The 119,562-nt window shown below is 42.8% G+C and overlaps 1 protein-coding gene across 2 annotated transcripts; it reads left to right on the top strand.

Annotated features, from left to right (window-relative positions):
* Positions 1-2,027: 2,027 nt before the first annotated feature.
* Positions 2,028-74,189, top strand: FMOD (fibromodulin). Of its 2 annotated transcripts, none has more exons than XM_081914579.1 (3): positions 2,028-2,140; positions 62,896-63,907; positions 72,107-74,189. In XM_081914579.1, exons 1-3 carry the CDS (start codon positions 2,138-2,140, stop codon positions 72,256-72,258), a joined length of 1,167 nt encoding a protein of 388 aa, XP_081770705.1. In that variant the 5' UTR covers positions 2,028-2,137; the 3' UTR covers positions 72,259-74,189. The 2 variants fall into 2 exon arrangements, with proteins under 2 accessions (XP_081770705.1, XP_081770706.1); XM_081914580.1 differs by lacking the exon at positions 2,028-2,140 and adding an exon at positions 59,655-59,888.
* The last annotated feature ends 45,373 nt before the right edge of the window (positions 74,190-119,562 follow it).

Genomic DNA, 119,562 nt, shown 5'->3' on the forward strand with positions numbered 1-119,562 from the left:
GCCTGGCATGCTCTGGCTCATGGGGTCATAAAGAGTCGGACATAACTAAATGACTAAACTAACAAACATGTGCTCTAATACCACCATCTTGAATGCCCATCACTCGTGCTCCAGTGAGATCGAAGTTTCAAAATACATCTTGAGATTGAAAAAACAGTAGCTCCAATATTTTGTACTGATAATGCCCTGGAAGTGGTAGTTTATGGCGCAAGGATAGGTGTGTGCCATATGTACCATTGAAAAAAGAGAGTGTGACCTTTTAGAAGAGAATAGGGAGAAAGACATTCATGTAACAAAAGTTTTCTGAAGGATTCTAATGACTGCAGGTCTTTGGACAAGCTGGAGGGGGAAGGTTTGCTGAAAGTATAGTGACTATGAATCCATCCTATGCTACATCTCATCACACAATCTTGATACATCTTCTAGGATAAAACTGGAAAAATTGAGTGGGACAGAGATTGTCTACATCTTTATGACCATCTTTATTTTGAAAACATCTATTTTTGGATAAGTCATGGGATAAAGTCCAGAGTAGTTTGTAGATGTTCAGAACTCTGTCCATCCCGAAGCAGCATCCAATAGGTGCAAGTGTCATGGTTGCAGCTGCCTTGCCAAGAGAACACGTTATAAGTCTTGCTGGATCAACCAAATTTCCAGGGGGTTTAGTCTCCTGTTTCTCTGCAATGGCCAATAAGATGCCTCTGCTAAACAGCAGCACCCCTCCTTGAATCACAAAGCAGGCATGGGAAAGTTTGCCATGCCCTGACTGCTCTCAAACCTCCACAGCACAACATTTTTCGTAATTGCCTGGTGCCTGGTTGCAGGCACCTATGGTGGTCTGGATGAATGAGTTCAAAAGATGCTAGGCTTTTTATTCACCATCCCTTTAGTTTGTTAAAATGTTCTCCTATTTCCCAAGCTGTGATGCTGACAACTCATCATGCTGGGGGTTGTCTTCTCAATTCCTTCTGCAAAACCACCCCCTTTTGCAATCCTTCCAAATGTGCCATCTCCAAGGATGTCTTGTCACTGCCGCACTGTGAGAAATAAAATGCTTACATTAATTAATAACAATTTGGATGACATGTTAAATGTAGCAACACAACAAAGCAATGCCAAATTATTGCCCCCAATGGCGTGGTGGGAAAGCAAGTGAGGGTTTGTGCTTATTTACATAAAAAGGGATCAAAGTCTTTCTGCAGACTGACAACTAGTCCTCAATTCTCCAAGCACATGGGGTACTTCATGAGAATACTAGGGTAAATAAAGAAGATCAGCCCATTCACAGCATTAGAAATCGGGTCTCTTGAAAAGAAAACCTTCAAAATTCAAGTGTAGCAAACACCAGAGCCTGAATTATGAGGGATACTTCATAGCCTGCTGAGTGTTTTGACATGTGAGTGGTACTTATTGCAGCATTCTTCATTGCCAGTGGATATGTTTTTCATATTCTTAACATCTACTGTGATTTAATAGGTTGTCTAATCCACTGGTATACTCTGTCAGTCAAGTGTTTAAAGCTTTTGGGATGGTCTTAAGGGAGGGATTTCCGTATCTTGTTCTGATAGCCTCAGTTGTTGTGAGCGCTCTCTGTCTCTCATGTGGGAATAATGATGTTGCTGGATAGATGCAGGGAATAGCTCATGGAATGAATGGAAAGCAGAGACCTAAATATTATCTGCTGATGTGTACATGGATACTTGCTCAGTGACATAACTCTGGTCTTTCAACTGCTGCTAGTGGGAAAATGCCTGGGATGATAACTGAGGCTGTGACTTCAGCTTCCTGCAGCCACTTATCATGTAGTGAGATGAGTCTAGCCATGAGTGTTTGGCTGCAGACTCTTTATGGTCCAGAGATAACTTCTGAATGAACTATTAGCAGATCTGATTCTCATTATAGACCTCTGGTTCTGATTTTGATTATCTGGAAAGTATCTTATCAATGCAAGGAGCTTACATAATACCCTTTTCTTATGTACTGAATATTCCATTTCAATTCCAAATTTGAAAACAGCAATGCTGAAGCTGCCACTGTTTCTCCTGCATTCTGCTCTTCCCTGGATTAGTCATGGCGATGTTGTGCAGAGCTAGAAAAGAGAGGTGTTTTCTGACAGTGCTGAAAAAGTCCCTGAGAAATGGTAAGTAGATTTGGCTCAGCCACTATATACATTCCAAGATTTCTTGGAGCCTTTCTGGTATGTAAAAAGAATGCTAAGGAAAAACCAGAAATATGGGGCCATTTAAGTACAACCATTAATACCAGCGTGTCCAAGGATCTCATGATCTCCTGTCCTGCTCACACATGCAGAAATCAAATGATCTCCAGTCCCATGTGGTATAACTCCTGTAGGTGGGAGCAAATAAAACAGGTTTACTAAGGTATGAGCCTGCTTCTGTTTCCTTGCCAGATTGATAGAACCCTCTACTGCAAGATGCTGTTTGGGGGGTGTCAAATTGGAGTAGTGAATGCAGGGGGAACTAATCCATTACATCACTCCCACTGTAACTGCACAGCTTGTGAAGGGAAAAGGCATTGCAACCTATATATTGGGTGTCATATAGGAAGGTAGCTTTAACACATGTTTGACAGAGTGCCATCCCTTATTCCTGCTCACACCTTACTTTGTGGCAGGAGGAGGTCTGCCATAGAATCCCATGCTTGGATGAAGGACACAGAACACATTTGTAGAACAGAAGCTTTTTCACACTGAATATTTTTTTCAAGGTGATGATTATATTGGTTGGCTTGCCAGCAACTTCATGCAACCACACAGAGCCTTTGATGAGAGCTATTACTGTGAAGCATTCACTAGAGCTATGGAAGTCATAGCTCAAACATGATGCATCTGGTAATCATAGGGCTGAAGGAGTTCCAGAAGTCTCTGGAAAAATCAGTACCCAAAACCGTTTCCCAGGGTTTTTAAAGCTTTCCAAAGCCAGTAAGTCTGAAAAAGGATACATGTGACTATACACACCTCTCCATCCTCCATCAGTCAAGTGAGAATGATTATCACCATTCAGGAGGGTGTGGAGCAGTGCTGGTTTGGTGTGTGGCCTGGGGTGAGTCCTGAAGGCCATATAGAGAGTTCCAGTCCTCAGTCTAGGGACTCAGCTACATAGCTGCAAATAAAAGGTTTTAAATGTGTTGTAAAGTGCAATATACAAATGTGACACTAGATGGCAACAGTGAGCTATGTAAAATTCAACGTATTTTTCAAAGTGTTAAAAAACACCATTTTCACAGTGTTTTTTTTATATGTGTGTAGATTCCACCCAGGAGCCAAATTAGTCAGCCTCTGAGAAAGGCTGCTTTCCAAAGCACTCTGTTTGGTACACACTCCTGGGTAAGCACCCTCTTAATGCTAAGTAGAAATGATAGAGAGATGCTCAACCCAAAGAGACTGAGCTGATCTATTTCTCTGTTGGACTTCTCTCTGACATCTTCTGATGTAGCCCAATAGCTTATTGGGGACGATACACAGGATTCTTTCAGACAGTGCTATTCTCCATTCCCCACAATATAAAGTGACCTTTCCTCCTTTCCAGGAGCTGGAGCTTTTCTGCTAGTGCTTAAAACATGAGAGCTCACTTTATCCTCTATAAAGTTATCTATGGTGGGAAAGGGGGCAGAGCATGATATTAATTAGCTCTGTGTTTCACAGAACCAGAGTCAATGCTGGAAAGAATCCATCTTCTGTGATCCTACTGTGGAAATATGAGATAGTTCTTTATCCAAAGGCCTTGTGTTTCTTTCCTCCCCATGTGTTCCTTCAGCTGCCTCCAAAACTGTGCCCTGGTGTAGTCAATTTCACATCTCCTTTGAATTTTGTGGTACTAAGGGTAGAGGCTGCAGTGAGGTGAACACAGCAAACTGGATCCCCACCTTCAGTGAAGCTCCACAGTTATCAGTGCTGGGTCATGACTGAAGAGGGAATTGTCCTTATTGCTCAAGAAGAAAAACAACCCATCTGTACACCACCCAACCCACAGCTGTTCTTATCTCCCACACATTCTTCAGATGCTGTTTATTCACCACTGACATTAAGGCTGCCGGGAAAAGGAAAGTAATCCTCTTTTTCTAGTTTCATTCATATACAGTTAGTCCACATCCCCTGGCACTAATCCTAATGATCACCATCTTCCATTAAAGAATGAAGGCTGTGCCAGAAATGACAGCTGGTGCCACTTGTTGGAAATCTGTCTTATAGCCACAGCAACAGTTTCTGCAGTGGATGAAACAGGGGCTGTGAGGTCCTTGCAATGTGATGGGCAGCCAGCACTGGCTCACACACAAACAACATGGATATTTTTCAATGGAAATTCAAAGGTCACACACATCCCTAAAAGGAAAAGGTTGCTGACTCAATACCCTGGTGGTTCATCGGACTCATTGACACATGACATTGCCAAGTCCAGGAGCTAAGGAGGGCTCTTTTTCAACTAAATTGTTATCAGAGCAGAAGCCAGTGCAAAGATGCCTGTTAGGGCAACAGGACTTTCCATGCTGCCCTCCCCCCTGTGCCCCTGCCCCTCTAGGGTTGGGAGAACCCCCTGAATAGTGGAGGAGGGATGGAGATCATTCCACCAGGCAAGCAGAAATCTCCTTGGTGCTATGCTGAATACAACTCAAAGACTGAACAATAGAAGTGAGTAGGTGTGCAAAATGAATGCCAAGCACATTGACAACTACAGTAATCATGACAATAAATGTAGATTTCTTCCCCCCTTCTCTTTCCCTCCTTTATTTAATATGATATAAAGAAATATAAAGAATATTACAAGCACCATACAAATCTCATCCATTCTTACTGCAACACAGCTGACGTAAATACTTGTATTTCTGCTTTTTTTATATACTTTATTTAAATTATTAATCTTAATTGTTGGAAAGCCCATTGCATTTTTGGATATATTGAACTACTTTTATAATAACAAAACATAACAAAATTTCCTCCGGTTCATCTCATCTTTGATTTCCTTCTTCATTCTGTTTTGATTGATAGGAGCTTGAGATAGTGAGTTCATTTGATCCAAGTACATTGCAAAGGTTTAGATTATCTCCTCTAGATCATCTCCTCTGCAATTGCTTTATAGGTCGTTAAAGAATCAAGTCCTTCCCACTGTCTGACAGTGCTTTCATATGAAGTAATATGAACAGGCCATGTAGCTTCTCCTTTGTTGTATTCATAGATACAACACTCATTTGAGCACATGCAATGAATGGATGGTACAATGACTTAATGTTTTGATTACTGTCCAATAACTACATACCTTGAAGTAGTGCACTGAGTGACCTCTATTCCTTTATTGTGGGGAAATGGTAATACTAAAGTGTCCTGTGTCTAGCTTGCTTCTTGCTGACCTTGACCAGCACCTTGACTACATGTTGTGGGCTACGGTTTCCATGATGACTAACCTGCATTACTATCCATGCTACCTAATAATATGTCCTAGTGAACGAAATGGGGACTACGCCTGTAGACATACATAGGATTGCATTGCTAGGCTGCAGACATAATAATAATAATAATAATTTATTATTTATACCCCGCCCATCTGGCTGAGTTTCCCCAGCCACTCTGGGTGAGTAAATCATTTCTAATTCTAATTAGACATGTATTGTGCTGTTAACCTTTCAAGAGGAAGGTTCCAAACGAAAACAACCTTGGCAAGTTATTTCTTTATTGATTGTGCTAGTTATTAGTATGACCATATTTATTAAAATTTCACGTGCTGAGTAAATGCTTGCTGGCTGATTGTCTCCAAAATAAATGTTTTGTAATAATCTTCTCCAACTAAAGCAATATACCACTGCTGAGGCAGCCAAAAATAGTCCCTTGCCACCAATTAAAAAGCATTTCATTAGGTAATTTAATGAAACACTAATTATTAAACCCACATGGGTCTTTATGATCCTCTCCCAGAAACTTGTTTACAAAGGAAACTATAACCAGCCCAGTGATCTTTAATCTTTCAGCCATTGGACTGAACTTCAGATTAAGTGACCCAGATCAAGAGTAATCACGTTCTTCCAGCTGAGATTATTTTACCATTATTTATTTTGGGTGTTTATAATATTTCTTTTGAGTCATTAAAAGAAAAGTGCAACTGGCATTTCATCTTGCGCTGCTGTTGCTTTCTACGTAGCTGTTGATGCAGGCAGATATTATCAGCTACAATCTCAGCTAAAGCATCCATGAGTGGTGGCTATTCAACCTCTGCTTAAAAACCTCCAAGGAAGGAGAGCCCACACGTGCATAAAACAAAAATTACCAAAAAAAGTGCACTCTTATTTCAAGGAAAACATGTCCAAGTAGCACTGCCCCCCAAAACCCCACTGCTCAGGGAAGTATCAGACATGCAACTGTATGAGTTCAGTGGTGGCCAGACCAGATCTGGGTGAAAGTGAGCAAGACACTGTTCCCCAGCCCCTCATCCCAAATAGGAACCATAACAAAGCTATCCACAGTTTCAGTGTTCTTATTCTGGCTCTAATTTGTTATTTGTCGGTCTTTTCCAACCCCAACCTCAATTCATCTGTGAAAAGAAAGAATGTCAAGCTCCAGAGCCATTCATAAAAAATGTTAATTGAGACCATACCTAAATATCCACCCATCCCAGCCCGCTAAACTTGGCTCGCATCAGTTTCATCTACTGCTGCATCCTGTGCCTCTCAGCTTGTGTTTCCAATCCGCAGGATAACATCAATTTCCACACCAGCAGGAATTCATCTCAAAGGCAGAACTTTTGCATGGCTTCCCAGTCTTAAAGCCCAATCAAATCAAAAATTTATAAGGGTATTTTAAATAACAGAAAACACCTCTTTGACAAAACACAAGGCATCTGTTTAAAGGGACCCTTTATCCTCTTCCAGCTTTCAGCAAGAGGCACTATAAACTCAGCCAGGACATGTTTCTGTTCAGGTGATGGGGTGGAGGATGGAATAGTATGAATCAGCCACACCTCCAGTTCAGCCATTTTAATAGCTTTTTCAGTACAGTATTCCCACTCAGGGTTGGAGGGGGTCATTCTCTCTGTTTGAATTAACATGTCAGTAGTGATTTAGCAAGAGCATTTCTAAGGAGATCTTGTCTCAGCCACAGAGCAAATGGAGCACGCGGGGCACCTTTGTAGCACAGCTCCAGAGGCCCTCTTTGCTGTTATTGACATTTCTTTGAATTTAACAAAGCAGAGGTTAATAATGACTAAAGAGAATAGTTCAGACACAGGTTTGCATTTCGCTCTTTGCTTTTCTCTGTGTTTCCTTAGAGACGGGTAGGAAAGATCAAGAGATCCCTCTTGCTTGAATTGTCTTCCTTGGGCTTGCTGTTGCCTTAAATAATGACACACACACACCGTTTCGTTAAGGTCCTGCTGTTGGAATTCGCAGAAACAGCAGCTTGGGGGGTATATTTTGCTTGGAACTGCCGCATTTTACAGCATGCAAGTAACTACTGCCTTAGCAAGGGAGCCTGTTTAAGCACTGACATGCCTTCTCCTCAATATGGTCCTGACAGTCTTTACTGGCCCCAAACTGTGCTTAGTGCTCAACAAATAAACTCTGTATAATCCTTTCCCCCAAAAGGTAGGAGACTGCCTCTATCTAAAAGACTGCAAATGAAGAAATAAATGGTTACCAGGGGTGTCTGTGCCAAAAAAGGATGTCTAAATGGGATAGTATGTGTAAAGATAATGGGCTGAATTCAACTAAAGAGCTGTGCTAACAGGAGCCAGCATGAGGCTTGCTAGTGCAGTGGGGTTTCCCTCTTTCTCCCTTCACAACTCCATGCCTCCTAAAATTGGCTTGTGGGGAAGGGGTCAGGAGAACCCCCGGAACATAGAATAATAGAATTGTAGAGTTGGAAGGGACCACAAGGTTCATCTAGTCTAACCTCTTTCAGTGCAGGAATCTTTTGCCCAATGTGGGGCTTAACCCACAACGGTGACATTAAGAGTCTCATGTTCTACTTGAAAATGATTTACAGATGGTATTTAACTCCAAGTAGGCTTGCTAAGATGTGTAAGACTGAATCAGATAAGTGCTGGAGATGCAAAGAGGTAGAGGGAACGTTCTATCATATGTGGTGGACTTGTAAAAGGGTAAAAGAATATTGGGAAATGATCCATAATGAATGGGGGGGAATGTTTAAAAGTACTTTCCCCACAAAAACAGAGCCTTTTCTGTTGGGGATGATTCAGACTGAAATTCCCAGGTATCAAAAAAGGTTATTTATGTATGCTACTACTGCGGCCCGTGTTTTGTTAGCCCAAAAATGGAAAACGAGTGAGGTCCCAACCAAAGAAAAATGGCAGCTTAAGTTGACAGAATATACACAGCTTGCAGACTTAACATATAGAATACAAGAACAAGAAGAACATGCGTTTAGAGAAGATTGGAAAATGTTTATTGAATATATGGGAAATTATTGTGTACAGCTGAAAACGCTGGCAGCATTAAGATAAATCCAACAGTGTAAATAAGATTTGATGGATGTAATAATGGAATACTGATTGGTATAGTTTTTGTAAAATATGCAGGGGTTTATGATACGTAAAATGAACCATGGAAAGAGAAGAAGGGAAGTCATTGACATCTTAAGGATGTATAAATGAGTACTTTAAATTGTAAAATAGAATATATATTTTACAACAGTATTTATAGGAACTCAAACACTGAGATCCTGCTCTGTTCCAGTAACAAGAAGCCGAAAGCACCAGCCTGAAGATGACGAGTGAGACCTCGTCGAAACGTCGCCTAGACACCCCAACTTTTACACGGGAAGACACCCGAGGACACCAAAACCTGCATATATATATATATATATATGAATGAGTCTCATGTTCTACTAACTGAGCTTGGGGAGAGGGGAGGCAAGATCATTCCCTCATGCAAGCAGAAGTGCTTGAGCTGACAGAGCCATTCATTTAGCACTCCTTTGCATTCCAGCTTGGGTATTTTTCAGGGGGTTGAATATGCTCTCTCTATACATCTAGCCCTGGTAATCCACAGGCTCCAGCACTTGCCCCATGACCATCTGAACTGCAGACACTGGCACTCGTGGACCCAGCGTGCATCATCCAAAATGTCATGTTATCATAGTCATCTCCCACCACCATTATTTAGGTTTTTTTAATTAAATGTATATCCCATCCTTCCTCCAAAAGGGGCCCCAGAATGGCAGGCCACAAGTGATAAAGCAATAAGCAGAAAACATCTCAAAAACAATTCCAGTACAGATGTAGGCTGGGAAAGAGCTCTGCTTAAAAGGCTTGGTGGAAGAGGAACATCTTCAGTAGCCACCAGAGACAACAGGGATGGAACCTGTCTAATGCTTAAGAGGAGGGTATTCCAAAGGGTAGATGCCACCACACTGAAGATCCAATTCCTACATTTTGTGGAACAGGCCTTCTGGCAAGATGGTGTTCTCCCCTGTAGAGAACAATGATTGATTGGGTATAAAAGAGATGAGATCTTTCAGGTATTCTGATCGAAAGTCGTATATACCAAAACTTAAGTAGAAACTTAAGTCCAGTGACTAAATGACAGTCAGTGCAATTCTTTCAGCACCCAGTGCAATACTTTCTTATCTAGAAGCAACAACTAATGGAGGGAAATGGCTTTGAAACTGAGGGTCTGGAAATCTTTGGGGTTAATGCTATAAACCTGCAAAAAAAACAACCCAAAAATCATACAAATGTCCCATGAGTCATGCCACTGTCACATCTAGTCATAACCTGAATTTTGTCCATAAAGTGATAATAGAGCACAGATGGACATCTGTGGCCCTCCACATGTTAATGGATTCCAGCTCCCATCAGTGTTGTTTGACATGGCCAATGCTCAGAGAAGAGGAGAGGTGAAGTCCAACAACAACTGGAGGTTCACAGGCTTCCCAGCCCTGTAACGGAGTATTTATAGTTCAATACTCTGGGTGACTCATCAATTTCAGGAGGAAGGCACCTGTGTTTTATCCAGCCTGAATTTTCTGGACACTCCTGATCAGATATAGGAAACACAAGCTTTCACATAATTTAAAGGCTATCTAGAGCTTCTCATCATGCAGAGAAGGTGGAGCATGAGAAAAGCACTACTGGCTGACTCTGCGCTGTGTGACCATAGGGAGACCTGCATCATGGTTAGGGAATGAACTGGGCTGCAGTTTATAATTCTGCCAAGCCTTTCACCTTCTCAAGCTCCAACATTCAATAACAAATCTTTTCTGAATTACACAGATGGAAAATAAATGCCTCTCCAAGTCTGAGGACTCCAGATATTTTAATTTTGAGAATTTATTTATTTTTTGCTTTCAAAAGAAATGCACTGGAAGGAAAGAAGGAGGCAAACGAGAATTGTTGCCAAGGTAGTAAAACCAGCTGTCAAAAGTATTCCCAGAACATACTCCAGGAGCACCAATCACGGCTGCCTGAGGCCACTGCTGTGTTTGTTGTGGAGAGTTTTACTGCGGGATTGGAGGCTGGCCAGTTCAGGCAACTCTGTGGGACAGGAGGCCCAGCATTTAGGGAACCTAAGACCAACCCTCCTCCAAAAAAAACCCTCATATTAAACTTTCATCCCAGTCCTAGCCAGTCCTAGCCAGTATAGCAACTGTTAGCTCATATATCACTCTCCATATTAAGAATGGCATCCTATAAACTTTTCAGTAAAACTGAACAGCTGTTGCCATGGAAAGGGCTTGCCTTTTTTGTTGGAAAGAAGCAGCTTCCATCTCTGGGTTTACAAGCAGGAAAGAAATCTGTTAGAGCAGAGATGGCGAAGAGGCATCCTTCTAGATGTTGTTGGGCTTGCCCTCCAACATGTCTACAGTCTTTGTCATGCTGGCTCATGCTGATGGAACCCATCAACAACTTATGATCATCCAGATGTTGCTAGACCACAACCTAGACCACCACTCACATCTCACAAAGGCCAATCTAGGCACAGCACTGGAAGGAGAGCCTATCCTCTCCTCTTGCTTTTTCTTCTTGCTTTTCTTACTGCAGTTCCTATTTTCTATATGTTTTAAATATATGGAGCCAAGTGTGCCTGTTCAAGCCCTCTGACCTGTTCTGTAATAAGCAATCTGTGTGATGAACCTGAGTTTCCACTTTTGCTTAGCAACAGAAGGGAAAACCATGTGGGATCAGAGTGAGGCCCACCTAATGTGGTATAGTGGTTAGTTTCAGACTAGGACCTGAGAGACCAAGGTTCAAATCCCCATGAAGCTCACTGTACAGTGGTACCTCGGGTTAAGTACTTAATTCGTTCCGGAGGTCCATTCTTAACCTGAAACTTTTCTTAACCTGAAGCACCACTTTAGCTAATGGGGTCTCCTGCTGCTGCGCCACCGGAGCACAATTTCTATTCTCATCCTGAAGCAAAGTTCTTAACCTGAAGCACTATTTCTGGGTTAGTGGAGTCTGTAACCTGAAGTGTATGTAACCTGAAATGTATGTAACCTGAGGTACCACTGTACAGCTTTAGGTCGGTCTCTCTCTCTTAGTCTCACTACCTCTCAGGGCTGTAGTGAGGAAAAATGAGGGGAGAATCGCATATGCTACCTTGAACATTCTAGAATATAAGGTGGGATATAAATATGATAAAAAATAATAGTACAATAATTAAAAATAGCTTATTACCAGCTCCTTATCTCCAAGGTCCATACGCCAGCTACAGCAATGAAAACACAACATTAAAAAGAGTTTAAAACAATTCGCACTATAAAAGGTAAAGGTAAGGTACTCCTGCCCGTACGGGCCAGTCTTGACAGACTCTAGGGTTGTGCGCTCATCTCACTCTATAGGCCAGGAGCCAGCGCTGTCCGCAGACACTTCCGGGTCACGTGGCCAGCGTGACAAGCTGCATCTGGCGAGCCAGCGCAGCACACGGAACGCCGTTTACCTTCCCGCTGGTAAGCAGTCCCTATTTATCTACTTGCACCCGGGGGTGCTTTCGAACTGCTAGGTTGGCAGGTGCTGGGACCGAACAATGGGAGCGCACCCCGCCGCGGGGATTCGAACCACCAACCATGCGATTGGCAAGTCCTAGGCACTGAGGTTTTACCCACAGCGCCACCCGCGTCCCCCATTCACACTATAGTGTAGCATTATTTGTGAGAATCTTAGCTAATCAGCAAGGGCTAAATAATCCACTAGACACTGACCTGCAGTCCACCAGTGGAATATGGACTACATTTTGTCCAGCCTGGCTGTACATGATTCATAAGTGGTATATGATATATACAAAGGAAAATCATCAGAGAATATGCTATATTCATTGCTGGGACTTCCAAACAAGTTAGAAGTTACTGTTTCACAGCCTTTCCTCAGTTAGCAATCAGAGGTCTGCCCTCTGACCAAACTCTAAACACTGTGCCCTAAAATGGAAACTTGTCTGGGCTTGATAAAGCAGACAGAAACGATTTTGGGAGCCAAAAAAGACTTTGCCTTTAATCACAATTGTATGATTCAGCATCCCTGGTGCCCATAATTCATTGTAATATCTGGATAAGCACACACTATGAGAGAGGATTGTGGGGGTAAAGCAAAGGATTGAGAAGGAGGCTGTTTATGGGTGTCCACGCACAAAAGCTGAATAAATGGTTTATCTGTTGATGCAGACTGGGCCTGGAAAGTTTATCTTTGTGAAAGAGTTCTGTTTTTCATAGAGGAAATGAGACAGCGAGAGTTTAATAGGAAATAAAAACACATAAAGAGAAACTAAGGAGGCTGGCCTGGAAAAATCCAATCCATCCAGCTGTCTGGCCAGCTGTCCCAGACATAAGGAACAATTCCTGCAGCTGCTTTGCCATCGCTGGTATCTCAAGTCTCCCTCCCCTCAACACGGAAAGGTGAAAATAAGGAGGTTTTGTATCACCATCTGCAACTGCATGCCTGTCTTGACAATCTCTCCTTTCTTGACAATCTGGTGTAGACAGAAAACAGCTGCTCTGATTCACACCAGAACTGGTTGTGGAATAGACAAGAACCATGACAAGAGCTCATCAGAGTTATATGGTTTCCAAATAGCGAAGCGAGACACAAAAGGCTCCTAAACCTTTAAGAGCAGTATAAAATAGGGGTGGGCAACCACTCTGTGCTGGGATCAAATAGTGAGGCATGGCAGGGTGATTTTATCCCTCCCTTTGGCTGAACTACAATATCAGCAAAGTGTCCTGAGTTAAGACAAGGCCCCCACAAAGCCTGCTCTGCTACCCTACAAAATCTATCAGCTTTGCAAAACAAGGCTGTCTAAATGCTAGCTATAGAGGTTTGGATGAGAAAAGGGAAAGCTTTGTTAACATTTAAAAAAATGTACACTGCTCTTACGTTACACACATAAGTAAGCATCATTCTGGTGAGAATTATCAAAGCCCTCCGCTGGTAACACAGGCCACTCTATCTATCATCTATCTATCTATCTATCTATCTATCTATCATCTATCTATCTATCTATCATCTATCTATCTATCTATCTATCATCTATCATCATTTATCTATCATCTATATTTATACACCACCTTTCCTTCCATGAAGTTTAAGGTGATGTGCATTGTTATGTACTGAAGTTCTCACCCTGGGCCAGCAGGCAGATACTGTAGATAGTTTTCACTCAGGTCCACATATGCAAATAAGGAATTGAAAGTGACATTCAGTGATTGGATAGTTACAGAAAGTGGTTACTGTTGCTTTGTAGTTGAGTTCTATATAAGCAGGTTGGCTGAACCCTTCAGCCCAGTTCTGTTCTGGCCTGTGAATAAACAAGAGCTGTTTGAAGAATTGCTGTGTCATCTGATATGTTCACCCTCAACCTAACATGTATGGTTCTCCTCCTCCCCAACTTATCCCCACAGCAACCCTGTGAGTTAAGTTAGGCTGAGAGATGTTGACTGCCCCAAGGCCACCCATGGCTGAGTTGGGATTTGAACACTGGTTTCCACTCCCAAGTCCTAGTAAAACACACTAACCATTACACCACACTGGCTTGTGTGCATGCTGGCTGGGGCAGATGGGAGCAGGAGAGCAACATGAACATGGATTAAAGTAGGTTGGGGATACAGTACAAAAACCTGGACTTCAGAAGTAAAAATACAAACCTGGTTTAAGACACAGACTTTTGAGTGTACTCTTGCTTAAGAACTCTATTATTAAACTTATTGTGCATTTAAACACATAAACACACCAAACACCCTGTTTTTAAATACCAGCCATCTCTGAATATTTAGTTTACAATGATGAAGCAATTCCTTTAAAATGATGCAACACTAGAGAATAGACTTGTGCTAAGGAAAAACTTCCCGTGACTAAAATTGACTCAGAATTTCTGGCTTCTAAACACATACTTGGCACATATCAGCAAATCATCTATAGCAATTTTCCATTTGTATCTGTGAGGAAAATGTTGTGCTCTTCATTATGCTCCACATTTCAAATTGTCACTTTCCCCGGTGGGTGGGAGAAGGGTCACTGTTCCTCATTTCAACAGACAAGCTGTGCATATATATCTATGCAAAGCAGAGGTGGGAGAAGACAGCCTCTGAGAATTTTCATCAGCTCAAAAGTCAGAGAGCATCATTGGGCTGAAATCTGATAAGCTAATGAGTCTGAACACAAAGTGCGGTATTTTGTTTATATTTCCCACTACGCTCTTGCTTTTTCTTTCTGAAGGGGTAAACCAAGGCGGCTAACACAACACTATCAACAACAATTTGTAAGATGACAATTCAGACTCACAGAAACAGGATCAGGATGCCATATGATTCCAATCTGGCAATTAGGTGCAAAATCTTTAATAGCTGGAAACACAGCTTAAAGCTAGCAGTACACTGGCCCAATTCACACTCATTGTAACCCATAGTTAGTTGTTTACTGCTCTAGCTCTCAGAAGAAACAAGCATTTATCTCTATGTTCTAACTGGGCCATGGTTTGTTTTGCTCAAACCGTTTTCAGTAAGCCAAGAACAAACTCTGGAAACCATCTAGAAGTTGTGGTTTGTTTGGAGTGTGACAAACCACAGTCCCCACTATGGTTAACCATGATGTGTGAATGAGGCCACTGTCTAATACTACAGCTGCCTTTTACTGAGCAAGACTATTGATCCAACAAACGGGATGTGTATAGATGTCAGAAGAGGATATATTTGTTAGATATTATCCTTCCTTCCTCACGTTTGTGAGTTCAACAGAGTGTCATCCTTTTGCAGCTTAAAGGGAAACTCAGATAGGTTAGTTTTAGCTTTTAGTTTAAGTAATCCAGAATGCTTTAAGGTAGACTGGATTTTCCTGTTATTTCCCCCTTTTCTTCCCCTTAAAACAATAATCACACAAACAATCTTGTAAAAGGCAAATTTCCTCACTCTGAGTACTCGCTGAAGAGTAACAGATGCAGCTTTGTTAAGGAAGGCTTAAAGTGGTAATTCAGCTACAAAGACATACTTAAGTCTAGTTTAAACTGGTATGGCAGATATTCTCACATTGCTGGCAGAGTGGAAAGAGGTGGGGAAAGGGGGTGCCCAGGCAGGTAGAAGATTATAGGGTTGCCATATTTTGAAGACCAAAAAAAAGAGGACAGATTTGCCAGTGGGAGAGCGGCATGTCCAGGAAAACCAAGACATTTGGCAATCCTAGTATATAGCTATGCCCTCCCGCTGTCAGGGCACAGTGGGAGTGTCTTTCACAGAGTCCTCTCTAGCAATCTCACATGAAAACACTGGGAGCTTCGCCTCCTATCATGCGCCTATCTAGCAAAACATGAATTGTTTGTTTGACTGCATTTAAATATCCCACACTAAGCCAGATCTATCTTTGCCTATTCTGGTAGCTGTCAGACCAGTCTTTCCAGCCCTACCACTTGGGACTCTTAGCTGGCCATACCGGGATCTGAACCTAGGATCTTCTGCATGGGTTTGCACTTTACCCATGGCCCATGTATTTGCAGGTGTCCCACAGGCATCTGGTTGGCCACTGTGGGTCCAGTATGCTGGTTTGATGGCCTGATCCAGCAGATTCTTCTGATGTCCCTATGATCTTTCACCCAGATTTACAAAACAAACCTTTACACCCTGAGCACACTGTCCAAGCATCCCTATTTTCTGATAGCTGTCCCTGGTAAATTGCTGCCTCTCTTTCGTTCGTATTTTTGCCTGTAGGAGATAACATCTTGGAATTTTGTTAGTATGAGTTGCTAAAGTTGCCATTCTGCAGTGTTTGGCTCCCTCCCCAGGATCTCTGGAAGTTAAATTTCTGAGTGGGTATTGATAATAGAAGGCTCTTATCTCTATTTATATGCAGAAGCATATAAATGTGCACACAAAAACACTTAATCACCATTCAGTGCACAACCTGCTATTGGTAAAAGAAAAAGAAAAAAGAGGTATATTGTAGATTACTCTAGGTAGCACAAACTGCATGACAAGTAAGTTTGTAGATTACATATGGCATGGCAATTTATCAGAGGGTCAGGAGGAAGGTGGAGGATCTTACCAGCATTTCCTTGTCATGGTCAAAGCGTCTCCCATTAAGATTTAGGTTGACAGTGACTTCCACCCTCTGCAGAGTCTGGATCCACCAACCTTCAGAGCCTGATGGATCCAGTTGCTTTCCAGGCAGCACTGGGGACTTTTCCTGCTGACAGGTCTGGTAATTCTATTGAAGCCCTGTTTGTTCTCTAGAACATGGAAGTGTTCCATGATAAAATTCAGTGACTGAATGTTCCACATGATAATAGGAGTTCTGCTTGCCAGATGGAACAATCTCCTCCCACCTGTGCACACTGCGCTGTGGGTTCTCCTGACCCCCCCAGAATCACCCAAAGTAGCACCACCTTGAGCACTTCTGCTGCCTTAGGAAGCTGCTTCTCCACACAAGTGGAGGAAGACTCTACTGACTCCTTGGTGTCTTGTTCAGCAGAGCCTCACAGGGGGGTATCAGACTGTTTACATTCTGGTCCAAAGGAAGTGATGGAACTTGTAGTAGCTCACCATGATTTATTACATAGCATTTTGAGGATAAAATTGCCTGTTGTAGCAGGTCAATTTCCTTCAGTGGTCAGAGTGCTGTGCTGTCTGGTCAGATTACATGATGCTTTAATATGATTAATATATTGTCACAGTTACAGGTATTCATGGGCTGTACATGTTGCAAAGTTATTTTACAGCAGGGAAGTGGCTCCTTAACAAAATGCAAAATTAGTGTATGTGGCAGCAAAACTGCTTACCACAAATAGTTCCATCACTGCAGTGAAGGAATGTACTGCATTCCTTAAAAACACACACAAGAAAACAGAGAGGAATAAAAGGGGGTGAGAGAGCTATAGAGCTTAATTTCTAACCACATGACTTATTGGAATCTGAACGGTTTGTGTGATTAGACTGCAATTAAGGCTCCAAACCCGTTTGCAGCATTTCTTCACTAAAAGCAAATTCCCCAAAATATTACTTCTTGCAGAAGAGTGTAAAAGGACAGTGTCTTGTCAAACTGTGTTTCAAGACATTGATTATGTTCATCTCCACAGCTGGGCTCCCCAAAATTTTTTTTGGTGTGCCAAAATGGTCTTCTCCACTGTTTTGGAAAGAGCGCTCCTCAACCATGTCCCGAAATCTTTTTTGGGAAGTCCCTACCATATGGCAGTGAGGACTGCTGTTCAAGGAGCCCAACCCTCCATGGTCAAATCCAAATCTAGATCAGATATAGAGTTGCATGGATCTTTATTGCCCTACCAACGTATATAATTAACGCTGCAATCCCATCAGAGGCATACTTAGGGGAGCACAACCAGTTCACTCACACTAGGCGCCTAGCCAAGAGGATGCTGCAGCAATGATGTAGAATGGAAGATGAGAGGTGGGAGGCACTGAATTTTAGAGTCACTCAGGTCGCTGCTGAGATTTGAAAGCCCAAGGTCCACCACTGATCCTATACCCATTTACCTGGGAGTAAGCGCCACTCAACTAAGCAGAGCTTACTTTCAAGTAGACATGTATAAGCTTTTACTGACATACAAAGAGAAAAGCTGGCCTTTTCAGAAGTCCATTCATCTATCAAGCCTACCTCCCACTTTGGAGCTACGCTACTGTTGATCCCAACACTGCCTCATGCCCAATTCATGCCTGCTGTCTGTTATATTAGGGATCTTTTTTCAGTGGGTCATTTGATCTCCTTTACAAGTTTCTTTCTTCATCAGCGCTTAGTCCCATGGTGTCACACCCAGCTATGCTATGAGAGTGAAGGGAGGAGTATGGCCAAGACCAGTGAACAGAGCAGGAAATGGCTTTCAGCCAGATGAAAATAAGAGCGGAAAAGGAAACTGGGAATGACTGAGAGATGATCATGCATCTGGCGTAAAATCAAAGGCAGTGTTGCTGAAATCTAGACTCTGATCAAATCCCAGCATAATCCTTTTGATCAATGTGTAAGCTGTGACCCAGTCCTGTTCCTGGATTTATTGCCTCAGTTCCTCTGGGAAAGATTTTCAACTGCTCCGTATCCAAAATCAGAGTCAGATGGTGCTGAAGGATTTGGATTTTATTTAGGCACCAAACTATAGCATTTTCCACTGTTTCCATGGCTTGGAAAATTTGAGATCCATCCAGTTCCCTCTAGTCTATGCTGGATATGGCACCTTAGCAGGATCTCTGGGATTCCCGCCACCCATCAGTGGCATGAAATGAACAGGAGACACAATGCCACTTGGCTTATCTAGTCACCACAAAGCAACCCAGTGGGTCCAGATTAAAGTGTTTCATTTGGGGTTACAGATAGGTTAAGCTGAAGCAGATATAAAGCATGAAAATTAAAAAGTTGTAAGTTCTAAATAGTCGATGCAGAGTATTCTTAGCAACATGTTAATCTCAACTTTTAATTAAAACAAAACAAAATTAATTTTAACTGTTTGTTTTTAAATCAATGGGTGTACATCTTTTTTAAAAAGGAAGAAAAGAAAAACAGAAAAACAACAAAATACACATCATGGTCATCGTAGGTATACAAAAGAAAACCAGCAGCATAGATTTTACAATTGTGTGTGTGTGTGTGTGTGTGTGTGTAAATCAGTGAAAGAGCATTAACATCAAATTGTAAGGAAGAGTTAGAGTTAGAGTGGAAATAGACAAATGAGGTAAGTCCTGGGTGAGGAAAACAAATGGGAAAAATACTAGTCAAAACGACTGCCAGGTGAATTCATAATTTGTGAGGACTATATTAACATAGGACTGATTCTTAAGGTCCATCATAAAGATCCATCAAATACCAACATAATCTTCAGGTTCTGCGGTTCCCTACAGCACACAAAAATTATAAGTAATTTTTTCAGTTGCTGGAATATATACTACCTTTTTAAGCCAATAACCAATTGTAAAATTTGAACCATCTTTCAACTCCTGGGCTATTTATTGGAAGGCTACCTCTAGCAGTGGTGTCCAAACTTTTTTCAAAGAGGGCCAGATCTGATGAAGTGAAGGGCCATAAGGGCCAACCAAAGTTGTTGACCTTTTTTTTAGAATTGAAGTTGTTGACGGTTTTTTTTAAAGGATTTTACCCCAGGAAATAAACTGCCCCCGAAACAGACTTTCGACATGTCTGCTACAGGATAAAGGACAAGTGGTTTTAATGTTACTGATGAGTTGAGGTCTTGAAATACAGAGAGAAGCTAAAGAGCCAGAACTGGCTGGATTCAGTTACCAAGACTGTTCCTAATTTCCCCCATAACTGCAGTCCAGAAAGTATGGGGCCAATAGGCAGGTCCACCATAGGTGCCAATAAGTCCCTATGGCTCCACAGTGCCACCATCAGGATTTATTCCACCCAAGCAACAGGACTTTTCCCCTCTCCTCCTGCCAGTCTGCTCTAGGGGGTTGTGGGAAACCCCAGAACACATATGGGGTCACCCAGGAGATGTCCCATCGTGTGAGTGGACACTCTTCCCTTCATACATATGCCAATCAGAATTATGTTGCATCTCAGCTTGAAAAATTAGTATCCACTCTTACCACTAGTAAGTTGACAAGTTGCTGAAAAGCTCTGCCCAGAAACTCCGAAGGTTTATTTTGTGACTTTCACATTTTGACATTTTGTGTTCTGGTTGGATTTTCATTTGCATGTATTTATTATGTCTATGTTTGGGAAATGGCCCTGAAATAATTGCCGAAACTATTTCCTCGTCGTTGAACAGGCATGCTGTTATATCCACAAACTACTTGGATTCTTAGCAGATTTATTATCTAAGTGTTGCCAAACAGCCCTTTGATGATGAGGCCACAAGTGATCTTGGATGGATTTGAACTGGTAGCATAAAGCATTTGTGAGCATTGTTAGAGCCCTTTAGAGACTTTACTTTGATACACTGCAGGGTTTTAATGTGGCTTAGATGGTAAGCCTGCCACAAACCCGGCCCCATAAATCAGCCTCATTTTGTGCTTGCAGTGTGTTCCAGCTAGCTGATTCTATTCTACGGCTGCTCATCCATTTCTGTTCCTTGCCCTTGTCTTGAAGTCTTTGCCTTTTGCTCCATCAAGCTGAGACCTTGGGGAGAGGCAGCTTTCTGCTTTTCTATGCTGTTTTTTGAGATCCGCTTATGCTCCCAGTTCTTTCTGCCCATCAAGCAAGTCTGGCATACTCCTTAAATTATGGATTCACTGGGATACAACTAGGACCGGAGTTTGATGTTCATTTGGGGGGGAGGGGGTTTAAGCCAGTATGCTTTGACTGACCAGAATGCTTCCTGCCACACCCTAGCTCTGGCATGATTTAGGGTGTTCTAAGCAAACCACAAGAGTCTATATGTTAAAATGAGTAATATTACCATTTCATACATGGAAAAATATTCCATGGATATTGGCCTGAGCTTCAGACACTGTGAAGCTGCTACATACAAAACAAGTCTCTGGGAAATAAAAAAAAATGATATTTATGGGGGGAGCAGATAGAGAATACTGGTTGAGCCTTGAAAAAGTTACAGCTGCAATGAATCTGCTCCCAAAAATTCTCCACAATATTCTCCTTTGTGCATTAGCTGTTCTCTGGGTGCTCCGTGTATGCTTGAATTTTGTCTAAATATTTGCTGTCTGTAACTTGACATATGTTATTTCAATATTTAATGTCTGGCCATTTATATTTTGCAATATTTGAAAGCTGCCGTGAATTGGTTTTAGCATTTGACAGGACGCAGTATATCTATAGTTAGATAGATAGCTGATATGCAATCATATATCACAGTGGTTAGCAAACTTTCAGGGTACATATTCTACATTGGCATCTACCAAGAAACATCTGCATGGCTGCCATGGGGTAGTGGGGAGAAAGCAGTATAGAACCTCCTCTCCATGTCCACTGTGACCTGAAAGTGTTCCAAAAACACATCCAACTTACTTTTTTACTGTGTGGCCATTGGGGAAGAACAGTAGTGGTTGTCAAGCTGTCTTTTAGCTGTATTTCTCATAGTGGGACCCTTGATAAACTTCTGAAGAACCCAGGGTTCCCAAGAAGACAGCTTGCCAACTGCTGGCATGTCATATTTGACAAAATTTGATGGCTGGCATGCAACAGAAGTTAATATTAGATGGCATTTGATAGTTAGCACATAGGAAAAATGCAGCATTTGATGGATATACATGATCATTGACAGCTTATGATATTTCATATTTAAAACCTCAAAGCAACAATGAAATGTCAAGTAGTCTAAAGTTCTTCTATCTTAAAATCAGAGATTCAAACTTTTAGGAAGGAATTCAATGTAGTGCTAAGCAGATTGTTCCTTCAGTGCAAGCATTTCTGTGATCTGCCCTCTCCTCAGCACCCAGCAAACACACACCTGGTCAATTTTTGTGTTCTTCTGATAATGGGGCTCATTAGTTGACATCCAGTGCTCATCAGCCCCAGGTGGAATGCATGTGCAGGAGTGCAGGATTTGGCTCTGCCAATGCATTTGCGCTGCACCAACCTCCCCACCCAGTGAATTGTTTCTGTTTGGAGCACCCCAGATTTCCCATCTCTGCTTAAGACCATAGTGGGTATGTCAAAGAGATCTATTGCATGGGAGAATATTTCCTGGCTGATCAAAACATGCAGCCATACTCTGTGGAGGAAGCAGAGGGGTTGACAGGGGGAAAGTAATCTTCCAAGGTTTGACAAGTCGGCACCTGGAGAGCAGCTACTGACACATTTCCAACTCAGGCAATTAGAAATAAACAGGTGACACAACTAAGAGGATTTTCTCATTCCTTCTTGTTAGAATGTGTGGGTTTTGATGGATGCATAGCACCTGAGCAGTCTGCCAGCAGGATACGGAGTAGGTAGCCCACTGCAGATATAGTGGTACCTCAGGTTAAGTACTTAATTTGTTCCGGAGGTCCGTACTTAACCTGAAACTGTTCTTAACCTGAAGCACCACTTTAGCTAATGGGGCCTCCTGCTGCTGCCACGCCGCCGGAGCATGATTTCTGTTCTCATCCTGAAGCAAAGTTCTTAACCTGGAGCAGTATTTCTGGGTTAGTGGAGTCTGTAACCTGAACCGTATGTAACCTGAAGAGTATGTAACCCGAGGTACCACTGTATAGGGATTCTTATAGTGGCAGGCTCAGCCCATTTCAACATAGAGGTACAGATGTCTTAGAAAGGGAGTAGGGAAATAGTAAAAATTTCAAACTTTGAGGCAAGAATCTCATCTATCCTGAAGATTATCTCACAAGCCATTGGCCTTCCCACCTCCACCGTTGTCTTGCACCTCAAAAAAAATGTGCTGTCTGTATTTCATGCACAATTATTATTCTGACTTGAGATTTTTTTTTTACTTAGGCAGATCAAACCCTTCTGTGGTTCCCTGCCCCATGCGAAGAAACCATCACATTTTTGCATGCAACTCAAACTCCACCTGCCTCTCTAGTTCTGGAGGATGACACAGCAGCTACAGAAGTAACATGGTGGGGAGGGTAAGACAGGTGCTTCCCATCTTTATGAGAAAAGGGGCCAGAGACCTGTCAAGGAAATAACCTGATAGTTCTGTGAAAGCCAGGCATAAAGGGAAAGAACAGACCAAAGTAAAAAAACGATTCAGAAATGAACTTTGCAGCTGTCTTCCCCAACAAAAGCCCTTTAGTCCTTGGGCTCCAGGCTCTGCAAATGAAGCCAACGGCAACATTTGGGGATGTGAGCTAGAAGCAAGTTATGTTTATTTTTTAGCACAGCCTCTGAAACAGTACACACATGTGAGCATAGCTGGGAGACACCCGAGCCAGAAGTACAGCTGGCATGAAAAAATGCAGAAAACCAAAAGGGAAAACTGTGTTGGAAGGAGAGAGGGGGGTTGATTTGCATCAGACTGAGGATCTAACCCAAGGAAACCTATGCAAGCTAACTTTCTTTCCCAAACTCTGAAATAATTCTGCAGAACAGGGTAGGGCCATAGCTAGGGGCGGTGAGGTGGGCTCCCGCCAGGGGCGCAAAAGGGGAGGCACAAAATTGGCTAAAAATATGTCTATAAATAAGAATAACGATTACTGTATCACCTCATATGAAAAGGTTTTAAATAGAGGGTCTTTATATGATATGCAGGGGCCCTGTTTTTTTCTGTACCACATCCCCTAGGGGGCGCAATCTGGATGGTTCTGCCAGGGATGCAAGATCACCTAGCTACGACTCTGGAGCAGGGCCACATTTTGCAACACATTCAACATTTCTGGTGCCCGGTTCACCACCTCTCTTCTATCCTGGGGTGAATTATTTGAATAGTAAAGTCTGGTTTGGTCATCAGACTTTACTATTCTAGCTCAGAAATCCTGTTTCCAACAGTTGGCATATCCAGATACCTCTGAGAAGTCCACAAACAGGGCATGAAGGCTGTAAGCAGCAGGGTTATGCTGCCCTCAGTCCCACTCACAAGCATTTGAGCAGGGCTGCTCGTTTTTGTTAGCACCTCTAGATCAGGGGCGGAGGACGGGGATGCAGTGGGGGCGGTTTGCCCCAGGTGTCACCACTGAGGAAGGTGACAAAATGCAAGGCAGCACTCACCGCGGGGCCTGCAGCATGCTGGAGCCATGTGTCTCTTCTGGGAGAGACGCAGTAGCTTATGTGCACAGGCTCTGCACTTCCCCCAAACAGTCCACCTGCCGCCTCCCCCTCAGCTGTAGGGCGGCTGAGTAGGCAGGCAAACTCCTCGGAGGCCCCAGAGAGCATCCTGCCCCGGCTCGCCCCACCCTGTGGGCAGCTGGCCCCACCCCTAGGCACAGGGCATGTGCGCCGCCCCAGGTGCCCTATCGGCTTTTACCGCCGCTGCTCTAGATTGGCTCCAACAAGTCTCACAAGATCTGGACTTTTGTTATAGATGCACAGAGAATAGCACAGGGAAATAAGTTTGCATAAACATACTGACACATTGTATATCATAGATCCATGGACTCTAAAGGGTTAGAATCCGGGCCCCCGCCCCAGTAAACTACCTGTATTTCACTCACTTACTATCACTACATCATGTTTATTTGGGCCACAGATCCCTCTACTCTGTAAATATCAGCTGAAAGTTTTATTTTACAATTAGAGTGTTTTAAATAGTAATAAATTCCCTAATAAATTCCCTTTAAATGAAGAGAATATTCAAAATTCATTTGTTAATATAAAATAATCAATTATAATTATATATAGAACAACAAATGCAAGATGTCAGAGGTGTTGTCAAGCAGATGCTGGGTGGAATTGGAAGTATGTGGATGTTTTCTTGGAAAGTCTTGTAAACATTATGGAAGATATTAATGGGTACAAATGTAAATTAGATTCTATTATACTTCTGATATGCTGGAAGAATGCAGTTTTGGGGGGATTGACTGGAATCTACGAGCAAATTTATCAATTGCTGCCTATAACTTGCTGGCAAATTATTACAAATAAGTCCCATAACAGAAGACTGGACAAGGAGAAGTTGGCATACAATGTTGATGAATAGCCTCATGCATTATATAAGACTCTGGAAAGGCTCTTTGGAAATGTAGGCGTGTTGCTTTTGGAACAGCGGTGCCCTTTTTTAGTTACTCTCTGTTCATGTAAGACAGGATGTTTGGCTTTTGCTTAAAGTTCTACAGCATTGTATGTTAAATATAGTTTAACTGCAAGACAACATCTTTACAGAAGTATGATGACTATGATTCTTTTTTAAAAAAAGTTGTGATTATCACTGCCTTTAAAGGAGTATTAGATAAATTCATTGACGTCAGGTTTATTAATAGGTTTTAGAGATAATAACAAAATGGAGCCCCTCTGTCAGTCTTCCCCAACATGGTGTCCTCCAGAAGTTTTGGGACTAGAATTCCCAGCAGCCTCAGACAGCACGATACTGTTGACCTGTTCTAGCAGGGCTATTCTTATGAGCGTTATCTGCATTTTGCCCTCAGATCACTGCACCCAGTCACAAATATGTTCCCTGGGACTTGGCTCAGGCTCTATGTCACATCTGCAGGTGTAGCAGTGGATGTGATAGAACCTTCGTTGTCTTGCCTCGCTAATGGACTGGATGAGAGCCAACAAACTGAAGCTCAATCCAGATAAGACCAAGGCACTTTTAGTGGGCGGTTCCCTAGACCAGATGGATGGGAGGTTACCTGCTCTTGGTGGGGTTATACTCCCTCTGAAGGAGCAGGTATGCAGCTTGGGGTCCTTCTGGATCCTTGGCTGTCACTTGAGGCTCAAGTGGCCTCAGTGATGAGGAGTGCCTCCTTCCATCAGTTTTGGCTGTTGTCCCAGTTGCACCTCTATTTGAACAGGGATCGCCTAAATTCTGTTGTCTATGCTCTGGCAACCTCTAGGTTAGATTACTGCAACAGGTTATACATAGGGCTGAAGACAGTTTGGAAATTTCAGCTGGCACAGAATTCAGCAGCCAGATTGCTAACTGGGGCAAGGTGGTTTGAACATTTTACACCAATCCTGGCCCAATTGCACTGGCTGCTGATTAGTTTCTGGGCTCAATTCAAAGTGCTGGGTTTGACCTATAAAGCTTTAAACAGCTCAGAACCACAATACTTCAAAGTCTACCTCTCTCCATATGAACCTACCCAGACCCTGAGATCATTATCTGAGACCCTTCTTTGTGTGTCTCCTCCATGAGAGGTCCAGAGGGTGGCAACACAAGAACAGGCCTTTTCTGCAATGGCTCCCCATTTGTGGAATGCTTTCCCCAAGGAGGTTTGGCTGGCACCTTCATTATACACCTTCAGGCACCAGGCAAAAACAGGCCTGCACCCCATCTTGTTTCTGTACACTCTTGTTTGTTCACAGTAACCAAAAACATATTATCAATATATACAAGGGGGAAAATTTTCCTTCATTTGCAAGGAATCGTAAAAAACAAAGTGGCACTAATAAAGAAAAGTTCCAGGGTGGCAACAGAAAGCAAACTAAAAATGCTTTTGCAGTTCATCAGAACTATCCAGCAATATCAAGTTATAGGAAAACTGATGCTATTAACAGTAACCCTAGTTGGTTAATTGATTCAGCAACTTCCATGCACATGATGTCTGATGCTAATTCCCCCCCCCCCCCCGAGTTAAATGAGATTCAGGTGAGGGTCATATGCCTTGTCAATCCCAGCAGGTATATAACAGGAAGACCCGATGGCCTGCCCAGGCCAATAAGAAGGAGCTATTTTGGCAGCAGATTCTTGTTGCCAATTGGTCTGAAAAAAGTCAACAAGAGTGCCTAGCCTGTTCTGGACAACCTTTGAATCAGGATTATAGGCAGTATTTGGCAGAATAAGTTCATGAGCAGAGCAACTTCCACTTCTGCAATGGGACTTTCCTTCCTCTCTTTCAACCCTGCACTGTCCCCAAATCTGGGTTTGGGGGAACCCATACAAAGGATTTAGGGGGATCACAGGGGGAAGAAAAGGAGGAAAGTCCCATTGTGGTCCTTTAAAAGCACAGCTACAATGGCCGCTTGAAAAGCACAGCTACAATGCCTTGGGCAGAAGGTGGAATATTTTAAAATCATAGGCCATCCACAACCAGTAGCATTTGGTGGGGGGAGGTACTTAGCATATCTCCCAACCCTGACATCACTGTGGCTTACAAGAAGGTAGAGGAGGAAGGAGGTGAGGTTGATGTGGTGTGAACACACTGGCATGAGCACCAGTTTGGCTGCACCAGTGTGTTTGCACTGTGCCAACCTTACTCAACCCTGCCAGCACCAGCAATGTCAGTAGTGGGAGGTCATGTAAGTGCCAGTACCTTACCCTGCCGACAGTGCTAGCTGCAACCCAACTTGGAAGCCCTATGCATAATCCTACTAAATCTAGTTGGTTTAAGAACAGTATTAAGCTAGCAAGATCTTGTGAGATCTTCTTGAAATCTCACAAGATCTCATGAGCTCTGTAAGATCTTACAAGAGCTCAGTGAGATCTCTCAAGATCTCACCAGAATCTGCCATTGTTGCTGCCAGGCACCGCTGCACAATCCAGGTGAGGGAGGCTTGGGCAGTGGCGAAATTCTCAGCATGTACGCTGAAAGAAAATTATATGAAAATGATGTACCGGTGCTATTTGACTCCTAGTAAGCTTGCATAAATGTATAAGACAAGCGCAAATATCTGCTGGAAATGTAAGCAAAAGGAAGGCACCTTCTATCATATCTGATGGACCTGTAAGGTTTTAAAAGCATTCTGGGAAATGATATACCAGTATATGCCTTTGTTTGAAGCAATGGAAACAGCAATGGCACCAAGCCCTTCTTGCAAGTAGCCTAGTAACATCTGGCTGGTCACTGGTAGAGTGCTGTGCTAGACAGGTCTTTGATCGGATCTTACAAAACTATTCTTAAATACCCAAGCTGGTTTGTGGTTGCATAATTTGAGGATGGAATTCAAGACTCTGTAGCTTCATTATTCTACTTTCTTTGTTGCTTCATGTTTGTTTGTTTGGGGTTTTTTTCTTGTTATTGAATTCCCCCTCTTCCTTCCTCACCCAGCTGGATCTTCACAGCTATTTGTTGTAGCCGCTAGGGGTCAAGCTTTCACATCTGTTCTTAATTGTCTACAGCTTTGGATAGAACATGACTTGCTTACTGTCTTTTCTCCTCCCCTAGCAAATTATTATTTTAACCCATAATATTCTGGCTTAGAGTCTGCTAGTTGTGATCCATAAGCTCTAGGGCTGAGGCTTCCCCTACCCCACCGTGTGTGTGTGTGTGTGTGTGTGTGTGTGTGTGGTGTTCTGATCAACATCAGATAGCCAGATCAGGAAGTCCATTTTAAGTTTCCTCAACACCCATGACACAGCATCCTGGATGCAGCAGATCAGATCCTACTGCTGCTATGAGATCAGGTGAAAAAGCAGGTCTCTTGTACATTTCGGATGTGGGTAGCACTGTGGGTTAAACCACAGAGCCTAGGACTTGCCGATCAGAAGGTCAGCAGTTCTAATCCCTGCAGCGGGGTGAGCTCCCGTTGCTCGGTCCCTGCTCCTGCCAACCTAGCAGTTCGAAAGCACGTCAAAGTGCATGTAGATAAATAGGTACCGCTTCGGCAGGAAGGTAAACGGCGTTTCCGTGTGCTGCTCTGGTTCACTACAAGCGGCTTAGTCATGCCGGCCACATGACCCGGAAGCTGAACGCCGGCTCCCTCAGTCAATAGGGGTTGAGTGCCGCAACCCCAGAGTCGGCCACGACTGGACCTTATGGTTAGAGGTCCCTTTACCTTTACTTGTACATTTATGGTGGGAGGTGCAGATGAGAGAATTTCAGCTCATGCCAAACACTGTGCATAGGGTGGTTGTTGTTTTTGTTTGTTACTATAGTGTGTGTTTTTGTGTTTTTTTATATTGAAAACTGCCCTGTGATCCTTGGATGAAGGGCAGTTCATAAATTTAATATATAATAAAAAATGAATAATGATACCTGCTGACATTCCCTTTTCCATACAACTATTACAGGTGCAGGAGGCAGTTTGGAGGCACCCATAGCTGTGCTTTAAAACAAATTAGGATGACACATCAGAGAAAGAAGTAAACAACACAGGATTGCAACTGTGTGAGAGAAACAGGGTGGGATCTTGGGAATAAATTGTCAAAAGGTGTCACTGGCTGAAGTAAAGGCAAGTGTGGAAGTACCCAAAACAACAGCAGACACGACAGACCTCTGGACCACTGAAGAGCATCCTTTCTGGTTGGCTCCTTTGACCACCTCTGCCTCCTTGCTGCAAACTGAGACTTCTGTGCACCTGGGTTTTAAGGCAGATATTCCCCAAAGAATAAAATGACCATTCTCTGTAGACTACTTAAATTTCAAAGACTGTTATCTCCTCCTGCATAAAGCAACAAAGGGGTGAGCACATTTCGGGGATATTTTCAATATTTTAGGAGAGCTACCAAAGACTATTCCTCTTTGCTTGGGCCTTAAAACTTTGGGGCTTGTGTTTTACAGATATCGGGAGCCAATCAGATCGTCTATTCTTGTGACAGAATTTAGAGTCTTTAATATATTGTCCTTTCAACACCGGTACATACTGGTTTCTAATGCCACTGTCTGGTGACAATGGATTCCCAAAGGACCACCACCTTCCCACTTATATTTCCTCTCCATTCCTCACACTGTGAGATTAGTATTCTCTATCCCATGAATTTTGATATGCCTTTCTGTATCTGAAGAAAAATTAACCATTTCCATTCTTTTATAAAAGCCCATTTCAGCACATAGGCTTGGCTCCTAAGGTGAGTTTGTTTAAGGAACTTCAAGGCAGGGATTTTCCTAACTTCTCCTCCTCTGGCACCTCACATCATTCAGGAAGAACCCCAAATCTCTGGAGAAGCTTTTCAGGGGTTGTAGAGAGTGGACAAGATGAGAAACTTTCCTTCATTAAGTTCATTTATTTTAGGATCAAAACCCAATTTGGGGTGGTTATTTCTTCTCTGTTGGGGCTGAGTGATGAGTAGCAGCCCAAGTTGAGAACCAGGAGACACAAAGCAGGTCAGATGTAATGAGTGAGGCAGGACAAACCTGGAAGCAGAACCAAAGAGCAAGCCAACACAAAGGAACGCCCAAGGCTCAGAAAGACTTTGCTGCTCTGACAAGGCTTAACTAAAGAAAATAGGTTCTTATGCTACTTCTTGTTCAGAAAAATCCAGGGGTCAGCCTGGATGGGCAGAGTTGGCATGGAAGGTACTTCATCAAGAAGGCTGTTATCTGCAGTTCAATGGTTCATCACTTAGGAGTGGCCACATACATGTTCTAGAAGCTCCTGACATCTCACCAGCAGACTCTCATTCCACATGACCCCTGAACCTCCATAAAGGAATCATACATAGCCCATACATAAAGTATATGCATTGCAGAAGTTAAAACTTGATGCCTGTGGGCTGGCTTTGGTCCTGCAAATACAGCTTTAGCTGCTCTTCATGTTAAAGATTTCCATCCACTTCGGGCTGTTGTTTTTAATCAGGCCTGCATTCATTGCAGCATCTGTTTGCAGCATGGGATGAACAGAGGGAGGATGAAGGCAAAGGAGATGTGCTTTTTGACCTGAATAATAAGCCAGGGTTGTGTGAAGCACACTGGAAAGAGGACAAATCAACAGGAAATACTGATTGCTTTAAACACAACCCAAACAACCAAGAGGATTCAGAATGTAGAATTAGGTCGCTACTGAAAGTATGTGAGCAAGAAAAGGAAAACAGTGTTTCTGAGATGGAGGACTTGGAATGCTCCTGGAAGGCCATCATCTTCTAAAAATAGAAGGAATGGAACATTGTAAACACCCAGCCTCCCTTCTCTCTGACGCCGACTGTGTCTCCGCCATGCTGTATTTAGTTACAGGGCCATGGCAGCAGACTGGACGGTAAGTGTGTAAGTAGAGAAGCTGAAGAGTAACGCAACTACTACTCTTCTCAAAGGGATACAAACATATAGCCAGCCTAGAGCAGTAGGCTGTATAAGGCTTCAAGGGGAACAGAGTTTGCACAGTTCAACTCTTATTATAGAGTGGTATGCTCATAGTTTGGGGGCATCCATTTCACCTGTAACCTGCTCTTATGAAATATTTGGGGATCATGCAACCTCTCCTGCACTCTCCTCATTGATTTATGACCTCTCTTTAAGAATACAAGAAGACCCCTGATGGATCAACCCAGTGGTCCATGTAGTCCAGTGTTTCCCAAATTTGAATTTCCAGCTGTGTTTGGACTAAAATTCCCATCATCCTTGGCCACTGGTCTTGCTACTAGGGATGATTGGAGTTGCAGTTCAAAAACAGCTGGAGACCCAAATCTGGGAAACACTGATCTAGTCCAACATCCTGTTCAACCAGGTGCTCATGGGAAGCCGACAAGCAAGACCTGAGTTCAGGAGCAATTTCTCCACTTGTGATTCACAGAAACTGACATTCAGAGGCATGCTTCCTCTGATAGGGAAGCCAGATGACACACAACCACCATGGCTAGAACGCACTGATAGTCTTATCTTATATGAATTTGTCTAATTTTCTTTTAAAGTCATTCACATTCGTAGCTATCTTTGCATCTTGCACATTACATAGCTTAAGTATATACTGTGTGAAGAAATAGTTACTTTCATCTGTTCTGGATCTTCTATCATTGTACAGTGGTACCTCAGCTTAAGTACTTAATTCGTTCCGGAGATCTGTTCTTAACCTGAAACTGTTCTTAACCTGAAGCACCACTTTAGCTAATGGGGCCTCCTGCTGCCGCTGTGCTGCCAGAGCACAATTTCTGTTCTCATCCTGAAGCAAAGTTCTTAACCCAATGTACTATTTCTGGGTTAGCGGAGTCTGTAACCTGAAGCGTATGTAACCTGAAGCGTATGTAACCTGAGGTACCACTGTATATTTACAACAAAGACAGGAAAGGTGTGGCACTCCAAATGTCGTCAGACTCCAACACACATCAACCTGACAATATTTGGAGGGCCATGGGCTCACTATCCCTTATATACTAAATAAACAAGTTAACCAAGTAGGTAGCAGGCAGTCTCAAAGCAGCTTCAGTCAATCACCCTAAGATCCTATTTTTAAAAAACTTGTCAGAAATATCTCTTGGTATTTATTCTCAAAATGAAAGGCAGTATATAAAGCAGCAGCAGCATATATTAGAAAACATTCTCAAAACTCAAAACAATTTTTGCTTTCTATAGCCAAATGCACATTGTACAAAACTATTCCTTTTAGCCTGACCTAACATGGCTCCAGGTACAATAGGCTTTTAGAGAAAGATTAGCCTGATGAGTCATTTGTGGCTCAAAAGGAAACTTCCTGGAAGGAAGAAAACCAAGTGAGGCTTGGTCAAAAGGGTCAGCCTCTTTCTTTGGCCTTAGCCCCACCCCCGGCTGGCCGTCCATTGTCCTCTCTGGCCGAGGGCAGGTCAAAGGCTAACCCAAGCAGGTGGGGGGCACCTGTCCAGGTGAGCCCCCGCTCGGTGCCGCAAACCCCGCCCACCTGTAGGGAAGGGAGGGCGGAAATTGTTCATCACAAAGAAGAACAACCTCCAGACTGGTGCCCTCCATTGTTTTCAGCAGGAATGGTCAAGGATGATGGGAGATGGAGCCCATTAACACCTTGAGGATCTGTGGAATAGGATTAATGAACAGTTGACCTTTTTTTCTTTTCTTTTTTTTTTTTTTGCAAGTGGTGCTGAAAAGCCTTTGGGAACAGGAGGTGTTTTTGACGCTGCTGAAAATGTTCCCAGGAAATGGTGAGTCGCTTTGGCTCTGTCTAAAAAAACAAAAGGAATAAAACTGTACTGGAGAGGACATACCATTGAAGGAAGTCTCCCCCTTTCACCCTAGAATGAAAGCAGCCTAGCTATTGCCCACAAATCAGCAAAGGGATGTGGAGACTTGAGCACTGGCTACAGCACACACTTTTCCTCCTTGTTTTAAATTGCTTTCAGTTGTTTCGATTGCTTTTTAATTTGCTTGTTTTGTTGTATATTTTAATTGATGGTGTTTTAATTGCCTGGCTGAATTTTTATTGTGAATTTTAATTATGTATGTTTATAATTAATGTTCCTATTATTTAAAGAGGACTGGAGAAATTCATGAAGGATAAGGCCATTGATGGTTGTGCAATGCCTTCATGATTGGAGGCAGTCATGCTTCTGAATACCCAGTTGCTGCAAACCACAAGGGGAGAGAATGCCCTTGTCCTGCTTGTGAATTTCCCACAGGCATCTGGTTGGCCACTAGGAAAAGAGGATGCCAGACCAGATGGGCCATTGGCCTGATCCAGCAGGTTCTGCTTATGTTTCATCCTAAACTACTTAGAAGTCATTTTAGCATATAAGCAGTTCATTGTTGAGTTTTCCGAACTGAATCACCCATGAGCGAATTATCGGCAGAACCAAGATTTCTAGGACCCAGATAATGCTGATTAATGTTTCTTCTCACTTTGGATCTTGAGAATCAGGCTGTGATGAGTGCAAGATGAATGGACGCAGGTGAGCTTAGCATACTGTGAAGAGTTCACTTCCCAGGCATTCCCTTAAGCAATTCCACTTCCGTGCTTGTGTAGCTGAACAGGGCTTTAAAAAGAAAGATCTCATGCATCAGCCTTCAGGAATCATGCCAAGGACAGATGCAGTCACTAAGGAGCTCCATTTACCTTTGTATCTGTTTTCTCCCACCTCATCCCATAGATTCTCCCTGGACCGATAATTAGCTCCATTTCCTTGAATCGAGGAAGCATTTCAGCTGTGAAAGTGCTCAAAGGAAGCCCCTCCCCCCCCCAAGCTAACTCCCCTCTGACTGTGCTGCATCTATTATTATTTTATTTTAGACCATTGATTCCAATAAAGCCCTGCAGTGCTCCTTCTTTTCTTTCTCCCTCCCTCCCTCTCTCTCACATAAGCCAACAATGAGCATAGCAGAAATGTAAGTGCTGGATTCTATAGGAAAGGCTGACATTCTTTTGCTGGCTGCTTGGGGTTTTTATTTCCAGCCATAGAGAACCTGGGGAGCCAAAGAGACCCAGAGTTTACACATCAGCACAGCACGGTCCTAATCCTTTTCATTCTTTCTGGTGCTCGGGAGGGGAGGGGGAAATCCAACCACATGCTTCCTCTTCCAAATTTGGTCCCACCCTTGTTCCCAAAAAAAACAGGGGTGGATGCTGTTGATAGGAGCTGGGTTTCATTAGCAGAGAAAGAGTGAGGGCCAATATGCATGCAGGAATAAATAGCGCTTCCATCAGCACTCTTCCCTGATTTCTCAGAGGCAGAGGGAGGGTGATGGGTGGGAAGCATGAAGGAAGGAAAGCTGTGGACCTGTTCCTGCGCTGGTCTACTGGCATGCTTATGCTGTCACACAGACTAGCCTCACAAAACTTCAATGTATAGGCAAGGCAAAGCTCCAGATTGAGTTAAAGTAAAGGGTCTGATAGTCAGAAGGAGGGTAACCTCCTCTCTCTCCTTTTCCAGATAACCCAGACAATAAACCAGGAAGCTCTAGGCACCATCTCCAGCACAGAAGCTACTGCATCACTTGTCTCTGTGTTATTATGCTGGCTAGTCAGCCATAGCAGGCACATATTTCCCTGTGCAGGCCCACTTGCCATCTGTGCATCAACAGAAGTTCTAATTATCAGCGCCTGAGGACAAACAGGTTGAGCAAGTGGGCAGCAATCTTCATATCACTGAGGAGCTGCCTCTGAGCCAACTGCCCACATGTCCTCCCCACTAACCCAGTGCAAGGACTGGCAGAGGAGAAGCCAGGAGGGGAGGGGGCTTCTCCACACTTTTTGTTTGTTTTTAATATTGCTTCTCTATATTGATAGAGCTTCATCAGCTAAATTTCTACCTGTTCTGTAGGAGCCCTGCACAATAGTTTGCTTATTTCTGTGTGCACACCTGTATATTTTGTATGTGTGTGTCTTCCCTGGAAGTGGGATGCTCCTCTGTGGTATGCACCCATGCTTAAATCGCCCTTGCACAATAGTCTCCTGCAGGAAAGGTACTTTTCAGAGCTCTACACACCAGGGATGGCATGCAAATTGAACTTGGTTTAAGTTCTCATGTCAAACTGAAGCTGGATCGAAATGCAGTATTGCATTAGAAAGGACAGGATAGATATGGGTTGTAGTTAATTTCATGTGTACCCTGCTTCTCAAACCAGTGATGGAAGCACACTGGAAGCACAGTAAAAAGGAGTGTGTTTACAAGTAGGGTTTGCATGCATTGAAGGTACATGAAATTAAGCCTTATGTGCTCTTTTATAGTGACTGAATGCAATGTGCTCTGTCAATTTAGTTCAGCAACTGCAGTTCTAACCTCTGATATCTTCCAGGCAGAAAACCTCTGCAGCAGCAGCAGCAGCAGCTGACGGAGTGCTTTCACTTGTACTTGGCTGTGCTATGGTTTCTGTTGGGGTTTTTTAAGGCAAAGAGACAAATTACCCTGACAGCTTGTACAGAACTCTGAGGAGTGTAAAAAACACTTTAGTACAAGAAGGAAAAGAAGAAAAATAATAATAATAGAAGGCTACATTTTCCAGTTGTCCTCCATACAGGTGGATAAAAAATGGGCCTGGTTTTGAGCGAATGAAAGACGTGATGTTTGCAATGACTTGTGCTACATTTTGAGAGGAGGTGATAATTCTTTCCCAGATCAGGCCAGCTGCTGCCAATCTGAAGCAAATGTGATGAATCTGGGTGTGAATGCATTCAAGACAGTTGATAATGATAGTCCTGATTAGAGTTGCCACCTTATTAGAGATGGAAGACCCATGCCTATAGAGCTGCCAAATAGGCTGAAACCAGTTGGTGAAGGTTTCTGAGCACAGAAATTTAGGGTGGGGAATGCTGGACTCGGAGCAGTTTTGCACAACATGCAGTTGTGAAAGGTACACAATCTGTGGTAGGAAGAATAAGGGCTGGAACAAGATCTGCCTTCCAGTATTTATCAGGAAAAGAATCAAGAATATATTTTGCTTACGTTGAGGAAGAGAGTAGCTGTTTGCAGTGCAAGGAAGACCAAGCCGTATGAGCAAGCCAAAGGTGCCCCACTGCCATGAGGCAAGATAAGAATAATTTGGGGCACCATTAAGGGCAGCAGATCCACATTGGAAAGGCAGAGCACATTATTTGCATCTAGATCAAGGGAAGTAATAGTGCCACTGTATTCTGCTTTGGTCAGACCTCACCTGGAGTACTGTGTCCAGTTCTGGGCACCACAGTTCAAGAAGAACACTGACAAACTGGAACGTGTCCAGAGGAGGGCAACCAAAATGGTCAAAGGCCTGGAAACGATGCCTTATGAGGAATGGCTAAGGGAGCTGGGCATGTTTAGCCTGGAGAAGAGGAGGTTAAGGGGTGATATGATAGCCATGTTCAAATATATAAAAGGATGTCACATAGAGGAGGGAGAAAGGTTGTTTTCTGCTGCTCCAGAGAAGCGGACACGGAGCAATGGATCCAAACTACAAGAAAGAAGATTCCACCTAAACATTAGGAAGAACTTCCTGACAGTAAGAGCTGTTCGACAGTGGAATTTGCTGCCAAGGAGTGTGGTGGAGTCTCCTTCTTTGGAGGTCTTTAAGCAGAGGCTAGACAACCATATGTCAGGAGTGCTCTGATGGTGTTTCCTGCTTGAGAGCCAGAAAAACTATGGCACACAGTCACGTGTGACTTTCCTCAGATTCTTGTTTGTGAGTTTTAATGGTGGGGTAAGGGGAGTTGTTTAAGGCTTTGGCTATTTTCCTGCTTAGAATCACCCCACAAGCTGATTTCCCACATAAGGGAGAATGGAATCTTTTACCTTATAGGTAGAAAAACAGATAGGAAGGAGACAACTCTGAGCAGAAAATTCTTGTGTGAAGACTGACCTTACCATTTTGGGGTAGGTAAAGAACAAATCATGTAACCCCCTTTAGTGTCTTGTGAGTTGTCCAAAAACTGGTGACATGAGGGGATGTCCCTGGGCAGTAAGCCCACAACTTGCACACATTTAACTTGTGCACATTCAGCTTTCTGCACTTGGCAAAAATAAACAAATAAAATAAAAAGGGAGCAGGCCTCTGGGGGGAAAGACTTGGACAACCCCCCTCGCCATTGAACCCAATGTGTTTTGACTATGCACCTTTTTTTTCCAAGGTGCAATCTCCGGAACATAACCCCCACATAAGTTTTGAGCTTACTGTAATAGGCTAGCAATGAGCAATGTGACTGGAAGCTGACTTAATGGACAATCAGGCTTAGTTGAAGGTAGAGGAAAGTACCAGACCTAAAGGGGAAAGGAATAAAACTTCAATAAAAATATAAACAATACTTGGCAGCAAGAATTCAGCATAATGAATCACAGGTACCCTGAAACTGAAAAGAGGCAAATGGGATTCTGAACAAGCAAACCAAAGCTGGGAGAAAAACAATTAGAAATGAAGAAAAAGCAACGCTTGCACACGCTGCAAGTTTTCACATAGCTGGAAAAAAAGAGAAAACAAATAGAAGGAAAGGCAAATAAATTAGGTGTTCTTCATTGGAAAACAGGCAGGAATTAAAATGAAATTAGCAAATAAATCGCACGAAAAGCCTTATGAGTGAACTGAAGGAGGGGGGCAGTAGAGTAGCCCTTTCCTGAGCTCTCCTGAAAGTTTGAAGACTCAAAAGAAAATTAACACAAAGCAAAAGGAAATGAAAATCAAAAATCCCAGCAGAATGAAAACAAATTGACTGAAGTATTGATTTTGAGTGGTTTGTTAGGAAACAGAAAACAACTGGGAAAGATGCCAAGAGTCCACCTCTCTACTTTCCCAGGCAGAACTCACAAGAGAACAACCACGTGAAAAGTAAAAGCTTTCTATTCACTTCCACATCCCTCCCCCAAATTACTGAGACTGGAGTTCCCTGGGAAAATAATTCACTGTGATTAAAACCTAGACCTGCTCATCAGAACAAAAACCGCCCCCCCCCACCTCTTGCCCACTCCCTTCCCCTCACTTGAGCACAGGCTGTTTCACCAGCCAGTTTGATTTTTGCTTTAAAAAATAATGATGCAGAGGCCCCTTTATTTTAAGTGGCAAAAGAATGCAGCATTTTTGTGCACCCAGCACACCGAGTGACTCGGGACTTTAGGCAGCCTCTGACTGAGATGCCCTGTGAATGGTGCATGAAAACTTCATCAAAATCATCCTTATCCACCTTGTAGTTTTGGCTGCATGCAGAGCTGATGCACAGCCCTTTTATATATCATGGAGCTCATGACTTTTTCTATTTTAATGCCATTAACTGCCCTGAGATCTTTTGAGGAAAGGTTGTGTACATATTAAATGAATGAATGAATGAATGAATGACTCAGTTAAAATCATGTAAGAATTCCAAGCTTTGTGAGTAATGTGCATTAAGCATCTGCTTGAGCTCTGCAACATTTTGCCACCATTCCATACTATGCAGACTATTTGGTGGATGTCAAAACAGCCAGAAGTGTTGGTGTCTCTAATCACAGAAGTAATGATCCACCCATTGAAAACCTTGTAATTCTGTGACTATGTTGGGGACACAGACTCTTCAGTCTTCTGTAGCCCTATGATTATATGTGCTTGGATTTTGAATGCTCTCAACCTGAAACGTCTTTGCACACCACCACAAGGGCGCATTTAGGTGGCTTTGATGGAGGGCAGAAAGAGTCAGTGCCAGCTGCTTCATCCTACTGATCTGTTGAAAGCAATGAGTTTCCATGTACTCAAGTTGAAAGTACCTACACTGTGACGAAGAGTCAGGTAAATCAGTCCCCAAACAGTAGAGATTCTTTGTGACAAAGTGTTCTATTCATTTAGGGAAGGGCAGGTGTTTACTCCTGTGGTCTTCCAGATCTTAAAGTAAAGGGTAAAGGGACCCCTGACCATTAGGTCCAGTTGTGGCTGACTCTGAGGTTGCGGCGCTCATCTCGCTTTATTGACTGAGGGAGCCGGCGTTCAGCTTCCGGGTCATGTGGCCAGCATGACTAAGCCACTTCTGGTGAACCAGAGCAGTGCATGGAAATGCTATTTACCTTCCCGCCGGAGCGGTACCTATTTATCTACTTGCACTTTGACATGCTTTCAAACTGCTAGGTTGGCAGGAGCAGGGACCGAGCAGCGGGAGCTCACTCCGTCGCGGGGATTTGAACTACCGACCTTCACGGCTTGTAATGCCTTAAAAGAGAACATAATGAAAATGATTTACAGGTGGTACATGACCCCAGTCAAGCTTGCAAAAATTTACCATTTGCCCAATAATAAATGCTGGAAATGTAATGAGACGGAAGGTACCTTTTACCACCTTTGGTGAACCTGCCCAAAGATTAAAGCCTTTTGGGAAATGATCTATAATGAAATTAAGAAGGTCCTTAAATGGACTTTTCCTAAGAAACCTGAGGCTTTTCTCCTGGGCATGGTTGGCCAATTGGTGCCAAAGAAGGATAGGACTTTCTTTATGTACGCTACCACAGCAGCAAGAATTCTTCTGGCAAAGTATTGGAAGATGCAAGAACTACCTACTCTGGAAGAATGGCAGACAAAGGTGACAGACTTCATGGGATTAGCAGAAATGACCAGCAGAATCCGAGACCAGGGGAAAGCGACAGTGGAAGAGGACTGGAAGAAGTTTAAATTATATCTTAAAAACTGTTGTAAAATAGAGGAGTGTTGAGATGTCAAGGGGTAAGAAGTAGAGAAATACAGCGGCAATTATAAAGTTTAAAGAAATTTAATGAAAGGGAAACAGTAGATAAACTGATGAAAGGGTTGCTAAAGAACTTTGGAATAAGGATGCAGCGAAAGGGAGGTATGGGGAAGTCGGTATATGTTTAATGTTGGGTATGTTTTTGTTTTGTAATGTGTATGTCTTTTATTATGTGTTTGGAAAATTAATAAAAAAAATAATGAACTACCGACCTTCTGATTGGCAAGTCCTAGGCTCTGTGGTTTAATCCACAGCACCACCCATGAAATTCCACCTTTTCAGGTCCCAAGAATCCTCAGAGCCCCAGAGACAGACTGGAACCCTTACCACTAGGGCTTGGAATCCCTTTTCATTATAGGGCTTTCCTACCTACACTGGTATCTATTTTTGTGCAGTGTATTGCTTTCCTTCACCCACCCACACTATGGTAGGATAAGGAGTGGTAAATAGTGACCTGGGAGTGGGCCTCAGTTATCCTGTGTGCTGAGGAATAAAGTTCTGAGCCAGGGAAGAAACATTTTCCATCAGGATGCTTTTCAGGACACCAGAACCCTGTCTGGGGGAAAATCTGTTAAGTCTAATATGGCTGTAACCTAAATTTACTTAAGTATTTTGCAGTGAATTAGTGGAATCTTTGAGGCATAACCAGCTTTGAGGCTGAAAGCTTTACAGGAGAAACTTACTCTGTCAGCTGTCAACAAATCATATGTTGCATAAATTGTAGAGGATTCATGTACTGCACACATGCAAACACACACACACTTTGCAAGGGAAAAGTTTAATAAATAGGAACATAGGAAGCTGCCTTATACAAAGTCAGACCATTGGCTCATCTAGCTCAGTGTGGTCTATGTTGGCTGGCAGTAGTTCTCCAGGGTTTGAGGCAAGGTTCAATCCCTGGAGAAACGGATATGTTGGGGATTGAACCTGTGACCTTCTGCATTCAAAGCAGATGCTCTACCACTGAGCGGCTGCCTTGCCTTCGGATAACAGAGGAGTGGAGTAATGCATATCAGAAGAAAGCAAACTCCTAAAATGGGTAGCACATCTGCTAACTCTGCATCAGATTCCCTCAGACAGCCCCTGAGCCCTGAGGGTGCTCCACCTTCAGCCAATCCACAAGCCTCTCTTGCCTGTTTCCTTATTCTGTCTGTAAAAACTAATGCTAGGACAAAAATATTCTAACATTTTCATTCTATTAAAGGTGAAATCAATTACATGCAAACATTATCAAAGTGGAGAGAAAATTTTGGTGAAATTCTCATGGGCAGGGTGCAGGGTTGTTTGTTTGTTTGTTTGTTTGTTTGTTTGTTTGTTTGTTTGTTTGTTTGTTTTTGGTCTCACTGGCTTTATTTTTGAGGTGGCTGAGAGGTGTTTGTGAATGTCCTTTCTTTCATTCTAAGGTAAAAAGATAGGTAAGGGACCCCAGACAGTTAAGTCCAGTCAAAGGTGACTATGGGGTTGCAGTGCTCATCTCACTTTCAGGTCGAGGGAGCCAGTGTTTGTCCACAGACAGCTTTCCGGGTCATGTGGCCAGCATGACTAAACCACTTCTGGCACAACGGAACACCATGATGGAAACCAGAGTGCACGAAACACCGTTTACCTTCCTGCCGCAGTGGTACCTATTTATCTATTTGCCCTGCATTGCTTTCAAACTGCTAGGTTGGCAGCAGCTGGGACAGAGCAACAGGAGCTCACCCCATCACAGGAATTTGAACCGCCGACCTTCTGATCGGCAAGCCCAAGAGGCTCAGTGGTTTAGACCACAGCTCCACCCATGTCCCCCTCTTTCATTCTATAGATCATCTCACCAGTGGTGTGCACTCTGCAGCCTTCCCAGCTCCATGTGCTTAGATGTAACCCATGAGGTAACTCTTTCCCATGGAGCGTTTTGAGATCAGGAAGTGCAGTTAGGCAGAAAGGCGACAGAGTGCTGGAAGAAAGAAAGAAAGAAAGAAAGAAAGAAAGAAAGAAAGAAAGAAAGAAAGAAAGAAAGAAAGAAAGAAAGAAAGACACAATTATTGGCCATCTTGCAACAATAAGAAGAGCCTGCTGGAGCAAGCCAATGGCCCACATAGTCCAGCATCATAGGGACCAACTAGACACCTGACCTGTGGTAAACCAGCAAGCAGAACCCAAGCACAAGTGTACTTTCTCCCTACAGCTCTTTAGGAGCTAAACATTTTCTCCCTTAAAGTGGTGTGGTGCCCCTCTGTGTGTGAAGTGTGTCTATGAGCAGTTGAGCTGATATCTGAACGAGGAGGAGAAACTGGCATTATTGGTAGGTTCACAGTGCACTCTGGCTGTTTACTGAACTCAAGAGAAGCAATATGAGAAATTAGGTGATTGACGCCAGGACAGGAAGACACTTCAAAGACGTTTTATTTGGCTATTTTGTTTGTTTTAACTATTAAACAGGTGATCGTCAGGCACTGTGGAATTCTAATAGCTTTCCCAGATACCTGGTGTTTTTCTTCATGTCATATCTCAGACACGTTTAAGAGGAGAGACGTCTACCCTCCCTCCACCCCATTTGGGAGCCAAGTTCCGTCCAGTTGATGTTCTGTGCTGTGTGTTTTTCCCCAAAGCTGCCAAGTAGATTCATTCCAAAGTAGTGGAAACTGGAAAAGCTATTTGGCATTGAGGGACAGCAAGACATTCCACAAGTTTCATGGCCTGAAGTGCCCATCAACCTGAGCTATGGATTGCAGGCTGCCTGTGAAGTTGACGGATAAATCCTAAGGACTAGGAGGCCTAGATCCCAAAAGGACACCTTTAGTCAGATATTATTGTAATTTTAGGGGGTTGGACAATAGATAGTTAATAGAACTGGAAGGTCTGCTCAAAGAAGTTCAAGCTTGCTGGGAAGGTCTTTTTATGCCTACCTTTCGTAAGAGAAGGCCAGCAGATATTTTCTGAACGGCTGGAAAATGCTTGGAAGGCCCTCAGAGGGGGCATACTTTTCTCTCCTCCTCCACTTGCTTCTGGCCACGGGTTATGTAATAATTCTCTGTGTGAAAAGAAACAGTAGATATTTCAGCTTGACTTGGGAAGTAAGACAGATTGAGTGAGAGATGCAAAGGCAAGGCGGAGCTGAGTTTGGGATTTTACAAGCTTTGGAAAGTGTCTCTTTGTGAGGGTTTGTTTCCTGCTGGAGATCTGATGTGCAATGGAATCATCAGCTGTTCCTCTGCCTATGATTAACCTGTATATTTAAAATACCAATAAGCCTCCAATATCCCCTTTCCAAGAGAAACCAAACCTGTGCAAGCAAACCAAGCAATTAGTGATTTGTGGGGAACTATGCCAGCAAGGAGGCAAGGGTAGGAGAAAGTGGCAGCTTCAGAGCTGGAGGGTGGAGCAAACAATGCATCAGAAGAAGAGGAGGAAGAGGCAGGTCAGGCAAGTGAAGGGCTAGGTGCTTCCCCACCCTCTCCTGCACCACTGTCTCCCGGAACCAGAAGGGGATTGAAAAGGGAGGAGCAGAGGAAGTTGCAATACAGGCGCAGTCTCTGGCTGTGTGAGTGGAGGCCATTGGGAGAAGGTACATAAACTGGTGGAGGAGAAGTGGTCCCCAGCTGTTGTAACTGCTCAATAGATTGCAGACTTCGAGATAGCCACTTAGATGCTAGATTGGTGTACGTAGGTATAGAGGCGTAGCTAGGGGGGCCGGGGTACACTGGGCGCCACACCTCAGGAGCGGCACTTACCACAGGGCCTGCAGCACACCTGTCAGTGAAGGAACTTCTCTCCTGGGAGTGACGTGGTGGCTCGAGTGCCTGCAGGCTCCATGCTGCCCCAAACAGCAGCGTGGGGCTACAGTGGGCAGATTCCCTGCAGGCTCTGCACTGCTCGAAAAAACAACACCAGAGCAGTACACAGCTTAGGCACTAGGATTCCGGTGCCCCCCACCCCATGGCATTCACCCCACCCTCCGTGCGCGGTGCCCAAGCAGCTAGCTATGTCACTGCACAGGTATCCAGAGCTGTAGAAGCACCAGTGTTATCTTTGACAATAAAGTGTTAACTGTCTGGAACGTACATATGGGATTCCCCCAACACACATTATTTAAGAGGCAAGGATCACAGAGGTGGGGTTTATCACATGCTGCAGTGTATTGCCTCCATAATGCACTGCATGATCACAATATGTAGCCAGCAGCAGTAAATGAATGTTCAGCCTCGTCGTGTACTTGTTTTATTTAAGATGTAAGTATTCTCAGAGGCAAGGAATCCTGTTGTTCCTTGTAAATGCTCAGAATACTTGAAAGGGTTCTGCTGGAGTGAAAACCAGCAGGATATGAATGGGTGCTCTGCACGTCACAGAAGAGACCTCCGGAGCTCACAGAACTTTCTGTTGGTTTTGCCTTCCAGTGTCTTCTCAGATGGCTGCCAATAGGATGGAAATGAGTTTCCTTCCCTCGTCTGTTTGTTTAGGATTATAAACAGGCTTCTGAGGAGTGTGAGATATTTAAAGGCTCCTTGAAAACACGGAGGGGAAAATGGTGACTAGGGAAATACAATATTTCCCCTCCTTTCTTCTCTTCTTGGACAGCTGTTGGCACTTCTGACCAAGCTTGGTGCCACAAAGAGAAAGCAAGAGACATCCATGGCTGCCTGTTGTTGTGGATGCAGCAAAAAAAAAGAGAGGAAGACTCCCAAGGCACTGGGTGAAAGCTGCCCAATAAAGGCTGGACTGTGCAGGTGGCAGGATTTGAAAATCTTGTCACCTGGCACTTTTTCATCTCCTCTTTCAGCAGAGATAATGCGTGCCAAGCTTGCAAAACCCAAAGAGGAATTAGGGATCAGAGGAGAAATACATCTGGTTGACACTTTAATGCAGACATTGCCAATTTACACTTCCTGAGCCAAGATGCAAATTGAAATGCTGCAGTCATTCAAAATTCACACTTTATTGAATCTTGTGGCAAAGTTCTTCAGACAAAACAGTATAGGAAATGCCTATATTAGGGCACAGAGTAAACAAGAAATGGCTATATTATTGGCAGTATGCTCTCTGATGTACATTTCTCCTAATATATGTGTTATGATATGCTATTTTCCATTATATATGTATTTTAGGAAGCCATTTCCCCTGATTTAATACATTTTCATACATTATTTCTCAGCAGATATATAAAAGGTAAACCATTAGATAGATAGATGATAGATAGATAGATGATAGATAGATAGATAGATAGATAGATAGATAGATAGATAGATAGATAGATATAGATAGATAGATAGATATAGATAGATAGATATATATAGATAGATAGATAGATGATAGATATAGATAGATAGATTTGTAGACATCCAAAGGTAGCCCTGTTTCAGGAAGCTTTTTAATGTGGTAGTTTTGTGCTTTTTTCTTTTTCTTTATTTGTATTTTTGTTGGAAGCTGCCCAGAATGACTGCTGCAACCCAATTAGATGGAGTATAAGAAATAAATTATCATTATCATTACTACTGTTATTATGCCGTAAAATATGTTAGTGTTTAAGAGGCCATGAGACTCTGTTTGCTTTTCCAGGCATCGTTGTAGATATCACTAGTTCCCCTTCATTTGTATTTGCTAGTTTCTATGTGGGTGGAAGAGCAAATTGATTTTATCCCACACACCAAAGTGAGAAAACACCTGCCTATAAATCAAGATCATAGGTTTTTAGTGTAGTAAAACCATATATTGGGCACTGAAGGGCTGAAGTTATTAGATGTGGACTGCTGTGTTGTGCTATTGCAGACTTGCCGCTGATGTCCTCATAAGTCAAATAAAAAGAGCCATGGAAACAATCTAGCCTTATTTTTAAAAACTGCAATCATAAGACACCTACTTAATGTATAGTACTTCAACCTAACTACCCCATGAACCTATTTTACAGTGTAATACTGTACACATCTGCTCAGAAGTAAGACCTTTTCAATTGGATTTATTCCCAGATCAATGTGAATACGAGATCAGGTTACCAAATCTGATTGATTGATCCAAATTAGTTGTGTATATATGAAAACGTCATTCCTTGCATGTTCCCTTTGCCTTGACTTCTGCACATACAACACTGAAGTTTAAGGCAAAACCTCCTTGCATGGCACTATCAGTATTGCTTTGATTCCTGTTTTGTGGTGTACACACAATTATACCATGCATATGTGGCTAATAATAATAATAATAATAATAATAATAATAATAATAATATAATTTTATTATTTATACCCTACCCATCTGACTGGGTTTCCCCAACCACTCTGGGTGGCTTACAACACATTAAAAAATGTAAAATATCAGGCATTAAATTTTTCCCGATACAGGACTGCCTTCAGCTTATATTCCATTTCATGAATTCTGCAATATCCTAGTGAATACAGCAAGATCTGAAACACTGAGCTCTACTATCATGCAGACCATCATGCTTCTTGTATTGCTATAGCTTTAGAAGCTGTATTTTACCTTTCATCTCAGCTGGAAGTCTTCAGACCAAATTATTCACTGCTCACTCTTTATGCAGGCACAGAACTGGGTGATAAATTCTGAATGAAGAACTGGCAGTAATTATGGAATACCCTACTAAAGAGGGGCCACACTGCCGCTTTCCCCTCCCTTGTGAATGGATCAATGGCAGCCACAGAGGTTCTTCAAAGATTTTAGAGATGTTGCTTTTATGAAAAGGGCTTTGAGTGACAGATTCAAAAAACCTCAAGTCTCTATGGGAAGAATTTTTTTTTTTTTTTTTTTTTGCTTATTCAGCCTCACGTTCCATTAGATCACCTGCATCTTCCTCTGATACTTCTCTAGCCTACCATGAGGCCCTTTCACTGGACTCTCTGTAGCAGGACATTCCAGAATAAAGTGGTAGTTCGGGTTACATACGCTTCAGGTTACAGATGCTTCAGGTTACAGACTCCGCTAACCCAGAAATAGTACCTCAGGTTAAGAACTTTGCGGCGGCATGGTGGCAGCAGGAGCTCCCATTAGCTAAAGTGGTGCTTCAGGTTAAGAACAGTTTCAGGTTAAGAACGGACCTCCAGAATGAATTAAGTACTTAACCCAAGGCACCACTGTACAACAGTCTTGTAGAAAATGATGCCTCTGATCCCATTACAATTCCATAGAATATGGTCATTGGTTGCCAGATACCACCGCATCAAGAAGCTCTGAAAGTCATGCTCCATGCCACTTCTCTTCTTGGAACAAGCACCACACTGCAATGCAGTTGAGTCTGAAAATGGAGCCTATTTTCTTTCTGGATCCAATATATTTTAAGGATTGAGAAGCCAATTGTAATTTGGATGCCCATACATTCTGTGTGAAACAACAGACCTACAGCTAGGAGCATACAATGAGGAAATCTGTTCTTAAAAGCAACAGCATGTTTACATCAAAAGAAGTGAGGGGAAGTGAAGAGGAAGGGGGTAACTGAGATTGTACAATTCTAGGAATCATACTTCCACTTTCATAACCTTTGTTATGTTAAGATACAGTGTGAATGATTGAAGCCTTTGTATTGGATATGCCTACACACAATCATCCATCACATGCAATCTAAATGCTGTGATGTCGCAAGAAGGGTGTAGAAGAAGCATGGAAGAAGAACCTTTTGTTACCCATTTTTAAAGTCTCTGGAGAATACACATTCTCAATGGCTCATGTCAACCTTACCCCTTGATGAGATCCAAGACCTGTCATTAGTGAACTGTGATCCTTGTTTCCCCAGCATCTAATCAATCTGAAAGTAGACAGTGTTAATTACTGTTGGCTCCATAGTCCATGAGTTGACCTATAATTAAGATGGGACAGCTCAGAGCATCCATGAGCAAACTAGTTTCTCACCACTTGGAGAATGGTGACCGGTTGTCATTTCCTTCCACAAATAAACTTTTCAGCTCATTGAGAAACGCTTTGTGGTGCCTGCAGGTTCTCAGCTGCCAGCTTTATAACTTTGGTATCTGAAGAAGTGTGCATGCACACGAAAGCTCATACCAAGAACTAACTTAGTTGGTCTTTAAGGTGCTACTGGAAAGAATTTTTTTTAGCTTTATAACTTGTCAGCTTTGGCTTAGGTTTCCCTTGCTGCTCTGATTGTTTGCCACATCACAAGTGCTTGAAGCAGGGGTGGGAAATCTGTGGACCTCCAGATCTTGGTGGACTCCAACTCCTACCCATTGCTTACCATTGGCTGTGCCAGCTGGAGCTGATGTGAGTTGGAGCACAGCAACATATGAAGGGCCACAGTTTAGCCACCTTTGGCTTACAGGTTTCCATGGTTTCCCCCCTCAATAATACCAGAACCCAGAAGGGAGGGACTTCTGCAGGATAACTCAGGAACAGGGTGTAACCACTCCATGCTAACATGACTATTATTATTATTATTATTATTATTATTATTATTATTATTATTCCACCCTTCACCCCAAGGTCCCAGGGCAGGCTACAACAATTAAAGTTCAATACATAACTTAAAATACAAATAAGTTTGCATACAAACCCAGTGGCATTGCATGGGAGAGGGCAGAGGGGTGGTGACCCTGGGTGCAAAATTCTGAGAGGTGCCCACATGACAGACTCCCTCACCAAGGCCATGTGACTGAGTTCCTGCCAGATTCCAGAGCCACGGGGAGACACTTGCTTTGCCCCGGGCACCAGCAATTACACTATGCCACTGGACAAGCAGAAAACCTTTCCAGACGCATACTTTCAAGGGAGAAGCAGAAGTGTGGACAAGCCCATTAGTAGCACATTAGCAGCAGTGCAAGCATCCCTAAAGCATCTGGAGCCATTGCATCCCACAGTATCTCTCTGAGGCCCTTCCTTAGACTGAGTCATTGTGGGTGAGGTAGCCCCAAGGGCAGCAAATACTGTTTAAAGTTTTATTCAAGGAAGCCTAAAACAATATTTGCCGCAACAGCAGATAATCCTGTTTAAGGCTCCACAGTAGTAAACCTTGCCCACGATGACTCACTCTGAAGAAGGACCTTTCTTCAGAGCCTAGGCATCAACAAAGACCTAGGGAACACTTTAGGAGTATTGCCACCATTTTGGAACAGTGGCAAAGTGGTGGTGATGCTCACAGAGGCCCACTGGACAACAGGCAAGTGGCAGCTAGCAGGCTGGTAGGCAGGCAGGTGGAGGCATTGTTGGATGGGCTAGGGGGCACCTCTACCTGAGATCATGGGCTTGCCTTGCCTACTGAGAAGACCATCCCTTACCAACCCCTTACCTGTGCTATGGCTTCCTATTAATACACAGGAGGCATTTATTGAACGGGGGGTGGATACCCTGTTTGAATTCAGAATTTCCAGTGTTATGATGGAAATGACGTCTGAACTGTAGCCACGTTGTCTCGGGGAATTTGTTGAATTGTTTTTTAAAAAACTGAAATCTTGTCTCAAGAATGTGGCTTGAATTGGTAAAAAAAACCAAAACAAGTTAGTGGGGAAATTGAGGTCATGAATGAAAAGAATCCAAAAGGAAACTGTCCAACTACAGTCCTGACCTTTGAATTTCCCAGTAAATTGGTCAATTAGCCGCTGTGTGCAGACAGTTTACCTAAACCAGGACAGTGTCTCCTTTGCAGATTGTCTTAAAAGGTTTTACATATTTCATCTCGGTTAACTTTACAGCAACTCCATGAGGTTGGGGTTGCTGTAAAATATTGCTTGTGGAGTTTCTGTAAAATTCCCATGTTACATATTGGGCAGTGCGGAGCTGGGGCTAGTGGCTGGATTGAGGCTCTGTATGGTTGAGCTGGAAGGGGCGTGGGTGGCGCTTCCACGCCTAGGACTTGCTGATCAGAAGGTCAGCGGTTCGAATCCCCGCGGCGGGGTGAGCTCCCATTGCTCGGTCCCTGCTCCTGCCAAACTAGCAGTTCGAAAGCATGTTAAAGTGCAAGTAGATAAATAGGTACTGCTCTGGTGGAAAGGTAAATGGTGTTTTGCGCTGCTCTGGTTTGCCAGAAGTGGCTTTGTCATGCTGGCCACATGACCTGGAAGCTGTATACCAGCTCCCTCGGCCAATAAAGCGAGATGAGCGCCGCAACCCGAGTCGGCCATGACTGGACCTAATGGTCAGGGGTCCCCTTACCTTTACCTTTATGGTTGAGCTGAGATTTGAAGCAGGGATTTAGTTTATAGCCCTTCTTAACCACAATGCTATACCATCTGTTCTCCCATCTTAAGCCTATGCTACATCAGTTTAACCAAAACCACAGCTATACAGACAAATGCAGCATCTCCATTTCTCAATATGAGAGTCTCCCACTGGATACTTTCTCCCAGTGCTATGTCTGTCTCTGTCATCTCAAGTTCAACCACATTAATTCAACCTGTGCCCCTTCTAGAGGTTTTTGTGGGGTGGGGGCTTGGGCAAGGTGGCCCCTTCTTGTGGCTCTCCCTCCTGCTTTCCAAGCACCATTTGTTTGCCCTTTTCCTTCTCAACCCAATCCATGCAGTCACACAAAGGGATGCTCAGAGATGGCAACAGAGGCAGTGACAGCCAGGGCTGAGGAACAGGACCAGAGAGGACCCAGAAGGTCCCCAATGAAGCCTACCCTGATGGTGGCCTTGAGTTCAGTCTTGGGGTCTTTCATATCTTATTCCTGCCCTGCTCTGTCAGTCATTGATCCTCAGCCCTCTATCCTGTCTTACTACTTACTACTTTATCCTGTCCAGCAGCACGTCAGAATTGTGTAACATTTGCATTTCAATAGTGCTTAACTTAAATATATCAGGCATGCAACCCAATCCTATGCACATCTCCTCAGAAGTCAGTCCCGCTGAATTCAATGGGACTTATTCCCAAGGAAATGCACAAGACTGCAGCCTTATATTAAGATACAAAGTTTACTGTTTATACACCCTGCATATTTAAAATATATTTTATTTATTAAGTTTTATTTTGAATGTCTTGTTTTTGGTACTTTGTTGTCTGCTTTGGGAGGAGGAATGATGATGATGATAATGATGATTATATCTACAGTTTCATTTAAGCAGCCTCATGATGGTCTGCAGAGTAGACCTCTGCAGAAACTGACTTTCACCATTTATTCAGTGAACTCGAGTGATTCAAATGTATTTGGAAAAGGACACTTTCTGCCAGTGTCAATATGAGGAGAGTTTCTGTATTTCAAAGACGACGGAGAGAAGCAGAACTGGCAGGAAGGAGTCTGCACGGATGAAAACATTTAGACAAGCCAGCCAGGAAACATGAGGCCTGTTATCCACAGTCCTGCATGGAACTGTCTGCAGAGTCTGAAGCTAATTAGTCTTGCTTTTCTTCTTCCTCCTGAAATCCTCCAGATCTGATGCTGTTGATTCTGGTCGCTTCTTGGTTGCATCCAATATGTCTGTCTAGGCATGTTCATATATTTATTGTTTATATATCGTACACAGATAAACAGGAATCTTGTTGCAGAAATGTTGAGATGTTCCTCATTTCCCAAAGGAAATAGGTCCTTCTGAGCATCCGCAAAAATTGTATGCAAAGATGTACATGTATGTATGCACATAGCCTGACATTCATTTCCTAGCATAGTCTCAATAAATGTTTGGCTATTTGGTATCTCTATGCAAAAAATTTCATTGTGGCACTTAGATGCTTGCATTTTCCCCTTTCCCCAAAAGGAGGTGCCCAGTCTTTGCCACAGCTCGAACCTATAATTCGGAAGCACACTTCTAGAAAGAGAAAGAATGGTGTTAATGTGTCTTTGGCATAATACCAGGTTTGGGATTTGAACTTGCACTTCCTCTAGCATTGGGATGGGAAAATCTTTGGCCTTCTAGATGTTGTTAGGCTGTAGTTCTCATCACCCCCAACCATTGGCCATCCTGGCTGGGACTGATGGAATTTGGAGTCCAACAACATACAGAGGGCCACAGGTTTCCCATCTCTGCTCTAGCAAGTTTATGTGTCCTCTGAGAACCAGTGCAACTGTTTGTGCTGCCTGTAAGAACAAGGGCTTGCCAACCCTGGGCCTGCAAAGTTCTCATTGAAATGTATTTATAGGCTCAAGCTCTAAAGTTTCCAAGCAATAGGTGTGGTAGGTTTAGCCAGCAGGGCTAAGGGACATTTATCTTTTCAAGGTTGCTGGTTTCTAACTCAGAAATACATTCTGTAAATCCTCCTTCGAAGTAAAAGACAAAGAAGCCCTATCTTCTCCCACCTTTCTTTCTTTCTTTCTTTCTTTCTTTCTTTCTTTCTTTCTTTCTTTCCCCTGATCCTTTTGTCCGCCTCCCTCCTTTTCTTGCACTAAGATGGACTTCAGGCATGCCACTCAGTTGGGAGAGTGGTGGATGAGTAGGGAATGAGAGAGAAACATACAAGAAAAATCATGGCTGCTTCATCCTTCCCTTTGTTGGAGGATGTGAAGGTAAAAAACAAATGTCCAGGTTGCAACTTGGCATCTGTATATCTTTCCTATTTGAAACACCTCTCCAAAAATGCTGAAATGGAATAGTAGCAGTGTTGATCATGAGTAAACCTTTGGTCAAAGCTTGGCTGAATGTCTTCCCATTGGGTTAGGTAAAAAGCCCAGTGTGTCTTCATTTCTCAAAGCTGACATTTACGTGCTTCAGACTCAATTTCCTGTAACTTAGTTGGCTACAATGCCAGTAAATAAGAAAACTAAGGCAGGGGCTTAGTGGCTGAGCTTGCAAGTCAGAAACCTGGAGATCAAGAGGCAGGCTAGAAGTCAAAGAGGAAGATTCAGCTAGAGGATGGTTATTGTTAAGCTTTCCTACTTTTGTATAGGAATAATCTGTCTGTTCACATCTAAAAGTGGAGCTGGTACACTTGGAAATAGTTGCCACATTTGGAGGTGATTTAAAATGTCCCTGTGACAGATTCCTTAAATGATGAAGAATAAAAGGTTCTGAATTGAAGGTTCCAAAACTCTATACATGGCGACAAACTAAGCAGCCACCATGGGAGCAATTCAAAGCAACTGTTTAATGCATACAGAGCTAAAACTGTCCATTTTCTAGCACTGAAGGCAAGCTTCAAACAAACTAAATTAACCAGGATACAATGTAAAAGATTCAGATTGGGTTGAAATTGCTGGACAGCACCTTTGAGTAATACAGGTTTCTGGAGGAAGCTTTATTTGGTTTCTGCCTGATGGACTCTTCAGCAGCCCAGTTCTATATGGATTTTACCGCTAAGGTGACTGAATAAAATATCTCATTATGATTGCCCCCATTGATCTAATTTATTTTCCTTGCTTTGAACATAATTGTCTGGGGTCCAAATTGTATGTGATGGCAGCAGGTCTGCCCCAACCATGTCTACCATTACTTATTGTTGAGCGAAAAGCTTAATGGGGTGGGGGCTGTAAGATGTGGTTCATCCAGTTCCATCTAGTTCTAGTAACTTCTACTAATTAGGTACAATGTTTCAGCATGTTTCAGCAATGTTTCTTAAGCCTCTCAGTTCAGAAATATGTCCATCTCTGATGGCCTGCAGAGTTGACAGGTCACATACAGCACAACTGGCTACTTGCAACTAACCACAGTAATGTTACAGGGCAATAGAGATGCACATTCGTTCCAGCTCATTTCCTGCACGGCAGTGCCCAACTCAGCTCATGCTTCAAGAAGGTTAAGCAAATAACTTCTTGCTATTTATTTGCAGCATATTTAGAAATCCCTTGACTTGTTTTGGCTAGTTACTCTCCAACACCAATGGGTTATAATATTATAATAACCCGAACGCAACTCCATCTCTTTCAATGAACGCCCACGTCATACACCCCATACATTTATATCAAATGTGGTGGACATTGTAGAGCAGCCTTTCTCAACCTGTGGGTCCCCAGGCCAGAGCTCAGGGATGATGGGAGTTGTAGTCCAACAACATCTGGGGACCCACAGGTTGAGAACCGCTGTATGTAGAGCAATGGCTTAACCAAAAATAAATATAATCTAACCCACCCAGAGCACATTCTGCATTGACACATCTGCCAAGACACTCCTGTAGCTCCCGAAGGCCCTGCAAGCCTGATATACTGCAGAACACGTGAGCAGTCATTCTAGGGTGCACGATCAATTTATACACAACATTATGTCTTGCACCCGGTGCTCTGCATGAGCTGAGAGTATGACCCAAAACACACCCAGAGGAGGCTGATGTCCATTGGAACTGGTAGGGCACAATAAGTGGAGGCAGAGGCAATGATGGGCAAAATCAACTCATTCTGGTTTTGTCCATATCGTCCCCCCTGCTGAATTTAACAGGGGAAACTCTGACACTAAAGTGGAAGGGGGTGAGCGGAAGTGCCACCCACTGGACTTCAGGCAGGCAGGTAGGGTCTGGCTGAGGGTAGACTGAGGTTGGTGGAGCAGTGCTCCATTAGCCTCCACTGCACCCAAACTCTCCTGCAGTTGCAAATTGCAGAGGAAGAGTGGTAGTGTCTGACAAGCTGCCTTTAGTAGGAGCTTAAATCGCCATTATTGAACTTCTCTTTGGGGAACCCCTAGTATGCTTCCAAAGAACCCCCAAAACATCCTGGAAGCCACTAAGTGAAGTGATAGGAGGAAGCCACCAACATGCCTGTTCTAAAGTTTCATGGATTTTGAAGACTCTGGGAAAACAGTATTAGAGCTGTGTGGATCAAGACTTCTTAATTCTCAGAGCATTTCAAAGGGATTTGGGTGGTCAGACTCTTTGAAGAAAGCCTTAGAGCAAAGAGCACAGATATGACTGGGATTCATTGGTATTTAGACCTTTCTATTTTCGGGATCAAAGATTTTGTTTTTTAGAGTGCCAACAGTTTTGTCTTGGAGCTTTAAAAATATTGCATATATTACTATGCGTGCGGAAGGCAATAGCCTTGGACTGTGAACTCCACTGCTTATCCTGGGCAAGCTGGAGGGAAATGGAACGGAATTTGGGAGAGGCCTGGACGGATGGAGCCTGCGGTGCAGATAAACAATAACACCAGATTTCTCTCAAGCAGAAGTTCTCAAACCTTGACATTCCAAGGCTCCCAAAATAATACCAATAACAACAATAAAGGCAAAAACAATGAAGTAGCATCTAAGGGTTGTGAGCTCAAAACAACGACCTTCTTCAGCCTTTGTCCGATTCCTGCTCACAGCAAAAGGCTCATTTCATTGGATTCACCATGGATACAAGTAGTCAGTTGTGGAAGCCATCCCAAGTTGGTTTGGGTAACACATGAGGTGGGTTGAAGCAGGTGCCTCAGGTGGTGGAACTGCAAGAGGTGCTGCCCCCAGAAGTGTCCCAACCACCTCAGGGAGAGGGAGGCATTCTAGATATCCTTGCAGAGTTTGCCTCCCCCCTGTTGGTGAGGCTTTGCAAGGGCCTTTCCTTGAGGGGAAGCCCTTGCAGAGCCTCATGTGCCCCTCCATATCACAGGGGCTGCAGTGGGACGTTTTGCCTTAGGCGCCAAAGCGTCTTGGGCCACCCCTGGGTGAGTATTTAATCTATCAGTCAGTCATTTAGTATTAAGAAGGTATACGTATCTGCAACCTGATTAGCTTTGTCACCTAGTGACTGGCAAAGAGAAGCAACCGGTCTTTTTCCTGTCTTCTTCCAGCTGCTTCATCATTGCCTCATCTGCACTGTCCCATCTTTTTATCTATCCAGTTATTTTTGGAGTTTATTTGGGAATGGTCCCCTGCTGTTTTGGGATCCTCAAAGCAGGACCAGCAACCATAGAGCAAGAATGGAAGGTGAAGGGCATCAAAATGACCTGAATATTTGGAGCACCCAGGTCTGCGTTAGGAAGTGTTAGGGGGAAAGAATGGTCGTTAGGTGGGTTGGGCAGTTGGCTGAACTGATTGCTGCACACCCCTCCCCGATACAACTGGTGGAATAAAAGAGCTAAAACTTCACTAAACTGAGACTTCCATCTACAGGAGGAGCTGAATATTAGCATGTTGCTAATATCACTTATGGGAAGGAGCGAAGAATTTTGCAGAATTCTTTGCTGGTTTATCTGGGAGTAGGATTTGGGACTGGTCTGGTGTGGCCTGGCAACTGATCTCACACTTGCTGAGTTGCTGAGTGCTAGTGGCTGAGTGCCACCTTGGCAGCTGAACATCAAAGACAGTACCGACCCCCTGCCAGTGCACCATGGGTAAGCAGTTCTTCCACCCATCCAAAGAGAAGATTTTATTTCAGGGGGAGGGTGTTAAAGGCCCTGGAAATTACGTTCATGCTGGTTTATATTATCCATTTATGTGGCTAATAATTTTCAACTCCACATTTTAAAGAGTTGGGGGCCTTTCTTGCATTACCCCCATGTGCTGAGCAACAATTCCTTTTATGTACAGGAAACTACGGTATCTGATCTGCTTTTTCTATTAATGTTAATCATTTTTAATTATTCCTCCCTAGGTTTTTAGCTGTTCTTATTTTATATGTTGGCTGCCTTGGGTCCCAGTCAGGGAAAAGGGCAGGGAATGAATGAATGAATGAATGAATGAATGAATGAATGAATGAACAAGCAAACTTAGAAATTATTATCCAGACATTGTTTTCTCTTTTTCCTCACACTACTGTACTCCAGAACAAGAATTAAGTCTTTTGCATTTGGCAAGTGGAGAAGAATTGCCTCCCAAACACTCCACAATATTGGGGTTCCTAGATTTTGGGGTGTACCTGTGCCAAATTACTATAATTACTCTACATGGTGTTAATGGCAGAAAGATTACATACCCATATACATGCACATGTCTTCAGATACAGTGGCCGATGAAGTTAGTTCACTTTTTGATATTCAATGAGAATTCACAGAGCACATACTAACCTTACTTCTTGTTGTGATGAGGAGGACCATGTATGCCCTAAGAGAGGAAAGGTAGGATATAAATTTAATTTAATTTAACTTCATAAGTAATAGAAATATTTGCAGGAGGACAAAAACAATTACTGGGGCACTGATGATGAATTAAAAGAAGTAACCCACAGAGAGAGAATTACTTAAAAATAAAGGAATGGGTTGTTTGAGCTTCCTCAGCAGAGACAGTATAAATATAGTTCAGCTGACATTGGTCAGTCCCACCTCCACAGGGTGCAAAGAGATCAAATACGACACCCATTCTGAAGGAGAGACAGTGTGTGCACTTAAATTCCTCAAGGGGAGATCTCCAGAAGAGAATAAAGCACTTTAAAATCATTCCAACCCTGCCAACATCTACTGAAGGAAGAAAACACAGCACCAAGGATTGAGCTGACCAGAGAGGCAAGTCAGTCAGCCATCCACCTCTTTGATCGGTCCAAAGGTACAGCTAAAGAGAGAGGTGTGTGTAATTGGAGGCAGACTGAATGTCCGGTGGGAGGCAAGTCTCACACTTTGAAAATCCTGGCTTTAGAAAGCATAATCACAGATGAGGACATTTATCACTAAGGAATGGGTTGTTTTTGTTTTACCTTACTGTGCTGATTAATATAGCAGTTGAGTTTGTTAAGCATTTACCTTAGACATTAGTGTGTTGGAATGTTTATAACAAGGCTTTAATCTATGATAATAATGCTATCAGGTTGTGTGTCAGCAAAAAAGATGGCAATTTCTTCCAGCCTTTGTATAGGTTGCTAGTAAAAGATGCTTGCTGAGTGGACTTGGATGGCCAGTTTTTGCAATCCAGAGCGAAACTGCTTTACCATTTGAAATGTGGCTAGTAAAAGAGACAAGACTTCATTTTTGCAGCTGCAAAGGCATACTATCGCTTTTGGGGAACTGGTGCTGCTTTAAAGATTAGCCCAGTCTAAGCATCAGCTCCTTGCAACTCCCTCACCGTGCTCAGCTGAGATGTTTGTAGATAAACAGAAATGCCATTAAGGCTATGTACACATCAGCAGCTTGAAACATATTAACATTTCAAGTCACATTCTTAAGTTACTTGTACAGACCCACGAGGAGGTAGATGTCTTCATTTGATACTCATTACACGATTTGTTTCCCCTGCACTAAACTCCAATTCACTGAAGTGGTTGTCTGTATGTATGCAATGGTTGCCTGAGGTATACACATCTCTGCTTAACTGGCTTCCATTTTCAAATTGGATTGAACCTGATTTGAGGGAAAGCCCATCAAACAGGAGTAGTTCTCAAGAAGCCACAGAATAATCATGGATTGTGGCTAATGTCATATCTACTCAGCTTCAAATACCAACAGTGAGAGTATGCTGGAGTAAGCCGTAATGTGTACACAGCCTAAGGGCTTATTCACATCATATTATTGTTGTTGTTGTTGTTGTTGTTGTTGTTGTTATTTGCTCCAGAGCTTTCTCAATGAAAAACCACTCTTTAAATCTGAATTGGAACAAACAACAAGCCACAGAAAACCTGAATTGCTGTTTGTTGCACTTCAGCTTTAAATAGTGGGGGGAGGAGAAAGCTCTGGAGCAACAACAAAAGTGAGCTTAGACATGGAGCTTCAAAGTACAAACCTGTGCCTGGAAAAAGGAGGGGAAAATTTAAGTGTGGATAAGCCCTATGGCTCTTCTCGGAAGGGAACAGCCATCTAAAAGGCTGCTACTCAAACTTCCTTACCACTTGAGGAAAGGTAGAGAGCAAAACACTGTTAATCAGTACAATTAATCAAGCAGAGCTTGAGTTACAGGTTAAAATACACTTATGTCCCAGTTAATTACTGAAGCTTATATAAGGTGCCTTGGGCCTTGGGGTTCCAGTATGCAGACCACAAAAATGCACCAGCTCCATCCTATCTGGGCCAACTCTGATGAATAAAAGGGAGAAGCTGATTTTCCTTTATGTTCCTTATATGTATCTACTGTAAATTAGCAGGGAATTTGGACGTGGAAAATATTTTACACATACGTGAATTGGCCCTCCTCCTTCAGAAACATATTTCATGGGGAAATATATAATATTTACATTTATATTGGTGTTATCAGGTTACATTAAAGTAGAAAGGTAGTTGGTTACGTTCACGCACTGATTGAGGTGTTGTGATGAATAAACCAAGTTAATGCAAAACCGTTCTTTGGGTGGATCACAACATCACAAAATAGAAGCAAGCTTTTGATGTTACAAAAAGCAGTAACAAACAAAAACAAATCGACCTGGTGTTAGAGCTATAAGATCTGAATTTAGATGGGAATTACAGACGAGAGCGGCACACTTGCCATGCAAGCTACACTTTCTGAAATTCCTTCTTTTGCACAGCTCTTAAAAGTGCTCGAACCCTGATTTCTTTTGCATCTGGCCTCCATGCTGCATTGTGGGCAGGTGGCAACATAGAGCACTCTGAAGGATGCTCATGTGATTCTTTGACAGCATGACCAGCATTATTAGGCCCAGTAACACTGCTGCCAACTAGGATGAAAGGCAGATCTGGCATTGTGTTATATTCAGGGCTTGGTTCTTAGATGTTATTTGTCTGTTGGGTGGTTTACTGCTCTGGTTGATTCAATATGCTGTCTGAAAGCAAAGACCACTTTTTCTGCTACCACAAAGAGCTATTATTTTCTGGGTTAACTAAAGAATTTGCTACAGAACATTTGAATAGAGACTGGTCTGGAGTAGCGATAGCCAGTGTGGCAAAGAGTTGGGAGAATCTAAGGTCAGAAATAGTGTTGTGTATGTCATGGGGAGATCACGTGAAACTGATGGGTCTTGGGACATTGCAACCTGTAGCTGTAGGCATTTTCTTGAGAAATGTTAATACTGAAATGCCAGATTCTGCTGCATATTTTCCCCCAAATACATTGCCATTTGCAGAACTACAGGTTTCATTGCTTTAGCCTCTATTTGCATGGATGAAAAGAGACTTCATTTCTAAACAGCACAATTTATTTTCACATTTTCGGCTCCATCCCCAAATCGAGATTATTTTTTTCATTCCAACTTCTTTGCATCTTCTTGATGGGAAATACAGGCAGCAATAGCAAGAGTCTGTTAAAAACAACAACCAGGGTTCCACTAACTTGTTAAACAGAAAGAGAGACTAGAAGTGCCAAACCCTGTGCGAGGAAAAAGGAGAGAGAGAGAGAGAGAGAGAGAGAGAGAGAGAGAGAGAGAGAGAGAGAGAGAGAGATGTAGTTATTTATAACGCCAAGCAGCTTTAAGGTCTTTTCACTCTGCTTTGCAAACTGCCTGCTGCTTGGAGGTCACTCCAAAAAACATCACAGCAGAGTCCATGGTCTTCCAGCACAATATTTGATCAGGAATCTGGGTGGGTACCAACCTTGGCAAGTTGAAACTTGCACCTACATGCTCCATAATACACAAGAGGATCACACAGGCAAACTCTGAAGCTGTGGGAAAAGGTGTCTCTGAATCTAGGTGAGTTGATTTCTGAATTGCATATTTTGTGAGAGGATGTTTGAGCAATCCCTGGTACAAATGGGCCAAATGCAATTGCAGCATCGTGCTAACTTAGGAGGTCAGCACATGCAATAGGATGAGTAGCAAGGGTACAGACCTGTTTTGATTATTGGGGAAGGGAACATTTTGACCTCATTAATCATGACTTCTCTTCCTCCATAATTTGTGAAATTCTTGGCAGTGGGAGGCAAGATGAGACACACACACACCATCTTGCCAGATCCCTTTGCCTCCCTCCAGTTTATGCCCGGGACACTCTGTACCTGGCTGCATCATTTGCAACAAAGTGTAGTGCATATTGGTGAAAATGAAACCAGGGGGAGGAAATAAGAATTGTTAACTCTGAATTATGACTAGTATGTGAAGAATATCACTGAGACATCAGCTCTGCAATGTTCTACCTAAGGGATCAGAATCTCAGTTCAGATGATTGAAAAAAATTAAATGTGTTCCTTTAGTTTAATGACTATTATGAGTCTTCCTTAGCCAGTGTGGTTGTGGAAGGACACCTAGAAAGTGTGCAGCCGATAGAAATGAATTTCCCAGAAATGTGCTCTTAAACAGAACCACCAGGCAAGAGCTAACCTCTAGGAGCACCCTGGAGGAACAGAGACCTTTCCAGAGCTGCTTATAAAGATGGGCATTCAATAGTGGAGTGGTAGACAGTTGATTTTTTGATGGAGAGAGATGTGGAATGTGTCCATTTTCCAAGCAAGGCAAGGAATGTTTTATTTTTCCAGGCAAAGTGACACTGGGTGGTATGAGTGGTGCTTTCTGAAGAGCTGCCTGCATGCCAAGCTTCTCCAGTGTACAGAATCTAAACGCTCTTTGTAATTTTCCAAATACAGTTGCAGGTGCTCATGTACATGCAAATAAAAGGAAGGTCTTTCCTTCAGTGTTTGCATAAGAGTGTGCATATAGCAAATAGATAGCCGTTATTCAGAAACTGGCTGGGATTCTTCCAAGTAGTACTTCTTTTGTAGGGATATTTTTCGCCCGCTCAGAACTCAACGAGTAATATTTTTTTGTTGTTGTTGCTTGGAAAATGCCCACCCCTCCCTCCTAGCAAGTTCATCTATGTGAGTGGCGTGTGGAAAGTGGCTGCATAAATATTGTAGGCATTGATTGGCAAGTGGCCCCTTTCACTGCCATTTTATGGTGCTCTCTTTTTCTCTCTCTCTCTCTCTCTCTCTCTCTCTCTCTCTCTCGTGTGTGTGTGTAATTTTCTCCCTTTTCATTGTAAACATTTTATTTGTATTCTTCCATTTTTCTTTTAAATATCAAATCAGGCCCTTCTCTTTATTGGGGGGTGAGAATCCTCACAGGGCATAATAGGAACTTACATTCATTGATTAAGCAGAAAGGGGAGAGCTGAAGGGGAAGGGATGAGGAGGACATGCAGAGACATCCCATTCCCCATAATAACCTGGCGTGATGCCAGCACATAGGAGGAGGAGGAAAACAGGGTTATGTCCCAATGGAGAACTCTCAGGGTCTGAATGCTTTGCACACATGAAGAACCTTGTACCCTTCACTGCTTTACTGCAATTCTTTTGAACTTCTTTAGAGGCTTAGTGCTCCCTAATGTACTGCTCATGCATAGAGTGTTAGAACTTAAACTGGTTGAAGCTTACAATTTCCTACAGCTGTTGAATGGGAATCAAAGTATTATTAGTATGCTGTTATGCTGTTATGGCAAAGCTTACTGTCTAATAATAATAACCTTAATAATGATGATGGTGATGATGTAGTGTAGAGAATTGGGAAACCTTTTGTATATTTTTTTAATACTTGAGCAAATTATTCAAAAGATCTATCCGTTGGAAGCCTAAAATACGTTATAGCATATATAACTGTACACAGGCTGATTCTGGTTATATAGCACTAATAGGACATGGATAATAATTTATTTGTAGCTATATTTTAAAGAAAACCAAATTTCAATATGTAAAGAATTCTGTGGACTTATACAGTGGGACTTGTGTCATTAGGAACGAAAAGCTCCCTTGGGCTTTTCATTTGAAGACGCCCTTATAGCTCTGCCACCTGGGCTTCCATCCTTGTTTCTTGCAGTGGGAGTGCTATGCCAGGGAGCCAGCACACCGGCTGAGGAATGGATCATAGAAGCCAGTAGACTATAGCTTCTTTGTCTCCTGTGCCAGGATTTTAAAGCAAGAAGCTACAAACACACGTCAGTAGCAGGCCACAGGATTGTACATCAAAATAAGGAACACTACAGAAGCATGGAATCCATTCTGTGAGGTTCTATGGACAATCACTAGACTCTGAAGGGTTAGCAACATGAAACTTAAAGTGCTCTTGTTTCAGACATTGTAATCTGAATGCTAGAAGTACTTTATGGGCTTGAAGGCTCAGTCACGTCACAAATGTGTCTCTTCTACTTTTAAGTGAACCTCCAAACATTTCACTGCAAGGTCCACATTCTGAATTATGTTTCTGCTGGGCTAGTCATCTGTTCTATGGCCTTGGGCAAGTCCTTCAGTCATTGTCTTGCTCACCTGGGCCCACTGAAAATTAGTCTCCCTTCTATGGTGTCAGAGGCAGCTTCCACACCCAGCAAAATGAAGTGGTGAGGCTTTCAGGGCAGGGTTGAATGTTTTGATACTCCCCCATGAAGGGGGGAAAACTTCCTGGTAGGTCTAATACTAGCACCTAAAACTTTTGAGCCTTTGCTGTGAGTAGGGAAGGGAGGAATATGTAAGCATGCAATTCTGCCTGTTAAATAGCTGTATATTATACCTGCAGCCTGACCTGAAAAGCTTTACTGCTTGACTATCTTGATTGCATAAACTGGCCCTGTGCAGAAATCAATCATGCTTAATGCATGTGTGACGCCTCAGCCCCCTTAACATACGTTTGTGACTGCTATTTAATTTGTGTATCCCTGAGTTAACATTTTCTGCGGTTGATCTTTCCCTCTTCCTTGTTGCACCTTTTTCTTTAGGTGGGTCCAAAGCTTGTGGCAACAATGCACTGGGCTTCTCTTCTGATTATAGTTGGCCTCTGCCAAGTGTCCTTGAGCCAGTACGACGATCAGTATGAGGACATGGCCTGGCTACAGCACTATTTACGCAGCCAATCCTCTTCTTACAGCTATTCTCCATATTATGAAGATGAGGTTCCCCCATATTCTTCTTACTCTTATGTGCCAGCTGGGTCCTCTGTTGGGGAGCCTGTCCCTGAACCACCTGTTTCCAGGGAATGTCCCCAAGAATGCGAATGCCCACCCAACTTCTCTTCTGCTATGTATTGTGACTCTCGCAACCTCAGGTATCTTCCTTTTGTGCCTTCCCGGATGAAATACGCCTACTTCCAGAACAACCAAATTGGGGCTATCCAAGAGGGAGCCTTTGACAATGCTACCAACCTAGAGTGGCTTGCGCTGCACGGCAATCAAATAACCAGTGAGAAAATGGGAAAGAAGGTCTTTGCCAAGCTCAAGAACCTAGAGAGGCTATACCTTGACCACAACAACTTGACCAAGATGCCTACCCCTTTACCACGGTCACTGCGAGAGCTTCACCTGTCTTATAATCAAATCTCCAAGGTGCCATCCAATGCTCTTGAAGGCCTAGAGAACCTCACCGCCCTCTATCTCAGCCATAACCAAATCCATGAAATTGGTTCAAACCTCAAGGGGTTGAAGTCTTTGATTCTTGCAGACCTAAGCTATAACCAGCTCAGGAGAGTCCCTGATGGCCTTCCAATTGCCTTGGAGCAGCTGTATCTGGAGTATAATCACATACAAACTATCCCTGATGATTTCTTCAAAGTCTCCCCCAAGTTGCTCTATGTACGTCTTTCTCATAATAGCCTGACAAATGAAGGAGTCTCCCCCAATGCTTTTAATGCAAGTAACCTCCTGGAGCTAGATCTCTCGTACAACAGGCTTCAGAAGATACCACGAGTCAGTACAAGCCTCGAGAATCTCTATCTCCAAGGAAACAAAATAAATGGTGAGCAACAGCATTCTGGATGTTGGGCGATTTTAGAGTTGCATTTTAGAGCTTTTTGAGTTGTATTGGAACACAATATGCAGGCTATTTTTTAATGGCAAAAACAGAGTAAAGTGATTAGGAGAATCTAGATTAGGGACCAGTGTCTCTCTGGATGTTGCTGGATGACATCTGCCACATTCCCTGACCACTGGCCATGGTTGATAGGGCTGGTGGAAGTTGGAGTCCAACATCTGGAGGTCCACAGATTCCCCACCCCTGACCTACACTCTGCCCTCTTAGCTCTTTGGAAAGCCAGTGTCATTGTTAAAGCACACAATGAGAGCAGAGTAGTTGAAACCAAGAACAGTGAGGTTTTTTCCTGTCTCTGGATTCCTAGGTCACATGGTATGGGGGGGCATCAAAGAGCATCCCCACATTTCCAAAGCCCCCAGATACTCAAGAAGGTTAGGGCATAAGCAGAAAGCAGAGAGAGGAACTGTGTGGGAACCAGTAGCCCTGCCATGGAGGAGCAGACAGGCAGATATTTGTTCCCTGCCACCAGCCCATCGGCCAGTTCTCATGATCCCAAGAGAACCCACCTCATGGGTAATGGACTGGCAAGGGCCCTGGAAGCGGACATGGCTGGAAAGAAATGGATCAAAGGCATGGAAAGGGACCCTCTAAGAGAGGCATAGGCAAACTCGGCCCTCCAGGTGTTTTTGGCCTACAGTTCTCATGATCCCTAGCTAACAGGACCAGTGGTCAGGGATGATGGGAATTGTAGTCCAAAAACATCTGGAGGGCTGAGTTTGCCTATGCCTGCTCTAAGAGAAAGGGGCTACATGGGGAAAGGAAAATAGCAGAGAGGTGAGTCAGGGGCTAGGAGAGAGGCAGGGAGAGAAAATCAAACCAGGGGACCTTTAGAATCATAGAATTGTGGAGTTGGAAGGGAGCCCAAGGGTCATCTAGTCCAATCCTGTGCAATTCTGGGATCTCAGCTAAAGCATCCATGACTTCTTCAATCCAAGGGCCACATTGTCTTCTGGGCAACCTTCTGAGGGCCACATGCCCGCAAAAGTGAGAAGAGTAACCAATGTGAATCTTACCTATGTGCTGTAAGCTAGCTTCTACACACTTACAAACACCCCTCTATTGTCTATCCAGGCAAGCAAGAAGCAATATCTGTGTTCAAGGGCACATTCCAGCCAGGGAAAGCATTCAAGGAGGGTGCAAAGGAGGGCCGGTGAGGTGTGTGGCCTGGGTAGAAAGGATATGGCTGAGATGGGGGGGCGGGTGTCTTGGGGAAAGTCCCAAGGGCCAGATTGAAAGGACTGGAGGGCCACATTTGGCCGCTGGGCCTGAGGTTCCCCATCCCTGGGGTAAGGACTCAGCTTCATTAGTAAAGAAAATGCATTTTATATGCGTTATAACACTGTGACACCATATGGGGCTGTGGAGTCCAGTTTTTTGCCAATGTGATTTCTCCAGTCTAGGAGAAGGAACAGAGTGGGAGTAACCTCACTTCCTGTGGTTGAGGCCAAAAGACCAAAAACTTCCCCTGTTCCACCCCATCCCTTCCTCACACATATGGCCTGCCTTTGCCCACAGTGTTTCCCTTCTATTTGCATTTTCCTACCATGCTCTGATCAACACAAGAAAGAAAATGGTTCCAACACCAAGTGGCAGCTTCCTTTAAGGTGGGACTTACTGCTGCGTCATTATTATTTTTTAGCATCTAGCATATGATTGTTCAACATGGTGCCAGTCATCATAGATGCCAGTGACATGCTCATGTTTCAAGGAGAAATGAGCATATGGAAAAAAGAGTCATGCAGTGGGTGAAATATAATGGGTAGTATTCTGCTCCCATGGGTGTCTTAAAATGATGACCACAAAAAAGGAGCAAAATAAGTAAGTTTGTGTAATGCAGATTAGATAGAGCAAAACAACTTCTTCATCTTAAAATGAAGATTAATTTGTCACATAAGAATCAATTTCGTTTTTGATTGACCTAGCTTTGCATAGCTGTTGAAGGATCATGGTGTTAAGCCTTCAGACCAATTATTGGTTTTGCTTCATTCTCCAGGACTTGAGAAGTACTGCTGTGCATTTTTATTCAGAAGTAATCCGCAGTGTAATAAGAATTCGTTCAAAATAAGTGTACATAGGACTGCAGCTCTAGCTGCCTTTAATCTTTCATCTACATTGGAATTCTCATCAAATGGTTAACATTTTATACCCTTCCTACAACAGGGTTCTTGTAGAAGCATTAGCCCCATAGAATCAGAGTCCTAGAGCAGGGAAAAAGAATAATTTTGTATGGGAGAAAAGTCTAATAGCAGAATTTGTATGCCACTTTCAGCAATGTTTGGGTGCTGCTAAAATGTCCACATCTGGAAGAGTCCATAATTAGTTGAATATCTTGGTTTGTACATATCAGAGGTTCTATATTCACATGAAATACGAAATTGCAATGTGTTACATACTGTGAGCAAATGCTTCAAATTTACTTCTCTTGCACGTGAAGAGGAAATGTGAGAACCTGAAAGTTGATACAATAAACCATGGTTTAGTATTATGTCCGAATGTGGCCCATGCAAAGAGATAACCTTAGCAACTGTCGCTCTCCCTTGCAATTATTATTGACTACTATCCTTAGACAGTTAGAGGGTGTGATCTTAAGTTATGTGGAGATGGCATGTTTTTATAGCACGAGTCCACAAATGGCTACTAGTACTTAGTTATGTACTTACAAAGCTCTTTTATTTGGAGATCCTTTGCAGATGAGTCTGGGTACTGCATGAAGAAAGCTGATGCTTTCAAGAGTGATGGCATTTCTAAAATTAATCAATTTTCTTTACGTCATTTTGTTATTTACCAGTAGCTCCAGATTTGCATGGAGTCCAAACCGCATACAGATCAACTGGGCGTATTTTGAAAAACCACATGTCTGGAACAGGGAGTGGGGAGCCTGTGTCCCTCCAGATATTTTAAAACTCCATATCCCACCAGCTCCAGCCAGCAGAGCCAATTGTCAGGGCTGATGATAGTTTGATTACACAACACCCAGATGGACACAGGTTCACCACCCCTGGTCTGAAGAGATATACATTCCCTATTGGTTGGTTCACGCCTGTTGAACTTGCCAAGACTTAGGCTCCCCACAAAAAAGGCTGGCTCTGCTCTGTTTAATCAAACAGTGGTGCCATCAGTTTTGGGAAGGAAGAGGCACAGCTTTGCACTTGGAACAGCTTGACAAGTATTGCACTTGTCTCAGTGTTTTGCTTCAAATCTGTGTGGCAACGAGGCAATCTCTCTGGATTTCTCTTTATTTATTCACTCATTTTTCAAACCATTCTGTAGCTGACCTTTAAAGTTTTTTAATGAGTTTCTCAGAAGACCTTTGCTTTTTTCCATAGTAAATGAGGAATGCTGCAGAGCAAAAAGACTCAGTAGCTAAGTTTGTTTATATATATATATATATAGCCCTGGTAGCTGCTGGGCTTTTAAGTTGATGGTGTCTTTATCTCTTGACCAGAATGCTGTTCTTTTGAGGCACATCTCAGATGAAGAATAGCCATTTGTCTTTCTCCAGCTCCCTTTCATCTGAAAATCTGAAAGAGGTTCACAACCTCTACACACTTCTGCTTAGGCAGAAACTGGGCGGCAGCTAGGAGACAAGACTGGAAGTTGAAGGCAGTTTGAAATAAGGGACACTGCTCCTGTTGTGTACATTCTGCCACTTTTGAATCTGGTAATTAGGTTTTGCAGGGATTTGTTTTGTTTCAGAAATCTACTAGAACTGTTTCAATGCAGGCAACTTAGCATGGCAAAAGAGATATGGGTGCATGGGTGCATGGGAAGTGAAGCCTCACACAAACTCCTTTCAACTCCCTTGAAAAATATTGGCTGTCTCCAGCCTAGAGATGTTGGAGCATTCAGATGAAAATGGAAACAGGAGTGTAAATTGGCGATGTTTGCTGATTTGTCTCATGTCTAGAATAGAAATCAACCCAACAAATACAATCAGTATTCACTGTTGTTGTCTTCAGTCTGCAAATGATGCATAACAACATACAGATAGGTAGCCGTGTTGGTCTGCCATAGTCAAAACAAAAAAAATTCCTTCTAGTAGCACCTTAAAGACCAACTAAGTTAGTTCTTGGTATGAGCTTTCGCGTGCATGCACACTTCTTCAGATACACACGCACACGAAAGCTCATACCAAGAACTAACTTAGTTGGTCTTTAAGGTGCTACTGGAAGGATTTTTTTTTGCATAACAACATGTAATTGATGACTACCCCCCCACCCAATTTACATTGTGTTTCATTTCCATTGGAAATAAATGGGAAAATGTAATAATAATGTAATTCAAGACTTCATATACAACTCCACCATAGCAGATGGCAAGATGACTAACATATTTTTCTCAGAACCTGAACTGCAGCTGAATAGAAACAGCACTGCCAAATACAGAGCAGAGCAGAAACCAATGCCTTCTTAAACCCCTGTACCAGCTCCATGTTCTTTCCAACATATCCCATACGCTATATGATGACTGTGAACTTGCCCTATGGTCATGATGTTTAACAGCTCACAACATCAGTGAGTCTCCCTCCTTTCGCTGCATGAAGTTATTAAAGCAGGTGTGCAGGGCAAGGGAAGGATATGACCTGGGGAGAGTGCTGAGGGCCAGGTAGAGATGCCTGGAGGGCCACATCCAGGCCCCAGACCTGAGGGCCACCCCCCATTAAGCAGATAACAATACACTAGTTAATGCCCATATGATTTAGGTTTCCTTTTCAAAAGTGTCAGAATCTGTGCAAACAAGCCTGTGCACTGAGGGAAGTGATCCTAAATACACCAAAAGGGCAGGGGTGGGAATCTAGGGCCCCAAATGAGTAGTATGGACCCCAGACGCAGCAGGGTTGACTTGCCATATTTTGAATCAAGTGAAGCAATACACAGGGGGCCCCGTAAGCCCATTAAGTCCGGAGCCTCAAGTTACCTAACTGCACCACTGCTAATGGATGTTAAAAATGACTCCAACTAGCATATGCTCTGCTCAGCATCCCCGCCAGAAAAAAAAAAATGTAAACAAAGGTGAACTAAACCATGTGCAAACTTACTGTTGTAAAAGACGTGAAAAGTTAGGGGGAGAGATTATTGAGATTTGCTACTGATATACTACTATATAGTGCCATCAGTATGTGTGATGCTTTATAAAAACACAAGATGACAGGTCCCTGCCCTAAGGAGCTTACAATCCAAGATATTTAGAAGGTAACAATCAGTGTGAACATGACACTATTCACACACAGTATCTGCAACTTAGGATCATCCCCTAATTTTCAACACACTAAAGGAATTACTTTTCACCAATACAGTAATTCACTTGGGAGATTTATTGTCAAAAGATGTTTGCTCAGCCATGAGAGTAAATGTATTTGTAAATGATTCTGCGAGTGCATGGAGAATAGAACTACCCTTTGCTTCATGCTAGCCAAAAGATCAGTCACCAGGCTCCAAGAGAGTGTGGTCTGAAGGCACATGGGATTTGCTGAAGGTAAGCAAATCAGTACCTGGATTGTAGAGCTCCTGCGAACCATATGTTACACCACCATGGGTTTCACGGTGGAAGAAAGGCAGGATATAAACCTGGGAAAACAAATAAGGTATATATTTAGCAACCAGGAAAAGATGGATCTCATGCCTAGGCAGCAAGCTTGCATATGGCATCAGTCAGGCAACTGTGGGAAGCCAGAATGCTTTCATGTGGACTGGTGGCCTGACTCAGCCAGGATGGCAGTTTGCAATGGCCTAGCATACTTCTGCTCTTCCCCAATTCTCGTCTTGACTCACTCTCTACATTTTACTTTCCATAAAGAGTTTCTTGCACAGCAGCAATCATGCAAGGCATATCTGGCCCAGCCAGCAGCCTTCCCCTTCCTCAACAAAGTGTGAAAGATGGACTCTTGCATTTCCAAATCTGTCCAGTGTTATACTGCCCTTACAGCATATGCAGTTTTTTTCCGGTTTTAAAGCAGCAGCAGCTGTTTCAAGGAAATGTATAAATTTGCTGCCAAGTTCTAGACTTTGGTTGCCCTCTGGCTGCTTATAAGAAGCATTGCAGCAGGACACACACCTCCATTAATCCATTTCCCCGCACCCCGTCTTTGAATCTTTCAGAGTTCACTGAAGGATTAGGGGTGCTTCTATTAAAAAAAAAAAAAACAGAGAGGGATGCTAGAGCTTGAGTCTAGTATTCTGCATGGTCTCCTTGTATTCTCTTGACAGCAGGGAATCCTTTTCCCAGAGATATTTCAGCTTCCATAAAGCATTGCTGTCCTTCATATAGTGCCCATCGAGATGCAAAGCACTTTACGGAGTAAGCAACAAAAAGACTGGGTCCATTGACAGGAGAAAGGCAATAAATACATGAATGGAAGGAAGATGGAAAAGAGAGTAAGCAATAAAATAATATACTAATAATATTACTTTATTTACACAAAGGCTACATTGCACACCATACATATGAAGCACATTTAAGGCTCATGACTCTCCCCAAGGAATCCTGAAAATTGTAGTTTCTCGCAAAGTTATAATTCCCACCACTATTAACAAATTACAATTCCCAAAATTCTTTAGGGGAAGTAGTGTGCTTTAAATGTGTGGTGTGTATGCAACCATTGTGTTAACTAGCAGCAGTGCTATTTCTCTAGAAAAAGAGGTGCCGGAACTCACCATGAACGCCTCCCTTGTTCTCTTTTAATGGCAATGGCGCCCACCTGAGAGGTGCCAGAACTGAGTTCTGGTGAGTTCTGGCTGGGAACAAAAGCCCTAATTAATAGTAAGAATACTTTTTAACCCTTCTTTAAACTTCTGGATGCAGATCTCAAAGTGGCATATTGCATACAAGAGAGCCTAAAGATGGCCCCAGACTGTCACAATTTTATGGGAGGGATTCAAGTGTATCGGAACTTTTGATTTGCACAATTAAAACTCTGCCATCCTAGCACAAGAAATCTACCTTTAAAAGATCGTGACTTTTTGTGGTTTGGAAACTGATGAGGAAATGCTTTGAAAATTGTGAGACAAATAAATGATTAAGAGGAAGACATGTAAACACCCCACAAGCCAATCAGGATTAATACTCATTGGCATATAACCACTGTAAACAAATAGGGGAGGGGAGCTCAAAAAAGACTAGACATAGACTAACTACCATGCAAACTTTGTGCAAGCAAATCTGGTTGAATGCTTAATAAACACCCCAGGAAGAATTGCTGGGCTGCTTCCAGGGGTGGATTATTTAACAACACTGCCATTGCTGTTCAGCTTTAAGCTACAATAACCACTCGTATCATAGAATTGTAGAGTTGCATTGCAGGGATTTCAATTAGATCATCCATGATAGATGCCCCCCCCAAAAAACCTCTGCTTAAAAACCTCCAAGGTTAAGTATTCTTGACTACTAACATTCTGTAGCCAAGTGGACATTCTGTAGCCAAGCTTTGCTCAGCCCCAAACGTTGGGAGAAGGCAAGGGGGGGGGGCAATTACACAAGAAATTACAGCATGAACAGTGTGTACTGATGTAATTGACAATTTATTTTCTGGATTCCAGCTCCTCTGGGGAGGAGGAAAGACCGTCTCTCAGTCTAAAAGATGGAACTGAGTTGAATTCAGAATGCAAAAATGCTACAGTGTATAAAACGTCCCTAATCCCTGGTATTTGTGATTCTTCATGGAATAGGGTGCAATTTAAACTGTGATTTCTCTATCATCCATGAAAATGGCCTAAAACGTTAGGCCTTCAAAAATATTAAATCCTCCAGCAGCTCCTGCTGCGTCAGCTTTATGGCAGGAGCTCAGCAGACTAGCTAAAGAAAATCTGCTCTTTACTCAGGCTTCATCCTCGAGGAGACATCAAAGGTCAGTGTGCTGAATTTCCAGCAAATTACCATGATAATTTTACATCTGGTACCCTTGCTTCTGGAATGCAGGTGGTGAGAAAGCTACTCTTGGGGTGTATACAGTTTTAGGATAACTGCAGCTTCTCAGGAACCGGTTCATTCATGAATTGGGAATTAGATACTCATGCGGTTGTTTGCCTGTGTGTGCATGTAGTTCATATTAACACTTGAAAAGCACTAATCCAGACATTTGGTTAAAAGAGCCAAAGTAATGCAAGATTCCTTTCTTCTTCTTCCCAGAATTCACCATCAGCAGCTTCTGCACCATCGTAGACATCATGAATTTTTCCAGGCTACAAGTTTTGAGGTTGGACGGGAATGAGCTCCGTCGGAATAACCTGCCCTCCGACGCCCCACTCTGCCTGCGATGGGCGAGCGTAATAGAGATTTAGCCATTGCTCCGGATCCTTTCCTTAACCCCTTCCCTCCTTACAAGGCCAGACCCCTCCTGCGATCACACGGGAGTGCAGAGGCCGACATTCTCAATTTTAACGCTGCTTCATTTGACTCAGCTTCTGCATTTATATAATGTAAGGGGGGTTGATAAACTTGATCCAACAGATGCTGCCCCATTATTAGCCAGTCAGGTGACAACAACTATGCAGGCAAAAAAAAAATATTTTTTTTGCCCACCTTCTTTCAGTCTCCTGTTCTTCAGCAACTAATCAGTTATTTGGTCTTCATGCTGTCAGGCAGCGTGTATCTCTCCATTTAGGTGGGTGGTAAGGCAAGCTTTTGTTTCATTTCACATGTATAGCTTTAGAAGTTTGATGCCAGCTGGGATGCCTTTGGGATTTGTTTTTCTTTGTAGGAGGGTCGCCATGAGAGAAAGAGTGTGTACACGGTGGGGGCGGATGAGATTGAATCCAAACAAAATGAAAACAGATTAAACAGTTGCCCACACAGCAAGGAGCAATTAGAGACAAGAGGGTGGGGAAATGGGGAAAAGAGAAAAGGAGAGAGAAAATTACTAACATGAGAGGATCCAGGACTTTAGCTGGTTTTCAAAGATGAATAGAGCTCCCCTGGTGATGACTTGGCTTTTTCTCCCCCTCTTTTCAGTTTATTTGGTTTTCTATGCTGATTAAAAGTCCTACAAATAAATGCAATAACATAAGTTATCTAATCTTAGCAAACTAATATCATCCACAATGTGTTCACAATTTACCCTGGAAAGACACAAATGTATTCTGATATTCCAGCAGTTCCAGAGGGAGCAACTTCCCCATTTTTTACCATCCTTACATTTTCCTCAATTTAACAACCATGTATTATTCTCCCTATTGATTTTTAATTCTTATTTCTTCCAGTTTTGTGCAATCTGTAATGTTGTAACGGAAAGATTTAATCCAGCAGGGATATTGACACTGTTGCATTTAGATAAATAGCAGCCATTGGATCAAATAGTAAAAGGGTCCCCACAATCTAATATAGGTTTTATTGTTTATACGTGTAGGTCCATCATACATGTAGAAAATTTCCTCTGTCTGTACCATAATTGTAGGAGGAAAAAATCCTTTCATTTTCAGAGGAAATAAATTTTTATGGATTTGTAAATTTTTGATAGCATTAAGCCTCAGTTGGGGCTTCGAACACACTGCATATCATTAATCTCTTCCAACCCAGACAGGAAAGAGTTTTTTCCAACCTCTGCTATAATGCAGTTCAGTTTATTAGCCAGTGCTTGCAGAAGACATATTACTTTCCATGCACTCCTTGGGTGCATATAAAGAATGCTGCAGTTATTGAAGCAACATTCCTGGCCAGTTATAAAATACAACATGAGCCAAGTTGGCATTAAAATACCTGGCAAGACTCACCATCATTCAGTAAAGCAGATGACTTGACTTGCCAGCATAGCATGAGAAACTGGGGGCTTTATAATTGTACTGCTCTACAAGTGCCCATTCAGGTACTGCAGTTCAATAAAAGTTGTATCCCAAATTGTTTTGTACAGCAGAATCCCATTCTAGCGTCCCATGTGTTTCATTGCATTTGTTGTAACTTGTTTGCTTGGCTATAGAGTTGTCTCAGCTGAATTTCATACACATGGCAGCACCAAGTCTTGCTCTAAGAATGTATGCTTCTTTCGTCTCGAGGTTCTTCCCCCTCATTCACTCAATCCTTTCATTTGTATGTGGCTCACGGAGGAGAGGAGACGTAGAAGGAGGAGCAAATGAGTTTTTACGGGGATCTTGGGAAGCTCAAAATGCCATCGAAACTGCCTTGTGTTTAAAGTGTATGCTGATAATATAAAAGAAATATATAAAAGCATGAATTGTAGATATCATTACTGATCAATAAAACCCTTTTTGTAATTGCATGGGATGACTTCGAAACTACCATTTACCAGGTTAGATTTGAAATATCTGATGTGATCAAGGAAAGAAATGAAGCCTCCCTTGGATGACTGGAAGAGATTAAGGTGGAATCTACATACATATAAAAACCGTTCTGAAAAAGTGTTTTAAAAAATACATTGAATCTTCCATAAGGCTCACCATCGCTATCTAGTGTCACATTTCATATTGCACTTACAACACACTTAAAATGTTTGATTTGCAGCTGTATAGTTGAATCCTGAACTTGTTTCTTCATAGGACATTTGGGGAATCAGATACTGTACTTGTATTGGTAGTTACTGTGTCCCTTCTCCACATGCCCACCCACACAGGAACTCCAGCTCAGCAGGCCTGGCATGAGCATGATGAGTGTAGACCACATAGACAAAGGTGGGAGATCTTGCTAGGAAACTTTTCATATCACATTTTATTCTCTTGGAAAGGGGTCTGGTACTGCACTGCAAACTTTTTGCTTTAATGTTTATAGCCAGACTGAAAGTGCAGCAAGATGCAAAGACAGACACACCTTTAAAAGGGTCTGGCAATCACTGTGGTTATAAAAATATGTTTCTTCACAAAATATCCTCCTGTTCGTCAGATTATCTCCAATCAGTATTCACACTGGAAAATTTCTGCTTTAGAAACTGAGCCAGGATTGGGAGGTATTGCACTGTGGTATTGCACCCATTTGTCTGAAATTTGTCAGGCTTCATCTACTTATAAAAGTAGCTAATGCAGCTGCAAATTGCATCCAATCCTATATTTAAATAATATTTATTACTTTTAAAGCTTACAAAAAAGGAAAAGAAGAGAAAAAAAGACAAGAGGGAAAAAACAAAAGAGAGAAAACACAATACAATACAATATATAAACAATACAAAACACAACCTTAACACATTAAACTAAACACATTAAACTAAACACATTAAACTAAACACATTAAACTAAACTAAACTAAACCCTAACCCTAAACAAAACAAACAAAACAATTTAAAAACATACATCACACCTTTTCCATACTCTATCTTTCATTCCCTTGTTTCCTCGACCTCCTCTCACCTCCCTTTTTGTATTCCACTACTATTAATTGTTCCAGCAAATCCTTTCCATCTTTCTCTATTTTCTATCATATTACAAATATCTTAACATATTTTTAACCTTATTTTCCATTAAAACTAAAATACTTACATATGCCTAACTCCTTATAACATTTCTACTAAGGCCATAAAATTTCATTCCACCATTTTTCTATCACTCATTAATTTTACAGTATTTCTATATATAAACTTTAAATTTTCCAATCTTCTTCCACCATCTCCTCTCCCTGGTTTCGGATTCTGCCAGTCCTTTCTGTCAATTCCATATATTACATCAACCTGGAGATCTTATATCCGAGGCTCTTAACTCTTTTCCAGGTCCCTTCTGCAGGTCTTCTTCATATTCTTTAATGCTAAAGATCAGATCTCGGGAAGACTCCGACCTAACAATGCTTTTATTCCTTCTTGACAGGTCCACAAATTTCCATAGTTGAAGCTAAGATGCATAAAGTGTTTCAGGACATGTTTCAAGATTCCTCCAAATCCAAAGGCCCCCAGAACTTCAATCTCCTCCAGACTCAAGTCCATGTCCCAAAAGTCTGTTAATCCCTGCATAGAGGGATCTTTCCAACTTTCCTTCTTCAGTCCAAGCCGGGATCCGATCCTCAAAATCTGACTTTTTCTAGATTCAATCATAAAAGGCCTCAACTTATAGTCCTCAATTTGTAAGACTGAGGATCCCGCTTGTATTACTTTAGGTTCAACAACAACAGCTTTCTCCTTCTCCTCCACAATTTGTCCTGCCAAAGTAGATTCCTGTACCAAGTCCTGAATTATTTCTGTGTTGGTGCTCACTTTTTGTCTCAAATTAATCACTTTTTGTCCCAAGTTAACAATTTTAGTAGTCATATCATCCGTCTTGTTGTGAAGCTGTTCCAGCGAATAGCTTATCTTGCATAATACAGTCACTATGGCTTCTCCTGTCAACATTCTTAAATGGTCCAAGGTCAATCCCTGGTTCTCACAATTTCTTATCTTGCAGCTGGAGATTCCCCAGTTCCACTCCTGTAACAGTTTCAAAAGCCCCCTCTAGAGGGAAACAATCTCCACTTGTATCAATCCTTTCAAACACAACTCAAGCAATAAAGATAGTTTCAATTTTCAGTTACTTTTCCTCCTTTTTAAACGCAGAAGAGGACAATGGAAACAGTATACTTCTCTTATTTAGTTAGCTGTCAAATACGTTCTGTTCACAGTCAATGAACTCTCCCAAAACGTCACTCTTTCTAGCAGCCCGTTTCCAGGTTCAGAGCGGTGGTAATTTGATTTTTCACTCTCTCCTGCAGGCTCACTAGTTTCAAAATTCCCCCCCTCTTCTCCTGCTTCCAAGGGGGGTTTGGTGATTTTAACCGATGGAAATTTAATCCTTTGCCAAAGGTTTTCCAAGACTTTAGCTTGTAACGTCTTTGCTTCAGTCTATTTACAAAAGAGAAAGGCGGACTTCCTGTTTAAAACCTTCCCGTTTCGATGCCAAATTAAGATATTTAAAGATCCAATTTTCCGTTCTACTCACGGGTAGTTGTTTAAAGTCCAATTGTCCACAGGAAAAAGTCAGCGCCCTCCGGCAACAGCAATGTGGCTTCACTCCGTGAAAAAAGCAGTCGATTCGAAGCACCGCGCCACTCACCCCACGTCGCTCCGGATCCCCAAAACAGGGTTTCCCTGCGAGTAGGGTCAGCGCAAAAGGTGCCAGCCGAATCCCAGGTTCACAAGCTTCTCCCGCCTGTGATTTCAGTGGGTCTCTGCCTTCGCCGTGGCGGTCAGACCCTGGTTTCCACGGAGCAAGTTCCTCCCGATCGGAGGAGCTCCGCCATTGCCGGAGGCGCCAACCCAGATGTCGTCCAAATTGCATCCAATCCTGTCAAAATGTAAAAGAATTACAGCTATGACAAAATAATAACAATAATAATAATGGAAAATACAACAGTTCAGCTGAAGAAAAGAAGTGAAATATTTCCAGATAAGTGTGCACAGGAATGCAAGATAAGGTACCTTGAAGTGAATAGCAACTCGTTTCACACGCAGCAGCTGGCAAACTTTGCCTTCAACTGTTAAGTATGGTGACATATTTCTAAACAATCCCCACTTTACCAAATGGGCCACTGCTATTTGGAGTTTGGAAGAGAAACCACAGAGACATGTGCTGCTTTGTGATATCTGGTCTGATTCACAGATAGAGAACATAGATGGAGGCAACTGGCCTACACACTCCTACCAGGCAAAAGAGATGCTATCCACTAGAGAAATATACCTGCACCCTACCCCCAGATGCCTCCAGCTACAGCCCTCTGCCTGTGTCTTCTTGTCTCTTCCTGCCCCTGCAAAACACTACTGCTTCTGCTGCCTCACACACAGAGACTTTATGTCCATCTCCTCCTCCCAGCAAGGGTGAGGGGGAAAGGTTCACTGTTGGCCCCACCTATTCAAATCACTCCAAGTCCTTCAGCTATTTCCTGACCTTTTAAATTGGTTGGTAAACATCAGCTGCAAGGTTTAGGATAGGGTTGCCATATTTCAAAAACTTGAAAGTTGTTGAGCCAAGAAAAAGTGACTTGCCTTTCGAAAATTCCTCCCCAATGTCAGTTCCGCCTTTGAAATCCCAGACGTATGGCAACCCTGTTTAAGAATACAATATATACAGTAAGCAGAGCTTTCAGCAATCTGCAAGAATGACAAGTGAAGACTCTATCAATACTGCTTAATTAATTTCTAGAAGCTCAGGTTCATATGTGTCTGAAAGGAATATCCTCTGATCTAGAAATCTGCAGACTTTATCTGTGTACTAAATGTGGTTTAAATGCATTCTGATTTTGTTCGGGGGTGTTTTAAACGCTTCAAATAATCCTGGATTAAGCCTTGGCATTGAAACAGATTCCGCCATGCCCAGTAACCATTCTTGGTGTGGGAATAAGGGTGTTGCAAGGAACCAAAAGCATCCTTACTTTGATTTCTGAAATGCAGGGAGGTATGCAATTAATCAGCAACAGAAATCATGTGATCTAGTTTTGCCCTCTAGTGGCAGAAACTTGGCACTTGCAGCAACATAGCAAACACTTCAACATTGAGTTTGTTTCTTATATGCCACAACCCTACAAGTTAACATACCTACTCTTCAGCCTCTTTTTGAACAGTACCACATGTCTGGGTTGCTGCCAGTGGAATTGTGTGTGTGTTCTCCAGGCTGCGTCAACTGAAAGATAGTGTCCTGGTCAAGGTAAGTAATAATACCACTCTATTCTGCCTTGGTCAGACCATACCTGGAATACTGTGTCCAGTTCTGGGCACCACAATTTAAGAAGGATATTGACAAGCTGGAACGTGTGCAGAGGAAGACAACCAAGATGATCAAGGGTCTGAAAACCAATCCTTATGAAGAACAGTTGAGGGAATTGGGTATGTTTAAGTCTGGATAAGACAGATATGAGATATGATAGCTATCTTCAAATATCTAAAGGGTCATCACATAGAAGATGGAGCAAGCTTGAAGACACTGTCTACTTTAGCTGGGCAGCTCCATCATGGGTCGCAGCACTGAATAAGTCAGTGAAATTATCTGTGCCTTGCCTCACTTCCTCTCCTTAAAGGAGGGAACATTGCTTCATCTCACCTTAGCTGGGCAATCTCAGCTGAGATGAAGTGGCCAGGGATAGAAATGGAGGAGAAATAAAAGCAGCATTCAAAGGTGAAATTAGCACGTTTGTATTTTATTTTATTTTACAATACAATACACAAACTGAAACACAGGCATCCTTCCAAATTTGCATGAATCTTGCAGTGCAGTTTCTCAGCTAAGTAGGTGTACATATGCCAGGGCAAAGTGGCCACCAAAAAGCCTATATAAGTGAAAACAACATCCAAAACGCAATATATTAAAGGATATTGCCTTGCAAAAATGTGCATATTAGTCCAAAGAGCACACCAAACTGTTTATTAGAAGAAATGTTCATTTTAAAAAAATATATATTACAGATAGTTGCAGAAATGTCGAGAACTAAACAAATCAGTCTGAATGAAAGGTTGTCTGGAAAATCCCCCCATCTTAACCCCAAGCATGTTCACTAGGCCGAGTCTAAAATATCCCCTTCTCTCACCATTCCTGCCACAGGTTGGGGCTAACTAATGTTTAGTTTTTCCCTCCCTATAGAACTGAGCAGTTGAAAGCTTAATCCCTCCTGGAAGGGCAACAGGGGCTTCCCTAAATCCCGCTTAACTCTATATCTATCTCTGTCATCTTTCTTAGAGCACTGAACCCCTTTTCCAAACCCACCTAAGCAGCATTCCAAAGATAAATGACATTTTCAGTGCCCAAGTCCTTCCCACCTCTAGATTGTGGCCTCACCTGGTTGCTCATGGACAGTCTTGTCCTCAGGACTTTGGGGAAAAACCAGGTGACACAAGGTGGGCAGCAGTTGATTCTAAAACACCTGCCATCACCTCCCACTTCCACGCTGGCCCACTTGCCAAACCCCAGTTGCATTCCAGTTAGCGATGATGAACCTGTCAGTTTCAGTTCCTCTCATTTCCTCCTTTTTCCAATCTTAATTCAGTTTGCCCAATTTCCTCAACAGTTTGCAAAAAAATAAAAATAAAGTCCTCACAAAAACCAATATTCATTTTCATACACATTTTTCCTAATAGTACATTTTTTGTACACAATTTTTCCTAATATAGCTATTTTTGCCTTCCGTTCCCTCTAACACAATGCATTTGGCAGTGATTTCATTAATATACACATTTTGTGGCCACTCCTTTCCCTGATATATACATTTTTGCACTGTTGTTGTTGTTGTTGCTACAGTGGTAGCTCTAGTTATGAACTTAATTCATTCTGGAGGTCCGTCCTTAACCTGAAACAGTGCTTTTGCCAATGGGGCCTCTTGCTGCCACTGCACCGCCAGCACACGATTTCCGTTCTCATCCTGGGGCAAAGTTCTCAACTCGAGGTAACTCTTCCAGCTTAGTGGAGTTTGTAACCTGAAACATTCAAAGTACCACTGTGTTATTCTTTTAGTCTTTGCCACTCCCAACCCAGACATCCACTCCAGAAGATTGCCATAGTTGATAGTATTGAAGAGCTCTGAGAAATCAAGGAAAAGTCACATGAACATACTCACTGTCTCTGTCTCCCAACAGAGGACATCATGGAGGGTGACCAAGGCAGTTTTCATGCCAAAACCAGACCTAAACCCCAAATGAAATGGAACTAGAAAACTGGATTCATCCAAGAGCTGCTTGGTTGGAAAGCTGCATTATGAAATTCAAAAACACGTGTATTTTGAAGGATAGCTGTGTTTTGATTCACAAGTCAGGATGTGTGCATTCAACAGGCTCACATTAAAACAGATACTGAACAGATTTCTCCCCCACCCCAATTTTAGTGCTAGAGTGGCTTACACACTTGTTCACCCAAAAGACAATAGAATGGCCACATATGAAACCTGGTTGAAGCTGTCAGCAAACACTGGTTGAAAAGAACACAATGTTATCTTCTGTAATAAACAGAGGGCCATGTATCCTCACCTAGGCAACTCATGATGCTCTAGAGCTGTCTGGTTACCTCTTATGCCAAGATTATCATGGGCATACGCTTTGGAAGGCTACAGAGTCCCACCTGCTAATGCGTTTGATGCCCCACTCTCTAAGGTCTGCCTGCACTACTGAAGTGGTAGCCCAAGACTAGAAGGAATGAGACCCCAAAACTATTTGGGCCAAGCATCTCAGCAACCAGGGCAGACCAGATCACTGCCCAAAACTGGTATCAGGTTAGAAGCCCTTCTTTCTTTCTTTCTTTCTTTCTTTCTTTCTTTCTTTCTTTCTTTCTTTCTTTCTTTCTTTCTTTCTTTCTTTCTTTTGCTTTGCTCACCCAACTTGACTTTGTAAAGTTTGAGTGCTAGCACCAGGCTAAGGGGATCACAAATACTACACTTAAGTAGGATATTATTCCACCTGCTAGGGTTGCCATATTTCAAAAAGTAAAAGCCAGGACAATTTTAGGAGGACCCCTAAATTGTTGAGTTTTTTAAAGGAAGACATGAAAGTTGTTGAGCCTTTTGTTAAAACAAAAACGCCAAAAAGACACGGTTTTTCAACTGACTTGCCTAAGAACCAGGACAAAGTGCTGCCTTTCAGAAATCCGCCCCCTGGATGTCACTTCCACCTTTGAAATCCTGGTAACGTCCAGGAAAATCTGGACATATGGCAGGCCTACCGCCTGCCCTTCTGATCTATGTTAAACTTATGGAGCTTTATAGAGATACTTCAGCTTTTAAGTATGGTGACAGCTGCCACTAAGGTGCTATTTGATCTATCCCACAAATATGCAAGGATGGCAGCAGTCAAAAATAAGACGGCCTCAAAGGCAAAATAGCAAAGACTGGGGAATTGCTATAACATAAACATCAAAACAACTGGTGTCACTGGTTGCCTCTTGTCAGGGCTTGGGGGCGGGGGGCAAGCCTGCAATAGTCCCCTTTGTCAAAAGTCCCCTGATGTTATCTATACAGCCTTCCAACTTAGCCTTAAAGACCACCCCTTCCTTGTGCTCCAACCAGATGTGTGCAAATCAGAAAAGCTTAAATAAAAAAAGAGGGAAACAGTGGGGTTGGTTCCAACAAACAGCCCATCTCAAGTGTGTTTACTTTGAAGTCTTGCTCACTTGAGTGTGCTTGATCTCAAATAAGTGAGCACTGGGTGGTGACTAACAAAATAGTCTCACACAGTTCATTTGGAAGTTGCAGAATCATCAGTGGGACTTATTTCCATGCTATCTTAGGATGGATGTATTTAAAACTGAGGCATTTAAAACATTTCCCTTTTTTTAAAAAAAGAAACCTGATCAGCCTTTGTTGCCATTAGGAACTTTTGTTACTTTCAATTAACGCAGGAATCTTTGTCAGGCACAATGTTGACAGGGAAGCAGCTGGGAACACAACAAACTCCCCCTTTCTCCATATGACTATCCCCCCCAACTTTAAAAGAAACTAATTTGCATACAACAGTCATTAAGGGACTATTGTGCACAAATTAGATCAGCTTAAATAAAAGGGGGCAATCTGGCTTGGGGGAGGCACACAGGGAGACTGAGTTGAGAGAGGACAGCTGCAAGAGACTTACTCAGGAGCAAGGGAAGCAGGCACCCACCTCACAGAAGCACTCACATGGGTATTTCAGACTTTCCTCCAATGCGGGGGGGGGGCACATTTAAAGGAGGGAAGAGTCTGGGGCAGCACTGGGAAGAAAAGAACATTGTGTGGGTGCCCATACATTAATGGGAAGACAGGCCTGTGTGAATCCACATTTTGTTTTGTTGCCTCTTCCTCCAAGTACAGTTTCTTCTCTGTTTAGTGAAATTGCTTGCAATTCTTCATTTCTGCCACTGGATGACAATGTTGCATTTCCAATGCATGTTCCTGCTCCACTAGAGAAATGGAGCTTCTCCCAGTATAGCTGTGTCCCTCTTTCTTAGCAGCAGAAACAAGGGTTTTATGTGCCTTGGAGGCTAAAAAAATGTAAAGTGGCACGAACTCTTGTAGGCTGCTACATAAGAAGCAGAGACACAGTAGGATGAGGCGGCCATTAAAATTAAATGGAATATGCCTGCTTTCTCTTAGTACTTTACTTGCCTCGCACTGGCTGTATCAAGCGCTATATTCCTGTTACCACAGAATGGAAAGGAGCTGGACCACTATTGGATACAACTTTGTTGTAGATAGAGAACTGTGCAGTTGTGTTTTTTGTTTTTGTTTTTAAAGATAATAGGAAGTGGACAGTAAAAGAAAACTGGGGGTGGATGGGTGAAGCACTGCCTAATCCTAAACTCCTGTCACTAATATGCCCCTTTATCCAGGCCTGGCCCACCCATGAGGCAGGCTGAAGCTGCAGCCCCCAAGTTCTCCACCACCAGTGGAGAAGCAGTGCTGATTTCTGGTAAGAGCTTGCAAGATCTTGCAGCGTGCATGAGATCTTGCAAGATTTCGGTGAGTTGTTGCAAAAAGATGGGCACCAATGCCAGTGCCACTTCTCTGCCAGCGATGGTGGCGGCAGGGCAGGGCGGCACTTCCCGTTTTGCCTCAAGTGGTGAAACAGAATGCGCCAACCCTGCCTTTAGCTCTTAAAATGGGAATGAAATTCAACCTGATTGGAGCAGATCTGTGCTTAAGTATACAAATCTGCTACTGTCATGCCTTGCTTCATCCACTGATGAGATGGAAACTGCCCCCTCTTTCCTTAAAACAGTTTGTTACTGGGAACAGAGCCATAGCTAGGTGATCTTGCACCCCTGGCAGAACCACCCAGATTGTGCCCCGTAGCCATGGACAAATTAGCTCTTCTTTCTGCCTCTCCTCCAGCCCCCCCACCCACTCCACCCATTCAATTTACGCTCTGTTTAAAACCATTTCTTATGAGGCAATAATCAATATTTATATTTATGGACACATTTTTAAGCTGGTTTTGTGCACTTCAATCGCCTGCACCCCTGGCAGAGGCCCACCTCACCACTCCCTAGCTACAGCCCTGATTGTGAATGTAAAATCTATTAATGGACAAAATGCTTGTAGATTACGAAAGTTAGGTTCTATTCTATTTTACTAACAATAATTGGACATGCCCACAAACAGTGCTAGTAAGCCAGACAATTTAAGCATCACTTGTGAAAATTCCCTAAGACTCTTCTCCGGGACACACACACACACACACACACACACACACGATGTTTTCATATTGCCTTCTAAAGCATCTTGCCAGTCTCTTGCAGCACAAGCAACAAAGGCTCCTCCTGAAAACTAACCTTAGAAAGGCATGCACCAACCAGGAGTAAATGAGAGAAGTTAGTCTGTGCACCCCAGTGATGGTGAGCTGCAACTCTTGCAACAACAGGTTATGAAACCTGTGCTCCATTCACAAGGACAAGTCACCAAACCAATCAAAGGCTACAAGCAAGTACATAATGTGTCTGGAAATGCTGTGTAGACCCTTTCAGAAATGAAGGCATCAAGTTATTGCAGCTGGATTAAGGAAGTCGGTGAGGTAAGAGATTGTCTGGCAGGGAAACTGGGGCAGGAAAACAAACAAAAAAGTGGTGCGATGCAATCAAAGCCTGACCCATTTGCCAGGCCGCAGGTGTTCAGGACCGAAGTACCTAACAAAAGAAGGGAGACAGTGGTTGTGTGTTTTGAAAGAGACTAACTATGTAACCCCTGTCTCCCTCCTTTTGTCTGTAGTTGTGCTCCTCCAGGCTTGCCGACAGCATCTTAAGGGATCAGCTTTCAGCCTGACCCAAATTGTGATTTAAACAGGCCAGCAGCACCCACATAAGCAGGGTGAACATATCTGCACACCTCCATCAAAGAGAGGCATGAGGTTGAGGGAGCACATACACAAATGAGGGCTAAGATAGGGAAGGAAAGTCTTTAAAATTTTCTGGGTCTGTAAGCCAGTTTATTCTTTTATGCACATACATTTTGCCCAGTGAGGCCTTCTTTACTTTGCACACTTGTTCTTCCTCTCCATCCACTGCAGGAATCCTAGGTATATTATGGCTGCTCTAAATGTCAGTGGGCAGCAGCGTCTACAATCCAGTTGGCTTGAGCTTGCTACCATATGCAGAACTGAACCGTTTATGCGCTGCCATAAACCTCACCCAATGATTTGCTTCTGGACAGAGAAACCTTTCATTGGTTAGGTCTGTGCCCTCCAACCTAATCTATGCAGCTGTCAAAGGCCAGATTACACGACTGCCTCATGTTGCAGCAGCCGCAAGTTTTATTCACCCTACAATGCTGACTTTAGCCACACTGCCATGAATTAAGGCAGTCATGTGACTGCTGACTGGCATGTGCAGAACGCTTTCTATAACCACTTTTAGTATTTTAACTGCCCTAAAAGCTGCGGTCGCAACTGGTCACAAAATCCACTGCACACAGAATTCTGTACATGCCTGCAGGCAATCACAGAACTGCCTTTGCCAGTGTGGCTAAAAAAAGAGAGTCTGCAGTGGGCAGATTAAATAATAGTGCTCTAGGCTATGAAACTTTCATGTTAATGCATCTGAGCCTGCAAAGAGTTGGAATAACAGCTCTGAAATTTATTACTCAGTGCTATTTATTAAAATGCAATCATATTTTGACTAATATATAATGCTTTCTGGATCCTGGCAACATGTGTCACATCCACATGATACATTAAAGCACATGGCTTCCCCCTGCCCCCCAAAAATCCTGTAGTTTGCTAAGGGTGCTGGGAATTATAGTTCCCTGGATACTTTGGAGAAAGCCGTGTTCTTTAAATATGTTGTAAATGTGTGATGTGAATGTGAACCAGTTTCATCAGGACAGCTTGCGTGATAATGAGTGGCAAACAACGGGGCACACATACAGATGGGAAACTTGGCTCTAAGTTTATACACTGTGGTTTAGCAGGGCTTCAAACCAATGTTTCTCATATTCAGGACCAAACCACATTTTACAGGCTATAGTGGGTTTTCCCAAAAGCTGAGATATTACAAATACTTGCAAAGATGTAATCTGTATTATGGCAAAAGGCCTCATAATAGTGAATTCTGCAAAAACCAAAGCAGGCTTTCACTAAATAGAAAACCATGCTACTTTATTTGTGTTTGGTAAAGTTGTGTGGGAATAATACAAGTGCTGATATGACTCCGTACAGTGGATGGTGGTACCTTAAAGGAACAGGAAGAGTGCTTCCAACTTCTGCAGTGCCCACACAAGCAAGCATTTATTTCTTGTGAAGGTGGACAGAGGTTTCACTGTCCCACCACTTTTAAGGCCCGCAAAGAACAGCAAAAAATAATTTTTGCTGACTTAGGAGAACAAGGGCTGTGAAAAATGAGACTTTTATTCAGGAAACACAGACAATTACACCACCAAACAAAGACCTCATAATTGTGATGTTTTCTACACGTAAGGCCTAAACCAGCTTTGTATACAAAATGGCTCCCATGACTGCTGTGTGCATTCTCTTCCACATTCAGATTAAGAACCTTCACACAATGGCACAAAGAGCACAAGGTAGCTTCAAAGAACTGTTTACGCTTCGTGTGTGAATACACCCTTTGATTTCAATGTTAATGGTTAATGATTCATGTTAATAGAAACTGTGGCCTCTGAAGCTGTGAAGGCAAATTTACCTGACTCAGAGAATCTCTCAATTTACTCTATAAAGTCAACTCGCCACACAGTACTATATACCATGTATGTTGTATTATCAATGATAGGACCTTGTTTGAGCAGATTGGTGCATCTAGAATGATGAATTGCCACAGGGCTTTCTGTAGCTGGAACAACATTTGGAAGTAATGGGTTACCTCTAGAGTTGTGGCAGCAACACGCACTGGCATTCTGGCAGTCGCCTAAAGTCCATCTTATATGTCTTGAAAAGCCCCTGCTAGAAACCACACCACAATTTTCTGCCTGCTGCTTTTCATTCTGTAGAATAGCAACATATTCCAGCTCAAAGACGGCCACTTGGGCTAGGAATCCAACAGCCCGGCTGCTGTTGTGGTGGAACAGGCATTTGTGCTATAAACTATTTGTGTTTCAAGGAAGATTGTAAATTCCTGCTCATTCAGCTGCTCAGCAGCACCCTCCCTTTTCCTGTGCACGGAAGCCCAATACACACCAGTCTTTGTTCCCTGGACAGAACCTTGCCTTAGAGTGCCAAGATCCCTTACAAAACTAACACAGTTCCTCAAGCAGCAGAGGAATGCTAGACGCCCCCCACCCCATGTGTTTCAAGTGTAGGGCCCCTCATCCACAGACCCACCCTCTAGCCCAGTGCCCTCAAGTTTGGCCTAGTTATAAGAACAGAAGCAATCAGGCAAGTAACAGTACACTTGCAGGGGTGGGTTATTCTGGCGCAGACATGCATTTCAAAGGTTTGGTTCAGAGGAAGGGGCAAGAAACACAGTGGGAAGCAACGCAGCACAGATGCAGATCCCATAACCAAGTAAATGAGCTACAAATAGAGATGGAGGAGAAATTGGATTCCATATCCATTTAGAAGCAAACCTACAAAATTTGCACTCTCCAGAACAAAGTACAAACCAAAACACAACCATAAATTTGCACTTCTCTGAATTTTGCAATGCAGCCCCCTAGCCAAGTAATGTGCACAAAAATGGATATACTAGGGGAAAGTGTGCACATAAATGCATATAATAAGGTTTCTTTAAGTGTAGAAAAATAAGGGGAAATGCATTGTAAATATGTGTGTGTTAGGAGAAATTCACAATAAAATGCTGATAAATTATCATGAGAACATTTCAAAGATAAATAAATCTCCAGGTGCTGTAGAAATGTGACAACAGAATTTATGATTGGGAGAAAAAATGAGAAAAAGGTATGGATTCATTCATCCCTAACTATAAGGACATGTAAATCACAGTGTGAAAGGCTACTGAACCCATTCTCTGGATTCTTCCTCCATTGTCTATAAAGCAAGGTCAGATAAAAAGAATTATCCCATTGTTACTGCATTTTCATTAGATCTGTAGCAAAATTGTGTCAAATGCCTGTCTTTTTCTGTACTGGAAATAGTAAGTTTAGATAGTATAAATTAGAACCAAAACATTTACATTTATTTAGACAAAATAACTCTGCTTGGTTGTATTGAAATTTGTGGACAAGCACATTCCCACAGCTTTTTGAACTCATGATGATAGCAGTGTTTTTGGTCAGCCTTTTCCCCATGCTGCCATATTCTGAACAGGTGTGTGTGCAGCTCAGACAGGACAAATTATTTGTAGCTGGCTGTAATCACAGCCCCACAGTCCAAACCACCACTACCATAGACTTGAGCTGTGTAGACACTCTGCATCCAGTGTGCTCCTGCTGGTGATTCAAGAAGCAGTATACACAGGACATAAGTCACAATCCATTTTTATTCTGTCATTTCTTATGAAATACTGTGTTTTGATTACCCCCCCCCCAAAAAAAAATAAACACCTAGCTTCAATCTGAACTGAGAAAAGAACAAACTGACTGCACTTTAAACCTGGAAAGCACCACTGAAAAGTCCTGTTGCATCAAATGCATTGAAATGGAGTTAAACAGTCTTCAAAGAAGGGAAGCCAACTGCATCAGTCGATATCTTGCCCCCTGAAACTGTTCAACCCCCACAAACCTCAACATGCTCCAAAAGGAGCTGAAACCCTCTTCAAATCATGTGTCAAATCCTCTTCAAATTATGAGTCCTTTTGGGGTAGCTTAAACACATAAGAACATAACATCCTGCTGGCCCATGTAGTCCAGCATCCCATTCTCACAGTGGCCAAGCAGGTGTATCCATAAACAGGATAAGAGCACAAGAGCACTCTCTCCCTGTGCTTTCCAGCAACTAGTATTCAGATTACGGCCTCTGTGGAGGCAGAGCATAGCCATTACGGCCAGTAGCCACCAATAGTCCTCTCCTCCATGAATGTTTCCTCTTTTAAGGCCATCCAAGTTGGTGGGCATCACTGCCTCCTGGGGGAGCAAGCTCCACAGCTTAACTACGACCTGCGTGAAAAAGTACTTTCTTTGGAGCTTTTTGATACTGTTACCGATATTTTTGTTTCATTATTTTGTTATCTTACCACGTGGATATTGTTTCTTTATGGTTGATGTGTTTTATTTACTGTTTACGGCTACTTTTGTTGTTTGGAATTAACTAATCCTAAATGAGATGGTGCTGATGATAAACTTGTGCCGTGACACGTCTTGTCTTGCTTGCCTTGTCTTTAAACGAAAATCTCCCAAATGCCGCAACTTTTCTTCTGAGGGGAATCACTCCCTTTCCTTGATCATAAATGTATCAGTGCAGGTTTCCAACTTTGTGGCGTGTGTGTGTGAGGGGGGGCAGAGAGAGAGGGAGAGGGAGGGAGAGATCTGGGAAACAAAAGCCTGGCTGGGACAGAGGGCAGAGATCCCAGGCTGGCTGAAGCGACTGTCCTGCCTAATGCAGCTGCGTCAGCAAGGATGGAGGGGGGTGAATGAGGAGGCGTCTTTCATGCCCCACTCAATGGAGCAGGTTCAGGCCTCAGGAAAAGCAGGTCAGAGATGGGAAAATATGCTGCAGAAACAACAAGCAGCTGCCAAGACACCCCTCCTTAATCTCCCCGCCACCAGGCTCATTTCTAAGGGCCTCCCCCCACCTCTCTTTTGCAACAGGGCACAAACCCTTTAACAGCCCTGAAAGGGAATCCACGCCTCTCCTTTTTATCTCCCCGGAGTGCAGCAGCCCCCATTGGCCCGCCAGCCTCTGCCAGCCAACCAATCGGATGACTGTTGCCAAGATGAGTTTGTTTGAACTAGGGCGTATGTGGGGAAAGGAGGGACGGAGGCTTTTTCATTCTGTTGCCGGGAGAGAAAGGCAGACTCTGGAGAGGAGCTGGCCTGATACAACAGGTGGCCCTGCAGGGCTGGGAGTAGGCAAAGTTGCATCCCTCAACAGCTTGTCAGCCCAGCAGCTCTGCTCCCACCCTGCAGGGATGGAGTGGAATTATTTGGGATTCTTGGCTGAACACAAACTCAGTACCAAAGTTCCCAGAACCTCCAATCTCATGCATCTAGGAAATTACATTGCTTACTTCAAAGGCTGCCAAACATCCTGCATTTTAAAGCTGCCTTTACACACACACACACACACACACACACACACACACACACACACACCAGAAGCCTTTGACTTGACACAAAACTAACCCCATAGGGTTAGGGTTTCCCAAACTGAATCTGCAGGTCATGGGCAAAGGTCAGGTCAAGAGGCTGAGTGCAAGGGCAGTGTCAACACCAGACGGCCTCCACGGGAGAAAGATTATCGTGCTTTTGTTTCCATTTTTTTCTGGGGAGTTGAAGGATGGCGTGTTTGATGGTGGAGCTGGCAGCCCTGATCTGCAGACACTCCTCCAGGCTGTTGCCTTCTTCAATTGTTTTGCAAGGCCTTGGCAGTACTTTGATTATGCATTGAATGCTATGGTTACTTTGTACCGCAAGCCATCATGGGCTACATCAGTCTGAAGCATGGGACACAAATACAGTGGTACCTCGGGTTAAGTACTTAATTCGTTCCGGAGGTCCATTCTTAACCTGAAACGGTTCTTAACCTGAAGCACCACTTTAGCTAATGGGGCCTCCTGCTGCTGCCGTGCCGCCAGAGCACAATTTCTGTTCTCATCCTGAAGCAAAGTTCTTAACCTGAAGCACTATTTCTGGGTTAGCGGAGTCTGTAACCTGAAGCATATGTAACCTGAAGCGTATGTAACCTGCGGTACCACTGTACAGTCATACCTCAGGTTGAAGTAGCTTCAGGTTAAGTATTTTCAGGTTGCGCTCTGTGGCGACCCGGAAGTAATGGAGCACGTTACTTCCGGGTTTCGCCACTCGCGCAGACGCTCTAAATGATGTCACGCGCATGCGCGCGCGGAAGCAGCAAAATGTGACGCGCAGATGCGCAGTCACATGTTACGTTCTACTCAGGATGCGAACAGGGCTCCGGAACGGATCCCGTTCACATCCAGAGGTACCACTGTACTTTACAGTAAAACCCTGTAAAAGCGCGGACCAAACAGGGGACCAAATAAATGTAGGTAGACCAAAGGTCACATGCATTTAAGGCACTTCAGCAATCATGGCTTTTCCCAAGGAATTCGGTGAATTGTAGTTTACCCCTCACAGAGCTAGAATTCCTGGGACTCTTAACAACAACAATTTTCTTAGTTATACCCCGCCCATCTGGCCACAGTTTTCTTTGTGGGAAGCCATGTGCTTCAAGCGTATGGTGTGGGTGTGACTGATAATGACTCAATCATTCCACCTTAAATTCTTTTAAAAAACAACAACATTGTTTGTCTCCATTTTTCTCTAGCCTAGATGGTGTCATGCTCATTGACAACCCAGGTATTACACAGGCGGCCATCTGGGTTTAATCAACATATCTACAAGGCTGAGGGGCCTTGGACAAGTCATTATCTATCAGGCTTACATGCTCTAACATTGCTTGTTTACCAGGGATAGTGTCTATTGCATTTTGGGGGGAGATCTGGATGTCTAAAAGTTATATTTCTATTGTGGTGCTGGGAGAGTTTTTAATGTTTAGAAGTTACTTTTTTTTTAGTGGTCGGGAATGTATTTTGGCCCTACTGCATATGCATGTAAATGCACACACAGGGACAAAACACAAAACAGCAGCTTATAGTGCATCTTTTGCATTTCCATTTCCCTTCCCCATCTCCCCATTTTTTAAAAATACAGCTAGGGCAGCTATTCATAAGTACAGCCAGATCCACTGTGTGACTCAACATTCTATTCAACACAAAATACTGATTTATTTATTTTTAAGATTAAAATGGTCAGGCAGCAATGTGTAAAGGGAGACTCAAACTACAATCACGGCTGTGATAGTCAGGCTCTTGCAAATTTTGCACAAGAAGTATGTTCCTATTTTCATCTGTGAAATGTTGGAGGATGAAATGTTTTTCATCTGCAAGCGACTCATTTCCCCTTTAAATAATTTCCCCTTTAAGTATATTGGGTAAGAAGAAATGACATAGAATGCACTTTCCTTAATGCAGTTCAAGTATGCAAAATAAACCAATAAATCTCTATAGCACATTTCATTCCTGGAAATTTCATTCCTGGAATTCTTTCATAAATTTATCCACTTTCTGGCCATGGGGAAAATGCTAACCTTCCACTGGCCTAATGTGCAAGTGGGAGTGCCATTAGGCACAGCACTGAAAACCATTAAGGCCCAAGGGAACAAACTGGATGTGATGTGGTGATCAATGGCTTTGCTTAAAAGAAGCCACAGGAAAGGGTTTGAGTTAAAGCTATGGTTCTGGGGGAGATGTGGTTTAAACAGAGAGATAGCTAGTATGGTACAGTGGTTAGAGTGTTGGAATAGGACATCAAAGGCCTGGGTTCAAATCCCTGCTCAGCCATAGAACTCACTGGGTGATCTTGGGTCAGACACCATCTTTCAGCCTAACCTACCTCACAGGGTTGTTGTGATGATAAAATGGGGAGGAAGAGAATGTGTACCCCACCTTGAGCTTCTTGGAGGAAAGGGAGGGTATAAATGCAATAAATAAACTATATTATTTCTTTCTTTCTCTCTCTCTCTCTCTCTCTCTCTCTCTCTCTCTCTCTCTCTCTCTCTCACACACACACACACACACACACACACAGAGAGAGAGAGAGAGAGTGCAAATATAGCTTTTAAGTGTTATTTCCATCAGAGAAATAGCACGAGACACAAGGATATTACAGTCTCTTCCCCCAGCATTGCATACCATCCAACTTTTCCAGACCCAAAACCAGGGTGTGCATCTTCCAGGATGTGCTCCCAGATAAATAATATGACCCGCGACTCCATCTCGCACAAAAGTGTGCATTTTCAGGGCGAGAGTGCAGCAGGAAAGCATATGAGATCGTGGCACCCAAAATGGCCTCTGCAATCTTGTGCAAAAAAAAAAATGACGTCCCATTTTCCCAGGGCACTTGGCACATATGGCATTGTGGCCAACCTGTATCCTGCCACCCACAGCTGCTTTTAAGAAAAGAGAAATGCTTCAGCTCCAATAATGGATTTTCCATAGCATTTCTAGTTTGGCCCATAGTAACTGCAGAAAAAAAAACCTGAGAGGCTCTCAATTTTGTCCTGTTTTTTAATCACTAGACACTGATTTACCAGATGCAGTAGCCATATCACCCTGACTGTTAGAAGAACTGCAAAATTCTGCTTTCCAAGAAACGACAAGTCTCAGGAGGCCTGATTTGCAAGCCTCTTTTTATTATTCCTCTTACAAGCTGCACCCCAGAGAGGTTTTGACTTGCCACCTACTTCACAGACTCTCTTAAACCCCACACTGTTCCTGATACAAAGGCAATAATTAATGTCTAACTCTTGCCATCTCTAGACCCAAGTCACAGTTTTCTTTTGGGATAGTCAGGAATCTCACCTAGTCATCAGGCATGTCCTGACAACACTGTATATTTCCCTTGCTCTCACCCCCTAAAATAGTCAAGAAGTATTTTTAGGCTTTGTGGATAAGAAATTCCCCATCCCTTCGGATTTCATTCATGCCTTCCCCTCTTTGTTTAACTGGCCATCTGTCTCACTGTACTGTAGAGCATGCGCCATTATGCGCTGGGAAGCGCGTGTGCCGTAAATATCAAGTCGTGCTTTGTTTTGCTTTCAAAAAGGCATGTTGGTGATCGGTGCCGTGGCTCCAAGAAGAGGCCTGCAAAGGACAAAGGCAATGTATTGCCTGCGGAGAATTCTGTGCCATTTTGGCTTTGCTCTGTGATTACACTTGACAAGGTCAGGATTCTGCAAGGCAGGGTTCATGGATGCTCGTACCTCCTTTAAAACCTGGCAGTTTTTCACCCTGACACCAGAGAAAGGGGGACAGTTACACTGGGGTCCCCTTAACTCACAAGGCACGCTGCATGGGAACTGCAAAGAGTGAAAAGGCACCAACCCAACCCCGCTGGCTACAAGCGTGTGTGTGTGTGCACTCCAGGGTTACCCTTGGAAACAGTGCTTCAGCTAACATCTGCCGTGCCTGTTCTTTTAGAGGGCAGAGGGAGAGAGAGGGAGGCAGACATTCTTCCTGCCCTTTTGTCCATGTTTCAAGCAGAGGTGCAAAGAAAGCACAATATTTCTGGCTTTCATGTCGAAGGGTTGCCCCTCGTCCACTCGGATGTACAATAGGTAGCTGATCCACTGAAGTGGAAAAAAGGAGGAATAATAAAATAAATAGCAATATGTACTGCTTGCTCAAAGTACCCAGAGTGGTAGCTAATTCATATACCTGTGAACTACATACAGTATCTCCCACAATTGTAATTCTAACATAGAAATTTAGAATCTAGATTTAAAATAATTCCTTTTTTTTTCTTTGTCTGCTGCTTTCTCTCTTGTACAAATAGCTCAAGAGGCTCGAGTAAAAGGCACTTCTAATGTGTGAAAAAGCCCTCAGGATAAACTTCAGTTTCTCTAAAATCTTTCATCAATTTGATGTTATGTCAGCTCCACAAAATGCCCTGTCAGCTATTTAAAACAATCTCTTCTTAAACTAAAAAGGGGGGGATATATTTTCCAGCTACCTTCAGCGTCCTCAGCATGTCCTTGTGTTTACTGGTCTTACTGCAATATCATCGTTTAACCAAGAGATGGGGAACCTGTGTGGCTTTCAGATGTTGCTGGATTTCATATCCCATCACCCCTGACCATTGGCCATGCAGACTTGGTGGATCTGGAGTCCCACAACATTTGGAGGGCTACAGGTTCCCCATCCCTTGTTTAACCTCATACCCTTTAAAACAAAGTCAGAAATGGGCATTAGAGGACAGTGTGTGTGTGTCACTCATCATCAGCATGGTCCAGTTATGACCAATAAACCATGACACTAGCCAATTCAATGAAACCAGTGATATTTTCGTATGCTGTAAATATCCAACTGGAAAAAAATATATTTTCCCACACCTGAATCACTGCTTTCAAAAACACCATTCTGCAACAATTGAGTAACACCTATGCATTTCCTGAACAATAAAGCAATTATTTGGAAAGGTCGCCCAAAGCCCAGACCGGGCAGGGAGGGAAGGGTTTTTGTTTAGAACCAGGAAAGCCCTGCCCCAAGACTGGTGCAGGCTGGTGAGAAGACCAAGTGCCTCTTGCCCTTTTAATTTGCCCCTTCCTACCACATACACTCAGAAATCTCTTTTGGGACTATGAGCTGCTGACTCTCATGTGCTAACATTCTGCACAAGTGAAGGTATGGGAAGAGAAGGTTGGGAAATAGATCTTTTATTGCTGAGGAGGAACATTCCTACTGAAATAACAGCTGAGGGTTCACTGAGGGTGTCTGGCAGCGCCTTCTCGAGAAAGAGCTTTGATCCTATCCCATATCCCCGGCCAGCTAGTGCCAGGACACTCCAAGCTGCCTTTGGGGCATGGGGTGGGGTGGTTTCCATGAGTCACTAATGCAGGCAAGACCCAAACAGGAGACAGTAAAAAGAGCCAGTGTGGAGATTAGTGTAAAAATTACAAGGGTGTCTGAGCCAGGCTTCTAAGCCCTCAGATATTAAGTAGTGCTCAGAGCAGAGAAGGCAGTGGAGAGCAGTTCAATGAGGCCCCACAGCTAAAAAACATCTCCAGTCTTTTCTAGTTGCTTGTTCATCCAGTCTGTGCCTGCCTCTTGTACCTCTCTCTTTCTCCTCGTATTTATATTACCTCCTCTGCCTCCTAAAACGGCCATCTCTCTCCAGGGTGCCTCAAGCTGTTGAGGTGGGGAGGGAGAGGGGAGGTGATGCAAATCACAAGTTATTCTTTTCCTGTCTGGCCATGTCTGGTGCTTGTGTGTGTTTGCACACACGTCTCTCTCTATCTCTGTCTGTGTGTGGTGATTAGTCTCAGATTGTAAGGTTGATGAATCAGCACAAGGAGAAGGAGGAGAGGATTGCAGTCCGGCCCTTGACTCAGGGGAAAAACCTTACACCTTCCTATAGTACCTATTCTCAATCTGGCTTCGTTTACTGAGGTTCCCCCTCCCATTTTTAAATTAAAAAACAATAGAAAAACCATATCATTACAACATTGAATCATAAGGAATCATTATTTTTTTGTTACTTTTCAATATGATTTTCACCAACGTGGTTTTTTTTTCCTCCCATCAAAAACATATAAAATTATATACCGGCAACAATTATGACATCTGCAATATTAATGAAGTTTTCTTAATCAACCTCTTTTGTTGCCAGGGAAGACTCCCTTATTTTTCTAACAGTATAGCACTGAATATACTATTATGTGCCATACAGTTTTAATAACTAACCTGTGTTCCTCTAGTGAGTGTTTTTCCAGGAACGTTGATTATTAATAGAAATCAAATGACAAATGCAAACATGTCTTGTAGTTTTCAAATACATCTAGGGATTTGATTTGTTGAGGTCTGGGTTTTGCTGATAATGAAACAAACAGGAATGCAATACTGTGGCTTGCCTGTCCTCAGCAGAAACCTTCTGTAGAAGGTGGCTCTAAGGGCCAAACTAGACTCTCATGATTCACGCACCCGATAATCCCATTTGGAATAGGAGGCACAGATAACTCCCAGAGCCCACATAAGACATGATGTCACCCAAGATGGTGAACTCCACTGCTGCCCCTCTTCCTCTACCCTCTTCCCATAATTTTAGAGTTCACTAGAGATCTCTCCAACCTCCACATGGTATCGTTCTGAGGAAGGGGGTTTAATGTATTGCTATTATAGTTATTCCATCAGTGCAAGCATTTCTACTTGCCAGATAGAATGGTCTCCCTTCTCTTTCCCCTGCATTCTGTTCTGTGGGTTCCTTGACCCACCAACTAGGCACAGGATGAGCAGAAGTGTGGTCGAGCCCTAAGTGTATAGTATTACAGTCTAAGACTGCAACTTATTGGGAGTAAATCCCATTGAACTCTGTAGGATCTACTTAAGAAGCTGCCGTATCTGAGTCAGATCATCAGGCCCATCTCTCTCTGTACTGGCTACACTGACTGGCATTGGCTCACCAGGATTTGAGACTGTCCTATCTGGAGATTGGAACTGGGGCTTTCTGCATGAGAAGTATTTGTCACAGTCCTTTCCTAAATGCATGTTTCTGAGCATGCATGGATACAAGAATACAGAATGAGAGCGAAGAGTTTGCTATTTGGGCATTTGCCAGAACACCTTTGCCAAGATCAGCAAAGGACAATCACTTCAAAAAAAAACCTCCACCATTCTCCCTTTCAACAGAGCAACCAAAAAGGTCAAAGGGACAGGGGATTGTTGGTTGGCACACCCTGTGACTTCCAAGTTAAAGAGGTCCACTGAGTGTGAAGGGTGGACCAAAGCCTGGAACTAGCATAACACGCATGGGCTCAGGCGGCACTTCCTTCTTTTCATAGAAAGGGCTTGTTATCAGGATTGGGATCTTAGGCTAACAAGCTGAGGATCACAATGGCAATGAAAAACAAGACTTAAAGGAGCAATAAAAAGAGATCACTCATTGCTGCCTTTAAAGCCTACAGCTATAAAACTGTTGTTGGGATCTTGGATTTAAAAAGGTACAGAAATAAATTCAGAGCAGCCTCTATACACATAAAAATGTACACATATGGAATCTCTCCATGTTATTGGGGATACTGCACTGAGACAAACACACAAAAATTTGTACACACATAGCAAGCTTCCAGACTGTTTTGGGGTGGGATTCAATCACATACCAGCAAACTGAGGTTGCATAATTAAAGTCCAATAGGGCTCTTGCACGGCAAGTCCACTTCTCCCCCAAATTGGATTTTTTGCAGTGAGGAAAGTGTCACTAAAATGCAAAATGGAAAGTGTGGGATAACAACAGATTGATGTAATGTTGTATAACCTCCACATAAACAAATTAGAATGAATGCTCAATGAACAAGTCATCTGGAAGTGAGCATAATCTCTGTCCCAACTTTCCAGTAAATATGTGGAGACTAGGGGCAGGACCAGAGGTCAATGTAATCCCATTTCCCCCTCGCCCACATAGTTATGGGTGTGAGGGCATCTTACATCTGGGAGATCATCTGTGCAAGGAGTAAATGGTCCTGTTAGGTTGACGTCTAAAATATAATGCCAACACTGAAAAGCTGTGGTGGTTCTTATAATGGCATTTCTACAGAGACATAATATCCTAAATTCATTGCATAGTGTGGAGCTCTGATGGAAGCTTCTTCTCCCTGCATTAAAGGGAAAGTCAAAAGATATCTGATACCTATAAAGCATGAACCATGCACCTAACACAATATGAGCTGACCTTACAAATACCTACCAGTGAAATCTTATATATATGTCTGTTCAGAATTAAAACCCATTGAGTTCAGCAGATGTGTACAGTTTGCAGTGTAAAGTGATTAATTGTAATGTAATGCAAGTGACAGTAGCTGATGTTGCTGGTGACAATTCTTGCTGATGGCCAGGCTCTTCGCATCTGATGTCCTGGCTACCAAGATTCTGAATATCGCCATTATGAACGGGCAGCTAAAATTCCAGTAGGTTAGTGCAGATCAATGTTCACCATCATAAAGAGCCAAGAATAGAGTTAGTATATATACCATGTACAAACAGAGCCTGGAGGAATTTTAAACTTTCCACACTCTTTGAAATAATTTCCTAACACAAACCCAGGACTTCACACATACCCCAGATCCCCTTCCCCAATAAAAAAGCCTGCCTAGAGGCACAAATCATGTGTTTTATTTGGCTGTCTCACTGCACAAATAAAGGCCAGGCTGTGTTTCAATTTGCTGTGAAACTTTACAGCTCGTTTTCATCCTCTCAGTCTGCAGTGTCTGGATTTTCTTGTCCTTGGAGTTTAGGGGCTGCTGGGAGCGGCACTGGCAACTATTTTCTTCTTCAACCATCCTCACCTTCCTAGAATCACACACATGCATTAGCTCTAACACAACATTACCTCATTCAAACGAGTTGCCAGATTGGGCTGCAGTCTTGCACACTGACCTAGAAATGAGCCCCAGAGAACACAGGGCAACTAAACTTCTGGATAAATGTGCGCAGAAGCCCAGCACCCAACTATTTTATTAAAATGCAAATTTGAATAAAATCCAAAATGCAATTTAAGTAACAAGAATTCTGTAATGCCTGTTCTCCCTCACATCTTCATCTGCAGAGGAAGAAGCAGTGGTTTTGTGATACGGCCACTGAGGCTGCAGTCCTATACATACTTACCTAGGAGAAAGTACCATTAATCTCAGTGGGTCTTACTTCTGAGTAGAAATGCATATTATTGCACTGAAGGCAATGCGCTCTACATGGGGCTACCTTTGAAGGTGACCCAGAAACTACAAGTAATCCAGAATGCGGCACTGAGACTGGTGACTGGGAACAGCTGCCGAGACCACATAACACTGGTCCTGAAAGACCTACATTAGCTCCCAGTACATTTCTGAGCACAATTCAAAGTGTTGGTGCTGACCTTTAAAGGCCTAAACGGCCTCTGCCCAGGAGCGTCTCCACCCCCATCGTTCTGCCCGGACACTGAGGTCCAGCACCAAGGGCCTTCTGGCGGTACCCTCATTGCGAGAAGTGAAGTTACAGGGAACCAGACAGAGGGCCTTCTCGGTAGCTGCGCCTGCCCTGTAGACTGCCCTCCCATCAGATGTCAAGGAAATAAACAACTATCTGACTTTTAGAAAACATCTGAAGGCAGCCCTGTTTAGGGAAGTTTTTAATATCTGATGATTTATTGTATTTTTAATATTTTGTTGGAAGCTGCCCAGAAGGGTTGTGTATAAATTATTATTATTATTATTATTATTATTATTATTATTATTATTATTATTATATGCTATGATTGCAAGTTGGGTGGAGTCATTTAATCTCCATCTATACTCATGATAAAAGACAAAATATCCTCCATATAGAAAAAACAGAGCCATAGAGTTTTGCAAACAATGCTCTTGCTAAGCAATTGTGGTCCTTTAAGGTGCCACAAGATATAGAGCCCTTGACCCAGCCCATTCCCTGACCTCATTGGGTTACTTACAAACACTCTGAGGCAAGGGTCCCTGAATTGTTTGCGGAGAGATAAGACAACTACAGCAGATTCTTAATGGGCATTCATGCTCATTTGTTTTTGGGGAGATTAGATGGCTGTTGAGTCAAGCAAGTGTCATCCCACACTTTCCCTATCACTTCTCTTACCACAAAATGTCCGATCTTTTGGAGAGCCTGATGCCATTTTGCAAGAGCTCCAGATAAGTTTTAACTGCACAGCTTGAATTTGCCAGTATGCAATTGATTGCCAGCAATAGGGACTATCTGAAAGCACACAAATGCAAAACAATCCTGGCAATCCTGAGGACAAGACATGACCCCTCATCTCCATCCCTAAACTTGAAATTTGGAGTATCCAGGACACTGATTTCAGTGCCAAGTACCAAATTCACACTACAATGAATACACATGAACCATGAGATTAGGCTTGGCATAAACTTCCCATCTCCTGCAAGCCTTGGTGCTAGAACTGAGTTGTGCCACTGTGCTGCTGCTGAGACTCCTGATTCTGAACCTCTGAGGGCAGATTGACACCTCAACAGCCGCTTCTTGTAGGGGAAAGGGTCTTTGGGAGTAAGCAATTTGAAGAGAGAAGAGGCAGGGAGAGGGAATGCTTTCCCTCTGAAAATCACCCTCCCCCTTCGTCCTTAGCTACAGGATTATTTTGTTCCCATTAACTATGGACCCCAAATTCGGGATCCTCTCCAAACCTGTGCCAAACAATTTTGCAGTTGTTTTGTAGCACCCCATGAACTGAGTAACTGGCATATCAAACACGGGGTTTGTAGTTAACACCCCAAAATCCAACAGTGTTCAGATCACAGTTTTCAGCTATGTGTTTCTAACGGTGAGTATCTAGAACCATGGAAGGTGAACAGCAGCTTGGAGCAATGTTACAACCCAGACACTTCTCCCATCAAATTTGCCTCTTTTACACTAAGAGAAGCAGGTGTTGGTATTTTGTCACATAGACTGACATGTCACACAGTAGTTTGCCCACAAGCTTCTGTGCCAAAGCACCAGCTCATAGGATGGAGATGTAAGATTTCCTAGCGTACTCAAACTTGATGTAACACATTCACCCTTCGGTTGGCATGATCAAGCATGCTCTAATTTGTCCAAATGCTGGATATACAAATGTGGTACAGTGGTACCTTGGTTCTCAAACGCCTTGGTACTCAAACAACTTGGAACCCAAATACTGCAAACCCAGAAGTAAGTGTTCCGGTTTACAAACTTTTTTCAGAAGCCAAACGTGCTCCGTTTTGAGTGTTACGCTGAGGTCTGTCTGTTTTTGCTATTTATTTTCCGTTTTTGCTTTTTTGCTCTGTTTTTGTGATTGTGTGGAACCCAGTTCAGCTACTGATTGACTGATTGTGTGACTGCAGTACATTGTTTATTGCTTTCATTTTATGGATGAATGGTCTTGTTAGGTAGTAAAATTCATGTTAAATTGCTGTTTTAGGGGTTGTTTTTAAATGTCTGGAATGGATTAATCCATTTTGCATTACTATCTAAGGGAAAGCATGCCTTGGTTTTAGAACACTGTGGTTTAGGAACTGACTTCCAGAATGGATTAAATTTGAGAACCAAGGCACCACTGTATTGTATTGTATTGTATTGTATTGTATTGTATTGTATTGTATTGTATTGTATTGTATTATTCCTTTGCTGGAACCAGCATGTCCCATAAGACCTGATCAGGCATGCCCTGCAAGCCTCAACTAGTCCAGAATGGTGCATGACATGCTGCTTCATGACCACTTTCAGCATTGCATGCCTGGACCTGCTGACACCCTAAAACAATTGAGCTAACATGCTCCAACATGCCCTTAGCATATATCCCGGTGTGAAACACTAGTTCAGTTGTGCCTCTGAGGGATAGTTCTTAGCTCAATGGGACTTACTTCTGATTGAACACATATGTACTGAACTGTACTGTTATTATACCTGATGCTGCATAATGATAGCCTAGTAGTCAAGTATCTTCTTTTATGTAATGCAGCCAAACTAAAGAATGGTGACCAGAAAAGCACAGCAACAAAAATCAGTCCTATGATACCTGGTGACATTACTTACATGGGTGAGTTCCTGTTATCTGAAACGCATGGAAGGAAGGAAATTGGTACAATCTTACAACGAGGCTAAAAAGTAAAATTCAAGAGGCAGAGATTAACAGTGCAGGAGTAAACAAACCAGACAAGCAATTTACCTCAAAGGGTGTTTCAAAATATACCTTGCTCAGCAAGTCTGAAAAGCACACATTTAAGTGTTATAAAGTTGCATATTGCATGGTGCATGCCACTCCAGTCTTCGAGTGGTGCAAGATTCCAAGGGTTCGAGGCACTTGACATGTTTCTTTTGGAAATGAGGCATAGCAAAGACTATGATGTCTTTATGATATATGGCTTATTTACACATATATACAACTTGAGCCCATGGTGGAGGGGTAAACACAGTCATAGCACACTGACAATTTGTATGTTATCATGGGTATGTTAGAAAGGTATGTTATCATGGAATAAATATGTGCTTCTTGCTCCTCCTGTTTATGAATAACCAACTTGATATGGACTAGTATTTTCTTGGTACTTTAAGGGTCTTTGAAGGTATCATATTCCTCTTTGAAAGTGGCCTCAAAACAAGAGATGTCTCAAATAAGATGTATCACAGGGCTTGTGGCACCGCTGTTTTGCTGCCCATCGTGATCATTCTGTTTGAGCAGGACTAGCCTCAGATACAGCCACCTGAGTCTCACAAACCTGTCTATCAGGGAGCATCATTTGTCTACCACACAAACTCATTGTAGCAAATTGATGCAATTGAAATGTACTCAGGAAAATAACAGCATTCCCTAGCTTAAATGAAAACATCTCAGTTTTTATCTGGCAGTTACAGATGCCTGGGAACATAACAGAGTTTTATTGAGGTGGTTGCATATTAGATGGATTTTCTCTAGCAATCTCTGGAGCAATAATTGCAATGTACAACAGGAAAATCATGCAGTCACAATTCCTTCAGCAATAAGTTATTAAAATGCTGGATTGATGCCAAAGAAGGAAAAGAGGTGCAGGTTTCATGGAACATGACAGTTTTAGGGAAGAGAAGGGAAACCGGAAAGGGCTATAGATCTGCAATGGGTTTACAAAAGTTATGGAACCTGACATGAATTGGTAGCAATGTGCCCACAATGGTTAAGTATTTCAGATATGTTCCTGTTCTCTCACAGAACATTTGGCTTGGCATAATATGGCCTGGTTGTTGTTCTGGCCATAAACTCCAGCAGGCCTATTTATCTAGAACACTGGCATTCTCTAGCATCTATAGCTACTGTAGAAGCCTAAAACAGAAAGAAAGAAAGAAAATCAGGATTAAATCAAAATAATCTTTCCTTCAATTGCATTGACGTGTCTTTGGATTAAGAAAGGATTCAAAACAGCTTTTTCCTTAATCTGCATTGACTTTTCGAGCCATCGTGTGGTGAAAATCAGATGGGAGGGACTATTATTCTAGATTACTGCAGTGTGTGTTCCTGGGATTGCCTTTGAAAACACCCGGCACAGATTTTCGCACAGGAGCAGCTGGTGGGGAGAGGAAGTGGCACAAACCCGGCCTCCTTGCACTTGCATCACTATGACTTACCAAGAGGGAGATGGGCAAAGCAGCAGGGAGGTCAGGGATGTGTGGATGCACTGGGGAGAGTTTCATCTTGCTCCCATCAGTGCATCTGAAGGCACTAACATCTTTGTCAACTTACCTGTGCCCCTCTTCTTTTTAGCAAGCCACAGCGATGCTGGCGAAAGGAGGCCAGGTGTGTGCCACTGCCCCTTCCTTCCAGCTGCTCCTGGTTCAGAGTTCTTCAAACTCAGGTCCCCATATGTTCTTGGACCACAACTCTCATCTTCCCCAACCACCTCAGCAAATGGCCAGGGATTCTGGGAGTTGTAGTCCAGCAACATCTGGAGACCCGCAGCTGAAGAAGGTTCCTGTAGTTACCATATTTTTCGCCCCATAGGGCGCACGGCCCATAGGACGCACCTAGATTTTTGGGGGGAGAATAAAGGGAAAAAATTATTCCCCCCCCCCAGGCACAGGGCTGGGGCAGGGGAAGCCCGAGCTTCCCCCGACCCCAGCCCCCAGAACAGGCTGCTATCCGCAACCCTTGGGAGCCCGGCGGGAAGTCGCGTCGGTCTCCCCAGGCTTGCGGATAGCTTCCTGAAGCCTGCATTCGCTCCATAGGACGCACACACATTTCCCCTTCATTTTTGGAGGGGGGAAAAGTGCATCCTATAGGGCAAAAAATACAGTATATCCAAAATAGGGCTACAATATAGTTAACTAGGACTTGGGTCATTTCACACCAGTTTTTTATCAGCTGCAATGGCTACCAGTCCATTTTCAAGTTCCATATTCAAGGTGCTGGTTTTAAAGTTCATAATGTCTTGGGACTAGGATACCTGAAAAACTGTGAAATAAAAAACTATAGCGCATGGGCGTAGCCACTGAGGGCAGGGAGGGGCAGCTGCTTCCCTAGATCAAGTAAAACAATAGGAATACAGTACTGAACTAACTGACCAATCACATCAGTTCTGCCCCCCCCCCCACTGGCTATGCCCATGCTACAGTGAGAGGTGGTGGCACTCTGGAAATGGAATGCTCTCCCCAGATAGACGAGCCTGGTACTGTCTCTGTGTGAAAATAAACACAAGAGATGTTAACATATAACAATTTGCCATTTTGTCCAACATAAGAGGACTCTGCCAAGTCTAGGACAACCATCAAACTGTCCCAAACCAGTCCTGTATCCTAAAGTATTTATTATTGTTTGTGCAGCACCATCAGAGCATCTAGTGCTTTGCAGAGTATAAGGTAATCTGCTTGGAGGAGCTTACAAATGAAAATTAGATACAGTGGAAACAACAGAGGATGGGGAGGCAAAAGTAAAACAGGGAAGCTATATGTGTTTATTTCAGCTGCATGTCCTTTCTTAGGCTAGTTACTTAGGCTAGTGATATATCTCTCACTAGCTTCCCATTGCCTGTCTCTGCCTAACCTTAGAACCCCACCTCCTATTCTATTTCTGCTTGTAGAACTATATATCTACAGTGACAATAATAGAATAAATGAGCAACTCACACAACACATCTATTTTGTCCCCTTTCTCTTCTGGCAGTTGCTCCCTGGCTGAGTGTATCTTTTATTGTATTCATTTATTTGCCTCATGTATAATCTGCCCTTCATCACATTGCAATCTCAGGACTGTTTCCTATAAAACACAATAAGTACATCCAAACTCTAGTAAGATAAAATTAAACAATGTAAAACAGATACCAAATAAGAGCAGCTAAGCATCACATTGAGGCCAGTTTACCCCTCCTACAGGGGAGAGAGGTGGTGAAACTTGAGCAATCCATCCTTCTGTCCTCTGTTGCATACACATACTGTAACCTCCAATTTATGATGTTTCATGAATGCACCAGCAAAGCCTTACTGTCAAAATGATTTGGTGATTTTAGAACAACTTGTTGCAATCCACGCTCAAAGCCTTTTACTGAAAAGGGAGCTGAGTTGAATTCCCACCATTCCATTCCTTTTACATTCAACTAAACAGGGAGAGACCCTCCAAGTGTCCCTATTTTCCAGAGATGACCCTGATTTAGAGAAACCATCCCAGTTTCTGATTTGATCCCAGAATGTCCCGCTTTTCCTTAGGAAGTCCCTATTTTCATTGGAGAAATGTTGGAGGATATGGAGTTGTCCGAACCCCAAGCCGTCTGAAGGCAATCGTGTATAGGGAAGTGTTTTTTAATGCTTAATGTTTTGTTATATTTTTATATATGTTGGAAGCTGGACAGAGTGGCTGGGGCAACCCAGTAAGACTTGTGAGGTATAAATAGTAAAATTATCATTATGGAATGGGATGTCCCTATTTTCATCAGAGAAATGTTGGAGGGTATGCATGGAAAGAGTTAGAAGAAGGTTGTGGTGTAGCAAATTAGCTAGTCAGCCACAAACTATTTAGGCCAGGGATGGGGAACCTGTGGCCCTCAAAATGTTGTTGGACTGCAACTCCCATTAACTGAGGCAATTTGCCATGCTGGGTGAGACTGATGTTCCCTAACCTTGGCCTAGGTAGTCTTGGACAAGTCATACTCCCTTCTCTGTAAAATGTGAATAAAATACCTCTGACCTCAAAAAGATTTTGTGATGGTGAAATGAAATAATTAATGTGAAATATTCCAGTGTGTTGTGCTCAGACCAATTTGTCTCACTTCTTGGACTTGGACACACACACACACACACACACAGAGAGAGAGAGAGAGAGAGAGAGAGAGAGAGAGAGAGAGAGAGAGAGAGAGAATGAATCATGAAGAGCAATGAATAAACCCAATGTTCCTCTCTCTTTAAGTTTTTAAAAATAGGAAGTTAAAGAGTCCCTTTCACCCACCTAGCCTTGCAACCAAGATGTCTCACTTATTCCTTCTAGTCCAAAGGGCCTATGATGGGAAAGAAGGGGAGCACTGGTGATGGTGGGGACCAGGAGAGAAAGTGGGGTTCAGTTTGGGCTATTAAGTTGCACAAGGCCAGAGAAAAAACTCTGTGAACAGAAATCAACATGCAAATCCTGAAGATGTGAGTGAGCTCTGCCCTGACCTGTGTAATGAACAAATAAAAGGAGGCCACTTTGCTCCCAAGCTCCCTCAGCCCAGTTCCCCCCCACCTCCCGCCTCCCCAAAAGACAAAAGGTGCAGCTTAGTGATGCATGAAAGAAGAAACAAAACAACAAGGCCACCTCCCCTTCCCAGCCCACTAAGCTCCCCCACTAGACAGATGGCAACAGTTGCCCCCACACCAGTTGCGTGTCGCGGTGAACAAGCCTCTTTTTATCCCACAACAGGTCATAAATGAGAATGGTGCAGACAGCAGCCAAACACTTCACTGAGGGATGGCACTGGGAGCGGAGTCGTGGGGGGAAGCAGGGAGGCAAGGCTGCTGCTGTCACAAAACCCGGGAGAATATAATAAGCAAGCCGAGGGTCGCTCCCATGTGAGCCCATCTGTCCGCGTCCGGGAGCAACCTTGTCCATGTGCTTTTCGTTCTGGAAGATTGCCAGCACAGATCTATGTATGCGCAAGCAGCCATTGCATTAGGAGCAGATAATACGCAGAGCTGCCTTTCTCATATATAATTTGTTGCCTCCGTGTTCATGTCAGTTTCTCAAAGGAGGTCTGTTTAGCCCCCTTTTAAATTGGCTCTTATTGTCATTTTATTCTGAGATTCCAGGATTATTTGTTTTTAAGTTTGCTGCCTGCTGGTACTTTTTGATGATGATGATGATGATGATGATGGTGATGATGATGCTGTTGTTGTGTGTGTGTTGCTGCTGTTTGCGCTTGTTTTCCTGTTTCTTTAAATTTGATGTGATACAGATTTATAGGGGGTGTGTTTCTGTACAAACAGAGAGAGATATTTGTAAGCCTCCCTTAATATGAGTTATTTAAGAGGTATAATAATTAAGGTATAAACATTGAGACATAGATATTTTAATATAACTCATCTAAAAGAACTGCCAGCTCTGGCCGTGTATTTGTGCAATCACTTAACCCATAACAATGACAGGGTAGAAAAACCCCTTTTACTGGTTGGATTGTGATTAACAAAGGTAAACATGTGCTGACTAAGGCTGAAATCCCAACCCTGCTTGTCTATTGAATTCAATAGCACTTCTGAGTAGACATGTCTAGGATTGCAGGCAAACAGAGCAATCCTATGTGTATTCCACTGCAAGTCTCATTGAGCTCCATGGGCCATACACCTTAGCTGTACTAATTGCAGCTGAATATACAGTGCTTTTTTCAGTGGGGGACGCAGGGGTATGCATACCCCTAAACATTTTGTGAATCTTTGTACTTTTGTCCATTTACTGTATTTATTTTTCCTGATTTGAACTATAAAATGGTGATTTTCTTGAATCAAAATGAGAATACCCCTAAACATTTTTTTGAAAGGGAAAAAAAGCACTGTGAATACATATTAAGTGACTTGAACAGGCACTCACCTACACAGAATAAATGCCTTTGTCTTTGTGTGTCCATATACATTCAAGAAAGTTTAAACTTCAGTAGGGACCTGTGAATGGGCTGTGGCCATCAAGTGCCAGGCTCTGTACAATCGCAGAGCAAGAAGACGGACCCTACTTACCCCAGGGCTTTGATGTTAAATGTGAGACAACTGCTGAGTGCAACAAGCCAGACAAAGAACCAGAGGACACAATGAGACAATGCAGTCAGCACAATGGGCAGCAGCAGCCTGTGCATACCAGCTGTCTAAGCTGCAGTGCTACTTATTCTGTCCAGGATCGTTGGCTCTCATGTGTTTATCACAAATCTCACCATTTCATCAAGCTTTCTTCAATCTCCAGACTGCGAGGCTTGTAATAAAATGATGAAATTTGCAGGTTCCTTTTATTTCTGAGTGTGATGTTTTGCCTCTGTCAGTGGTGAATACATTCCTTGCGTAACCAGCAAATAAGCACTGTGCAGGTTCAAAGGGCGAGCAATAACACCAAGAGGAGGAGGGTCAAACTTGGTCACGATGAATCCAAACTGAATCACATAATGCTTTCAATGCCCTACTTACCTCAGATTTCAACAGTTCTGCAGTACAGTTTAATCACATTTTATATTGCCCGTTCCTGTTATGGGGATGTTTGCTGCTTGTGCCCTTTGGGTAAACATTTTTTCCAGGTAAATTAAGCCACAGCGGTCACCTTGAATCTGGAGTACACAGTGGCTCTTGGCTCTTTTCGATGGCAATGGCAGAATGGAAGTGTAGGGAGAAGCACCCTCTCAAACAAGTAGCGCCCCCCATTCCCCCTTGCTGAACCCCTGTGGCTACTTAAAGGAAAGGCACTTTTCACATACAAAACTGTAAGCGAGCCATGAGCCACAAACTAGCAATTGAAACAAGGTTTTGTCATTCATATCTGATGCTTGGGGGCTGAGGCAGAAGATTGGCAAATAAATATTCTGCTGAGGTATCCACTGGCAACACTTCACACCTACCCTAGCCTCTTACCGTTTTATTTTTCTTCACTCAATGGTTCAAATACTTCTTAGGAGAGTATCCATCCTTCTTTTGCAAGCAAGTGGAGGGTGTGTGTTTCTACTCGGAATCGTTTTGCCTCTCAGGCCTAACCAGGATGGCGCCTTTGGCCTCCCATTGTTCTTTACTGGGAAGTCCCATAGAGTCAGGAAGTGTGACAGAAAATGTTGCTTACATTCCTTTTTTAAAAAAAAAAATTAAAAAGGGAACTTGGATATTTAAGGGATCCCACCCACAGCCTTAGCTTTGTAGTCTCCATTCCTGCAGCTCTATGCAAAAGGAAATAGGTTGACAATGAAATTAAGATAATGCCAACTTCTTCAGACTGGAAAGTCTCTGGCTGTGTGCTACGCGCTGCTTCTTATTGTTAGCATTCAGCAATACATCATTCCGATTTATTGTCATATTAGGAAGCCTCTATCCAGACCTAGTCTTACAGAGGATATCTTCTGCTCCCTGTAAAGGGAGAGGGATGCAAGGGTAAGGTGAGGCAGGTCTTGGCCTACTAGTGAGAGCCACTTCCCCAATGGTGAGGTCCCGCAGTGACTCCTTGGCTCCATCGTTTGAATTATGGGCCTGATTCTTAGGCTGCACACACCCCATGTATTTCCCTCAAAATGCACAGTGTTTCCCTCAAAAAGTCATAGGAAATATAATTAACCCCTCATGGTTCCCAGGATTATTTGGGGGAAATGTGCTTTAAATGAACGGTATCTTTCCAGCCTTAATCTTTCCTGCATCTAGGTAAAATATCATTATCTGAGTTTGCTTGTTTTTTTGTGTGTGCAGCACCATATTTCCTAGCACTGCATCTACCATGAAGGAGGATGCCCCAAAGGATTCCAAATTAAAAGTCATGCATGCAGTGGCGTAGCGTGGGGGGTGCAGGGGGGCCCGGCCTCACCGGGCGCAAAATATGGGGTTAGGGTTAGGGGGCGCAAATCCATGGGTTAGGGGGCGCAAATCCATGGGTTAGGGGGCACAAATTACTTGCCTTGCCCCGGGTGCTGACAACCCACGCTACGCCACTGCATGCATGCACCAGCCCACCCCCAGCTGGGGGTTTGCAACACTAAACGGGCAGGATAGCTTTCTGTTTTTGGTGGTCTTGTAGTAAGGTTAAAGCTTACTGGGAAATGATATACAGTGAAATGAAAAGGATGTTTAAAATAATGTTTGCAAAACAAACCGGAAGCCTTTTTCTTGGGAATTATAAGGATAGGACTACCTAAATTGTATAAAAACTTATTCATGTATGTGACTACAGCGGCCAGAATGCTACTTGCCCAAAAATGGAAAGAAGAAGTCCCAGTAAAGGAAGAACGGATTCAAAAACTTATGGAATGTGCAGAAATGGCGAAACTTACTGGAAGAATAAGAAATCAAGATAACAAACTTTTTATATGGTTTATTGAATATTTACAGATAAATTGTAAACAGGTAAAAACACTGGCAGGATTATTGTAATAACCTGCAGTTACATAAGAGCATATATTTAAAGAAGATAAATAAATGAGTAAGTTAAGTTAATTTGGATATTAAAAATAAATTGAAGGAACTGCAGAAAGAGGGGAAAGGAAGTCAAGTTTTAAAATGTCAAAATGATTGTAAAATCAGTGAAATGTATATATCTGAAAAGTATAAATAAAAATTGTAAAAGGGGGGGGGGAGAGATGGCTTTGTCTTTAACAGACTGAGAAGGGAGCATGTGGTTGAAACTTCAAAGAAACCTGCTCTTCAGCATTTCCCTCTTGTCATTTTCACTGTGATTCTGGGGGGACATTGGTGGTCCTGGGATGATGATCACAGTTTAACCATTACTGCTTTAATTTATACAGTGTGCATGATGATGTGTTTGGCCTATGCGTCTCTCCTCCCTGACACATTAATGAGACCGGATTTGTGGTAAATTGAACTTTGGTGTCCTCGGCAGCTGAAACGAATGAGAAGCGCTGAAGCCACAACTTGAATTAATTCTCTCTCCTCCCTCCCTCCCCCCTCCCTCCGCCCCCTTGTAGGTTTCAGGCAGGCAGGTGTTGAAACTGGGCTGTAGGCTACAGACTGATTTCCCCAGATACAAGAGCTTGTCGTTTTGCTTACACTGTTGCCTGACAGGTCTTTAACAGAGCCCGGCGCAATGTCTCTTCCTCCCCCACATCAGAAAACAAAAAGAGCTCAGGAAACACCTGGAGGCCAAGTGCTGCCACACTGGAGAAGGGCTCTTCAGCTTGCTTCGCTCTCCGCCAGCTGCTTAAAAATAAAGGCTGAATCATTCATCGGTGCCCCACCCAGGGGCCCTGAAATGTTTACCTCCCTGACATGAGCACAAGCTCAAACGTGTTTCCCAGCTCCAGAATGCTCCCTTTCTGCAGAGTTTTTGTACCATGCGCTTTTTAAAATATTGAATTTTATTATTTTCATTCTTTGGGAGATGCCCAGAGGACACGAGACATTGGGTGGCCATTATTTCTATGTAACCTCGAGTTACATACGCTTCAGATTACATACGCTTCAGGTTACAGACTCAGCTAACCCAGAAATAGTACCTCGGGTTAAGAACTTTGCTTCAGGATGAGAACAGAAATTGTGCAGCGGCAGCGGGAGGCCCCATTAGCTAAAGTGGTGCTTCAGGTTAAGAACAGTTTCAGGTTAAGAACGGACCTCCGGAACAAATTAAGTACTTAACCCGAGGTACCAATGTATTGTAAATCAATTAATAAATAGGGCCATCATCATCGTGCAGACTTCAAACAGTAGCACACGGCTGACTAAGTGTTCTAAAAAGCACCAACACTGAGATGTTACTCGAATCTTATTCTTTTAATTTTTTTCTACTCAGGGCTCTCACCCCCTCCCGTAGCTGGAACTCGAAGGAATCCAGTTCCGGCCCCTCTCAGGTGGGTGCCCTTGCTGTTCTAAGAGAACGAGGGAGATGTTCATGGTAGGTCCTCTTTTCCTAGAAAAATAACACTGTTTTTATTTATTAAGTTTCTATACCACCTTCAATTAAAAGAGAAGAGATATTTAAAATATGCTAAAACAACCAGTGGAAATGGATTTGAAGGAAAGGCTACCTCCTTTTACCTGGAGCATTCTTGTATATCTAAGATAATTATACAGTAGAGGCTGTTTTCTGTGTCTGGTTAGAGAGGAGGCAGCTGGGAACAAGGAACTTGGTGCCACTGTAAAACATGCAAAATAAAGGCTTGGCAACTGCGATAAGTTCCGCACCACATAACTCCCAGGCCTTTCTTGAGTCATCTGGGGGTTTTTTGGTGCCTGTGCATTGTGCATCTGTCTCCATTTATGAGGAAACAGGGAGCTTCCCAACACACAAACAAAAACTGCAGAATTTTGTGAAAGATGGGCAAGCAAGTCAGCAAGAACCACCCTCGTTCTCAGCTCTTGCTATTTTCTTTTGCTCCTACCCAGTGCTATTTTTCTAGAAAAAGAGGTGCCAGAACTCGCCATGAACGCCTCCCTTGTTATCTTATAATGGCAAGGGCACCCTCCTGCATGGTCCCACAACTGAGTTGGGAAAAAGCCCTGCTTCTATCTTATATAATCTAAAACTCTGTAGAGGGTTCTTGAAAGGGCCACTTCACACTAGGGGTGCAGGAGAAATCCCAGTCAGTTCAAAGGCAAACTTTCATGGTGATCTTAACTAATTCAGTTTCCAAAACAATATGCAAACCAAAATCCAACCATCCTTAAAAATTCACGCTTCTCCAAATTTTGCAGTGTAGCAATTAGTGTGTACAAAAACATATACTAAAGTGTGCATGTATTACTGAAAGTAACAGGGGAAAATGCAGTATATTAAGTAAAATTCCTTGCAAAAATGAGCATATTAGGGGGAAATGCATTTAAAAACATGTATAGCAGGAGACATATGCACAAAAATGCTGAAGAATTTTCAAGAGAACATTTGAAAAAAGACATTTAGAAACATGTGAAAATGTGGAGAAGTGAACTTAAAACTGGGAAAACAAGAAACTGGGATAAACCAAAATTGACATATTCACCCACACTTATTTCACACACAGAGACATCTTATCCTTATCTACATGTCTGGAGCTGCACAGATAGAAAGGGGTAGTCCCTCGTGAACTGCATCTTATATCTATATTACTATGCATACACCCAGGAAACTGTTTTGTGTCTCCAATAAAATGTATTTGGGCATGAATTCCCACATTACAATGGTGTTTGGGCTTTTTCTTTCACGCATTGAAAGAACATGTAAGGAGCTTGCAGAGTTGTAGAGAATAGCCCAGGTTCTTGATGGTGAGGTAAGTGTCCCCAATGGCCACATGCAAGAGTCTTGCACACATAGAACTCCTAGATATGAATTGTCTAAACAGGGTCTCTTCACACATACATCCCACACACAGAAGAGCTGTACATGCATGCCTTTCAGAGAGCTGAGAACAAACACATGGATAGTGGAGTGTGTGACCAACAGACAAGTCAAGGACAGCAGGTGTATACAACTTGGCCATGCATTGGGTGAACATGTGATATCTTGTGTGTATTCTCTGTTAACCAAAATACAAGAGTGGCTTCCCTTCACCCACTCCATTGTATGCCTATGTATATTTTATGTTATTGCATTGCATTTGCATTCTTGGCTCTGTGCCATCTTGAGCAACGATTGGTAGAAGTGTAGGAAGCAAGTTTAACAAACAAACAAATATGTATGATGCAACCCTTGAAACGCCACCTGTATCTGGTCTAAAATGCTCCACATGACATGGCAGCCACCACATGACAGACATTTCACATAGCAATTTCATTTGTACTATGGTGCTTTCCTTCTAAGGCCATTCAAAATGAATCCTGACAGGAAGGAATGTGCAATATTCCTAATCACAGAATTTAAAAAAAAACTGATTAGCAAAATAGATATATTTAAAAAGAAAAGAAGAAGAAAAGAACTGAGAGTTTAAATAACCCTAAATATCCATTTTCATATTTCAATACGCATTATAACTTTTTTATTTTAGTTTTGTACAGATCTCATTACAGGACAGGACCTGAGTTTTTTCAAGGCTCAAGCACTTAACAAAAATTCCCTCGTGGTAAATGCTGGTGGCATGTTTTCTTCTTGTTTGTTGGCGTTGTTAATAATTTTTATTTCCCATTTTCAAAGAGATAACTAATAATTGTTTATTTATTGCATGCACATCCTGTCCTTCCTCCAAGGAATTCAGAGCAACATGAGTGGGTTGCCCTGCCTCTTTCTTTTATTTGAACTTAGGAAGCTGCCTTATTCCAGGTCAGATCATTGGCCCATCTAGGGCAGTACAGTCTGTAATGAGTGATGGCAATGACTGGCCCAAGGTTACTCAAGGAGTTTCATGGCTTAATAGAGATTTTAATTCTCGTTTCCTCAGGCCTAGGCTGACATTCTAACCACTACACCATATTGGCTCTCATTTAAAAGCCCACTGGCTGGGAAGCAGTGTTGGTTGTGGCATATGCTTGCTACTAGCAACCTACAAATACCTTTTGGTACTGGGGACACAGACCCATTTAGCACTGTAATTATTTTATTACCTGTGTTAACTACCATAGTGCTTGGTCATATAAACATGCCTGAAAGGAGTCTGCGACACAGGCAGGGATACCAATGGTGTGATAACTACTGTTGCAGGTCACACAGGAAGTCTGCTGGACCAGGAAACTGATGTTGCATATTGACCATAAAAAAGCTAGCTAGCATCTTCCGCTAGCTCCTTCACTGAAAAAAAGGATGGGAAAGGAAGACTTTGGCTTCCAACACGTGGAAGAAGCAAGCTGCACACAGTATAAAGGCCTTGTGGAGGAAGAGACTGGCTATCAAGATGACCAGGAAAATCCTGAGTAGTAAGTAAAGATTGAGGGCTGGCGCTTAACATAATTGCTAAGCCTGTTTGCCAGGCTCCATGGAAGTAGGTTACCTCGCTGCTGGGAGGAGCTCTGGGAGACAACTCCCATTGGCTCCAGGTTAAGCCATTGATTCAGGTTTGCGGGTGGGGAGATAAATTCAGGATGCAATCCACACCTCATTAAAGTCAACTGGAAAACTCCCACTGAATCAGTGGCTCTGGATTGTGCTCATACAGTATGGGCTAACCCGAACAGGTTCTGAGAATCCCAGTGGACTTTATGTACACAGCAATGCAGGGAAAAAGAAATCAAACTGAGTAGCACTGCTTTGATTTCAATAATAATAATAATACAGTCATACCTTGGAAGTTGAATGGAATCCGTTCCAGAAGTCTGTTTGACTTCCAAAATGTTCAAAAACCAAGGCATGGCTTCTGATTGACTGCAGGAAATTCCTGCAGCCAATTGGAAGCCATGAAAGCCCCATTGGGCATTCAGGTTCCAAAGAACGTTCGCAAACCGGAACAGACACTTCCAGGTTTGCGACATTCAGGAGCCAAAATGTTCAGGAACTAAGCTGTTCAACTTCCAAGGTACGACTATAATAATAGTACCTCGCCCATCTGGCTGGGTTTCCCCAGCCACTCTGGGCAGCTTACATCACATATAAAAACATAGTAAAACATCAAACCTTACAAATTTCCCAATACAGGGCTACCTTCATATGTGTTCTAAAGGTTTCATAATTCTTTATCTCCTTGACTTCTGATGAGAGGGCGTTCCACAGGGAGCGCACCTCTGCTGAGAAGGCCCTCTGCCACTGACATCCCCAGAGCACTGCAATTGGTTTAGCACTGGGGTGCACTTAGAAGAGCAATAGCAAAACAACAACCAATTATCCTTAAAATGCTCACAAATGCAGAGTTCCTAAGTTCCATCCAAAGATAAAGACTCTTATGCCAGCTGAAACACAACCACTGGTGAATTAAATGTTGTTATTTATTAAAGAGTCCTGGTATCATGGTGATTGTTCTGCATACGCAATTAACCATGCACCAACAGCAATAATAATAACACCTGCAATCTTTTTTGTCATCTTGATTGCCAGTGACTCAATGTAAATGATGGTGAATCATCTCATCACCTGAGAAACTTCTCCCAAACATAGCTTTTATATCAGGCACTTGGGTCAATTGGAGGGTGTGCATCTCATTCTAAATAGAGTTCTGGAATCTACATGATTGCTTGGTAATCAGCCACTATTTTAAAAGCTCTCTTACAAGCTCGGGATCTTTCAAATACCTGCATATGTAGTAGTGGAGAGCGTTAAAAAGAGCTTTTATTTCCACACCACCACCACCCCGAAGAGCTAAATTGCTGCAAATGTGCATGATGCTAACAGTACTGTGCCAACATGGTTTGTGTGAGAGACATTAGCTCAAGTTTATGGGACGTGGGTGGCGCTGTGGGTTAAACCACAGATCCTAGGACTTGCCAATCAGAAGGTCGGCGGTTCAAATCCCCCTGATGAGGTGAGCTCCCGTTGCTCGGTCCCTGCTCCTGCCAACCTAGCAGTTTGAAAGCATGTTGAAGTGTAAGTAGATAAATAGGTACCACTCTGGCGGGAAGGTAAACGCCATTTCCGTGCGCTGCTCTGATTCGCCAGAAGCGGCTTAGTCATGCTGGCCACATGACCCGGAAGCTGTACGCCAGCTCCCTCGGCCAATAAAGCAAGATGAGCACCGCAATCCCAGAGTCGGCCACGACTGGACCTAATAATCAGGGGTCCCTTTGCCTTTACCTTTATGGTACAATGGGCTTTCATTTTCTGGGGCAAATACAACCCTAATAATAAAACAGCAACATGGATCAAAACCCCAAAGTTTCACCAAGCAATGTGTTATTTGTACCACAACAAATCATGGCAAAAATTAACTGAACAAGTCTGAAAGAGATGGCAAAAACACAGGAGGACAACAGGCTCCCCCTAGGCATCATGCCAGATTGCTAATGTTAATAGGTGATTTTTGTTTACTCGCATGCTTATACATTATAAAATGAAGGTGAGTTGGCACAAATTTTCCAGGCAAAGTGGTTCAAGCACAGTATCTCAGGACTCCGCTTTGTACAAATTCTACTGATTGGATATTGCACCAGATTCACGTTAAATAGATCCTTTGGTGCTATTATTGTGCTATCTGAAAGGAATCACACAGATTACTGATACAGGATCCAGACAGCAAACCTTCTTCATGGCTGGAAGAAAAGAATTAGCATACAGATGAAAAAATCCAAATCCACCAGTGGCTGAATACTGGTTATGTTGTAAGGACTATAAGCTATCATTGGTGTGATCAAATTGACTTTTACAAGAGGCTAGAATGTATATATCTAATATAGTAATGGCAGATCTAGATAAATGTTTATTTTCAATACTGTATGGTCATATTTTAATAAAGATATAAATATTGAAGCACGCATACACACATTTAGATTCTTCTGCTCGTGCCAGCTTTAATCTTGTAATGCATTGGCCATTTTACAATCACACACTGTTATCTATTGTCCCAAGACAGGTGCCACTGTTAATATGACTTTATTTTGGTTCGATTTTATTATCCAAAGTCCAGAGATTGAGATTACTTTTGCTTTAAGGGTGCACTTAGATTCTGAGGTAAGACCAACTTGGCTTTGCTCTTCTGGATCAAATTCAGAACATCCTGAAATGTGCCAGAACTCACTTAGTTGAATAATCTAAAGCACAAGAGAAATATGACCTGAAAGAATAAGATCCTTATTAAAGTGGGACAAAGGCTTTGCTTTCTTTTATGCTACTAGAACTGGGCATCCAATATTCTTTTCATTTCATACTGTGTTCTTGGAATTGCTATTTCTGGAGAACGATGTCCCAGCCTTTTCTCAGCCAATTACTTTGAAATTGCATAACCTTGGCAAGGAAGTCAGAGTCATGAAGGGTGGCATTAAACATAGACTCCTGCCTGTCATTTCCTTGACAACTGATTAGGGAAATGCAGCTTCTCCCAACTCTTTTGTTTTGTTTAGAAGTCCAATCTGTCCCCTCAAAACACTCCATTGGAGCACTGTGCTTTTAAAAAAAATCTCAGTACAAGTTAAAATGTAAGGATAATATGTGGAAAGATTTTTTTGGAGTGAACTGTAAAAAAGTGGTATTTTTAAGCAATGAGGTTGGCGTGTTTGTTGCAAGTTATGTTGTTTTAACATGTGGAAAAATGGAAATTAATTTAAAAAAAATTAAAAAGGTAGAGATCATAGTAGCTTGGCCAAGGGATGCGGAACCAAACTCCAGGGACCTCCATAAAACCCTTAATGACCTGGCAAACTGGGGACAGATAGCAATACAGGCAGTCCTTGCAAGGCAGAAGTCAGATCACTTGGAAAGCAACTGTATGTTGAGATCATGTCTAGTGTAACAACTGGCACATTTCATTTATCATCATCATCACCACCACCATCATCATTATTTATGGGAAGCAATCAGCACCTGTTCTGCATTTGGGCACACAACCTTGCAGAGCTGTTTCCTTGCCAGCATCACTTGTCCCCTTGGTACCTGGAAGGGCTCTGCAGTGCCTTTAATTCTGGGGAGCCATCACAGCATACCCTCAAGCACAGCTGGCTAAATGCAACCCATTCAACTGCTACCCACATCCCTGCTGCCTCTTCCCCTCCCAAAGCACAAGGTATTCAGACGACACCATTCACAAGCAGCCCTAGAGTTTCTAGGACACTTGGAATGAGGTGTACGATTCAGATGTACCAACTCCTTAAAGTAATCCTGTTATTGCATCTTTGTACTTACTACAAATAATCCACCTAAAATGCTATCCACTGGCACAGTTAGGCGACACAGAAACGCTTCTTTCAATAGCCACATGTATTACTTCACTTCAAAATGTGGCCAGTTAGCCCTGCTGTGGGGAGGTGAGAGGGGGCTGTCCTGCTCATTGGCCAATCAGAGCCCTGGACATCCCTTCCCTTCCCCTCCCCTCCCCAGGCCTTGCCTTGAAGGCACACATAAATCCCCGTTAGGGCTGCTTCTGTGCATTTCTGATAGTCCCAAGCACTGTTTGAGATATGGGTACAGTGTCTTGAAAAAACAGCTTGACCAGAGGCCCATAGGAGGATGGAGGAAAAAATGGGAGATATAACCAGCAAACTATAGCAGCTCTATAACAAGGATGGGGAATCTATTGTTGAGTCTACCACTCGCAACATCTCTGCTGGAGCTGATGGAAATTGGCAGGTCTATCATTACCATCATCATCTGAAGGGCCACAAGATCCCCATCCTTTTTCTACATTACCTTAATCACCAATAAGCTATTTTTCAAACACAAAATTATCAGATTGTAGACATAGTGTTGCAGTCAATCAACTAAGTCCTACTCACAGTAGGACCCTAGCCCATTGCAACTAACAAGCCCAAGTTAGTTATGCCTGTTGACTATAATGGGCCTACTCTGAGTAGGAACAGCATTGTTGCAATGCTCTTTATTTAAGAGCCAGATAGGTTGGACCCCTTATTGCAAAGAATGAGCCAGTGCCTCGGATTATTTCCAGCAACGTATTTAAATTGCTACATTTTTATTAAAGTAACAAAAGTGTACATTTTTCAATATATCTGTACATTTTGCATATAAAAACACTATTGTACAATAATCAT

Source organism: Podarcis melisellensis, assembly GCF_964234715.1.
Source record: "Podarcis melisellensis genome assembly, chromosome: 6".
Taxonomy (NCBI): Eukaryota; Metazoa; Chordata; class Lepidosauria; order Squamata; family Lacertidae; genus Podarcis; species Podarcis melisellensis.

Coding starts and splice junctions, on each gene's coding strand:
- FMOD (XM_081914579.1), top strand. Junction 63,908..72,106: donor CCAAGGAAACAAAATAAATG/GTGAGCAACAGC, acceptor TCTTCTTCCCAG/AATTCACCATCAGCAGCTTC.